This window comes from Falco biarmicus, chromosome 6, assembly GCF_023638135.1.
Source record: "Falco biarmicus isolate bFalBia1 chromosome 6, bFalBia1.pri, whole genome shotgun sequence".
Taxonomy (NCBI): domain Eukaryota; kingdom Metazoa; phylum Chordata; class Aves; order Falconiformes; family Falconidae; genus Falco; species Falco biarmicus.
The window spans coordinates 19,736,990-19,881,168 of NC_079293.1; positions in this window are offsets into that span (position 1 = coordinate 19,736,990).

Sequence of the window (144,179 nt, forward strand, 5' to 3'; positions counted from 1 at the left end):
ACGAGAATATCGTTGAGGGACAAAAGTTCATTATCATGCTTATGGTATATTTACAAGCATTTGTAGAGCTTGAAAAGTCCGCTTTCCCTCTCACTGCAGCATGTGTGAACAAGGAACAAAAATACCAAAATCTATGGTATGTCAAAGGCATAACACTTCCAATAAGAGAATAAGAATTTGTCTTCAAGAAGTATCAGAGTACCAATTGCAGTGAGAATCAGCTTTCTTTGAATTAGATTATTTCCACATAAAAGCTTGATATATTGCTCAGATTCAAAAAATGCCAAATAAAAGTAGGTATGAAGAATTTTATTATTTTCACATTATTTGTAAATGAGATAGAAAATGAAGATATTCTGTATCAGAGACTGAAGAATAACAAAATAAATAAAAGGATCCATTTACATGGCGTTGGAATTTGCAATTTTTATTTTAAAAAAGTAACTCATTACTTGATCTTTTTTGTCTGAAATCTTTCTCCAGAATGTCCCATTCTGTTCCAAACTGCTCATCCTCCAGGTAGGTCAACAAAGTGAATGTTGTTCATGACTCTCAAGCTAACTTTGAAAATAGAAGCATACTTATGTTAATGAACATGTTTGTTTAAATACTTAGAAAGATCACAGTCAGAGAATTGCATCTTTTGGAGGAAAACAGAATGGGAAGGGTGTGCTTGGATTGTAGCCATGCAGACGTACATATATCATATTGGTCTCACATAAGGATTCATCTTTAATAGCTCTGTTTCTTCTCTGTTAATCACAGTCAATCACACCACATCTCCTTCCTTATGCAAAGCATATTCTTTTGTTTTCATCCTCCACTGAAGGCTCTTACCCATACTTGTTTCCATATAATTTCTTTTTTCTTGAATGTGAGTGAAAAGCATATCAGATAATCTCGCAGATAAGGTTTTGCTTCTACTTTGTATATGAATACCTAATGCATCCTAAGACTACATTTCTGCATTTACTTTTTAACAGCCATGTCATGTTGGTCACTCATAATCATCCTAACTTACTGGTGTGCTCAGATCTATGCACTTCTAGATTTTTTCCACTGGATAAATGCCCAGTTTAGATGAGGAATTAGTGTGAGTGTTATCCTACATAAAGTTACTTAATATTAACGTTGTTCTCACTGGTGGCTGCCTTGGTAAACAACGCTAGCTAATGTAATTATTATAAACCTGTAAACTTAATGATGTAATATCTCTATTATTCCATGTGATTTTACAGGCAACCTGTCCCTAGATAAGTATTTATAGAACATATAATAAATAATTTACAAGATTCAATCTCCTCTGCACAGTTTGCTTAATATTACAGATATACAAAAGGCTATAGTTCACAGTAGACCTAAATGGCAGCAAAACTATATGAATCAGAATATTTTTTTAGTGCCACAGCTAATAGTGCCTCTGGTTTTATCTTCATTGTACAGTCAACAGAAAACTTAATCAGCATCCTTGGTGAGCAGAGAAACACAATTAAAAGCTGCTTCTTTGAAAAGACTTCTTACTCAGCTCTACAGTCAATTGTCATCTCAGAGTATTTCATGAGCTTGTTTTCTAAGTCTGCAGAGTTCAGTTGCTTGTGTTTTCATGGTATCCACATACATTTTCATTTTTATAGAAGTCCACAAAAAGATAAGGAAGGTTATGTCATTGTTTCTGTTCTTTCCTGTCCTCCCACAGGCTAAGCTTCCTGAAGTGCAGATAACTTGTCTGTTGTTTCAGACTGTTTGAATCTTATCCCTTCAGAGACAAACTGAGCATATTTAAGTTAGCAAAGATATCACCCAGATCTGTCTGAATGCACAGTCATTGCTGGTCACACCACGGTGCCTGCACTGTGTTGCCTTCCTGAAATAAAAAAAAACCCCACCCTAATTTCTGAATTTTTATATTCAGCTCAAAACCTTTCTGTGTGATAGTCATCCTACCTCAGCAAGGAGGAGCAGTGCTGGTACTCAGAACAGTCTGTCACAATGTCTTGTGCCTTTGGCTTGATAAATTCATCCGTTTTATTGACCTGATAAAGGAAGTAACTTGCATTCATTTCAGAGGAGCATTTTCATACATTTAACACCTCTTTTTGGGTAGGATAGTGTGTATTTCATGTGCATTTCATTCATTTCATTCCAAGCCTGCCTATGAGGGCATCATCACCACAACACTTGAATAATTTGAATAATTAAACACTTTGGAGGATACTTTTTCTTTATATAAGTCTCAAGGATTTTTTAAAATATATTCGATATCTGTTATTTGCTATTTAGCATTTAATATACAGCATTTAGTATTCAGTTATTAGTATCTATAGTTTCTGCAGAGATAGGCCAACACAGGAAAAAATCTTTCAGAAAAAGCATGAGGTTTGAATAAAAGAAGAAGTTACTTCTGCCTTTAGAGCAACAACAGAATAAACTTCATGTTGATCAAGGTTCTGATTTTTTTATTATTTGGCTTTTTTTCTAACATAATTTTGTTTGCTGATATAGACTCATAGAATTGTTAAGGTTGGAAAAGACCTTTAAAAGTCCAACCATTAACCCAGCACTGCCAAGTTCACCACTAAGTCCCATGTCCCCACACTGCTTTTAAATACCTCCAGGGATGGTAACTCAACCACTTCCCTGGGCAGCCTGTTCCAACGCTTGACAAAACTTTTGGGGAAGGGTTTTTTTCCTAATATCCAAGCTAAACCTCCCCTCATTGTCAGTCCTGATGACCCCCCTCCTTTCTTCTCTGAGAATCAAAAACTTTATCAGTTTGTGATCTCATGACTGGCAGACCTGGCCTGGAGCAGAGGATAGTGCTGAGCAGCCGTGGGGATCTTTCCATTAACCAGTAAAACGAAGAAGCGAGCGCAGAAAGAGGGTGCCCCAGCCCTGCCTCCCGGAGCAGCAAGCCTTGACACCCTGACGTGCAGCAGCTCTGACTCTGTGGGCAGGGCCAGGAGTGAAGGTGGCCAAACCTTGACATGTACAAAAGCAGCCCCTGGTGAGTGCAGCAAACAAAGTGGGCAAACAGGGCACAGCGTGGTGGCCAGGGCGTGGCACGGCAGTTGGTGCTGCAGTTTGTGTATGGGGGGTGCAGTCACCCTACAAGCTCAAATAGGCAAACTCAAGTAGTGGTCATCATCCTTCCTGAAGAAACCTAGCCATGGTTTCCACTTGGCCAAAAGCCAGAGCCAGAAGGCATGGGTGACCCAGATGGAGCTCCCACATAACCATGCAGCTGTCCACATCACAGGCTGCAGGGTGTGCCTGAGCCTGTCACTGCTACCAGAGGGCAGCAGAGATAACACCTGTGTGAAGTGCGACCAGGTGGATGATCTGCCCAGCCTGGTGGCAAAGCCAAAAGGGAAAGTAGAAAGGTTAAAGGAACATCAGGGAGTGTGACAGGGAGACAGACTGGTGGAGCCACCTACCACCACTGAGACAAACACACTGGACAGACACATCACAAGAAGTGGAGGATGCCCTGCCTACTCACCACCAGGCAGCAGGAGGAGACCTAAGTGATGGGGAGGAATGGGAACAGGTCTCTGCTTGGGGCAGCAGGTGAGTCACCTCCTGGCCTCCTTCACCTTCCCAGGTGCCCCTACACAAGAGGTACATGGCCCTGGAACCTGAAGGCCAGGAAAATTATGATCTGGACAAAAGTCTGTCCAGGTTGGAGGAGTTGCCTAGGGAGCGTCAGTCAACCCCACACATCAAGACCAGCTCTGCAGGAAAAAAGGAAAGGTGGTCACCATTGGTGACTCCATTCTGAGAGGAGCAGAGGGCTCAAATACTGACCGGCCCCATCCCACAGGGAAGCCACCGGGGCCCAGGTAAGGGACGTTACTAGAAAACTGCTTTGTCTGGTACAGCCCTCTGATTGTTACCCGTTACTGGTCTTCCAAGTGGGCAACGATGTAGTCCAAACAACAAGAAGTCTGAGGGCAATCAAAAGAGACCTCGGAGCCTTGGAGTGACTGGTTGAGGAATCAGGAGCTCAAGTAGTGTTTTCTTCTATCCTGCCAGTTGCAGGGAAATTGGGGACATGTAATCAGAAGGTCACACATGAATACCTGGCTCCAGGCCTGGTGTCACTGGCTGAATTTTGTTTTGTTTTGTTCATGGGTCAGTTTACACAGCACCAGACCTGCTGGGAACAGATGGGGTTCTGTTCTAGGGGAAGCGATTGTCCTCCTGTACTTGGCAATGTTGAGGCCACAACTCAAATCCTGTGTTCAGTTTTGAGCCCCTCACTACAAGAAAGACATTGAGGTGCTGGAGCATGTCCAGAGAAGGGCAACAAAGCTGTTGAAAGGCCTAGAACAAAAGTCTTATGAGGAGTACTGGGTGAGGAGCGCTGGATGAACTGTGGTTGTTTAGCCTGGAGAAAGGCAGGCTGAGAGGAGACCTTATTGGTCCTTACAACTACCTGAAAGGAGGTTATAGCGAGGTGAGTCCAGTCTTTTCTTCAACATAACAAGTGATGGGACAAGAGGAAATGGCCTCAAATTGCACCAAGGGAGTTTCAGATTGGATATTAGGAAAAATTTCTGAAAGGGTGGTCAAGCGCTGGAACAAGCTGCACAAGGAGGTGGTGGAATCAGTCCCTGGAAGCGTCCAGAAACACGGAGATGTGGTGCTTAGAGGCATGGTTTAATGGTGGACTTGGCAGTGCAAGGTTAGTGATTGGACTTGATGATTTTAAAGGTCCTTTCCAAGCTAAATGATTCTTTTTTTTTCCTGCCATCTCTATGCTAAACAGGGCCTCCACCCATTACACCATTCACAGGTCCTTCTCTGTTCGCAAAAAACAGGTCCAGCAGGATGCCTTCCCTATTGGGTCACTCACTAGCTGTATCAGGAAGTTACCTTCCATACACTCCAGGAATATTCTAGTCTGTTTCCTCTCTGCTGTATTGTATTTCTAGCAGACATCTGGTAATTGAAGTCCTCCACAAGAACAAGGGCTAGCAATTGTGAGACTTCTTTGGAGCTCCTCTTTAAAAGTTTCTCAGAGTTCAGGCTATGTTACTGGAAGGCTCAGAGCTTAAAAGGCGGAGCTGGGACGTTTTGTGATTTTCTTTCTTTACCTTTTGATCTAAAGAGGCCTCCTAGGTAACTTGCAGTGTCCTTGGACTGGGCAGGGAGATAGCAGCCTGGCACTTAGAGACGACCTTTAAATCTGTGTTCAGCTGTGTAGGAAACATTTCCCATGTGTGAAAGACCTTATACCAAACTGCTGACTTGGTGTCTTGTGCTCCAGGAGCATGACATTGTGGGAATTCACATATAAGTAAATACTTATATTTCATCCCAGTTTATAACCCAGGAGATCTGAGAAATTCCTTAAAGCATTTGCTCTATTCTTGTGCTTGGAAGACTGAAGTTATGTGTTTAAAGTGCTACTCTAATAATCACTTCAATCAGTATATTGAACTAATTATAGATACATTTCCTCAATTTTTGTATTTTTTTTTAGTAAATCAGAATATCCTTTCTTCTTTAAAGACACAAAAACAATGGTTCAAGCTAAGTCAGAGCACAGGAAACAAGACAGACTTGGGTACCATTGCCTGAGAAAATGCTGAGCTGAGAAACTGCTCTGAAGCAGGAGAGGAAAAGTTTCTGACATGCATGAGATCAAAAGAACTCTCCTGCAGGTCTAAAAATGAACACTTGCTCTGTGGAGAGTAATTATCTTGGAACAACCAGCTGAGACACAGGACCTTGTGAGACCAGAAGAAGTTACAACTAGCTTCATTATCATCAGAAGATCAAAAGATTTTAAGATAGATGAGCATGCCAGCTGCTCTTTCAGGAAATACTGTCCCTTTGTTACAATAGCTTAATACTTCCATTTTAAGAAGGCTGTTATGTATCTATGTATGATTTGTATCTGAGTCACAAAAAGAAAAACTGCAGGTACCTGAACATAGTCAGACTTACTGAGAAAGTGCAGTCTCCCCTGAGGTATTGTAACCCAGGTCTTAGTTGAGTACAAAAAAGACGTCAATAAACTGGAGCAAGTTTGGTCAGGGGTGAGAATGCTTGCCCTGTGTAAGGAAAGGCTGAGGGAATTGGGCTTGCTGAGCCTGAAGAGAGATCACTCCGGGGAGATCTCAATGCCATCCTCAACTATCTAATGGAAGGAAATAGAGGAAAGGGAGCCAGAGTCTTAGGGGAAGAATGAGAGGTAACAGACATGAGCTGGAAGATGGGACATTTGATGCAGTATTAGGGAAAAAAAATTACTGTAAGCATGTTCAAACAGTGGAACCAGTTTCCAGCAAGGTTGAGGGATCTCTGTCCTTTGAGATACTCAAAACTCGATTGGAGAAGTCCCTGAGCAGCCTGTTACAAGGGAACCTGCTTTGAGCAAGGGGGTTGGACTAGATGAAGGATCCATCCAACCTACATAATTTTGTGACTGTCACCTGTGGGTTACTATAAAAACAGGATCAATCACGTCTGGTGGGTTTACCTTGGCTGGCTGCCAGAACCCCAGCCTGTTGATTTCTCTCCCCTGCTCCTCAATAGGACAGGGACAGAAAATAAGTTGGAAAAGTTTATGGGCCAAGATAAAGGCAGTTTAATATTCACTACTTCCCATTGGCAGGCAGATGTCCAGCAATTCCCTGGGAAACAGGGCGTCAGTACACATAGTGGTTGCTTGGTAAAACAGACACCATAACCACGAACGTACCTGCATCCACCTCCTTGCCCTCAGCTTTTACTGCTGAGCACAACATCAAATGGTGTGGAATATCCCTTTGGTTAGATGTGCTCTGCTGTCCTGGCTGTGTCCCCTCTCAACCTCTTGCCCACACCCAACCTACTGGACTTCGGATGGGAGGGGGATTTGGAGAGAAAACCTGATTCTGTGTAAGCACTGCTCAGCAAAAGCCAAAACACTGGTGTGTTATCAAAGCTGTTTTAGCCATAAATGCAAAGCACAGAACCATATGGGCTACCATGAGGAAACTTAATTCCATCTCACCTGGAATGTAACTATGCACGATACAGGCTTGTTGCTTGAAAGGGATGTCCACATGAACACAGGCACATATCAAAAAAATACAGCTTACCCTGAACTGTGACAATTTGTTGTTCGGATAGTTCTGCTTATTTCTATTTCAATAAAATTGATCTGACATTAATGCACAGTGTAGGCTGACCTTTGGATCTACGTGAATAAGAAAACCATTAAACACTGTGTTCCCCAAATGCTAAGCAACAACTAAAATTTAACAGAAAGAACTCAGATATGCCAAGGATAAATTGCCTGAGAAAAAAACATAGAATTAACTTATTTTCTTTGCTTGTTGGTATTGATTGGACTGCTTGAGCAGTGAAAATTGCAGGACAGAAAATCCAATTAGCGAAATATGGTACTTCTTTAAGTAAGCAAACATGCTTTGGTGGTCAAAGCTTGGTTGCTTTATTTTTGTGCTTCACAGACTGATTCCCAGCCTAATCCTAAAATGTGCTGCTGAGTGCATTTTGTAACAATTCATAAGATTTGCCTACCAACAACTTCTGAATTCTCTATAAAATTATAGGTGCTGTTTATCTTAATCAGTCAGTTTTCTCAGCTTTAAGGTGCACCTCTCCAGCCCTCTGTTGTTCTTTTGACTCTCTGACAGTTTAGTATTCACAGAAGTACGCCTATGCAGCCTGCAACAGAGGATTTGTTCAAACGGAAAAAAAAAAGCTGGCACCTGATCAAGCAAAATAGTTTAAATGGGTTATCTGGAAAGCAGATCACACAGTAGGGGTCTCTGACTATATGTTGGACCTCTCCATGATTGTGTCCTGAGGAAAATAGGCAGAAGGTAGAAAAAAACAAACCCAAAGTTACATTTTTAAGGGGCATTTTCACTAGCTTACCTGAGGACAGTTGAGCCAATATCTGATTAAGAAGGAGCTCTACCTTCCTGAATACTGATTGATTCTTAATGAACAGGGTAAGAAGGGGAGGGATATTACCTATAAAGAATCTCTACGTTTTAGTAGGTTCTTTGCTAAACAGCATTACTAGGCAAAGAATAGTAACCCTTAAATGTTAAAGAAACATTTAAAGAAAAAGACATTGTGAGATATATAACTGAATTCTCTGTGTTACAGGGTAGATAGATTGCTGAAATTGGCTAAGTCCTTGTTCTACTATCCAGGTGGAAGACAATTTCCAGATTTCATTCTTAAGGTGGGAAATCCCAGCCAAAGTTTATTCATGACTCGTTCATACCGATTTCTTCAGTTGCCAATTTTTTTAAAGCTTAAATTAGCTCTTCTTTCTCCCTCTCATTTATCATCCTGATGATTTTACAGACTGCTTTCTGGTTTTTTTCTTCCTGAATTAAATCAGACAAGATTTTTAAGTGTCCTTTCCGAACATAAGCTCATTCAGTTGGCCATTTCTAGCAGCATTTTTCTGCACACAGTCCAATCTGAATTCATCTTTCTTGAAATGGATGAATGAAATTCTGTACGGTGTATATGAGGGCTCACTATTGCCTTAAACAATGGTAATGATTGCAAGAGTAAAGCAGACCAGCATCGTGAGGCTTTTCAAGGTTCTTAATGGGGGGGGGGGGGGGGGGGGGGCTGAGTAGAAAAATCACTATCTAATCATAGCAGGAGACATTCTTGGTGTTTCTTGAATCAAATGTCTTGGATGAACTTGCAGTGTAGATTTTTTTTAAAAAAATATTTTGACATTAGTAATTTCTGTACCAAAATATTTCCAAAATACAAACACACCAAATTAACCTAAGTATGCAAAACCAATCTTTATATCTAGGGTTTCAGTTGAAACACTGTTTGGACTAAGGAAGGAAGAAGAATTTGAGGGTTGCTAGATAAACATGTTTTGTTGTGTCAGAAAATGTTTCTGTATGAAACAGTATTTTCCCATGCTCTGCATTATGTGAACCCAAGAGAATTCAAATGGGATGTATAGATTAATTTCAATTCACAAATATAAATAACAATTAATGTAATGTATCTATATGATTATGAATCATTTAAGTAAAACCTTTTTTTTTTTCAAATAGGTATGTTTATGGGTCTTAAAGCTGAGGCATTCATTCTGGGATTCTTTTGAGCGTTTACAGAAACAGATCATCAAAAAAAAAGAAACTATAATTTGCTTACTAAAGATTTCTCCATGGTCTGCTACTGTTACTTTGGGATTTTATGAAAAGTTCCTGAAAGAAAGAGAAGTGACATGATCCTGAAAAAAATAAGATGCAGAGAAGTTAATTCAATATTGTGTAATTAAAGCACTGGAGCCTGCCAAAAAAAAACAAACCCAAAAGCCCAAACCCCACATCCCAACAAAAGACAACCCACACCAAGAAAGCAGCAGATAATTTTTTTGAGAAATACTCCAAAGCAGCAATCATATGATACCACCCCCACTCCACGCCCAGCCACCCCATTTTCTAAACAGAGTAGTTGCAATTACCTGTGCTTACGTTCAAATAACAATAAGAGAATGGCATTAAGAATGAACAGTCAATAATAGAAATGCTAGAAAATGCCCAAGACAACACTCAGTGCAAATCAAATTTATCCTAGTCCTCATACTTATAAAAATCACATTGATCTAGTAGAACCAACAAATAAAGTAAAAAACCCAGGAGAGAGGATTTAAACCTTGAAGCTTCAGAGCCTGAAGTTCTGAAACTGTAAATGACTGAAAACTTCCTTGTGAGGGACATTATTAAACAACATGAATAAAAAGAGCTGTTACTGTCTCACTCACTGTAATGTACAGTTTAAGGGCCTAGCTGATGGTGTGTCAGCATTTCAGCTTTGGTCAAGAGTTGTTTGAAGCTTCTGTTCATTTGCAGAAGTTCTGATTAGTCAAATATGATCAGTCAAATGTGGAAACTGGGTTATTTTTACCTTGACTTCCTCTAGCATTCCTCTTGATACTAATGGAAACTTTGATCAAAGCTCTAAACATAGTTGAAGCATACTTGTATGCGATTCTCATGATTTGCCACACCTATTGCTATACCATTACAAAATACTACTATCCCAAGTATCTTCCAGCAATTTTCCCTATGCATTTTCAGCGTTACTAATTTGTGACTTTCAGTATTGCTTGTTATAATACTATTGACAAGTGGCACATAACCACTCAATCAGGCATATCAAGTCCTTTAATTTGGTCTAATTCAGGCATCAATGAAATGTGTGAAGCTTTTATATTTGCTCTACTGAAACTAATGCCCATCACAAAGCAAATTGATTTTCAGTTTCAATACAGATCAAAATCTGATCACATGAAAAAATGTTGTCAAGCCTGCTAAAATGATAATGAATGAACAAAGTAAAGTGACTGTTGAATATCTGTCTCACATTTTCCTTTTCTCTGGTGTGTAATTTCTAGCCATTCAAAGTAATTTTCTAAAAGATGAAACACCTCAGTCATTCTTTGCATGTCTACTTTTTTAATGCTCCAGGTCTATTTTTTGTCACATTCTGTCTTAAGGTACTTCAGACAGGCAAAGTAAATTGATTCTTTGCTATAAATGTTTCTGATTTGGCAAACAGCCAAATAAAAGAGTCAAAGTGGAAAGTGTATGTGGAAACACAAACTCTGTGTCCCAAATGTGACTCCAGCTTCCATTTTCGCAGAGATGCATAGGCAGATTGCACAGAAATAACTGATAACTGTTGTGAAAGACAAGACAGCATTATTATTATGTCTACGTCTATAATTGCTTTCTTTGAGGAAACTGTAGTTCCCCTAATAATGCTGATTATGAGATATGCCTGCTTTTGTTGTCTTTATATATTATATTGTTAGTGATATAAGTAATCTTAAACAGTTCTACAATAGTGACACAAAAAGAAAGAAAAATATCTGGTATTGGTTTTTGTTAATGTTTTGCTTCATCTGAAATTCTAGAAGTAATATAAATAGAATAGGGTTAATCAGTTAATCCTTGATGTCATCTCTGTAACATCTTCAACACATTCATCTTTTGGACATATTCTCTATGTCTTGATCTATGCCTGGAGATCTACAATATTTCTAATAGGCTTAAGAGCAAGCTGTTAATACCAAGGAAATATTTGCTTTTTAATGCAATAAAAGAATTAATTGCAACAAAGAATCTGCAATGTCTCCGGAGCACTGCCCATTTATGCAGAAACAAAACTATTAAGCTAATTTTATTTAATTAAGGCTACCCTTTCCATGATTTTCTCAGACAATCTGTACACTGAATTTGTATCTTCATGGCCTTTATGGTTATTTGCCATATTGTGCTACCTATTTGTAAGTGCAACTCCCCATTGATTTCTAAGACAGGCAACTTGGGAGCAATGTGCATTGCCTAAGAAGTGGTAGGGTCTGTAACAGATTCACCACTCGCAGAATATCGATCTTTAAGTGGTATGAATAAGACATCAAAATCTATTAAAGTTACATCAAAATAAAGCACGTATAAGATCTGATTCTGGTCCCCGTATGAACTGTATTTATGGTGTTCATTCCCTTGACATCTACAAATCTAGTTGATTTTCAGATGACAAAATTTATGTCAATTAATAGAAGTTACATGACTTAACTGCCATCAAATGTAGATCTATATTCACATGCTGATTAATTTACAACTCAGCTAGTTCTTTCTTTGAGACTTAGGTAAATGCTTTTGACTTCTCTTGAAATGTTTTCTTCTCATTTAGAAGATTACTTTAAATATATTAGACTAAATCACACTAAAACTGGAACAGGGTTTAGCCATCCTCCAGCCCTCTCTTGCCTCCATTCTTAGTTGTTATATAACTGGGAAGCATGTGAAATTCCACATGCATTTTCTGAATGAAAGGCACATTCTGAAGGGTGCCTTTACCCATGCTATACAACAAGCTGTTGTATTCTTCTAAGCTTTGTGGTACAGCTGGCTTTCAATACATCCCAAGACAAGGACCTGAACCTCATATCTTTCAGTTCTTGCATAAATGATCTAAAATCTGAACTTTTAAACATAGGAAGGACAGAGCCATCCTTAGAACTTGACTGGAAACAAAGGTGAAAGAACACTTCACCTTGTCTTTTGAGGTGTAGCTGGAAGCTTTTCCTTTGAAGAAAGGATTCTGAATCTGGCTTGTAAGTGCATGAAGATACTGAGTTCATATGCTTAAACTTGGAAAGATGTATAATATCTGAGATGTACTTATGATTTCCAGTTAGCTGACTGGAAGTGGTCTACCACTCCACGTGCAAAAAACTTTTAGATTCCCCTTTAGGAACTGGACACATAGAAGGGTATGTCTGTGAAGTTTTTCACAAGAAGACAGGAATCAGGTCTCTTAGACATGCAGCCATCAGCCAAATCTAAGTCAGAAGCTCTGTAGCCCCCTAGGAAGTTACATGGCTTGAGTCTGTTCAACTCTGTCTGACTTAAATATGCCTGAGCCTTTGGTGGGATCTAGACTTTAGCCTGTATGAAGGTGAAAACTACTTGTCCTGATAGAATTTTTCTGTAATTCGGAGTACTAGATATTGTGTAATGTTTCCTTGTGGAGGTCATGTACACAAAGTGTTAGGTCAAGGTCGAAGCAAACCCAACATTACCTGGGCTGCTTTACAGGAGGCAACAAACTGGTTATGGCTCCAGTGCCAATAGAAAAGCCCTGGGAAGCACAAAATGCTGCTGGTGCTGCTCCCAGTGAGGCCAGTGACTCCAGGGAGATTTAAGAAAGGTACAGTCTCTCCCACAGCCATTTCTCCTTTTCTCATGTCAATGTAAACAGAAGTGCTAAGTTCCACCTCTAACCTGTTTACCTCTCCATTTTCCTGTGGCAGTAATTGCCTGGCTTTAGGTTAATTCCAACCTCATCTTATAGTGGTATCATATTCAATTTTTCTCAAATTTCTTTCTAAGGGTCTAATGCTGAATTGTAGGCAATCATCTGTGAATGGAAATAAAATCAATAAATGTAGTTTAGTTTTGACCTAAACCAGTCAGGATCTCCACATTTCAGAAGCTTATTGCGATGGACAGTTGTAACACCATTTTATTGGCTTGAAATGGAAAGGCCAAGAACAATGTCTGCTTGACAAATCTGGACAGGAGGAAGATGTTTGTGCTGGTTTTGGTACACTTCCTAACTCTAAAGATAACTGCCTAACTCGGGTTAGGTACACTTCCTAACTCAGGAAAAGACCTGCTGGTTTGCTATGAACCTTGACAATGAGCTTCTCTCCATCTATGTTCAAATTGTTCAAGCCCAATGTCTTTGTTATGTCCCCGGATAAGTGCTCTGTGCATGTTTTTGCATGTAGATTTAAGATATGTACTTTTAACTTCCTCAATCCCAAATATAACAATGTGTGAAATGGAATCATCTTGATTTTTCATTTTAAGTGGGTCCTGCAAAGTTTATTTAATTTATCAAGACCACTGAAGTCCTCAGGGAAAGAAAGGAAATAAAAAGGAATGCAAAAAATATATTGCAATTTTGTTAAAAACTGTGTAACTGCAGTAGAAAGCAATATTATTACTGAAATAGTGGAAGAGAAAAAATAAAAATGTTAGAAAGAAGGCTCTTTAAGTAGTTGAAAGCTTGTCAGACAAGATCATCATTTAGGGTTTTACAAGAATGGTTTCTTATGAGACTGCAAATACAGAAATCACAGTCTACATCAGCAGAAAAATAAATCCAGTAATAAAACCAACAGGATTAGGGGTGCTTGGGAATTTTGGAGTGAATGCTGCTTCAAACCACTCTTGCAAGATGGAATGGAAAGCGATGTAGAAAGAAAAAGCAGCAACATTCCAATGGTATGGTCTCTTGAGCAACAGGCTGACAGGATACTTTATATACTGCAAGCAAAAGCAAAGACCCCGGAAGCAAAATCCTTTCTTGAGTCCAGAAATTACAGTAGTGTAAATTTACCACAACATCTATGGCAGTTAACTAGATGACTAGTGTGACATTATTCATGGAGTCTGAAATATCTCATGCATTCCTACGGGTGAGAAATACTAGCTAGCAACAATGAACTTTTCATTGTTCCACTGTTTTTTAATTAACATTCCTTGAGCCAATTTCCCCGGTTCTGATAATATTCTGCAATACTCTGCACTAATCTCTATCTGCTTCAAACAAACAAACAAAATTGTTTTTTTCTCCCACCTCAGTTTAAAGCTATTTTGGTGACGTCTTTCAGAGTTGTATGATTCTAGAATAGGTCTCATTAACAGTGATTAGTCTGAAGTTTTAAAGATACTAAACAAAGTAGGCCAGAGTGTGCTTCCAATTTATTTACTGGATAGTTAGCGTAGCATAGAGAGATAATTTGAATACTGTTGAGTGCTGACATGAAAGGGAGGAGGCAATCTACTTATACACAGATAGTAACATTTAATCCTGAAAAGGCAATAGACTGTCCTGTGCCATCTTCTGACACGATATTTGTTTACATTCATTGACAAAGATCAGCATTGAGGCAGGCATTGATAGCATGATGGATTGAGAAGAGAATTGTGATTGAAAACTTTCATGGAGGGTTGGTGTCTGAAATAATGTCAAGCTGAAGTGCTGGACACTAATTCTCTCAGTAGGTTGTCTTCCCTGAAGATCCAGGCCTGTTAACCTAGCTGACATGGGCCATGGTGATAAACCTCTGGCTAAATCACATTAATGTCTTTGTAAGGAAAATATCGTTTGGGAGATGGGGAAAGGGGAAGTTAGTGACTCCCCTTGCCCTGTTTTATAAAGTCAGGGAAGGACTGGAGTTGTTTCTTGGTTCAGCAGCTTAGATCAGCCTGAGAGGTATGCCAGCAGTTGCAAAAGAGGATGAAGGAGGTGTTGAGGGGAAGTTGGCTAGCAATGAGATTAGCTCATTAGGAGGTTAAATGATCACCTCAATGACAGGTACTGAGGATCTTTAAATCTCTACCAAAAATCAACTGCCTTGTTTCTCTGCTGCAAGTAGAACATACTCTTCAGTGGTATGGTGATCCTCCTTTTTTTGGACAGAAATTCAAAAGCACTGAAAGTGATCCTATTGTGAGAACTCTGTGTCAGGGATCAGCACAGGCCCTTTCTCTAGCCCAGGCATTGGCACAGGGGAATTTGGGAACTATAGTTTCCACTATGAGTGCTGATTGCTCAGTCATACCCATTGCAGTTGACTTTTAAGAACATCAGTTAATTTGGGACTAAAAAGCAATATGTTTCCCTTAAAATTCTCTGTGCTTGATTATTATTATTACCCTAGATTGAATGTTTCTCTCCCTCTGCAGCTGGAATTTTAATGGACAGTTCTGTTCCTGTAACAGCTGCTAAGAACCTTTTCTCTTCCCCTAACTGATCTATTATTTCTACAAAGCATCAAATGAAGTTAAATTTTGTTATCCCTGCATACTTATTTTTTTATCTCATTTCATTTCGTTTAGCTTCTTAAGAAATGGATTGAGCCTTAATGTGGTTTAGAAGTGTTGGTGGCTTTCTCAGATCAACAAGCGTTGGCATACTGGCATGTTGAAGCTTTTTTTGTAGATGATGCCTAAATGCAGTGAAGACATGCCAACATTAATTCCTTGGCATGTTGAAGCTTGCTAGATTTGTGCAAAGAAAGTGAGTTGCCTTGTACATGTAATTGGTCATACTGTAGGGAAAGCTGGATCTAACAGATGAGGAAGATGACCTATAGATGTTTCACCATTGTAAACTGTAAACGTCTTTCAGAGGCACCACCTGCACATTTCCTCAGGTTGAGCATTACCTCCCCTTGCCCAAAACAGAATAGTTTCTCCTTTTGGAAGGCCCACAACGTGTCTTTTCCAGGCATCCCCTGCTCAAATTCAAATTCTGGGATCTAGTCCAGGGATTCATGGTGCAATTTGGTGGCTGGCCAGCACATACACTGTGCTGCATATTCTGTTATCTGTTGAGGCAGCTACCAAATGTTATAAGAACAAGCCCCTTTTTTCTCCATTCATTTGATTTTTCGAGTTGCACTGCTCCTATGTCTCTAAAGCTAACTGGAAGACCTGAGAAAGGACTGTCAAGGAGCCAATCAGCAATCTGTGTCCCAAATATTGACTTTGGCTGCTTATAAGAGTATTTAGATATAGGTGCAAGTGCTCTTATTGGCTGCCAAAGGACAGGATTAGTACATCTACTTATAAAATAGGGCTGACAATCTGCTTCACAGAGAAAATATATCTGGGCTGATCTTATGTGTGTTGGCCTTCTAGGAAAACAGAATCACAGAATGGTTGGGATTGGAAGGGACCTCTGGATATCACCTAGTTGAACCTCCCTGCCAAAGCAGGTTCACCCAGAGCAGGTTGCACAGGATTGCGTTCAGGTGGGTTTTGAATGTCTCCAGAGTAGGAAACTCCACAACCTTTCTGGGCAGCTTGTCCCAGTGGTCTGTCACGCTCAAGGTAAAGAAGTTCTTCCTTGTACTCACATGGAACTTCCTGTGTTGCAGTCTGTGTCCCTTACCCCTTGTCCTGTTGCTGGGCACCACTGAAAAGAGCCTGGCCCCATCCTCCTTACAATTGTCCTTAAGATATTTATATGCATTGATAAGATCCCGTCTCAGTCTTCTCCAGGGTAAACAGGCCCAGCTCGCTCAGCCTTCCCTCATAAGGGAGGTGCTCCAGTCCTATAATCATCATCATATGATAATCAAGGCCAACAAAATGAAAAGGGTGATCAATATAGATATTCATTTGCTGCTTACAAGTAACTGATACTCCAAATATGCTAGAAATAAGGGCCTTCATGTAGTCTGTGATCTCTGATTGGAAATGGTAGATTAGCATTTAGTTTGCTGGTAGTTAAGAATGTACAGCTTAATGGCTGCCCTGTAGAGCTAAGGGCAAGCTATGTTAAAATTAAAACATGATTTCTCCATCATCATATATGGGTTACTGATCTTCTTTTACAACCTCATTTTGCATATGGGTAAATAGATTACTTTAGAAACCTTTTGCACTATGTTCATTTTCTCTTCCTTTCTAGATTTTAATACCTAGTAATTTTCTATTTCCTTATTATTTGCTTTATGCAGCCTCTCCTTGTTGTAGAGAAGACTTTAGGGCTCAGTTGGTCAGAAGTGACAAGTGATTTTGCCTGCCTTGTGTTGTTTATTTAAACAGATGTAACTTAAAAACAGTTTTCAAGAATGAGTAAATACTTGCGCATGACATCAACGTTTTTTGGCCACCTAAAGTTTGAAAAGCCAAATCTAAACATTCTGAAAATCTTTAGTCATTTTTGAGAAAACCATATTCCTTTCTTGACTTTATTATGCTTTTCCTTTTTAATTTCCTATTGCATCTCTCTGTTCTCCTCCCTTTCTTCCTCATACTTCTTTTCATGTCTTAAAGTATTCCTTTCCAATCATATCTTCACACACACACACACACACACACACACACACACAGTATTTATTTACATGCTATTAGGAAGGCTACATTATTTTTCAGACATCTGATTTAATGATCCTAAAACTCTGCTAGCAAAAGTAATGCTGTTTGGAAAAGGTTAACGATGAAGTATCATCACCATCTGCACCAAGTCTGCTGGTGAAGCCTGAACCCATCCCAGGTTAACTGCAGGCTATCCCAGGTACCCCAGTCCCTGGGAGAAACTGAGTCTGGCTAGGAACTTAGAACAAGCAAACTTGTAGCAGTGCTTATTCTGTACCATTCAGGAAATGTGGTTTAGAGGAAAAGAGGTAGATGTGTAGAAAGAATAAGCAATACCCTGTGTTTGGAAGTAATCCTGCGTTTTGGTTAGCCCTGAAATGGTCAGGCAGGGCAGGCAGTTGGACTAGATGACCATTGTAGGTCCCTTCCAACAGAAATTTATCCTATTCTTTTATATTATATGCAGAGCTCTGAGGTCAGCTGGTTGCTCAGACCAAAGGACTCTTCAGTTCTTTTGTAGGAGTAACTCTTGTAGAAGATGCATCCGTAATCCCAGTACTTAAGAGGATTGGATCTTCCTATCTGCACAGCAAAGCCAGCCAATGGGTAAATGGAGCTACGGTCCTTCATTCTCAAGGTGCCTCACATCAACTGTAAGAAGCATATCTCAGAATGAAAACATGTTAACAATACAAAATCAAGCAAGCAGCAGTACACATTGAATATCCTAACAATTGGATGTGAATATAAGAATACCATACTGTGTCTTCTTCCTGCTTCCTACGCACCTGTTCTGTTTATGGTACTCACATCTTTAAAATTCAAGCATGCATATGAGCTCCCTGCAGTCAATCCACTTTGTGTGGGAGAAGACTGTACAATGATAAGAGTAGCCAGTGCCAACTGGTGATGCAGGTCCTTTTGTAGATCTTTGTCTGCACCACTGGGGCAAATGTAAGTGGGACATACTTGTGTAAAATTAAAGTGTAGGGCTTTTCTGAAATTTCTGTTATACACAATAAACTGGTAATCCTGGGATCTTGTAGTAAATATGACACTAGGCTGCAAGAAACAGCAAAAGTACTGTATGCTTGAAATACCGCCTAGGAAACTACTAATTTTAATGGAACTTTTAATCTTTTCCGTATCAGATGTAAATGTGGTATCAATAATATGTTTTGATATTTAACTATATGCTTACTCTGAAGAAAAGTAAATCAGAGAAAATATTTTGTCCCTGATAGAAAGATTTTACTTTTCTAAAACTGCTTCAGGTAACTGAGCACACATAAGGATTATCTGGCTGGATACTGAAGAACCAACTGTGTAATTCTGTGAAAACAGAAATTTGTTGGAATTAATAAGGTAAACGGAAGTTAAAACCTTATTATACATAAAAAGATAAAATCCTTATTTGAATACAAATAGATTTTTCCTATGCGAGTAATGTATGATGATATGATTTTCTATCCTTTGAATACATCAGAGGCCGATTACTTCCTGGATATGTCGTACATAAAGAATAAAAAAACATAAAAAGGAACTGGGCAATGTACTAGCAGAGTCTCAAGTTAATTGTGCCAATGAACAGATTCTGACTGAAACGAAAATTTGACATGTTAAAACTTTAGCAGTCATACCTCTTGTAATTGCACCAGTTCACCTGAACAGAGGATGAAGGTGAGGTCCAGGGAGAAGGGGCAGAAATGGCAGCTGAGAAGTGTTTTGGACAGTTACAATGCTGTGACACAGCAGCATTTATCTGCAGTTCCTTACAAGAACATTTTCCTGAATAGGGCCCATAGACATCAGTGAGCGTGGGTCTCTTCCAACTCTGCTTTGGAAAGAGATTTAACATGTATGTCGAAAAGGTGACATCTGTCACCTATACAGCTATGAATCTCAGAAGGATTTCTACTTCTTGTTATGGCGATTCACACTCCAGCTGTGGCCTCACCAGTGGTGAATAGAGGGGAAGATCCCCTCCCTTGGTCTGCTGGCAATGCTTTGCTAATGCAGCCCTGGACACTGTTCACATTCTTTGCCGCAAGGTCTCACTGTTGACTCACATTCAGCTTGGTGTCCATTGGGTCCTTTTCTGCCAAGCTCTGTATCAGCTGGGTGGCCCCCAGCATGTACTGCTGTCTGGTATTGTTCCTCCCCAGGTGCAGAGCTTTGTACTACCCCTTGCTGAACTTCATGAGGCTCCTGTTAGCCCATTTCTTCAGCCTGCCAAGGTCCCTGTGGATAGCAGCACAACACCGTGGCATACCAGCCACTTCTCACAGTTTTGCACCATCTGCAAACTTGCTGAGCGTACATTCTGCCCTATCATCCAGATCAGTAAAGAAGACGTTAAACAAGACTTGACCCAGTATTGACTCCTGGGGTATGCTGCTAGCCATGATGACTACTTATGATGATTTCTGCTTCTGGTTATGGATGTACTGTGTGTGTTATAAGTGAGGAACAAATAAAGTTCCTGTAGGAGCAGCACTTAGAATTTGGTTTTGAGGAAGTAACTTACAGAGAGGATGAGCAGAAGTTCTCGAGGCCCTGTCCTCAGTTTGCTCTGATGCCCCTGGGGTCTCATCTTCCAAAGGGAGAGCACACAAAGTCTGCAAACAGAAGGCAAAATTCTGTGCTGACCAACACTGAGGCAACTCCACTGATACTACCATAATTACCCCCAAAGTACATCACAACTTCTTTAATTAAGGAAAATGTAAAAGCTCTTCCATGTGCAAAATTAAATAGAAATTTTAAAAAAAGAGAAAACAAATGCCTTAATGAGGACACGCAGTTAAAGAATGTGTTTTTCTTTCCTTAAGTGTTTGAAGTTTCCATTAAGATTTTCCAAAACAGTGACATGACAACATGCAAGAAACAGATGACAAGCTGTAATTTCCCCTGTGATGCACAAAATAAATGATAGTCAGAAAGCAGGTTTGTTAAGGAAAAGCCTTTTCAAACTTTGGTGCAGCCAAAGCAACTGGATGGCTTAAGAACTAAAGCTTCAGCTTAAACCTCAAACTCACACCTGAGTAAGTTTAAGTATGCATTTAAACACTTTACTTATTCAAGCTGTATACACTGATGCTGCTTTTTTGAGCATGAAGCAGAAAAATGAAGAGACTTTCCTCCATCCATGGTACCACAATTAAGCTTAGAGGGATAATGTGATTCATTATGGTTCAATATAAACACTGAAGACCCCGTTCACACCCTGCCTCCACCTACCTCATGGAATTTGTATGATGAAAAGCAATTTCAGTAAAGAACAGTGTATTTGTCTTGTAGGGCATAACAAAAGTGAAAATAAACACTTTGGATAAGGCAACATTCTCAAAGGAAGAAAAAATGGGTGTGAAGTTAAAATGATGCAAACATATCTGTTACTATACTCATGTAAATATGCAATAACACTATAAATGTTGGAACAATAGCATAATTTACCCATGCTTAGAACATTGGGGACTTTTTGGTTTCATATTAGAAAAAAACAGTATTGATAGTTGCATAAAAAAAGTTGAAAAGAAAGTTAGTGAACGCTCTCTCTGACTTTCCAGTGCACAGGAGAGCCAGCAATTGAAGTTCTGTGGATCGCACCGTTTCATGAGTGGCTCCTATAAACTGCAGAAACCTCAAAGCCAGAACTTTGGACTGTCTGTGTAACCACTTTGATACCATGCAGCTAGCACATCAGAAAACATAAAGCTAAGGAAATTTAAAATATGCAAATCTGACTCTTTTTTTCTGAACTCATGGGAAATCTAGGCAGAAAATGCAGATGTTACCTACCAGCAGTTCCTATTTCTCCCAATAAACTCTATTACATATCTTCCTCAAAACAGTTGACACTTACTGTTCTGGAGAAACAGTAAATAAAACTCATGGTCTTTCATCTATCCAGTGATGCTAAAAGGTTCTTTTCAGATGAAAGCATGAAACACAGGTCTTCCACCATTTCCTTCAGCACAGTGTACCAGAAAACAAAATTTTTGCTTTGCTAGCAGTATTTTTTCTACTTTGGCATAGATAGAATACATGGATATTGCTACTTTCCTTTGCTAAATGACATGGAACTAATTTTGGTTGAAAAAAAAAGAAAAAGTCAACACTAAAATGCTGACATTTCAAAGCATTTTGTTTCAAAGGATTTGAAATGAACAATATTTACTGTGTTTTCTTCCGGAATTTTATTTAAAAATGGATGAAAATGGTTTAAAAATAGCGATCATACTGCTTACTGAAGACCCATTTTTTGATAAACACAAAATTACAAGGTTTTTATTGGAATATAACATTTAGGAAAAAATACGGAAGAGCACAAATTCTAGTAAGATATTTCAATATTTCATGGATAGCTATTGTAGCTTTAAGGTAACATTCTATCTAAATTCCATGCAATTCACAAAAGTACAGTTTCCCAAGACTACATATTTTTTAAAAAAGTAGAAACAGATTCACACGTGTCTGCAAAAGCTCTGAAAAGCTGAAGAAAATCATATACTTCCTTTTCCTTTGGATACAAGAATTTTAGGTGAACAGGGAAGTTCCTTTCAGGGAGGAGGACGGTAAGGACACTGGATGCATCTGATGTGGTGTATTCCCACTGTGAGTGACATTGCCTCTCAGCTGCAGGGGGGCTGGCTTTCCAGGCAATGCAGCATGGAAATGTGATCTCACTGCACATCATTTAAGGCATTTGGACTTGCTGCACACATGCAAATCACCAGCAAAACTGCAGGGTCAACAAATGATGTACATGGGAGGCATGTACTTCAACACAGTACTTTAAGATTCACTTAAACTGAAGCATTAGCATGTTTTCGCTCTTTTTCCTCATGTTAAACATACCTCCAACTGAAGGAGTATTCTCAACATTTTACATTTTAAATTTTAATTTTAATTGAACCTACATTTAAAATGAACATTTTAAAGAAATGTTAATTTAACAGACAAGAAAATAACATTGTTGCTGAAATGAAATGTGGGTACAGCAAGTTTATCCCACAGATTAACCTTTGTGCCTAATCTGGATTGTGAGACTGAGGTATGAGTCTGGCTTGTACAAGAGAAAGCAAATGCAAGCTGTAAGAAAGAAAATCTTAACTGTTTTTGTAACAGCCTAAAGAAGAACCTCTCAAGACTGTTCTAGGGACAACTTTGGCTCAGCTTGAAGAATGTGCCACTACTGGGTAACATTTGGCACAAAAGCATAATTCCAATACTTTGAAAGTTCTCTGGAGAGCAGAGAAGCAAAGCAATCCCCATGACTTTTAGATGGTGTTTTTACCCTCCTACAAGGAAAAGAGTCTCCAAACTGCAAGTGTTTCCTTTGAAGCCGCTGCTCTTTCACTTTCAGTTTTCTTGGGGAGAAGCGAATTATTTTTCCCAAGGGAAATTAAGGCAACATTAGCTTCACAGCTTTCATAAAAGCAGCAGATAGATAATGCAATGGTCCATCACTCAGTGATCACAGTTCCCAAAACAGGAACATGCTGCTGGAAAAGGGTCTCTTATATCACTGAATCACTTGTGTCTTCTTATTGATAGTCTAGATTTTCTTCGAATTTCTGGCCTGCATTTACCGATGCCTAGTTTATACCTACTCACTTTTGTGTCAGCTGTGGTCTTTAGCTTAGGCAGATCTTCCCTGTCTTTATTGTTTTCCTTTTCTGAGCCTCCTCTTCAGCTAAAAAGTCAAAATTCTTTTCACTGAGGTTTTCAAGACTTGGTTAAACAATGCTGCAGCAGACAAATGTAGTGTTGGTGCTTTGAGGAAGAAGCTGGACTAGGTGACCTCCAGAGGTTCAATTCCAGTTCACATTTCTGTGATTTTTGCCTACAAAAAAAGATTATATGTATGTCAGGCTTGGAAATGTGTTAACTTCTATCTCACCTGCTAAAAATAAATGAAAGGCTGCATCTACACTGGGGAAAAGGACAAATTTCTCTTAGGTTTGGATATTACATATAAATTGTATGAATCCTTTACTTGACCTCTTACTAATCAATACAGGGTACAGAAACTAAAATAGTGCTAAATTAAATAAAGTTTCTCCTTTGAGCATCTATGAAAAACAGAATGTTGTCTTGATTTCAAATATGTAATGAAAAACCAGTCCCAAGCCTATTACTCCCTGATGGTGATTTTTTTATTTTGATTTCAGTATATTTTAGTAGTTTAACTAGTTGAAACTGTACGTTAAAGATCAGCACCAAACTCTTATTGTAAAGGTAATTTCTTTGAAAAAATGTTTAGAAGCTGTGGAAACACTTATGCCAGTATCCTTCTCCATACTGAGTCAAGGAAAACTTGACACATCTGAGCCACCTGGGTGAGATCAAATTTAAAGGCTAGTGGATTCCTGCACTTAGAAATGCCACTTGTGACACAGTAAAACTTACCTTTATAGACATTTGTGAAAAATGAAGGAGTGTGGTCGAAGCAGATTCATTTAAACACCCAGGACTCTGTATTATTCAGAAAGTTCTAGTCATTACATAGGTGTTTCCAAAAATGGAAATGGGAATGAAAAATATGTATCCTCTTTCCTTTTCAGGATTTTTTTCAGGAAGTGTGTCTAAAGCTTATAAATAAGTTATCAGCAAATGTGAAATTAATGATTAAAGCTTAATTGTACCCTGGGTTTAAAGAACAATTGAAGAAATAGTTTGTAATTGTACTTGGAACAGATGTGCAACTGATTCTCTGTGCTAGTAAATTTTCAGTAGCATGCTACAGTTCAGAAGGGATTGGAAGATCGAGTCACTTTAATTTTCCTTCACGAAACTTACTTTTTTCACAACTACAGGTAGAGTCCTGTCTGCTGACTCCTACCAAGTCCATTAAGCAGGAGTTGCTGTGGTTGACACTGCTTGGCTCCTTCAGACACCATTTTGAAGTTAAAAAGGGCATCATTAAGAGTTATCATTAATTCTGTAGACCTGCTGCAGGGTAAGATTTCCCTTGAGCTTTTTGCCCACTGTTTCTTCTCATCGATATTGTTTCTGTAGTCCTCGTTCATATCATCATCTTTGATTTGGCTCTTTTTTTACTGAATGACGTTTTATATGTCTCAGAATAGTCTGGGTAAAGTGGCAAAGAAACAACAATTTCTGAAACATCAAAGCATATTCCATGCTTCTCCAATGTAAATTCAGCAAAATCTTTGTCATAATGCAATCCTCCTATTTTATAAATAGGTTCCTTTGAATCCTTTGTTATCATTTAACATGCTTGCAGAATTTCTTCTTATCCAAGTAACTGTTTTCATCCAGATAAAATTTACTTTCCATTTTGTCCTTGCTTTTATTAGAATACTGTAGATGAATTTTGCTCCTCAGGCAACATGCTTAAGTTTGCAGCACCACTTTTATGTGTGTTTTTTTTTAAAATAGGTCTCTGTATTTTACCTTATATTGTTATTTAGGGTGTTTGTGAAATGCCTATAAATCTTGTGTGAGATTCAGGAGTTTGTTCTTACGTTATGAAGGATAAACCTAGGATTTGGAGGGAAATGCAAACAAAACCTGAGTGGTATTCTTGGCACAATTATAAACCGTGGTCTTGGAAAGCTTGCGAAACTAATATGCCTGAAGTTAAATGTGCACTTAGCTCTTTGCTAAGTCAGGGATGAAATGAATAATTAACCACAACAGAAAAAAACAAAATTATAAGAACACTGCAACACATAATAATGGTACATAAAATAGTAATAAAATTGTTGAATATCAACCATAATAAGAATTCTTGTATCTGAAACAAACACCAAAGTCACCTAAGGTTTTCATATTAATCTGTGAATAAAGATGGTCTTACATAGCTGCACAGCAAAATTTTGTGTTTGCCTAGCCAAATACATTAATCAGTCATCGCTTTATCAAAGGGATGACTCCTGATTTGGAGAACTGAAAGTTCCCACCCATTTATACAAGTTAAGCGCATTATAAATTTTAAATTTCATTTTTCAGCGCCTTGCTGAGAATGTATTTATCTCCCAGAAGACACTGTTTGACTTCCCTCTGTAAAACATAGCGACAGGTATTCCAAACATCTCCCAAAATGGTCAATGCTATTTCAATAATGTATGAAATGAGCAACACCACTACTGTTTGCGAAGGAAATGGAAATCCAGCAGCATTCAGGTTTAAACAGGATCTTATTATCAAATGCAAATCAATTGTGAATATGGTAATGTTGTTTTAAATAGTAAACAACAGGAGGCAAGAGGACTTACATGGAGCCCTCTAAAAGGAAGGTTTCTAGGTGATTTTGTCTATTGTTTTTTATATCTAATAACTTCAGAAATAGTGTGCAGCCACACCATTATTTCAGGTTGTGTAGCTTTCTTCAGTGTCAGTAGGAAGTATTCAATCTGGGGGTGCAACATGCCTCAGTGGAGTAACTCCTAGCAGCCCTGAAGATAGCTGGAATGCTGCTGTTAGTCTCAAGGGGAATCAGGATTTAGACCACGGCACTCAAACAAAACCAGTAACAAAACCTAATAAACTACCAGCATACTTAGCATATTCTGTATTTTTTTGCAGGTCATAGATATCTGGCTATGAAAGGAATTGCAGAGCTGTGAACATACATTTCTCTAGAGACTTTGTCATTATAATTTTTTCTGTGTTAAATCACTACTAAGTTCAAATATACTAACCATTCTTAAAGAAAACACACGAAACTTTAGTCTTGCAACATCCTGAGCACTCTTTTCTACAGTTGATAGAAAAGGACTCCTCCAGAGGCTGTTGTTCTGTCCCAACAAGGTGCTTGCAATGAGTAGGGTGATCTGCACTTCAGGTGTGACTGGTGACAGAAGATAGTGGGTGGTAAGCTTAGTTTACTTGTAGGATGGTTACCTGGATAAAGCAAAATAATTGTAAATATCTACCTATTTCAGTGAATAGTGACAGAGTATATAGAGCATATTGATTTATTTTATTTCAATATAATTTATTTAGTTCAACATAAGTGCTAGTTATAAACAAGTTCCTTCTTTCTGGCATGCTCTGATATTAATTTAACTTCATTTCCTTACTGCAGGTTCAAGAAAATCCCATACTCATCCAATGCATTTTATCACTGGATCGTATGTGATGTGAAAAGTCCTATGCAAAGTCAACATGCCAGGACGAAATGGCTTAGCAATATAGGGCTTAAGTAGTGCCTAACCACTTATTAGTGGATTTGACCTCGTTACCCTTTCTAAGCAGAAGTGTTTTAATCCTTATTCATAAGTGACGAACTAAAAGACAGAAAAAGCAACTGTTTTGATCAAAGTTAAGCAATCATCTTTGACAGAAGATGAACCGCAACTTCTGAAGGCTTAGTTCTGTGCTAGTTTTACTTCTAAGTGTAGTGTTACTAAAATGTAATGAATTTCTTGGACCACTACTTTTTGTGAGATAGAACTATCCTTACTGGAAAGTCTGTGGTTTAACTTACTTGTTGGACATCACCATTCTTTTCTTCCCTGCATATAGGCTTAAAGTTGACATGTCTGCTGCTTTTTTCCCCTCCGTTCTCTCTGCTCTCTCCGTATGTACAGAGACTGTCTTAGCTTATTTTTCACCCTGCCCAGTGTCTGTTCCAATTTAACCCTAATTTTCATTATTAATTTTACTTTCCATCATCCTATATGTTCCTGCAGGTGATATGAATTAATACATAAAATAAAAGTTCCACAGCACTCAATTCTAAACCACTAACATTTTAGTGACTTTTGAATTATCACAGGCAAAATGAAGATGCCTGTCCTTAGTTCTAATTCATTATTTTTCCAGGCATTTGGTGCAAGATATTAAATGCAATCATTTCCACGAATGAACTTATTTCCCTTTTGTATATGATAAATCATTCCCAGAATAAGAAGGATGGACTAATACTAGTCACTAATCAACTATCAGCTCAATAATGCTTTCATTGAGGTGAATTAGTATAGTAAATCTGAAAAACAGCAAGCAGTAGGTTTGAGATAAAAATCAGTGTCATTGCAAAGTGTGAAACAGAAGCTGCGGAAAGCAGTACGTGACAGTATTTAATAGTACAGAAATGTGGTATAGCATTTTATGTATTACACATCATGTGTTTTATCACCTTATGCTGATGGCAAATTGTGCATCAGAATGCTTTCTTTTAATACAGGTGTTGTGGAGTCATGCACTTCCTTCGTAAGAGAGAGGCAACAGTATACTTTATTGATATAAAGTAGTGAGTTAAAGTTCAATGGTAAATGTGACGGTGGTTTAACAAGATTCAATAGCAAGGTATACTTCAGTATTTACCACATAGAGGACAAGATCACAAAAAACAGTCAGAGACCCTTCCATTGAGTCACAAGGTTCAGAAAGGACCCTCTTTGCTTTCTAAACTTCTCAGAGGAGCCTAGGTGCAGCTGGGTCTACTCCTAGTCCTAGACTTGGTCAGTGGTTTATGTCTAAAGGATTATATATGCACAATCAATCCTTTGTATCACGTAAGTTTAGCATACTGTTAACCACTTACCAAGAAACTGTTGCAGCAAAGGATACCTCAGCCTCTAGGAATAACCTTGAGAGGTGTCCCTCCTCAAGGGGAGGTCCTGGCTTGCAGTCTGCTGTGGTGCAGGAGAGCTCAATGGGCCTTGGGTTGTCCACTCTTTACCGAGTAAAGTTATTGACTTACAGTCATATTTGCATACCAGCAAGATGCTTGGGTCATGGTTCCAGACAGCCCTTGGCTACTGTGTTGCCATCTGTCACCCAAAGTCTAGAGTAAGCTGGGTGCAGCCATCACAACCCCATTGGTGGTTATGGCTTAAGCAGGGGTGGGAGGTGGGTGGGGGATTGGGGTGGGGGGCCGTGGGGTCAGGGGAGCACACTGCCACAACAGGCAGGGAGAGAGTAATTCATTTATGTATATGCTGGGGAGTCTGAACTTAACAGTAAACTTACTTCAGACCTGGCTTCCCTGTTGGGTAGTTAAGAGTAGCCTACAGGGCTCAGGGTCGGCTTCTGACTCATTCCAGGTCTATATTCTAGTATTCTCCAAAGGCCATACCATGGATCATAGACTCCAGAAATTGAAATTTCTACGTTTCTTATCAAAGTACTGGGGAAACACAGAGCTGCTTAGTTTTTCAGAGTAGTCGAGATCAAGCTGCTTAGATGATCTAAATCACCTTCTAGGAAAAAAAAAACCCACAAGTGCCATGTGAGACTATTAATGCTATTTGCAAATGAAGGCTAAAAAAGGACCAGATTTTGTGAATTTTCCTTCATAGAAATATACATGCATTAAAAAAGACAGCTGAAGTAGATTTCTGAAAGTGCAAACACCATGATCCATATGGAGGGGTGTACATCCATCCCATCTGTGAGGGCAGAATCACACCCTGAGTTCCTGAAAACAACAGGAGATGGGGACATGGCACATTTTGTTCTAATGGACCGTAGCCGTGTGATTGAGAAACTCCGCTGAGAACACTGAGCCTGCCAGGAAAGGGTTTGTGCTCATGGGCTAAGTTTTATACTTGCACAGTAGTGGCTGCTTCTCTGCAATTGGGAGAGGTCTGTCAGCATTTCTATGACAGAGATTCTGGTATTAGGCTTAAGCAGCTTTTGGCTTTTAAATGCTTCCTGACTGAGAAAGTTAAAAAAACCAACTCCGTAAATGAAAGAATTGCAACTCCAGTCATAAGTGCATTAACTCACATGGTACTGCTGTCATTTCCTCCCTGAAAAATATTGCGTAGATCACAATGTGTCTGTTTTCTAAGTTTTGTCCTATTTGTGAATGAAATTGAATTACTTTAAACAATGTTTTTCTAACCTGCTGATACTGCTGTCCTCGTCACATCCATCTTTTCTAATTACTTTCTCCAAAGTTGCCTTTCTCAGCAGCATGGAGAGCCTTGAGAACTGCTATTCAAGACACTGAGAAAAAGAAATGTCTGCTGTTTGCCTATGTTAAAAAGTCCTGCCGTCTTGAATTACATTGGTCTCCAAGAAAGCTGGTAACAAGCGTTTTGCAATAAAAAAATGAAGACATGGTATTTACAGAATTTCATGTAATTAAATTCTGAAAATACCTCACAGGTCTCTTTCTGTTTAATTTTATTGTCTGAAGAATACATTTCCTTATGCCTACATCAGAAAGGTCCGAAGCCAGGACCCCTAGTTTCAAAACTTAATTTTCAGTGTTGCTACATTTAGCTGACCAGGCTAAGAGATTGTAGGTTCAGGGCTGTGAAGGTTTGGGCAGGTGACGGGCAAGGACTGACGCTGCTGCACAGCATGGCATCACTGGCAGAGGAAGGGCTGCCCTGCAACAGAGAGTTTTAAGAGATTATCTGAAGCCTTTCTGATGACTTAGTAAAGCTAGTCTGAAGCAGCTTACCAAAACTTACAGAGCTGTTTATCTTCTCTGAAAGTCCTGAAGGTGCAGAAGAAAGCCATGAGTTTTGCTACTTGTGTGAAATAAAATCTGAATATTTTTTACTGTTACTTCATCTGTGTTCTATATCCTATAGTTTACAGTATCTTTTGTCTCCCCTGGAGCAGAAGTGTCCCTGGTTTTTCTCCATGCTGTTTTACATTTGAAACTTCCAGAAGTGACCTTTTTTAATGGTATGGAAACATGCAGTGAACACACATTGAATGTATTAACACTTAAACATTGCACAGGGTCTACCATGTAAATTCACAGAAGTTATTGGCCTAAGACAATTCTATTATGTCTCAATTTAATTCCTTCATCGTGTTATCCTTTACCTTTACATCCTTTATTGTTATCTTCTTGAGAATGCCTATTTATTATTTAAAGTTACATTAGATGAGCTGTCAACATTTTCTTCAACTAGGCAACTATTTTCATTCAAAGAAAATTACTGTGCTCCCAATACTTGCTTTTATCAGCATATTATAGATTATTTTTTTTTATTAAGGACAAATTATCACTCAAAACCTAATTTATGTGCACAGTAACTTCTTTTTATATCATTTATAATTGTGTGTGCATTCCCATATTAACATTATAACATATTACAAACTGATAAATGTGGTGCTGTTATGAGATACCACATAAAAATATATTTAACGACCTTTCCATACAGCAGACAGATACTTTAGCTCATTGCTTTTTAGAAGAAGCTGGGTATATTCACTGTGGCTATTATAGTTTGTAATACCTTACATTGCAAGTTCTAAAGTCTATGAGAATTCCCTGCACACAATAGAGCTCCTACCGTATGTCAGGTAAATAAAATATATTTTGAAAACTCCCTAAACACCTACTTTTCAACAGTAGTTATTAAGGTTATTTATGGACGTATCTATTCTCAGCATGTGGAATTCATAGCCACGGGAAGTCATAGAATAAATATCAGAGCTGGATTTGAAAAGTAGTTGGCTCATTTTATGACTAAAGTAATGTTTGTGGGTGGTACATCCCTTAGCATGGCAGCTCTGTGCAGGTACAAATGCGAGAGTAGATTCATTGCTCTGAGGAAGAGAGGAACTTAAAAATCTGTCTTGTCGTTCTTTGCTGAATGTCATCCCATTTTTCAACACACCTTTTGAAATGACTGCTAAAGCTGGACAGAGTAATCCATGGACTCATTTTTACTGCTTCTTAATGCTGTTCTCTGGATTTATCCCAGATCCATGCTCCTGTTCAGGTAACCCCAATTTAATCATGCTTTGACTGTGTACCATACCTTTCTATGTATAAGGTATGTACCTCATACCTCTGTGTACCATGATACCCTCCTATCCATGCTGAGGGGATATGCTCTATGTGCCCTCTCTTCACCTAAGTAATTTTACAGAAAAATGGCTGTGTATGACTCAGTTGCCTTGATGACTTTACTTCCTAATATGCAAATATACATTTATCATCTTAGATTCACATAAATGACTTATTGTTATGTTCTAGTGAACACCTTTTTTGTCATCACTGGATTTTATTAGCAATAGTTATATTACAGGTCATTGCCTAAGATACCAAATACCATTAAGCCAAAACTGGACCCTACAAGAAACGTGACTTCCCACTTCCAGTTACTTTGGCAAGTCTGTTAGTCATCCAGATTCTCTTCCATTTTTATGGGTTTTATTGATTCTATATAGTGTTATATATAGTGGTAAGTCAAATAAACAAATCTCATAGAAAATCAAATGGTTCAAATTATTCTACTACTTTACACAGTTGCCTTCTCCAACTGGACTTGCAGTCCCATAACGCTGATGACAAGTCTTAGATAAGTGCAGAGCATTAAACACAGTTGACCAAGTGTAACATGTTTACACAATAAATTTTCACTTACACACTTATCCACCCACCCCCAACACATACACATGTGTACACACATATTTTTTCAAAAGTTTAAGTCATGAATAGAGGTAAAATAAGTCTCGATAGACTATTCACCCTATCTACTAGAGTGATGCAATATTATTAAAAAAGAGAATGTTTATTCTACATTTTCCTTAGGTTCGCAATGAAATAAAGGGTCTAACATATGGACTGTAAGTGTCCTGCGAATTGTTTACAATTACAAACCCCAAATACAATATCAGCCTGTCATTCCTTCAAGCTGTAGCCCATACTGAAATGCTAAAGGCTCATACAGCAGCCTCTACCTCAAATCACCAACCTCTCTTCAAAGCTTGGCTGAAGCAGATGGACCTTCCTACATACAACCAGAAATATAAATTTTTAATCTTGTCTCTCCAGGGCTCACAGTATGAGACTATATCCTGATATTTAATAAAATAATTACTACTTAGTGCAATTCTATAGTTTAATAAAATCTCAAAGGCAACAAAAGACAAATAAAAATAAGTGAATGGGAGAGCAAAGATCACAAAAGCCAACAAATTAATTGTTACTTTAGGCATGTTTTCCTTGTTGTGGTGTCGTAGTTTAACCCCAGCCAGAAACCAAGCACCATGCAGCCACTTGCTCATCCCCCCCTCACCCAGAGGATTGGGGAAGAGGATTGGAAGGGAATATAAAACTCCAGGGTTGAGATAAGAACAATTTCACAGGTAAAGCAAAAATCCGTGCATGCATGTAAAGCAAACCAAAGAATTAATTTGCTGCTTTCCATCAACAGGCAGGTATTAAGCCATCCTCAGGAAAGCAGGGCTCCATTATGCATAACTATTGCTGAGGACGACAAACGCCTTAATGCTGGATGTCCTGTGTTGTGTCCCCCCCGTCCCTTCCTCCTTCTTCCCAAGTTTATTTATTCAGCATGATGTTCTATGGTATGGAATATCTCTTTGGCTAGTTCAGGTCAGCTGTCCTGGCTGTGTCCCGTGTGTCGTCCCCCCTCGTCCTCCCCCCCTGTTTCCCATGTCCATCCAGCCCTCTCGCTGGCAGGGCCCAAGAAACTGAAAAGTCCTTGACTTAGCATAAACATCACCCAGCAACACCCAAAACCATCCGTGTGCTGACAACAGTGTTCTCACACCAAATCCAAAACACAGCACTGCACCAGCTACTAAGAAGAAAAATAACTCTGTCCCAGCCAAAACCAGGACATGTGGTTAACACCTATATGAGAAAATTAGTGTGACAGAGTCTCCTTGGGAGCCTCCTGCAGAGTCAGCTGACCCCAGCAGAATGATGTAGAAGGCATCACCTAGATGTGTCCATGCTGCAGCAGTTTATTGCTCCAAACAGCACTGGCCAGATGTCTCCTCCATGCTTTTTGAGACAAAACTGGAAAATGTTTGTCAGGGAACATGAAGGACACAGAGAACCAAGAGTGTTACTTATCTCCAGCTTACAGCTGGCCTGTTCCCTGAAGTAGAAACTCCATTTTCTGCTGCTAGCTGAACAGATCTGTATCTACTGTAGATACCCATACTCTTTTGAGAGGGCATGTGTATCTGTGCAAAGCTCTTTCTTGCTAATGTATTAGTGGCTAGAGCATTTAGCCAGAAAATTGGACAGCAGTCCTGACAAATGTATGTCTTCCAGTTCCCAGAAAAGCTACCTAACCAATTTCTTGGAGAATACCTGTGGGACCACACACATTGATCCTGCTGGGACTGTGTCAGAAGGAGAACAAATAATAAAACCATGTCACTCTGTCATGGAGGCATGGGAAGAAGGGTTCCTACCGTTTTGTTCTAGCACCCATGGTTGTTTCTGGTGACCAGGATCCAAGTAATGTGAAACATAGGGTGGAACACAGATCTCTCCTACCCTGACAAATTACTGTCATGACCAGGACACTAGCCAGTAAGTCAGTGCTTCTGCTGAGCTTATTGCTTTTGTTATATCTTAGAAAGGTTCGAAAATGCCCAGTGAGCAGGATGATTTAGGGAAGCGGGTAGAGTTTAGGTATCACTATATTAACATACCTATACTGTTACAATCTTTGAGTACTTGTGCAAGGTGCACAGGGAATATCTGTGATTCAGAACACAGGTGATTAATACAGATGCTGCAAAAGTGGCTGGCTACAGCTGGAGGTTGCTGGCTTTCTGAATAGACTTCCTGAAAATGTATGACTTACTCTTTGAAGCACCTAAATGGGCTCTCTGGATCTCATTCATAGGCATAGTGTGCAAACCCAAATAATTAAATACAACTGCCCCTGCCTAAATAATTATTTAGACAGGTCAATTAGAACTGGAATAGTTCAATCCAGTGTCTCTGCAGCTTTTCTTTGGAGTGGAAGAGCAGCTTTTCCTCCTCAAAAGGCTGGAAAACTAGTTAGAGAAAGTGTAAGACAGTGCTCTAGCATAGCATCCACTCTGAACATGAAGCCCCGATGTTAATGTTTTATTTTAGGCTATAGGATTCAGTCTTAAAACGCTCTAAGACATGCAAACGTGTGAGTGATCTTCCAAGTTGTGCTTAGGTCTCTTGCAGTCATACATGTTTACAGCACTGAAGTCAAGTTCTGATTTGTGAGGGACAGTAATTTTGTAATGGGAGTCCTTGATTAGTTTATTAGTTAGTGGTGACTACCATTTGTTATTTACCTGCATCTGTATTTCTCCCTTAATATGTTTAGAAAGAAGCAAAATGAAGCATCAACCCCTGATCTGTTTAAAAAGATGGGAAAAGATTGTGCTGTTTAAATTTATGTTTCAAATTAAAGTGGCTGAAGGAATTGGACATTATTTATTTACTCTATTTGTTTAAAATTGTTGGCATAAGAAAAATAGTATATTTTAAAATGAATTGTCCAATTCATAAGCATCCTAAACTATGAAGAAGCCATAAATTTTCCATATAGAATAGTAGCATTTTATTAAAAACACTATCCATAGTCTGTACTTGCAGTCAAAGGAGAAGGTATGGAAGATAAAACGTGATGTCAATTTATCTTATTGCTATAAAAAATACAGCTGAAAAGGAAGAAAGTTGCATTACCAACAGAAAAATCATATTACCCTGTGTATATTTAAAAGAAAATGTCAGTTTATTTTTCATCTGTTTCTCATGAATGCAAACAATACCTGTTTCTTGTTGAGCAGACCTGCTGAGTATAATACTAAATAAAAGCAAAACAGGATCTGTTCACTAGGCTGAATTCCCTTACCTTCCAGTCTCTGAAGGATTCAAGCAAAATCAAAGGTCTGTGTTTCTTATGCCAGAAAGGGGCAAATTATCAAGAAACCACTGTGAGCTATTGAGCCGCCATGGAATAATTTTTCCCAGTGGTTGTTTTCATGGCAGTGAAAGAACATGGTGCATTAATTAGTTCAATAGGAACAAGTAAAGGACACAAAATATATCTTCAGTTCCTTTGTTTTCACCTTGTTACAGTTCTCAGGAATACAAGTATCAGTGACCACAGATGTGGCTCCTTACACAGATTAGTCCAAGTTCAGTGGTTAATAATATTAACAACATTCATAATTTTGTTAAGGGTGGGACCCCTGACTTGCAGGAATAATGGAGACTGTACAGGATTTGGGCTGGATTAAGCAAAGACAGAAGGGAGACTTGAAACTACCGTTATACAGTGAGAGCTGTAGACTCATTCTCAGAGCTAGTATTCTTTGTAAGCTTCTGCCAAGATCTTGGCTCATAGAAATTTCTAGATTCCTCTTCTGAAAAGCTAGGTGGTATTGGTAACTTGTGCTGGGTCATTTTAACTGCCAGTACACTATTCTGCTTAATGTGAAGGGTGTGTTATGGCTATTTTGACAAGTAGTTGAAGCTTTTTGCTCTTAGTGTGGCACATACTGCATGTGGTATTCAGACAGTGAGTGATAGTTTGGGACTACGATGTCTCTTTCACATAATGGATCCAGCTTTCTTTGATTTTAAGATTCTGCACAGCCAAGGTGTGCATAGACAGACTGACAGATAGATGAATGTTATGTACAATGTATCCATAAAATGCTTTTCACTGAAACCATTCAGACTTTAGCCAGCTTCCACAGCTGCAGGTGTGTATTTACACTCTGAAGGTCATATGTGAACCAGGAGACTTGCAACACCTCCCCCCCACCCCAACTACAGCAACAACAATTCTTCCTTCTCTGTCTTGCTTAAATGTCTAGTATACCCTTATGCCGTACGCAAGAGTACAGTAACTAGGTGCTTTTTGTTTTGTCAGACATCATGAAAACAAGTCCATCTCCTATGCACCATAAGTAAGGCTCTTTGCTATTATCAGTGTGTCTAAACTCTTGCACAATAAATTATTACTTTTTGAGAGCTTTTCTAGCTATATGGATTATTTCACCACTGTGGGTTATTTAAATGTTGCTGTTTGGTTTGATGGATCACATCCAGATGGGTTAGGCCAACATTACTGGCTTATTCAAATGGCCATTTTTCATAATAAATGTCTTGCTCTCTCCATCCGATACAACACTATACCAGCAATAGAGCTAGCTCTAAGTGAACTAGCTTATCTGCACTGCAGAGTAGCAAAGAACTTGGCTCATGGAAACAATATACTTGTGCCGGTGCTGTGTTGACTACCCAATGAATATCGTTGTGAGTAGCCCCTGGAGAAGAGGATGATTAGTCCAGGCACTGTAGCTACGTCGCTTCCAGTTCTGAACCTAAACCAGCCAGACCCAACCTGGGGATCTCCCTGCAGGCATATCCAAGGTGTACCACTACAGCATGTGCATTTGTCTGAAACACAGCTAATAATAGCTGTGACCGACAAGGAGAGCACAACCTTTTTACTTCAAGGTATCCTTTGCCACAGTGATCTACATCTCTGTGAGTCTGAGATAAAATTACTGTAATATACTCTGTGTGGGACTACAGGCTGAAATGGAAATGGGAGTGACAACAAAATACAGTTGCCCCATGTAGGTAGTATTTTGTGTTTGTTTAGCTTTGATCTCCAGTGACTGCCGATTTCTTTCTGGATGGAGGTCAACTGTAAAGCTCTGTGAGATCCAGGTGCTCTTTTCTGTCATTGTGGAGATCCAAGTGCTCTTTTCTGTCATCGTGACATGCTGAACAGTTATGATCAGCTAATGCTCTCATTACTGAGAGAATAGTGCTGCCAGAAGCTCCTGTCCTCTTGTCCTTCATGACAGATACTGGGATTTAAAATTAGTATTTTCTGCCAGGACTCTGCTCTATTGGCTTTTGAGACTGCAAAGCTAATCTTTTCACCTCTGCATTTAGCTCACAGAAACATTGATGTTTGTACAAATCCTGTTGTTTGATAGGTGAAATATTGTATCTTTTAGATATATTTTGTATTGGAGAGAACAGCATTTGAATTGAATAACGACAGCAATTACATCCAGGTGGCTCAAGCTTGTCATGGATACTTATTTACATTTTTAAATCAAAAAAGCTAAAATAATAATCAAATGCAAATCACATTGAAGGTGACTTCACTAGTCTAAGTACGTCCATTATTCTAGGTTAAATGAACCCACTGATCAAATGATCATTATGTTCTATGGTCATGATTAGTATATAAGATCATGCCTATAACAACCTTATGCTACGTTTTTTGGGGTGATTATCTGCCTGACCACCGGCACATATCCACTCAGTTTTGTGGATTTTGACCTCAGATGGTATACTTATGCGGTGTTTCTCAAGCTTCTTTTAATCAGTCATTCTAGTTCCTTTGTAAAGTTTTTCTTTTCCTTTGCAAAATTCTGGAGTCATGATGATTTTGGTAGTAAGAAGCTGCTATCACCAGATATATGGGAACACTTAATTATTCAATAATGGTGTGCATTTTAAAATTATATAGGTCAGATTACCATATCTGACATTCTGTTGAGTGGACCCAGTTTTATTAGCTTTTGAAGAAGCATGTATGCAAATACAAGCAACAAAAAAATTAATTCGAAAGCAAAAAGTGACAAACTTGTTTTCATATGTTGCTCACCATGCCATAGCTGAGGCTTTGCAATGTCACATAATACACTAATCTATGTGTGACAGTTTGTTAGTAATTTAAAATAAGCACTAGGAATATAAGCCACATCTCATTAGGTCCACCATTACTAATGCATGGTTGGCCTTAGAGAAAGAAGAATATGTTATGAAATAGTGATTCGGTGGTGTTCTAACAGTTTTTATTATTCTCTTATTTGACCATGCATCATATTGGGGTGGCGGGGGGTAGAGAAACAGATCAGAAATGCTACCATTTATCATGTTTGTCTCTCTATTTTACAGGCAGGTATAATAGTAGAATATTTTATTATCTTTGTTTTCTATCCAAAGACTGAAAGCACAATCTACCTTGCCTAATAACTTCTTCCTTTTATACTCTTTTCATATTACTTTACTAAAAAATACATGGGAACACTGTGGTATTATGTGGTAGGGCAGTTCATGCCATATTATAATTATTCCCAATTGCAAATACAAACCACATTTTCGATAGCTAGATAAATAAGTTGTGCCTATCAGGAGTTTAATGTCAAACATCTGACTTGGAAAAACATCTAAGTTTGAAATGGTAATAGAAGAAAAATAATTACTCTATCTGTGTCTTTACGCAGATCTGTACTTTTCCTGTTGGAACTAGAGAAAATCAAACTTAAAATGGAAAAGTGGGCTCATCTGAACATCCTTGAACACTTTTGAGCATTCCTGCTTATCTAGCGCTGTCCATAGCGACTTGCAATAGGCTTACCGCCAGGGCAACCCAGACACACTGAAGTTAATACTAATTGTGAGTCTGACAAGCACGTCTACCACCATTTTTAACATCTTTCCCAGATAAGTCTGATCTAAATTTTGGGTTTCCAGGTGACAGTGCAGCTAACTCACAGTACATTTTAGATAAATTATAGAAGTAATTCAGCACAGGGAGGGTTCCTATGTTGGCAGATCTTTGCTGACAGATGACAGTTCTGTTTCCTTATGGATAACAGAGCTGAGTTTCAAACTTCTTGATGCTGAAATGTTTTGTTGTAGCAGGATCTGAGTAAGAAATTACTTTCATATATATCAGAAGCTATTTGATAGGTATATAATTCAATTGTCTTTCAATGTATAATTTGATATGTTAGGATCTTTGAATATTTCCTGATTTCAATTAATAGTGTATGTCTTTATTAATAGCAAAAGGAAATAAATATTTCAGTTTATTTGCATGTTGTCACTGAATGAGTACTGAGTAAACTCTTAGTGGAGCTATCTAATTGCACATGACAAGTATGTAAAATTAACGTGACTGATAAAGGTTCCTGGAGAACTTCAAACGCTTAGTCCAAATATGTGAAGTATTAAGTTTTGCTAATTGGAAATTCTATTTACTTAATTAAAATACAGTGCCTGTATGCTAATACAAATGAGAACAGTCAATATATAGCTTGTAGGCATAAACAAAAGGGGATTACTTACCTGAAAAACACATTTACCTTAATTACAGAACTCAAATTTTGTAAGTCTGTTCCTGATGAAAATGAAAGGGCGTTATAAAAAGAACTGAGGTTAGCATATTATTCATGACATTAGTTTAAAAATTATACCTCTAATACAGTGGCTATATATTTTCTTTGCCATATTCTTAATATAAGAAACATCGTTTAAGAAGTGTTATTAGTATTTTATCATATTTAATTTTTAACTTCGATCTAATTTGCTCATATAATTCCCTCAGTGACTCTCAGGGGACAAGAAAGATTGTCCTATAATTTGTACTAACAATGCTGATAACAGAAAGATCAGTGTTCTAAAAAAGACACGCTAATCCAAATATAGCCATCTGCAGCTTGGCAATCAGCAGGAAACACCATGATGTGCACACCAAAAGAAAGTGAAAGTGAGATCTGTTAAGCTAAATGTCACTTTCAGGAGCACCACCTTAGGAAGTAAAGTGTCTTGGCAGCAGCACATAGATGGCTTTGACAATGAAATGTTTTTTCCAAAGTTGTTTTTTATAAAAATCTTTCTTCTGAAAGTGACCATGAACTCTGTCACAGACGTGATACCTCTCCTGCTGTGAACAAATATTGGAGCTGGGAACAAGCTGCCCTGCAGTATTTGTGATTTAGCCTGTCTTCTTATCTAGTTGAAAGAGCGTGTCAAATCTTAGGACTACATGCGTTGTCATTCTCTACTCCTTCAAACTAAACGCATTTAACAGCAGTCCTAGTACCAATGAATTACCATGATATGAAATAATCAATACACCTGCCACTTGAATTTTGAATGAGAATATAATTCCAAAACCAAGCGAAGCAAGGACATGAAGCTGATAGCTGCAGAAGTAGATTAAAAAGGGGCTGCAGCGCAGCTTCACCTTTCACCGAGGCCACTTGATTTTCAGAAATGCTGCAGAAAGCCCAGGTGTGTCCCAAGCAAATGGCAGTGGCTGCAGCTTACCTCCAGGCATGCAACACTGTGGCTCTGCCATAGGAATGTATGAATTCAATACTGAGTGCCTTTGATTGAAAGTTGCAGACTGATTTAATTTCTAAATCAAATATCCCCGATCTTTTAAAAGCCAACCTTAGGGGTGCCTTTCTGGTGCTTTTCCAAACATTTGCTAATGTAAACTTGAAAACATGGTCTTTACAAATGTATGCATCCAGTCTCAGACAATGCCTTTCAGCTTCATGCTGTCAGTACAAAGTAATTGAGATTGCCTTATGGCTGAAGAGCAGTAAATAACTTCCCTCTGATCACCCCCTGCTCTTTCACAGGCAGAGTTTTTCCATCCTCTTTCTACTTTGAGCTACTTGCTTCCCCTCTGTCAGCAATTCATAGCTCCTAATCATTGTGCTGACACCATGGTTTGCTAACCCCTTTGCAAATCTGCTCACTGGAGTCTCTCAGGTAAAAAAATAAACAACAAACTCCATGGGTGTTTGTGACCACAACACCATTATAACCCTGGACAATTTCAGCTGCTTATAACCACACAGTATTAAGAGTTATATCACTACAATTAGGTACAATTTGGGCTATGGCACTGGTGGATGTGACTTCTTAAATCAGAATTACAGTGTAACATTATGGATAAAAGATAGGCTCCAAGTGAATCCTTGCTGACAATATATCAAAGACAAGTGTGGCTGGGTTTTTTTTTTTTCTTCTTTTGTTTTCTTTTCACAGAATAACTGAATGGTCTGAATTGGAAGGGACCTGGAGAAATCATCTAGTCCAACCCCCTGCTAAAACAGGTTCACCCAGAGCAGGTTGCACAGAATTGCATCCAGGTGGGTTTTGAATGTCTCCAGAGAAGAAGACTCCACAACCTCTCTGGGAAGCCTGTTCCAGTGCTCTGCCACCCTCAAAATGAAGTTTTTCTTCTTATTCAGATGGAACTTCATGTGTTGCACCCATTGCCCCATGTTGTGTTATTGGGCACCACTGAAAAGAGCCTGGCCCCATCCTCTTGACACTCACCCTTAAGATATTTGCATACATTCCCTTCCCTTCCCTTCCCTTCCCTTCCCTTCCCTTCCCTTCCCTTCCCATTTTCCCCGTGTTTTCCCATGTTTTTCTATATTTTATTTTATTTTATTTTTTAATTTTATTTTCTTATCCAGATGCTGCATAAAGGGTAAAGCATAGCCTTTTACATCTTAATTTCTTAAAGATGTAGGTTTTCTCATTTGGGGTGCCCTATGTCCTCTGTGTCAGTGCGCATGAAATGTCCATTGTAGGTCATTGCCAACTGAACACCACTGGCATCAGTATGTAATATCTGTGACTGCATCAGGGAGATGAGGAGGACAAAGGCTTAATGCTACCAGCTGCTGTCAGCCACAGTACACATGTATACTTTCAAATTCTTTCCAGCGGCAAGGACTTCTTCCATAAAAGAGGCCCTTATTCAAATGGAAGCTACAGGACTGCAGAGCTGTATTTATTGCAAAGCTTTTAGCTGCATGGAGCTCAGAAGATTTGCAATGGAATCAGCCTTTGTTTAAAACAAATCACTGATGGCCTTGTGTCACAAGATCTTCAAATGTATATTAGTCCATAATTGGTTCACCCATCAGTGTGAACTTTTCACTCACTTGATAATTACGTCTGGCTTATATTAGTTTATTGCTGCTTGCTCAGAGAACAGCCTGATTATTGCATGCAGGCATTCATTAAGCAAGCAGCTGCACATGAGGTTTAGTTTATTTGCATTTTGGTACCTGATCCCCAAAAGCCACCTCTCATGACCATAAAAAAGTTTTACTGCTCCTCATGTTTCCTGTGTACTAGTTGCCTGTTGCTGGCTTCCAGCTGGTGACTCCAACCACCCAAGCCCTGCCAGCAGGAGGGATCATGCAAATTCTCCTTAATGTGCTTTTGGCAAAGTTAGTCAATTTAGATTAAACCACTGCCATTAACAGGTTAACTTAACCTGACTGACTTTGCCTGAAGATGATGAGGGAGAGATTGCATGATCCTTCCCTTGGAAGATCCCCTGTAGGAAAAATGGGCTGTGGCAGAATGACTGAGAGATGCAAAGTCTTCATAGGCTACAACAGTTTGCAAAATGAATGAAAATGTGACCCAATTATAGGCAGATGTACAAAAATAATGGTTAATGATTATACCTAAAAGCACAGTATGAGGAACATCTTGCATGATTAGTATCTATGCCTATTAGTAGTAACTTAAAAAGTGTAAGACATGGTTTGAGCACTGATGTGATCATCCATGCTGTTTGCTTGTTAACATGCTCCCTAGCACTTTTGGCCTGGGGTCAACCAACCAGAAAAACACAGCTTGGAGACAGAATAGGTCAATAAGCAGTGTGGAAAAGACCAGCTTTTTCAGATGGAGGGAAGGGTTTAGCTTTGTAAGCCTGTGCTGTGCCACTTGCCCTGAGGACAATGGGGAGGATTCATATGGAACAGAAGAGGAACTGAACCCAGTACATAAGTGGCCAGGTTCCCTAGGATGCTTTGCATCCTCCCTGGAAATCTGAGCAATCCTGGGCACATGGGTTACATACCATGTCTTTCACTGGACTAAAAGGGAAATCTAAAGAAATCACCTAGTTTAAGGCATTTGTGTGTGTGAAACTAGGCTTTGTGAGAGTTCTTTCCTGTCCACATCCCACCCACATTTTGTATGGACAAGCAATATGTTACTTGATGGAGATATTCAAAAGCCATCTGGACATAGTCCTGGGCAACCGGTTCTAGGTGACCCTTCTTGAGAAGAGGTGTTGGACCAAGTTACCTCCAGAGGTCCCCTCCAACATCAACCATTCTGCCATTCTGTGATACTTAGCCTAATAATGTAAGGTTGTGTGGAAGAAGAGAGTGTGTGCTTCCTTATGGTCATGTGATCAAGGACGTTGTCAAATTAGATGATAAGGAAAAGGGGAAAACCCAAAACCAAGCTGCTGGGAGGGACTGGCATGAATGAGGTGTGTGAAGAGCTCAGCACCGATGGCTGGAGCGCGACTACGGGTCACAGCTGATGTGTCTGGTGCCAGCTGCTGGAGGTGGTGAGTGTCTGTATCTGCCCCAGTCCTTGTGTGTGTGTCATTTACCAGTACACTCCAAGCTGGGCTTGCTGGCAAGGAGGAGGCTCTGGGTCCGGATAGGCGTATCAGGTGGGTGGAGGGTCTGTGTGGGTATTTGGGGAGACTTGTGGGTGTGGAATGCCCATGGAACAGCTGTGTGAGTGTGTCTCTGTTTGCACCATACAAAGCTGGACCAAGCAGTGAGTCAGGGACTTATGGGGCAGGAGAGTGTTGTGTGTGGGCCCACATGAGTGACCTGTCTTTGCCAGCCCAAGAGGAGGAGGGGATGGGACTCACTGTGCTTATCTCTTGTCAGTCCTATATGTACGTGCAGCTGAAGTCAGCACCCTCTCTGTGTAACTGGCCATGTCTGTGTCCTGTGTGTGTCCTGTGTGTGTGTGCACGTCTGGGATATGTGCTCAACTTCCCTACTGGGTGAACCTGCATTGGGGAAGGCAGCAGGTGTGTACCTCAGCCCAGGCAGAGACCCCAGGTCCCGAGGGTACCCGTCTGGGCTCCAGCAGTTGCACAGGAGGAAGTCCTGGGCAAGGGCTGCTGGAGGTGATGGCCACTCCTAACATCCCTTAACAAAGAATTTATAATACAACTTGTTGCTTAAACCTGGAATTTGGACCCTCTGTATGTAATTTGCATTGGAAGAAAGATGAATCATATAAAATTTAATATGTTCTGATACTTTTTCTGTTCTTCAGAAATATGTAAGAATTATGCTAATCCCTGTTTCTAGGGAAAACAATAAAAGCATCATACTCAATCATGTTTTTCAGTCCACGCTAAACATGGAGCTGATGAAAAGCTGGAGGTTTTCTGTGTGATACTAAATGAGAATGATTAGGTACAAAAATTTTCCTGCAGAGTTTGAAAATTGACATTCCCTGTTGTCTTTGAGAGATATACTGAAAATCATTACAAGTTCTCTGCAATTGCTCAATAATTTTCTCAAGTTGCTAACATATACTTCACCCTTGAGCTCTTCCTTCTCTTTGCCTTCCACTTCCATTGCTATCAAAACCCATACACCTTCACAAACATTCGTGACAGTGCCCTGCCTTTCTGGCGTTTGTGCATATCATGGTAAATTATATTCTTATAATCCTCTGCCCTCAGTCTTACATTAAATCACTTTAGCCAGGGTGTTTTATTTCCAAATATTTTGTCCCCTGAAAACTAAGGCTCAGTTTATCAGATGATCTTGGTAATTAGAAATGAAGCTCATAATAGAAGGACCATTACTGTCTCATTTGCATTTGCTATGTCAGATGATGAGTTAAAATTACAATAAAATGGCTAATTTGCACTACATAAACATACCCAGAACCTAAATCTGATGCATTTTAAGTTCCTTTTGTTTACATAAATAAAGATCCTGTTAGAAGGATTGAGCTGGCTTTTGGCATAAACTCTCAATTTTCTTGATAGTTGTGAATCCCCTTAATCCCTTGCATTCTTTGTAAATCATTTTGCATTACACATTCACTTTCCTTCCATTAGATGAGCTGTTTACACAACGGATATGGGTATACACAACAGTGGATATACACTGTTGATATGAATATACTTTTTAATTTATTTTTAATTTATTTTTGTTTTGATCATTTAGAGCCAGGCCAAAACTTCATAACTTCAACAAATCAAATTGGGATTTATTTAATATAGATTAGAGTTCTTCCTTGTAAGTCTTTAGGAATACTCAGTACTTCTTAATATTTGGAAAGTACTTTAAGCACATAATTCACTTCTTTCTTTCATACAGGTGGAGAAGAATATAAAAATTTTCAGTGCAGAAATCTTGTCCCCTTCAAAGTCCAAATAAGTTGTAATTGTACAGTACTGCAACCATGCCTACAGTTCATATAACTAGGTGTATTTTGCAACCAAATTACAAAAAATATAAATGTCTCCACATCTTGAAATAGATTTAAGAGACAGATTGTACAGAAATGAACAAAAGCTCTAACCCCATTCACCTTCCCTATTCCAATGCCTACCTGTTGTTGAGCTGCATTTTTGGACCTATCCAGGATGCAGATAGTCCCTTGGTGACAGTATCTGAAGCAAGGCTTGGAAAGGATTACTGCAGAGTTGGTGAACCATATAAGCTGGGGAGCATATAGACAACCTCTGATTTGTGGAGATGAGACATTATCTGCTTGCTTCCCCCTGTAGACAGGTTCTGCACACAGGGAATAGTATCAGGGGCACCAGGCAGAGGATGGAGCACTCCACTATCTCACACTAGGTGGAAAACCCCTCCTCAGTAGAGCAGACAGTCAAACTCCATGTAGTTATGAACCAAAAGGAAAGTCCTCGGGAACTAGAGTTTTGCTAGTAACTCATTGTGCAATTTGGGAATAGAAAAATGAGCAGCTTCTCAAGAAGCAGGGATTGTGCTCCAGTTTTGATCTTAAAGGCCCAACTCAACTTTTGGCAGACACCCAAAGCACAAAGGGGACCTTGGTTCACCTGCTACAAAGACTGTACTGCAAAGACACAGCAAGGAAGTGCCATTACAAAACGTCCTTGACCCAGGCAGCAAAACCCTCTTCATTCTTATCTTCATTTGTACTGTCTATACGTACCTTTTACAAACTGACTGCTGCATTTACAGAATGAGCTTGAGGCCCTGCTGTGGCTTAAAGTCCTGAAACATAGTAACGTCATCCTACAAGAGGTGTTCTCCATGCTATCCTGCTAGAGCACAGCTTGTTGAAGAACGGCTTTAGCCTATGATCCAAATTTTTGCCTGGGTTACTGGCGCATTAGGAAACTGCATATGGAGAACAATGCAGTGCACTGTGTATTTGCAAAGGCTTGTGTAGTCTATTTTCCTTTAAAGGAATTTCTGACAGGGAAAGCCTGGTGTTTAGCTGCTGGTCTCAGGGAACCAACCTAGAGGACCTTTGGAGCTGGCAGGAGGTATCTCAAGTGAAACCTAGAAATTCTGGGTCTGACTGAAATCCTTGGTTTCAGGACAAGGTTACTAAACTGCCATTGCGGGAAACAAGCAATGTATGTCAAAAGGCTTACTGGCACTATGATGGTCCCCCATGGGGAACTGCACATGGTTGATGAAGCACAAATTAATGAAAACAAAGCTACCCCAGCCACTGTCAACCAGAATGCTATATATTGTAGTATAAAATGGTGTGGAGGTGGCACTAAAGGTTCTTGGGTAACTGTTATGCAATGTTATACTTCTGCCACAATGCATGAACAATATAAATGTAAACCAGTCTATCACTTGGTGCATGGTCCTAGATGGACCTAGATGTAGATGAGAAAGACAAGAGTGCTAGTGGAATAGGCAATATACAAGTTAAAGCATTTTTTTTAACATACACTTTTTTACACAAACAAATGGACACATTTGCATTGAATAAAAGGAAAAAGAGGGTAAAATAGGTGTGAAGGTGTGGTATATTGTACCTTTACAGCATTCTGGCAATAAGTAGTTGGGACTACTGATTTAAGGCATTGGATGAAGTAGATTCAACAGGATTCAACTTTGTGTGACTACTGATCACATTCCTGCTGAGTTGCACTTACCATCTGAAATCATGCATAAAATTGAAGCTACTTTGATAATGTAAAACTTGATTTATGATTTAAAGAGACGATGGTTTGACCTGGTGGAGGGATGAGAAAGCTAGATCAAAGATTTTGAGAAGTTTATGAAATTGAAAAATTATAAAATCAAGGTAAATAAGCAAAAATGAAAATTCTGTGAAGGGAAACTTTACATGATGGAGAGAGGTTGTCATAGCAAAGATGCGGTCACTAGTTAAATGCATACTTCGACAGGCAGAAAAGAGTACAGTAATAGTGAACTACAGAAAGAAATTTGTGGCTTGCTGTTCACCTAATCCATCAATTTTATTATATTGATACTGAAAGACATCCATAGAATACTTATGTTGGTAAACAACTGGGATCTGAATAAGTTAAGTTACTTATAGTTGTCAAATACTCTTTTTGGACAGTACCTTTCTGGGTATTTATTGCCTGTAATTGGTATGTAGAGGGGAACCTTGAATCTTAAACAGACTGGGAGAAGTGAAGTGAAACTGGAAAGTTGTGCAGAAGTGTGTCAGTGAAGTGTTGGTCATTTCAACAGAGGCCCCAAGTGAAGCAGATCTCCAGCTCTTGACTCTCAGGGATTAGTACACAGCAAATTAGTTGTTTCTTCTGAATGTTCTAGATTGCTCTTAATATGATGAAGCATTAGAAGACAAAAAAAGAGAAGAAAGTAGTAACTTCAGGATGGCTATTGTTTCGTGTGACATGGGGTTTCCATACAAAACAACAGCATAGGTTGGGAGAACTCAGAGAATGTAACTCTGAGACAGAGGTCTTTATGGCAACGTGTTAATCATACAAGAGGTTGCTGTCAAATGTGTTAATAGCTTGGAGGTTGTCTTCAGATGACAAGATGTCAGCTTCTTTGGAAGATCTTTCTTGTGTTTTCTTCTTACACAGTTTGTTTTAAGAGATTGTTTCTGTGGAAAATAACATAAATATTCTATGACCCTCATCGGATGAATGTCAATGATTGTTTTCCTTTTTAACCAGGTCACACCCTTGTTGTTTCCTCAAGATCATTTTAAATCTTAGTTTTTCAAAAATGCTATTTATTATGTTTATTTTCACATGCTTGTTTTCTCCTGTCCAATCCAATTTTGTTTTTAGGATATCATTCAATATGCCTAATAGGACTAAATAGGAGAAGACAAACAGCAACATTATTATCCTCACTAAGCACATTTAAAAACGTTCATTTTGCTTACTGATTCTTTGAAGCAAGACATTTCATGATTTGTAAGGCTGGCAGAATCCACAGTTTTAGGCATTTATCAGTCACAGCACTCCTTCTTACGCCAATAGGCTGTTTCTTTGATCATTTGCTAGAAGTTTCAAAATACCAGGGAAAACAGCCCAGAGGTATTTTGGTTGGATCACAATGCAAACTTAAAAATATCTTAGCTCCTTGCTCATTGGTGGCACTTTACTTCAAGCAAGACATTAAAAAAATGCTTATGCTGGCACAGACAGCCAGCTAAGTTATGCCTTTGTTTTACTTACAGTGAAATTAAGAGAACATTTCTATCACTACACATAATTTAATGTTATCAGGGAGACTTTAGCACAGAGGCTGCAGAAGTGCAGCAGTGACACGAAAGGATCTACATTTTTAAAAATAACTTAGGCATTTCTCAGTGAGCAACGTCGTGTCTTAATTAACTGCTTTCTGCTCATAGTACAAATGCTGCCTTTTCTACTTTTCTATTGCTATAAATGTACAATGTACTTTCTACAGCATTACTAGTGGTATGATGTCAACCCTTAGTAGGAGAGCTATAGTGCACGCAAGCTGTAAAGGAACACATCCAAGTGCTGAAAAGACTACTGAGAAGAGAAAAGGTTTTTCAGTGGAAGTCTGAGCAGCTAGTCTGAGCAGTGTGCCTTGGCAGCCAAGAGGGTAAACTGCATCCCAGGGTGCATCAAACACAGTATAACCATCCGGCTGAAAAAGGTGATTATCCCACTGTATTCAGCACTGGTGCAGCCTCACCTTGAATAGTGTGTGCAGTTCTGGGCCCCACAATTTAAGAAGGATGTGAAGGTCCCTGAATGCATCCACAGGAGGGCAAGAAAGCCGTGACAGAGCTGGAAAGAATGTCCTGTGAGGAGTGGCTAAGGACTTTGGGCTTGTCTAGTTTGGAGAAAAGGAGGCTGAGGTACGACCTCATGGGTCTCTGCAGCTTCCTGAGGGGAAGTGGAGAGCGAGGTGCTGAGCTCTTCTCCCTGGTATCCAGTGATAGGACACGTAATTGTTCAAAGCTGCACCAGGGGAGGTTTAGACTGGACATTTGGAAGCATTTCTGTTTTGAGGGTGGTCAGACACTGGAACAAGCTTCCTAGAGAGGTGGTCAATGCCCCAAGCCTCTCAGCATTTAAGAGGCATTTGGACAATGCCCTTAATATAACACTTTAATTTTTGGTCAGCCTTGAGGTGGTCAGGCAGTGGTGTTAGATGAACACTGTAGGTCCCTTCCCTTCTGTTCTGTTCTATCTTAATAGAACTCTATTGTGTTCTAGTGTTTGGCATATTATCTGAAAAATCAGCATCCATCAAATCTGTCAGAAACTTATTTTTCCTAAATTATTCCTTACTGTTAAAATGTAATGTATAATTGTCGTTATCACTAATGTAAATAATTTCTGTATGCGGTGATTTTATCCACATTCAAACATAGCCACAAGAACATCCAATGTTAAGCTCTTGATGGGAAAAAATCATTGTACAGATTGGATTATATTACAAATTACAGGCACAAAATACAGTATATAATGTGACTGTGATGTAATAATTTTTGACTGCCTAAACTGATGTAAACAGTTCTTGAAAAGGATTTGTCTCTGGACTCCTTCCTTACAGTGTGAGTGCTTTCTGCCAGTCTTTTGACAGGAAGGCAACTCGTGTCCTGTATAGTGAAGATCAGGAAACACATTCTTGCCACACCAGTTTTAGAGGCTGCATAAAGCAAGATTTTCATAATCAATTCCTGTGTGAATGTTTTCCCCTTCTCCATGGGTAACGTTTGAAAAAGCAATTGGGGATTTTACAATGTTAATTACTTGATATAGTTTATCTTCTGTCATGTATATTTAAAATCCCACCAACAAATACTTATATTCTGTAAAGTGCTGGTTATACTTATCTTCCTGTTGTTTGTGCTTTCTAAAAGGAATAATTGCTGATCAAAAATGGAAGCATCAGTAAATTTGAGATATTACACTGTCATAATAACAATGACTATTCTTCCACTCCACAAAAAAAAAAAAACCGAAAAAGCCTTTACCTCCAAAGTTGGGCTTTTAACATATATTCAGGCACATTTCATAGACTACCCAGGAGCGAAGTCGGTAACAGACTTCTAAACAAATATTGCTTCATATAAACACTTCAATGTTGCAGATTATCTGCTTTAATTTTCCTGAAGTGTTTTATACATTTTCATGGAAAAGCTTAAGTTTCCAGGAAACCCAATATCACAGGATTCTGTGGAGAATATTTTCCCTGTTTCATTTAATTACACGATATTTTTCCACATCGTAACAATGCTCATGGTGCTTCATTTTAGTGTTATTTTCCAATGTGTAAAACATTTCATGCTGTGAGACAGTACCTCTTTCTTTTTGGTACTTTGTCTTTAATAGCAGCTGAAGGAAGTATCCAATTGGAGGAAAGGATATTTTATCAGGGACTGAGCTGCCTGTTTCATTGTCATTTTTGCTCCCAAAGGGCTGGACTTAAATGCTGTGAGTATTCCCAAATATGATTACAAAATTATGGCTTCCACTCTAAACATTTGTTTTATGAATTCAGTTTAATTCCACAGTGGTGCAAAAATTTTAAATCGGCTGCAGATGAAAGCTGGTTGTTTGGATTGAGATGGAATGAGTATTTTTTTTCCTCTCAGTAGAGAATAATCTAATTTTGCTCTTCCTAAAGGTCGATAAGATCCCCGGCTGGTGAAGATAAAGATAGTTCCTGTCATGCTCTAAGGGTCATTTTCCCTTTTATACTTCCTTTTCCCCAGAGCAAAACAGAAAAGTCCTGGTGTCCTTGCAATGAGCGTGAGAATGACAACAGAAAGTGATTTTATATATAGAAAGGTTTTAGTGTAATCCTGAGAAAGAAAATCAGGCATACTGCAGTAAAATGCTGTATTTTAAGAGGTGAGACAGTTTCCAACTTGTGCAACTCTAGGCAGTTCACAGAGATTGTCTACAAGGCCCAGTGTGCCCATTGCCTGCAGTTTTCCCTTAGCCCTGCAATTTAAAAACCTATTGATCAAGCTTCCTACATGTTTGTTATTTATATTTTACTTTGTGCATTATGAAGTCAGTTGTGCTGGTAAGACAACTCCAAGGAATTAGCAATGCAGAGACAGACTTACAGGAGGCAGGGGAAGGAGAGACTTGGCAGAGATTATGCTTCTAGAAGTGTGATACCCCCAGCTGCACATGGAAGTATGCTCATGGTGTCCTATGGTTTATGATAACTCTATACATCTCACCTGCCACATCTGTGTGAATAAAATTCAGGTAAGATATGGTCAAAGCTCAGTATCAACAAATAAAGGCCTTTGTAAACAAAACACAAAAATTAGAGAACCAGAATAAGGCAGCACGTCTGGATAAATGCCAGGAGTCTAAAAGTAAGGTATGGGCATAAAGAGAATCAGAAATTTGATGGGAGAAACACAGTCAAGAGAACACCCTGATGGCAGGGAAAAACTGATCTACAGATGGCAGAGGAGGAAAGACTGAAGCAAGAGTGAAAGTAAGTTGTGTTAAACAAATGCTGTTAAGCAAACAGAGTTTGTGAGATCCTTTCTAAGAGCCACTGTGATGGTGACAACCATGACTTTAAATGTAACTTTTCTAGGAGGAAAAATCCTCCCAGAACTGCAAGTATTCAAGCTTCACAGAGAGGAATTATAATTACGAGGGAGCCTGTTAAAAGGAAATTAAAAGGAGAAGCTGGGGTGGGGAGTTACGAGTGAAATGCAATGCTGTAGTATGCTTGGACCTGTGTTGTTCAGTGTACTCATCTGTCTGGAAAAGTAGATACACAATGAGGTGACAGGTTTCCTGATACCTTCACATTTTTTCTGGGTATTAAAATTCAGAGCCAGCTGAAGAGAGTTAGGGAAGAGTCTCATGATACTAAGTGGCTGGGTGATAAAGTGGTGGATGAAATCCAATGTTGATAATGCCAAGTAATGCACCTGGAGAAAAACAAGTCTAAGTACGTATACACAGTGATAGCTTTTAAATTAGCTATTACCACTCGGAGAAGAAATTGTTGTTGTGGATAATTTTATGAAAACATCTCACAACCAACAACATAGTGTTCTGTACTAGACAAATGAGCAAGCTAGGAATTATTAATAAAGGATAGAGAACAAATAAGGAAAATCATTATGTTGCTGTGTACAGTTACAGCATAACAAAACCCTGAATACTGTGTGCAGATCTGGTTCCCCTCATCCCCACCTTTTCAAAAAAAGGTAGAGCTAAGCAAAGGTTCAAAGAAGTGCCAGAGGTATGTTCAAAGTTGTTGAATGGATCTTCAGCTCTGAGGTGACGGAGGAGTAGAAAATGAAAAAAAAAAATCCACTAAGAAAATCATAAATTGCATTGAGAATAGGAATAAGTAACAATTAATTACAGTTTCTCATAATACAAATGGGGCCTTGAATAAGATGGTGGCCAATGGGTTGCAAACAAGCTACTGTAATGGCCTTTAATGTTATTGCCACAGGATAGTCTTGACAGTTTTAATGCAGAAGGTAGAAATTAATTAGACTAATTCAGCAAAGAAAGACTATTAAGCATAAAAGCAAATACAATTGCTGGCTCAGGACACCCTTAAGATTTCTGGAAACAGGGAGTGTTTAGTATCAAGCTTTATTTTATCATTATTTCCATGTATCCCTACTGAATGGAATCACAGATTCACTCAGGGTAGAAGGCACTTCAGGAGGTCTTTCACCCAATCTCCTAATCAAAGCAGGGCCAGCTACAGGATCAAAGCAGGCCGCTTGGTGCTTTGAAAAATCTACAAGGACAGAGCCAGCATCACAGCACTCTCCAAACTATGAAGCTACAACAAGGTCTTTCACCATCTCATACAAACGCACTCTTCATACCAGTCCCTCTGCTGCCTTCTCCTCATATAGCCTCATCCAGCACCCACTCACTCACTCTTCTCTTGTTTCTTCCTCTCTCTGCTTCTGCCTCGGCTGCTCTCTCTTCATTGGCTGCCCAACCCCTTACCAGAACCAGCCACAGCTGCACCTTATCTACATCGGCCAACCCACCGCCCCTGAAGCCAACCCACAGTTGTATATTATCAATGCTAACTAACCCAGCTTCATTCCTCTACAATTCCCCCTTCTTCTTTTTTTTTTAAACATTTCATACCTTAAGTTTTTAACAATTATTACAACATTTTTACAACTAAATTTTTCATACAGTCCTGTATATTTCCTCTACAAGCCAACACAACCTGTCTGAGCAACCTGCTCCACTGCTGGGCTGCCCTTATGGTGAAAAAGCTTTTCATCATATTTGATCTGAAGGTCTCTTGATTTGATTTATGACCTTGGCCTCTCATCCTCTTACCATGCACCAGTGTGAAGAACTTGGCTCCATTTCAACGCTCTCCTTGCACACACAAGAGGCTGCAATTAGGTCCCTCCGAAGCCATCTCTTCTCCAGACTGAACAAGCCTAGCTCCCTCAGTGTCTCCTCACAGGATTAGTGCTGTGGCCCCAACCATCTTTGTAATCTCCTTGACTGAACTCTTTCCAGTGTAACAATGTTTTTTCTTGAACTCCTTAAACCCTTTTGCTAAGCACAGAGGCCTGGGAGACATTGATGATGCCTAAGGCAAACGCGCCATTGAGGACCTTTGTCAGTGTCCAATATTCTCTGACCAGGGTCATTGAGATATTCTGCATGACGAGGAGTCAATATTTAATACCAAATTTACTTATTTGCATATGTTGCATGGGATTTGATTTAGCAGGGTAATACAGCAATGAACTGAAATTGCAATATGCTACGCTTAGCAGAATATAGCACTTGCAATATATACTTGAATCATGATGCAAATGTGATTCCCATTGCCAGTCTTTATCTGGACACCATCACAACACTGGTTGTCCCCCATTACCAGGAAAGTATGCAGGTTGAAACCAGCACAGGTCTGTTGCTTTCTTTGAAATTCATTTGGTTGTTTTTAAGTTTTTATACTCTTACCTTGGACTGAGCCACACCTGCAGTTCCCCCTTGCTGATCTGGCTAACTAGGGAAGACATTCACACTCTTTTAATTAACTCTGGGAAACCATTAACATTGGGAAAACCATTTTAACAACCAGTTGATCCATTCCACTGATATATCCATTTATTCAAAGTTAAATCTGGTCCCTTTTGTGTTGAGATAAATGAAAATATCTTTGCAGAGCTGTAGTCACTCCCTACCTTCTCCCTTGAGCTTCATGAGCACATTGCCTGTACCTGTCTCCTCTGATACTTCTGCCAGTGTAGGGATTTGTTGATTGGTCACAAGTTTACCTGCTGTCACTAAATCACCTGCCCCTTTCAGGAAGGGGCTCAATTTTTCTTTGTTCCAAAGTTTTATTTCTGAAGATTTTACTCCCAAAGTTTCAATAGAAGCTTTTGTTGCCCTTGATGTCCCTCAAGCACATCAATTTTAGGTGAGCTTTGGCTTTCCTAACATCACCTAAAAGTACCTCTAAATTCCTCTTTTGTAGTCTGTCTCTGCTTCCACCTCTTGTGCTGCCTTTTTGCACTGGAGCTCAGTTACAAATTCCCTGCTTAATCAAGCTGGTGTCCCAACAAGTCTGCTGGTCTTCCTGAATGTCAGCACAGACAGACTTGCACCTGGAGAAGGTTGTCCTCACAGATGTGGCAGCTTTCCTGAGCTCCTTTGTGCTTCCAGGCTGCCTCCTATGGGATCCCACTTAACAGCTCTTGGATAAGCCAAAGTCAACTCTCCTAAACCCCAGGGTCTGTGCTCCAGTACTTGCCTTCCTCGCTCACCACAGGATCTTCAGCTTCATTATTTCATGGTCACTGCAGACAAGGCCGGTATTGAGATTCACATCCTGAACCACTTTTTCCTCATTTCTGAATAACAAATTCAGCTGTGTGCAACACTGGTTGGCCTATGCAGTGCCTGTATCAAGAAGCTATACTTGACACTGTCCAGAAATTCCCTGGATTGCTTATATCCTTCTATTTTTTCCTTCAGCAGGTGTCAAGGAGGTTAAAGATCTTTGTTAAGGATTAGTCTATGATCCAGAGACTTCCTTGAGTTGTTTAAAGATTTATTTATTTATTTAAGCGCTGTCCCCTTTCTTAACTGAATTGTGCTCTGTACCACAGTCCCACCATGGTGCCACCTTCACTGACATCTCTGATTCTAACCCACAAACTCTTGCCCAGCTTGTTGCCCACCCCATACAAGAGCTCCCTGCATCTGAGCTGCTGCTTCACATAGAGGGATACTCCCCTTCTCCCCTAAGAGCTATCCTGACACATCTGAGTTATTTCTGCAATGTCATAGTTTTGTGACCATATGTGGTGCTTCAGTTCCTCCTTCCTGTTTCACCAGGCTGTATATATTCTTATACATACGCTCGAGGTAGGTGCCTCTTCACTTTATCATTCTCTTGATCCCATCGCTCTGCACCTTTTGCTTTCCAAGCAAATAACAATTCCAGTGATATATCCACTATCTAAGAATATGGAGGGACCTTTCTTATGTTCCAGGAAGTCAGTTCCTATACTCTTACATTATTCACCATGACTAAGTCCTTCTGTCTTTATTCTGTATAAGATCATATCTCCCGCTCCAGGTCCCTTCTCCCTGATTTTTGGCCTCAGACATGTGCTCACATTGGAACCTATATTAATGGTGAAAATTATCCTTATTTATTTCATAAATTCAGATATGGGCCAAATGCAGTCTAACCCTGCTTTTAATACATAAAAAACATATAGTACATTATGCAAATGGTTAATATTTAATCACAGATCTCCTTACATTTTATGACTGCAATGAGTAACACATCTATCTACAGAATTGTACAGACAGTATTATAAAGCAGATTAAATATGTAATTACTATCTTAAATAAAACAGCAATTCCCCTGAAATAATCATCTATCTCTGGGTGAGGTTTGGGAGGAGATTGGGTTGTCTATAATGCACTCAAGCATAGATTAGCTGGCAGCTAGAATTACAACTATCTCATACAGTAGTTGTACAGAAAAAACTATATTGTATTCTAGTGAAGGGAAATAGAAACATATGATTTTTTATGGTATTCACAGATAATTATTGAAAAAGTGCTTCTTTACTACACAGCAAAGGCACTATGTTCAAAATGGCATGTAAAAGAGAAGTCTCAGCAAAATATTTTTTATCTCTGTTTTCCTCTTCTGTGGATACTACTAAGAATGCACACTGTATTTTGTGGTAGGTCTGTTGGTTCAAATAATTTGCCATAGTCAGACTTTTCATAAGAAGATGAAATCAGATTATGGTGACTAATGAAAGAAACTCAATATTGGTGCATAAGGTTCTGTTCTGCAGCTCAGAGAGCTCATTTTATATGATATTTTAAAGTGAGCTTAATGGTGGTGAAATTTGCTTTCTTAGAAAAGGAATGGAGCACAGGTGTTGCATGGCCAACTGCTGGGCCCATGTCACAGCTTTAGCTGTATCCAGGGATGACAGCTCCATTAGTGAGCAAGGAAGTTAGTCATGTACTCATGCACTCTGTTTCCCATTGGACAAAGTTGTTTTTAATCTTATGTGATGCACTAATAAGGGAGGACTTCATACCTCTGTGCAGTGCGAAGTCATATCCTCTCTGTACTCCATGGCCTGATGTCACAGCAAGGTGACCTGGACCTTCTCACCCTTAGCCAGTTGTGTGAGGAGCAGGGAGCAGGGCAAAGGCTGGGGGACAATGCTTTCATCAGGTGCTGTGCAACCTTGTACGGCCTGGAATAAGGTTCCTTCTTATTACACTAGTCAAGACGCTCTGGGGTCATCTCTTGCTACCATATCCATCATGAACTAAAGCATAAAAACTTGAGAGGTGCTGCTAATAGACCCGGTAAGGTTAGTAATAGGGTTAACATTAGCTGTGATGACAAAAGGGAATTCTTATGCCACAGAGGAAAACAAAGATCTCTTGTAGCTCTGCATATGGTCTTGACAAAGTTCTTGCCCACAGTTGTTTCTGCTAGTACAGATACAGGATGCAGTCTTTAAAAAAAAACATCTAGGTGAGATTTGAATAGACAAAGTGACTAACAGCACGTGCAGATATTTATTCACCACTGTACTGAGTCTGGCTGGGATGGTATTAACTTTCCCCATAGAAGCCCTCAAAGGGCTGTGCTATGTATTTGTAGCTAGAAAGATGTTGATAATACACCGGTGTTTTGGCTACTGCGGTGCTCACACAGCACCAAGGTTGTCTCTCCAGATCTTTCCAAGGCTAGTAGGCTGAGGTTGGGCAAGAGGTTGGGAGGGGACACAGCCAGAACAGCTGACCCAAACTAGCTAAAGGGATATTCTATACCATGTGACCCTGTGTTCAGCAATAACAGCTAAGAGAAAGGATCAGGAAGGGAACATTAATGTTATTAAGGCATTTGTCTTCCAGAGTATCTGCTGTGCGTACTGAGGCCCTGCTTCCCAGGAAGTGTCTGGACATTGCCTGCCGATGGGAAATAGACACTAAAACTTTTCGTTTCCACGTGCTGTCTTTGCTTTCCCTTTATTAAACTGCCTTTAGCTTGACCCATGAGTTCATCTTCATCTTATTTTCTTCCTCCCTGTCCTGTTGAGAAGGGGGAGTGACAGAGCAGATTGGTGGGCATGTGGTGGCCAGCCAAAGCAAATCCACCAAAAAGGCCATTGCACAGAGGCCAGGACATTCCATATAAAGCTGACCTCCCCCACCTCTCCACTGTGTGCTCGGGGCCAGGACACACATAAGGCCACACTTGCACACCCCGGGCCCATGGCAGATGCTCTCGCTGCTCCTGCACAGTGAAGGGAGGCAGGTGCTGCAAAGGGGTCAGGGGCTGCTGCCCGTGCAGGCCCAGGGAGTGTGCCTGTTGGTAACTGCTGGCAGTAGCCTCCAGTGGCCAACAGCCTGCTCCTCATCCCTTTGGCCATGATGCAGGATGGTGCAGGCTAGGGCCCTGTGGCATGCAGCAGCTGCTCACAGCAGTTGCAGGTGTTGAACCAGTAACAGCGGGCAGCAGGGACCCACCAGATGCTGTGCTGGAAGGAGGCTGAGCTCCATGAGGTGCAGGAGCTGTGGCAGCTGGCCAATGAGGTGGTTAGGCCCAGCAGAAGCTGTAGGGCAGCCTGCACAAGCTCCAGGACGTCCTCAAGAAGCTGCACCGGGAGACGGATGGCTACCAGCCTGCCTGCATCTGTCATCTCCAGAATGAGCTGCAGCTCGAGTGGGACTCTTCATAAGATACACCCTGGAGCAGCCTGCGGGCAAGCTGCCTGTCTTCCCCCTGCAGGGCCCAGTTCAAAGGCCCTCTGGGACACCAGGGCCCTCAGGAGATGCAAAGCTCCTGCTTCTTGATGTATAACGGGCCCTGGGCCCCAGCAGTGACCAGATGACAGATTGAGCCTTGGTCTTTCCAGTTGGCACTACAAAACTGCCCCCAAAAGCCACAGCACTGGGCAGCAGACAAAATGCAAGGCTGTGGCAGATGCTCAGCTCCAGGTGCCAGAGTCTGCAGGGGAGAACTTGGTACTTCCTAGTGGCACATGCAGCTGGCTTCTGGAGCAGAACAGTCACCTGCAGTGTGCCCTGGAAGACCTGGAGAAGCAATGCCCTTGAGATGGAGAACTGCCTCCTGAGAAAGAGAAGCTCTCCAGAAGCATGCGAGGAGGCAGAGAGGATTCAGCAGAATAAAACTAGCTGCCCTCACCATGTGGCTGAAAAAAAAAAGTGAGTAAAGGACTAAAATAAGGAAAGACATGTTTTGAAATTAAAAGAAAAAAGTCAGCCTAAGAATTTTGGAACCATAGAAAGCAGGTTGGAGGGAAATAAATTTTAGAATCAAAGCTCAGTGAATCTAGGTGAGGATTCATGGTACTTTTTTGATAAATAAATTAGCCTATAGAGGTATGCAAATTTAGTCTTGGATCATGAAAATAATTTTGTAATTTCTAAGGTGTTTCCAAATGTAGAAATGACATACCATAATATCATTAAAACTTCTCTTAATTTCTCATTCCTTTTCATGAATAGGTTTTGTATTAGGCAGAATCTAGAAATCTTGATACAGAAAGCATTACATGTGACAGGTATCATGGTAAAAGCACAAAGGGAAAATGCTACAACATTCTTTAGCAGGGGTCCTCAAACTATGGCTTGCAGGCTGGATACGGCCCCCCAGGGTCCTCAATCCGGCCCCCAGTATTTACACAATGCCCCCCACCCCCCACCCCCTGCCAGGGCTGGGGGGGGGAACCAAGCAGCCACAGATGACTGCCTGCCACTTCATCTGCGCGCTGGCCCCCTGCTGAAAACGTTTGAGGACCCCTGTTCTTTAGCCTTCACTCTAGACCTTCCTGATGGTGTTCTATGATGTGGCCATCATACTCTGCAATGTTTCCGTATGCTGTGAATACGCTGCCTGTATGCATCGTTCAAGTTCCATGACTGCTTATTTGGAAAAGAATGTTCAGAATGATTATAATCCCATAGAGAAATTAAAATTTGGAGATGTTCAGAAAGCAGAATATTCAATTTGGTGGGATACTCTGGCATTTCAGAATCCAGGACTTGTTCCCAAACAGGATGAAAAGTCCACTTTTTTTGGGAATGGATATTCTAACCACTTTTTTTGGAATTTTTGGGGAATTTTGGAATCAGATTTGATATTGCTGAAACATGTTCCTTCAACGTTGAAAATCTATTTCATGGTATTAAAAAAAATTAATAAACATGATGTATGATGAATGCAACACAGGATGAATATTATCATATGAAAGACAAAACTGTTGGGGTCTGCAGATGAGTTAGTTGACTTTAAAGACTTAGTTGTGTATCTTTAAGACAGCCACAAAAATATCATGTAAACAGGATGTGAGAAACCGGAACTTAGAACTGCAGCATAGGGGCACATACAACAACAAATAGCAAGCAAGAAGACGACAGAAAGCCTATCAGGGTCTGACACATATGCTATGTAAGATATATAAGCAATATGTAGAAATAAACACCACTTTTGGCCATTTTGCCTGAACCCAGTGATTAGCCGAAGAGAGTTAGGGATATAGTGTTTTTGAGTCTGTCTCTACTTACATTGCCCCACAAAACATGAAACTTTAAAGTGGGTAGTTGTTTCTAACTTTGCTTTAATTATTTCTATTAAATTTGAGTGAAGCTGATTAAATCCCATGAGGTTTCCAGTTGCTTACATGGTACTCTCCTGTGGAAATGGCTCTGTTTAAAGTTTTTTGCCAGCTCTAATCACCAAAATTTACCTCTCCTCCTGCATTGCAATCCAGGGAAATAACCTTATTTTTCTTTTTCTCTTGACAGTCCTGAAACAGCTGACAACAGAAATGACAAAGGTACTGACAGATAAGTTATTTTTTTTTCCCTCTTCATTTTGATGTTATGGATTGATGTCCATTCCACTAGCAGCCTCCAAACCATAGATCACATAGCGCGTGACTTCCAAGTCAACAAGAGACATTTACAGATTAGCAAATGTGCTAATTTCCCTTTGGCAATTCAACAGGGATTCTGGCCATCTGATTCAGAGAAGCACATATGGTAAATACTTAATGGAATATAAATCTTGAGAGCACACCTTGAAATTAAATGAGATTCAGTGGGACTCACATTCCTGTTTTACAAAAGTCCTTTTGAGAATTCTATCTATTCTAAGCCTCTGACAGTTATTTATGATCTTGGGCATACATATACTCAACGTTTAACCTATCCCATCTGTGTTAAATCTAGTTTTCTATCAGGATACCAATGTTTACTGCACACTGACCTACAGAAATAATTAAATTGCCTTTATTCTTCCTAGATTTTATTGCCTGGCCTTACAATAGACATCAGAATGTACATGAAGATGTATTTTTATTATTTCTGCAACATTATTGTATGTTTTTAAATGATTTTAAAAGATACTCTGCTATATTTACATTGTTACTACTACCACTGGGCCACAAGGGATTAACTCTGGAAATAATTTTTATGGATTTACTTCAAGCATGTAACATGTCAGGTTTCATATTTCCTTAACAAATTCTAAAAATACATTCACCTCCAGGGTGTCTGAAAGTTTTAGAGATTGGAAACTGTCAAAAGGCTTTTTCATCTTTTAAGTTTGGATTACTTCAGTCAGTGGAACTGCTCAGACTGAAATGGTTAAAAAATAGATTCCAGACCAGTGGAGGCTAATAGCAGAGTGAAGATGGTTTTCCTTTCTTATATTGGAGTTGTGTGAAATAGAAGCAAAACTCCATTCAGTTGTAATCTCTTTTAGCTAGTGTACCTTCTGAGACTTGTCAGAACTCGGGAGGGCACAAAGTCCAGCCTTTCAGGCAGCTGCTCGCTCCTCAGATGTCAGTGCTGGATGAAGTAATTGCTGCTCCCCATGCTGTTTGCTACTGTCATTTTCCTGGAAGTTGCTTCCCCCACAATTTTGCAGCAGAGTGGTTAATGTGAAGGCTTCCTAATATGACTGGCAAAGCCAGCTGGGTTAGCTAAACCAGCTGTTTTATTTTTTGTTTTAAATTATACTGGAGACATGCTTCCTTAATAGATGTCTATAATGGAAAATGCCAGGTTCTCAATTACACTTTGTTTCAAGCATCGAGAAAGATAAAGAGTCAAGGAATCTTTAGACTATACAAAATACTTTATTGCATTTAGTGGGTGTGCCTTAGAAGCCATCTTCTCATAGATCATCAAATGAATGTAACACTGTATGTGGGATGTGGATGATTGGGGATAACCTAGCATGTTTTAATAGGAAAACATTGTTGTCTAGCAACTTTTGCAGGTTATTTTGATAAAAGACTGAGACAAAAATAAGAAAAAAAGATATGTTACTAGTTAGGATACTGACATTTCTACAGGTATGTGCAAAGGCTAGCAGGGTAAAGATCTGAATCCAGGTCTCTTCTCTGACCAGAATCAAAGATTTTTCTTACTAACCACTCTGCATTTAGATGAGCAGGATATTAGTACATATCTTGCCAGCATCACCAGTTCAGCATCTGAAAGTACCGAGTACTCCAAACTCTACTATCAAATGATTAGATGTCCATTTTTTTTTTTTTACCAGCTGCATTAAAGGAATCACACCTGACAGAACATGTGAGAATAACATGATGCCAGAATATTTTCCCAGTCTTTCCAGGACAAACCAAGGGAAGTCATTAAGAAGAATTAAGATCGGCCCACAACTTTCGACTTACTTGTTTATTCCTGCTTTGCACTCTCAGCATGCTACTAGCTACTGGAAAGCAAGCTAAAAATATAAATCTTTCTGGTATCTTCCTCATTGTTTAGATAAACAATTAACTCTGAAATAAATATGAGCTTCCATTGTTAGTTACAGAATACAAAAAAGCTTATCCAAAATTTTTCTCAGTTGCTTTTTTTATTGATGCTTAAACTAAATATAAATGAATACATGTACTCTGGCCTGGAGAAAGCAGTTTCTTAGCATGGCTGTTGGGCATTCCCATGGGATGCTGAAATACAGGTTAAAATCAGAAAACAAAACAATAAGGACATGTACCTAAAACCTAAGTGTTATTACTAGTCAGCTGCTATTTTGAGGTCTGTGTCTTTAACACTTTTCAGTTACATTATAAGACATATTTCCTAATTAAATATTTCTTGATACTTTCCTCCAGGAAGAATCAAATTTGATAAATTAGCATTTGTATTAAAAACAATTGCCCTGAACAGTTCCCAGCAAAATATATCCCTAATTAAGTCAGTTACAAATCAACACAAAATAAGTATTCCATGTTTGAAAAATGTCTTCACCACCTGAATGAGAAATTTAATGATAAATTTTTTTCCCCTATCTTAACTGAAAGTGTTTTAAATTCCACTGTTTTATTTCTTTCTGTATCTTTTTAAATTGTGCAAATGCATGCTTTTTCAACTTATAGTGGCTTTAACTCCTCCTTTACTCCCATGGGAGGGTCACTCTTTAATGCAGTAGGATCATATCAGAATTACAGAAGTAAAACATGTTGATATCAAACCCATATGAGGCTGCTTCAGTTTAATTTATGATGCTGCATTTGTTTTACTGAAAGTAGTAATATAATCCTTCATCTTATCCTGATCATAGCTGCTGTTTGAAGCTACACTGAGGCTGACTAAGTCAGGCACTGAAAGAAACACAGTCAGAAAAATTACTTTTAATTAAACCTGTTTATTTAATAAGTTGCCTTGATTAGTTTCCAATACCTTTCCTTATCTTTCCACCCAGGAATTCTCCTTGTCATTTTCTTGATGAATAATTTTAAAATTAAATTTTTTAAAGCATTTTAGACCTTTTGTCAGCTGCCTTGCAGTTTGTGCCTGGTTTAATGGTGGACTGATTCTTAATAAAATGAAACTTATTTTTCAAATACTGTTGTAAGAATGACAACTGCAGTACTTTGGATTCATGTGTTCTATTTTCATGTGAGAGCATATTCTTAGCTTTAGTGTCACATTTTCACACTAATTTTAGAAGGAAAAAATATTAAAAATGACACATCTAATAAGACAATTTTGCCACACTACCCTTACTGTTTTAACTTTAACTATTTATACCATATATTTTTTTTTCAGATTCATAGTTTCTGAAGAGCTGCTTTTTTGGTCAATTTTGTATGCTTTCAGAACACTGTATGTGAATATGTAATGACATTCTCATCTTTGGATGACTAATGTATTTCTTAACAGTACAAATTATAATCTTGTTGGGGCTTTTTCTTATTTACAAGTTTGGTCCTTTAACCATACTGGTTTATTTTTTGTCAAGTAAATATTCATCAGGAATTTCTTCACTTCACATATGCCATACAGTTTCCCCTGTGTGGGTTTCAAATGTTAAGGAAAAAAACTGTGGCAGGGTTTATTTTTCCCATGGTGATTTTTTGAGCACTTAGACCTACATTTTTCAGCTTCCTAATGTGATTTTTCTTTCCAATTTATAATACTTTACTTTTACAAAATATACAGATAAAACTTACAGGAAAATTTGAAAGAGGATAGGAAATTAATAAATATGACTCATATGAATTAAATTCTATTAACAATAGGAAAATAGATATAGGGAATAGGTAGTTGATCTATGCAATTTAAAAAATGAAAACCAACATATCTGTATAAGTGGAAGTGATAACATCACCTCAAAGTTTTAGAGAGAGAAAAGATAACATTTATTATTCCAAGACTGCAGCCATATCACATACACAGAGACAAGCAACTCTCTTCCATACAATCCTCTACTGCAACACAACCTCTAAAATAGGGATCTATTGGAAAGTCAGACAAGGAAAGACTGTGACTAAATACTCAGTTAAACAAAAGTAAACAACTTTGCTTTGCTCATGTTTATGCCCCTCTATATTTGCATGTTGAAGTAAGAAATGGCGAGATTTTGTTTAGCTCTTGTGCATGTGGTTTTGTTTTTTTAATGAAATTTAGTTTTAAAGTAGTATCTGTGCCAGAAATGCTATTAGAGGGATAAGTCATGAGATTTCTGACTAGTCATAAGTCATTAACACAGCTGAAAGTGAAAAATCAAGTAATCTATATGTGAAGAAAACTGCATCCCATTGATTCAGAATCAAGAAAGTCTGCAAAAAATGTTTTTGAAGAAATGATGATCTATTCATGGATGTTCAGGGACAAAGAAAAGATATAAACTTCCTCAGATAAATTATTCATGATCAATTATTTGCTCAGCTTCAGTCCGAGTACATCTTGTGACAAAATTAGATTTTAATCACATATTTCTTTAAGTCCCAAATGAGGCATTCAGCATTCAGAGACAGTAAGATCTGTCAGCTTCTCAGTGGTTAGGGGCTGATTCTGCTGCACTGAAGTCACTAGGGCTATTTTTAACTGATTTCAATTAGAGTAGGGTCAAACTACTGGGACTTTATGGTTCTCTGTGTTCCACTACATTTGCACCAGTAGAACTTTTCTTTTTCCTGCCATTGAGCTCCTCACAATTTGAAGGAGAGGGTGCACAAGCAACTAAAGCACTGAAATTAAAGAGGATTTTTTGTTGTTGTTGTTAATGAACATGGGAAAGGGCTTTATTGCCTCCACTGCTTATTAGTCAATCTGTTCACAACATGAACACTATGGGCTGGTTCTTCAGCTTTCATAAGTTAATGTCACATCCTTGACTACTGTGGGGTGATGCTAGTTTTCATGAGTTTGATCTGACCTCAACTGTCATTTTCTTTATTTCCTACTTTTTTGTCATTTAAATATAACTGACTAGAGAGGGAGTGAAAGTAGTCAGTAGAATCTCATTATATCATCTTTCTCCCTAACTCTGATAATAGTACCCAACTGCAATGAGTATGACGAGCTTTAATTCAAGTGTCATCTCTTTCAAGGTCTACATGATGATTAGTAAAGCTGGGAGGGCTAATCCAAGTATCAGTTCATACCTGGTCAGTGCATATACTGTGCATGTATAAGTTGCCCTTTTTCAATGCAGGCAGTTATTTTGCCTACCAGACTTCCACACAGTTGTGGAGAACAGAATACATTTTTTCTCATGGCAGAAACACAAGTTGATTTTAACTAGCTATTTCGCAACAAGTTGTTTTGAAGTTACAAATAGCTCTTTAAACAGGAAAATGCCCAGCTCCTCTACAGTTGTTTTCCGAGCAGACTGCTCTTTGAAGATAATACTGCCTTTTAGGTGAATTCTACACATTAAAGCTTCTTGTATGACCGATTCCTTTTTTCCATCACTTGTTACTGAATGAATCATACTATGTTATTTATTGGGTAACGACAAGAGAGAGAATATAAATATCTATACAGATATAAAGTATATGAACAATTAACAGAAATCAAATTCTAAATCTACTACAGGTCTAAAATTAGTCTGAACTGTAGTTTCTTTTATGAAACACACATACCAACTACTAACACAACAATCAGTTCTATGCTTATTCTTTCATCATGGATGGCTGGAAATTTTTCTGTAGTTTGAACGACAGTATGTTAAACTGTATTTTTATTTAGATATTCTAGCTGCCAGGAAGTTATAGCTAGTGCCAGACATGATTTATCACTCACCTTTACCATGTTCCCTTCCAGCTGTATACTAAATCATTTCCACTGACTTAAGCTAGCCTTCCAAACCTCAGCACAGCTTCAAATGCAAATGTATATGTATACACATATATATAAAATTGTGTATATATACACATACAAATACACTGGCTTTTTTCTTATCTGTTTGCTAAAGTATAATATAATACACACCAAAGTAATATTTAATCTTTTTTAAGATTAAAAATGAAGCAACAAAAAGTAAGAAACCCCAAATTTAAGTAGATCTGCAACTGAAGTTTTGCCTTAAAGTTGGATTGCTCAGATTTTTGCACAAAGGAGAACTATTTCATCTGGTATGCTTGATGCTCTCCATGAATGGCTGCTTCATAATTTGTATTTCTCTCAAGGTGTGTTTACTCCGTAATACTAAAATCTTGCTCTAACAATAGTTGCTAGTTTGTTTAGCAGCCATTCTGTGACACACATTATTAGACTGTTCAGACATCAGTTGCTTTATTTTCACAAATTATCTCCATAGTGAGAGGCTGGCATTATCCCATTTTAGAAGTACTGAACTGAAGCATGGTGATATCGATCCTAATGATTATCCACTAATTTTAGCAGACTCACTTTTCAGAGTTCTGAGTATGATGTGGCATATCTCCTGCTCAGAGCATGCTATACCTCCTGCTGATTGAACGCACAGCTATTAGCGCTCAAAACTTCAGCAAATGAGGGTCCAAAACTCAAGCTGAAAAAACAAACTTGGGTTGAAATTAATTGCAATTTAGCTATTTAATATTAAGGCATTTAAGCTGAACTAGCTGTTTAAATTTTTCCTTTCTCCAGTTAACGGAGTGACAGGCAGCTCAAGAGAGCCATTGCCACCATCAGTTAGAAAAGAACTCCGGGACAGAACGAACTGTTTTCTGGAGGTGCTTTTCTGCACTGACAGAGAAAACCTGCCTTATTTGTAGACCAAAGATAGGCAAGATGAATCTCACTCTTTGGGAGGGCAAAGGCAGAAAGGGTCTAAAAGTTAGGCGTTTGGTCTAAATTAGTCTGCTGTAGTCAAGAGTGGTAAGAACTCCCAGCAGGTGCTTCATGCCATTCAAAGGCCTCTTAAAAGGGATTTGAAAAATCACCTTCTAGATATACCTGTCTCCCCCCATTGACTACAGACACTTTAGACTCCTAAACTTAAGGATGATGAATAAAACATTTACAGATTTCCTTTGGTAATTTTGGCTGTAGCCATTTGCTTGCCATGCAGAAATTCTTGCAGGGAAAGAAAATGTATTTCTTCCTAGAACTATACAGCTTGGAGAACAACTTCCCTCCTTATTCAGGCAACCTTCATGGCTGTGGTTTCTAAACTCATAGCACTTATGCCTCCAACTACAATTTAAGGGATTTTTGTGTGTGCAGAATTTCCTTGGTTTTTTAAAGAAACAGGTTTGTTTGGGAGAGGTGTGGGTGTGTTTTTTTAATTCAGTTATTGGGCACTATAATGCTTTGTGAATGAGCATGGCTGGAAGACTAACACCTCACAGACAGGTGTCAGGGAAGGTAACTGACTGAAAAAAGCCCAGGAGCCTTTTATGTTTAATCCTAACACAAATTAAGTAAATTTATTCTTTAATTTCCACATTGGTATTTTATAAGTATTTGTAACTATCACCTGCTTTGTATGTTGTGACAACTTCTACTTGTATTAACCTGGTTTAGATTAAAGATAATTTCAAAGTATTTAGACAAAAGCAAGAGACAGGCTCTCACAGAGAGTGGTAATCTAGGAATATGACTTCAAGGTAATACCCTGCAGAATATGCCTAGATTAAATGTACAACAGAGTGCTGCAGTCAAAGTTTCAGAGACCATACAGAAAGCACGAGCTGGTATCTGAAGAGTCAAAAGAAAATATGGCTAATAGTTCTCTTCAATATATGTAGGAAGATATTCAGGAGAATTTTAAAATAAAAATGGTTCCCCCAGAAATCCATTCCGTTGGCATGATGGTGAGTACAGCTATGACTCCATAGTGTGTCACATTTGCCTTAACGACCTAGAGGGGAATTTAAGCATTTATATCACAAAAGTGAAGTGCTACCCCTTCCTCTATAGTATCTATATAGGACAACCTTTTCCTGTTCTGGTTCAATGACTCCTTCATTAGTTTCAGTTACAAATATATTAAACATCACACTTACTAAATTGTATACGGAAGAGTCCCATGTTAACAGCTTCCTAGAAAACAGTGTGAAATGCAGTAGTTTACTGAAACACATCAGAGGGTCTGATGCCTAAGACTGTCCTACCATTAGGTGTCAGGACTGAGAGAGTCATTATATACATATATATATAAACTTAGCTCTTGCTGTTGACTCCCTTCTCTGTCCCTAGGCCCTTGATCCTGGCCTGCCCAGTCCCTCACTGCTGGAGCACCTCACATCAGTCCAGCTTCATTGCTTGCCACTCCTTGTATCTTCACCATGCCCCAATATCTTAACCTGTCACCCAGCTTCCTTTCCCAACACCACCAGCTTCTCATTTTATCTTCTTGTCTTCCTTGCTACTGCTTCTTTCCTTCCAGACTGGTTCAAAATAATAAAAAGCTTTGCCAGAGTTAAAAACAAAACAAGTCACTGAGAGACTCCTGCCTGTGAAATTTTACTCCAAAATCTTCACTCAAGTAGAAGCAAGGGAAACACCTGTGAAATTCACACATAGGTAGTGTCCTGCCATAATGCCTTGTCTTTCCTACATAATCATATAGATTACATATAATAATAGCCACAACTTACTAAAGAGTTCATGAAAGACTGTCATCTGAAATAGTTTCTTATCAGCTGCTGTGCCCATAAGAAATTAATGATTGCTAATATTTAGATACTTGATCAGCTGTAACTGTAAAAGATTTTTCCATAATCTTGATTAATGTATAAGCTATTATAAAAAAATTAATGCTTTCCCAAAAATCATTCCATTGTGCACATCATTGCACTCTTTGTTTCTACTCATTGTCATTGTCCTCTATTCCTTCCAATTTTGTTGCTTTCTCTCAAATTACACGGGCTCCTCTCACTACCCATAAAATGTTTATGCCTAATAACAATAAATCACTTGCTTTTTTCTTCTCTACCTGATAGAAACTTTCTTTCAAAATAACAATTTTTTGTATGCCACAACACAAGCAAACAACAAAAAGGCTTTACCACTGGTCAGATTCCACTGTCCATACCATTTCTCTATCCTCCAGAGGCCAAACCACAGCACTCCACACCTCTGTTTCATCCAGACTCCTCCTCTCTCCCACAATCCTCAGAGCTATATAACCATTTTGCTGTAGGATCACAGATGCACATTGTCAAAGCAATCTACCCAATGCCTTCGAAACAAGGCTGCAGCTGCATATTATCAATGTCAATCAATGTACTGCCTACATTCCCCTACATTTGTAGACACAGGATCTAGCAGGATTCCATACTGACTTAGTAACTGATTTCCAGTACATAAAGCTCGTCACAATAATGTATGTTTTCTTGGAACCCTGCAGTAGGAACTCGATAACACCACAAAAGGGACTTTCCTCGTTGCCCAGAAAAATTAGCTTGCCACTCAGAAAGGCTCACAACATCAACCTTTAAAAATATATTTTAATAATAATATATATACAATTTAAATATAGAAGAGAATTTAGGTAATTTTAGAGGTTTATTTGGCTCCCTCTACCCTGTGTCCTGTGCAAATTTAGATATTTGGTGAGCAAGACTTAAAAAGCAGAGGGATAGAAAAACTAGCACCGATGGCATCTTATATGATTCTAATTTAATTTTCTTTTACCTTTGTGGAGTGTGGCATTTTCTGAGTGCAGAACAATGAGCAATTTTATCAGGTCTCAGCCAGCATGGCCTTCTTCACCTACAGGGTGGAAAGAAGCCACCTGAACACATGTCTGCAGAACTTTTAGACTATGTTTGCCACTTAACATGTACTTATTTAATTTCATTACAAGAGAATTAAAAATAAAGATGAGGCAATCTGTAACAGTTGGTCTCATACCAACAAAATATAGCCCCCATATTTTGAAATTGCTTTCTCCTAGCTACTCAAAATAATTCAGATGATTTCTATGCTCTTTATTTTTTAAGCTGAACTGTTCAGCACACTTTGAATGCTCATATCTCTGAAAAACACGTGGCAGCTAAAGAAACATTCACAAAGATTTTCAAAAATAATGCCTAGAAAACAGTTTTACAAATCTTCTTAAACTTTAACAGACTTTATAGCATTATAACATGAAATGAATAAATACTTTAATGCAGGAAATGCAAATTTTAGTTTCCTGCATCTCCTTGTGTCACAGTGGGAAAGCAGTAGTAGCTATGAAAGGCCCACTCCCTTGTGAGCACTGGGTAATGTGCACCTTTGCTTGGACATGGATGGACAGAAGAAGGAGACATCTTATGTCAAGAAACTGATTAATGGATATACACGTACAAGAATTTGCTTCCAATTCAAATGGTCCAGCCCACCTCCTCCTAGGAACAGAGATAAAAGAAGATGACATTCAAAACCATGCGTATTTGAAAGTGATAAGGAAAGGTGGTTTTTTTCATTTAATTTTTGAAGCACCAGCCATCTCCTGGTATAATCCCCTTCTGGTCCCTGTAATTAGAGATTGCTTTTCCTAAGAACAGTCATATGTGGTCAAAAAACAAATGTGCCCTTGCAAGATAGTGAAGGAGAATCATGTTGACTCTTGAGAGACTCCTTTTGGAGCTGGCTAGCACAGTAAGAGATGAGGAGTAACCCTGTCTTTGGACTGGTTTTCTCCGAGCAATAAAAATGCCCAGTTTGTCAGCAGTCTCTCTCTCCAAGGCAGAAATACATTTATTTTATGCTACTGATAGGCACTGACCAAGAAAGAAGGCACAGAGTAAGGAAACAATAACATGCTTTAATCTTTTGCTATTTCCAGCATGAAATGTTCAATGATACACTGATTTGGCTTTGCAATGGTACCTGTATGGCCTCCATTCAGCAATATTTTTCAGAGGTTTATAAGAGCCTGCCACAAACTACTTGAATTGTACAACCAAGGACATATTGCATCAAACTCTGATATGGGCTGTGAAAGAAGAGAAGGCCCGTCTTAAACCAAAGCTTCTGCCAAAGGAATGTTTGTCTTTTCAGATACCCTTACCTTTAGAAAAGCTTGGGTTTAGAATCTGAATGCACATTTTCCTCACAACAACGTAAACAAAGATTTGCATCATTTTATGAACCCAATTATATAAACATTTTATGACATGAAGGTTCATAACTATTCCTTATAACTTAGAAATGAAAAACACCGTTGTGATTAGTTCTTGATAAAGAATAGAAAAGATAGCATATAAACATACTGAGGTTGATAACATTGTGGTACACAGTCTGCTGAAATGTGGGGATGCTAAGAACAAGCAACCACTAAACCAATTAATTAAATGAGAAGTCAAAAAATGTTTGGCCAGAATCAGAAAGATTTTAGAGTAGAGAAAAAAAACAACAAAACCAGAGAGACCAGGGAAGACTCTTCTCCACATCACCAAAGTTTTTTTCCATTGAATCTCGAGTTTTTCTGACTTATTTCCCACATACAACTTCAATGCTTATTTCTTGTCCAAACTGAGTTCCCAAGTCAAGGCTGATTTTTTGAGAAAATCCTTGCATCAACCTTCAGATGAACAAATCAGAAATCTGTTATTCTAAATGAGGCAGTAAAACTTCTGATTGTAAATGCAGAGCCTAAAAGCAAAAGCTTGTAGATATCCTAGGTATCTGGGACACAAGCATGAAGATTATTTTCTCACTTTATTCATTCTGTGCTGGAAAACCTCATGATTTTATTCTGTGTTTCATAACTGTTGTGAATTTTCAACAGCCCCAACCTCAGGAGCCTTGCTGTCTGCAATCCCCCAGATTTTACTTAAAGTGCATTTTTATAAACAAGTTATAGTCATCAGAACTGCAGGGGGAAAAACCCAACAGCAAACCCTAAAAAATGCTACAGAAAACTTTCAGCATTCAAAAAACTTCATGGTAAATGGCATGTTCACAAAGTACTTGTGTTTTTATCTCATGAATTTATGTTCCTACTAAGACTTTCAAAAGACAGTGTTGGAGATATAAAAGGTTTGCTTTACTGAGAGTAAAGATGGAGAGATTTCACGTGTTTGTTTGACTTAGAAAAAATCTTGGCATAAAGCCGTCATGTACACATTGACTATGGGACTAATGTTTTTTCCTTTCCAAACTTTTTTCTCTGTAGAGAAATATGAGGAGAATTAATTGGTTTGTAATACCATTCTTTTGCTAGAATTGGGAGCTCAAAGTAGGGGAGCGTCACTTTCACATCAGTCTGAGATAGACTTAAAGACTTTCTTTGTCAGTGTTCAAGCCTCCTTTTGTTTTATTCTGTCTTTGCTTCTCTGTTGTCTGTCTTTCATGAGTTTGGCTGTATAGCTGTTTGCTCCATATTCTCCTCTCCCCAGGGACTGTGCTTTAATTCGGTGATAGAAATCACTGTTGTGTAGACATCAAGATTTTTTTGTCACTTTCTAAAACTTCATCACAACATTATTTTCTATTAGAAAAGCAAAGACTCTGCTTCCCAGGCAATTGGAGTCAAACTCAGGACATTGCTTGAGGCAGAAAGTGGATATTGAACAGTTCCTGCTCTTTTGTCCTTGCAATGCTTAAGGGACAAAGTGACACAAAAAAAATGAATGCCCCACCTGTTCATCTGTATGACAGGAGCTTGGCTTAGATAACAGATAAATGCTCTGGTCTCAGTCTCAAGTGAACATTGTCAAATTAACACGAGCCACTGTATCAGTTGTCAGCTTAGTTTTTGTTCCAGCAAATGACAGATATGAGCAGCTACTCATATTTTTTTCACACCTCAAGAGCATGTGGTGACACAGTGTTCATACACAATGAGATGCAATGTACCACTGGGAATAGTTTCCTCTGTGCAAAATCTGTCACAGCCATGAGAAGTCATTACTGATGTGGCTATACAGTTGTATGAACAGAAAAGGGGTGCCTTGGGAGCTAAGCACAGCTTGAGAGACCCATGTGAGAAAAAGACTGCTCTGTTTTCTCATTGTGACACTTAATAAACCTCACTTGCACGAATATGCTTTGGGTGTGCAGAGAGTGGAAGTCCTGACCACTTCAGTCATTAAAGAAGCTGTGATACTTTATAAGTGACTTTACAAAGAATAAGGATTTCTGGCTTTGTGTTCTGAGAAAATTCATTTGGAAAAATTATATCCTCCTTAGCAAAATTACTCCAGTAGTTTTAATTGCCCATAACATCCTACTTTATTTTTACCCTTAATTATTCTCTATTGCTCTTGAGCAGTCCTAACTTCCATACTTTTTTCAGAAGTATATGTGTTTCAGTGGTGAGTGCAGTGATTGCCATATACCTATTAAGGGGATTTATTACGTCTTCCTGAGGTAGATTAAAGAATCCATTTAACCCCAGTATTTTTTTCCCTGGAAAGATCCTTACAAACTACACTTAAGTCACTTTTTGAACCATGTATATAGTTTTCTCAAGTTAGTCCCAGGAATGCATCATACAATGACAAAATCACTCCTCAAATCCCAGTCTAAATTTGAGCTTTTTCTGCCACTGTGTTGCATGGAGGTTCCTGCCCAGGAACTAATTTATAGTGGCTCGAAGCGTTTTAGAAGTCTTATCTTCAGGTGACAATGTCTTACTATGTAGGCATGGCCGATGTTCCGAGTTCTTCAGTAAATGGTTTTCATTCACCTTTAGCATGAGAGGGCCTGGCTTGTTGAGCAGCTCTGATTCTTCTGTACAATTATTTTTTTCTTATTAGTTTGCCACTCTGCAGTGTCAGCCAAATATGTTGTGCATTACAGTTTTATAATTGCATTCATGTGAAAATGCTAGTTTTACATACCAATTCATGTGTGCCTCCACTAGGACTCTCTTTATTTGATGACTGCTCATCCACAAATACCATTTGAAATATGACGGCAAAGTACTTCTTAATTAATTTCATGTACCTGCATGATACTGTATAGTGCTTATTTTTAATCAAAATGTCATGAAGTTCTAAAACATATATCTTAAACAGTTTAAATCTATTATATCTAAACAGTTATTTTATTATCCAGACTTGTAATTTAACCAAAGAATGAAGTCATATTTGTCTGATAATAAAGCCACATTAACAAAGACTAATTGTAATAGAACAGTTAATAAAACAAAAATATTTTTTAAAGTATATCACCCAAAGTACCGTAGTCAATATAAACAGCATAACTCTCAGTACCAGTTGTATGTCCTCAAACACCAAATAACTATGACCAGCAAATATAAACTGAGCACAAAGGAAAATCTATCCTTGAGGAAACTTCAGTTCTGACAGGATGAAATGAGATTAAAGATAGACAGAAGGAGCTAGATTGACAAGACTGAATTAAGCTCTTTAGTTCAAACACCTGAAGGTTTCTAAAATTCAGGTGCCAGTAGCATTTATAAGACCTTACTCAGCCATTGCCTAAGCCTGTAAAATTCTGCAGCTGCTAGAAAGCTGATCCCCAAAGGGATTTATCCCGCCAGATTTTAATTAACTGAGAGTAATAGAAATGGTGAATGCTTCAGATTCAGGACTTCAAAACCTCTGTGAGTCTTGGTCCAAACAGCTATATCTGTACATCACTAAACAAACTGGGACACTACAGAGTATCTCAGGGTCTGCTTCACTCTTGTCTGTAAGACAAACTTGTGTAATGCACAAGTGGGGCATTTTTTAGTGTACCTCGTTGGAAATCCCAGTCAAAGACCCTAGTCCTCCCAAAACAGTGACAAGAAACTGGTGATGCAGTGCAGCAATGGAGACAAGACAGACTTAAATCATCCTGACTTCAGTGTTCTGTTTTCTACAGAATTTTAAGTGTAGGTTAAAATGCTGATTTGAACTTGAGTCTCCCAAAGGAATGCCAAAATACAGGTTATAAGTCTGTTCTCAGCATTGATCTGTTTTCACCAAAATTTAATTATTTTGCATATTGGAATTGTTCAAAAAGAATGAACGAAGAACTCCTCTCTTGAGGAAAAGAGGCCTTCCTATAGAGGCCAGGGCTTTATGCATTTGGTTAGGCACAGATTTAAATTGTTACTGTAGATTAGACAATTAAACCTGGTCTGCTCACACTGCATTATTCCAACAACTGAATATGTACTGAAGGGAAAAGCAGCATCAATATTATTTTAAGGGGGGTGGAATGGGTGGGGTGGGGGAGGGGCAGTAGGTTGGATGCTCCGCTCTAGGAGAGAGGTTTTAGCTGCAGATCCCAAGCAGAGGGAAGCATATTGTTCTCTTCTGAAATCAAGCATATAATTCATCCTCTCTTTCTCTTTGACATTTCCTGCAGATGAGCTTAGGCAGCTTTCTTCTGCAAAGTGGATTCATTTTTTGGTTCATCCCTTTTAAGGGGCAGTCCAATTTCCTAATCTGTGGGTGTGTTTTCAATCACTTGCAAGGCATCTAATGCTTAGGCCATATTTTTACTCTCCTTTATGAAGCTAATCTTAGGCACAACAGCAAATCATCAATACTGGACAAAATATCTCAGGTAAGGGTCCAAACATATATTCTGGAAGTAAGTGTTGACTGTTTTCAACAGTAATAGAGCACTGCATATCCCAGTCTCTCACTTTTTCCTAGAAAGAGTGCATTCAAGTAAAGCACAGCTCTGAGCCTCCAAGGCCCTATTCATTTCCAGAAGTCTAAGAAAAACTGAGAAAAACAGACAGGTAGTAGCGGTAGTAATTACAATAAATGACCATTAACACTGTTCATTGCTATTGAAAAAAAAAAAAAAAAAAAGGGGTGGGGATGGGGATGGGGGAATAACAGACATACACAGCAACAAACATGAGAAAGCCCAAAGCAATGATGGGACAGTTCTGATTAGTGTAATAAACAGAACTCACTGCACAGAGCCTGTTCTACTTTTGTCAACAATTCCACTAGTACTGTAGTACCAGTAGGTTCTAAGTAGCTATTAAATGGAGGATGGTATTGTGATCTTATAGGAGAATATTTCTCTCTTCTTCCTCCAGAGACAATTAGCTCAAACACAAGGAGTTATAATTATGACATGGATCAACCCTTGGTCACAGTAACACATTCAGTTTGAAGAGCTCCTAGACTGTCATGATTGTCTGAATAGCAAGGGCTGATAATGGTCAGTTATGTTAACTTGACATGTCATATCCAGTCAGTGTCCTGCTAGTATGTGCATATATATGGAGATTCATGGAAATTCTGCATCAAGAAATTCTATCTGTACCAAGAAAAATCTATGGACAAGTTTCTCTAAGGTGAAGGTTAAGTTGATGAATTTAAGGGCTTTTTCTGAGAAAAAAGTTTATTGTCTGGGTGCCAGGTTGCAGAGTGATTATGCCACACCTGTCTGCAATGAGGGGCATGCTTCCCACATCTTAAGTACTGGGGAAGAAGAGATCTTCTCAGATGAGTATGCTCTGTGGAGTGTGAACTGGCTGTAAAGTTGCTTTGCTGCACCTAGGCATATTCCAGGGCAGAACTTGGGTGGGTAAATGATTGTATATAATCAGCACTTATGTATGCAATAAAGGATTTTACTTGGGGTCTGTGCTTTCATATGCTACAAATGGTGTCTGAACAGGGGCTCGAGGGAAACAAAAATCAACAACAAAAAACCCCACCTACTGGCATAGCCCACCTGAACCAGGAAAGGTGGATACATGAAGATGGATAAGGGAGCACTCTCATCATCACCACAGAATGGCAGGTGAGTGACTGGGAACCCTGGGACAACCATTAATACAGGAATCAAAAAATCAGGAACAGGAAATTGATAGTCATGTTTTGGACTGAAACAGCCAAAATTGCACCTACCCACAGATTCTCCATTTTGGGCCTAACAGACTGAGTCATCACGTTCAGGTGAGTTGTCTGAAATTATAGTCCTTTGAAACAAACATTCCCTTGGTAATCATGTTTATCCTCTTGCAACAGTAGGGTATTAATTTTACTCATATATTTACAGCAAGGAGCAAAAGAAAAAACAGAGTCTCTTCTGTGCTGTTTTGCAACTGTGACTAGATATGTGGGTTTAAATTGTACTATGCATTTTATTGACAAAGACATGAAGATAGACTTGAACTGAAGCAGTTCTGGAAGCAAAAGAAAGAGAGTATACTTTGGTGCCTTAGATCAGTGCAGAAAGGAGGTTGTGCGAAAGGGAGGCATGGAATTATTCAGTGCATTCCCTGTCTGATACCAGGTAGAGCAACCAGCTGCGTGAGAGCAACTCCTGTACGAAGCTGTAAAAGAACTCAGATGCTCAGTTAAAGATTTTTGGACTCAGATGGGCATTTACCATAAACTTGTACACTGCCATTGCAGAAAGATGTGTAAATGACCCTATATGATTGTGAAGTGCTGTGTCATATGATGCTTACCTCTATACAATATGAAGTTTGATAATGGAGTGCTGGGACTGAGCTACTGTGCAGACAGTGGATAATTTAATGATGAAAAATATAGATCAAAGGCCTCCGTGAACCCCTACTTGGCTCATTTGACCAACACAAACCTCTTACCGACAACAGGCCAGAGAACAAACCAGAATAATGTGGATCATCTTGATGCTTCTTTCCTTGCATCTGGCATTGCTGCCACACAATCTTTAACCACATTGAATAAGTTAGGATGTGATATGAAAAATATTGATGTGTGGGTTTGTTATATTGCTAGGGTTTTTGGCTATTGTTAGGTCTACTGTGTTTGATGAACCTGACGTGAGCCACGATAAAAAGGGCTGTCCATCAAGCTATGACGGTTCAGATTCACATAGCCTTAACCTTACCTAATTTAACAAACAAAAAATGGGGAATTATAAGGGCTCTTTCTGAGAAAAGGCTTTGTTCATTGTCTGGGTGCCAGGTTGCAGAGTGATTATGCCACACCTGTCTGCAATGAGGGGCATGCCCAAAGCCTCTCATATGTTAAATATTGGGTAAGAAGAGATCTCCTTAGATGAGCATGGAGGAAGCAAACAGCTCTGTGGAGTGTGAACTGGCTGCAAAGGTTCTTTGCTGCACCTGGGCATATTCCAGGGCAGAACTTGGGTGGATAAGTGATTGTATACAACCAGCACTTATGTATGTAATAAAGGATCTCATCTGGGGTCCGTGCTTTCATATGCCACAGGTGAAAGTCAAGACTGACTCAGCTAAAGTTCAAGTAAAATCACATGACAGTTTACAAGAAACTTTCTATTATAGATAGGGTGTAGGCATACTTCTTTATAAACAGCTTAGGGCACAAAATTTCTCCTGTATCATAAAATACCTGATGCTGTTTCTTCTTTTGAATGGTACTAAACTCTATTCCTTGTCCCTTTTCTTCCTGCCACATTTAGATGATCCTGCCCAGTTCCCTGTCTTGAGAGAAGAGCTTTGCCTGCATCTCAAGTGAGGAGGTGTGGGCCTGTGGGTTCCAATCTACTCAGGAAATGAACATTCTACTTAGGAAAAACAATTAAAAGCCAAAAATTCTCCAGGTTTTTTTTCCCCCTAAGTTGAAATTTATAAAATATTTTTTGTGAATTCTGAGAAGAGGGAAAGAAAAAAGCAAAAGGGCAAGGGAAAAGCACTCAATAGAGCTTATTGCCAGGGCTTGACCTGGGAATGGGAGGCCCTTCTGGGCTTTAGGTTGAGGAATATTATGTGACTTGAAAATTCTGATTGACTTTCTGAAAATGAAATTAGAAAATACCCTATGAAAGACTAGAGTTTGTGAATTAGAAATTTTATGATCTGGAACAAAGCAAGAAAGATGTTAAGGAAAATGTAAACACTCCATAAGTGCAGGATAGATGGTGCGTATAGAAGGTTTAGGTTAACAATGAGACTAACATTACAGCAGCAGAGAAAGAGAGATTCTGTGAAAACATAAGATTCTAAGCATTGTGTAAGGATGATAAATGCTTCAGTGGACCCCACAAATTGTAAACAATAATAAATCCAGATAATGCTAGAGAAACATGGAAAACAGACCATATATTGTCTGTTTCTCTCTCACATTATTAAAGGTGGGGTTTTTTTTGGTTTGTTTTTTTTTTTTTTAGTATATTGTATTTGGTATAGTTTTAAGTACTTTTAGAGATGTGTGGAATAAGCTTCAGCTATTATAAGGCCCATAATAATTAAATAGAAATTCCAAACATCCATAGGATCTGATTCCCTGGAGGTTATGACAGAAATTCATTGGTGTGTTAAAGCTCTTTGGTGCTTCTAGAGACCAATATCTACCAAAATCTTTGTCATGTATGAATCAGCTCATGAAATTCTGACAAAGGGAATCTAGTAGACTGAATTAGGAGGAAGGGGAAAAAAAAAACAACACTATTGTCTGCTTAGGACAAATAAAAACATCAGTCTTGAATTTTAAGCCCAACACTGCTGTCATCTAGTTCCCTGTCAGGAAGACTTCTGCTAGAGCTGGAAACACTGAGATCTTTCCTCCTGATGTCCCCTCTCCCACACCTCTAGATCAAAGAAGAAACTCCATCCTATTTGAAAAACGTGTTTCCTTTGTCATGGGTACATACAAGAAAGATATTGACATATTCGAGTGAGTCCAGTGGAGGACCCCAAAGCCTAGGAGGATGGAGCACACATCATACAAGAACAGGCTGAGACCTCTGTTTGTTTGGAGATGGGAAAGAGAAGGAACACCTTAGTGCTGCCTGGAGGACACAGAGGAGACAGAGCCTTATTCTTGGAGGTACACAGCAGCATGATGACAGGCAATGGGCACAGGTTGAAATGTGAAGTTCTGATTCAATATTCAGATGTTTTCTTGTTTAACTGTAAGGGTGCTCAAATACTGGAGGATGTTGCCTAGATGTGTTGTGGAGCCTCTATCCCTGGAGGTGTTCAGAACTGGACAGAACACAGTCCTGAGAAATGTGGTCTACTTTGAGGCTGGAGTTGGACTAGATGACCTCTGGACAACTCTTCTAGCCTTAATTATTTGATGAGTCTATGATTCTTTAATTCTATAGTTCTCTGTAGCGTTTGTCTTGCATACCTACCTGAAGTCCAAGCACGGTTGCTCCTAACTTGAGAAAGGTAAAGAGCCATGGTTAGAGTACAATACTCTGTGGAGACAACTTTGTGAGAGTGTGGTAGAAAAAAGTGATAAATAAGTTAAAAAGCCCCACAGTAGACCAGTTATAATGCACTCAAAACATTAAAGATGGGAAGAAAGCTTCTATAGTAGATGCTGAATTTCTAATTCTTGGAAAAAGGGTATGAACTGCAGATTTCTGAATAGTTTGCTGTGTGCTTAAGATAGGCTGTATGAGAAAGACGTAATTCAATCAGCAGCAAAAGTATGAACCATTTTCAATATCATGCTCAATAGTATGAAAATTTAGCAAATTGTGTTCTAAAGAAAGAATAAAACAGTACAAGAAACTTTACAAAGAAAAAATGTGTCTCCCAACCTTGCCCATTTCTATAGGTTTTATCCCACCTGTTTTTACTTGTTCTTTCAGAGGAATACTTTACTTATTATCATTGTGTTTTTTGTTTTTTGGGGTTTTTTTAGTTGGTTTTGGTTTCTTTTTTTTTTGAGGGATGTATGATCTAGGATACCTTTTTTATATTTCTTAATTGCTGATGTGCATTTAGGGTAGACCAAACCCTTGACTCAGAGCTCAGTCATGAGTGGTGCGTCATCTCAAGAGAAGTAACAAGCACCCCCAAAGACATTCCTCTGACACACAGTTTCTCTGAGATTCTCCTTTTCTCCCTCCACTGAACAGGAGTAACCTTCAACAGCATCTCAGAAGATTCAGCTTTGATGACTACTGGGTGAGGGAGGTTATGCCCATGTGTGGCAGAAGTGTGCAGCCAACCTACCCAAATCCTACTTTGCTTATGTTGAGCTCATAGAAGGACAGAGATTTATTCCATTTGACATGTAGGCACAAGTCTGCTTTAATGTGCAGGCCAGCACAACTTTTGGGAAAAGGAAGATTGCAATTTTGAACAGGTTTCTTTCCTAGATTCATTCAAAACTATTTTCAGAATTCATGTTAGGTCTCTAAAGAAGTTCTTTTTGCAGGAGAATAAAGCATCCAGACTTTTGCCTCAGGAAAAAGACTAGCATCTGATGAAGTTGGGTAAGAAATGTGTATATTTCTCTCTGATAGATGACATGCCAAAAAAGCCAACATAAACAGCTAACGGCTGATTGGATTGGTACATTACCCTTTGAGGAAGTGCTTTTCCTGGCTAATGCAGGAGGTGAGCTACCCATGTAGATAAATCAATGACGTAATTGATTTGGCAAATCTCATTTTCCAGTCAGTCAACACTTTGCGTGTTGTGTCCTAACTTCTGAGAAAATATCTGACTTCAAAATACTGAAATGTTTTCACCAAAAAGCCACCGAGATGCTTGTTTTTATAAAATACTGTGACTGTTTCATAATTAGCTTGACTGTCTTTAGGGGACATACTGTAAAATTATATCTAGAAGAAGATAAGCTAAAAATGGATTTGATCTTCCCTTAGCCAGATAGACCTTCCACATCGAAAGCATAGCATACATTCATAAGCACAGACAATGGCCATATTAAAATGCAGTCTTGTATTTTTCCTGTGTTTGTGGCCTGTTCATGTAATTTGGAAATGTCTCAACCCCAGGTGTAAGCCTGAAGGCAAGATCCAATTGTTGACATCTGTTGAGGAACAGAGAGAGGGGTAATCTATAGGTTCTGAGACCTTCAGATAGACAGACAGCCCTCTGAGGGAAGGGGTGTGCTGCCAGCATGCATTGGCGCACACACACGCAGATCCCTGCAACATCATTCATCTGCATGCACATGAACTAACACTTTGGGCCATGATGGCTTGGAAAAGAAGACTGCGCTGTAAAGTTGAAGTGTACACAACATTTGTATTCCTGGTTCACAATGGATGGACAAGAAAACCATGAACAGTATTAGGATGAGAGGTCTGCCAAGTCTCTGAGGTGGGAATCCTAAACAAAAGCTGACTTGTGAAAGGTAGCCAGAAGAGTTGAGAGAGGACAAGGAACACGCCTCCATATGGCTCAGAACAACAACTGAGAGCAAGGGGCGAAACCAGCAGCTGTTGAGGCTGAAGTGCCCAAACCAGCAGCCTTGGACAGGAACTCTGGTGCTTCTTACTCAACAATGCTTCAGATCATATTGCTAATAGAGTCCCAGGAAAATATATATCACTTAGGAACAACAGCAAATGACCATGCCAAAGAGTTGGATTTCTCTGAGGCTGGGCAAAAAACTGTGAGCAGTTACTAGCCCAGGAAGCAGAAAGGCACTCTGCCAACATAGTGACAGCTGTAGGAAGAGGGAAGCCTGATAATGAACACAGCCCAGAAGGGACAATGTTTCTTTCTTTCAATTATTTAGTTTTTCTAAATTGCCTTAATATGTTTCTGTCGTCTTCTCCCACTCCACAAAACTCTAACTCTTCAGCTCCTTTATCTAAAGTTATGGCCTCATGTGAGGAAGTCCTGCCATTTTGGAGTGTTCAGGTGACAATGTGTATTTTCTCAGGCTCCTGAGGGAGGTTCCAGTTGATGGAATGACACATGTCATTTGAAATTCTCATGGAAAATATGTTGTGCAACAAAAAACTTGGTTAGTGTTTACCAAAATTCTGTATGACACAATCTAGCCCAGTGCCTGTGTTCTGATGAGCTTCAATATGCAGAACAGGACTTACTTTTCATCCAAGCACTCAGGTTCCAGGGAATGCAAAATTTGATTTTGTAAGATCAGTAGTGAGCTTGCTAAAATTAAAAATGTGGATTTATTAGTGAGATTAAACGAAAGTCATATAATAGCAGAGACAGGTTCACAATAGTAAAAAGAACATTAGCAACAATCAATCAGTTGAGCTCCAAGCCATGTGCTGAGATCAAGTGGTAGTGTTCAGTAAAGTTCTGCTCTATGCCAGGAGAAAAGTGGCAGCCCAATGTGTTGCATTTAAGAAATATATTTTTGTGTAGCACAGAATGACATCAAATTGCACCTGTCAGGAGACTGAGATTCTGATATAATTTAAATCATGATTTCCAAATGGCCATGTTCTGAGCTGCGAGGAACACCTGCCAACATAACTAATAGTGAGGACAAAAAGCCTTTGGTAGCAAGTCCCTTGAGAAGGAGATAATAATATATGTGCCCTGTTCAATAAGCTCTTAGCCTGAGGTATTTCCAGTATGCAAAGAAAAGAAAGCTTACTTTTAATTTTTTATGCTGTCCCGCTTTATCTTGATATGTTTCTTCCATTTTCATCAAAGAGGTTCTCAATTAGTTTAACAGGAGTTTTCTTTTCTAAAACCAAATCCATTTCTATGTGGAAGCCTTTGATGGGAGTTTCCATATGAAGAAAGATTAAAGAAGTGAGAGCTAATTATTATGGAAAGAATAAGCACAAGAGAAGATATAACAAAATAGGCACACATAATAGTTCCTACTGTGGACAAGGTCAGTCATGCTCTCTTGATTGTCCATTACCAAAGCAAACACTCCATAAATTAAAAAAACCAACAGACTGAATTATATATACACACCATTTTTTACAAAAGAAATCTCACTTTACACAATACATGGCTACAAGAATTTACTTGCACAGTAAGGGAAGTTTGTTGTAGAAGAAAATATACAGTCTCAGGACAGTATGTCCTAGATGTTTCTGAAATGGCAATCTTGTAAACAGGAGGGCTGACAGGCAAGGGTAATTGTGGGTTAAAACTCAGAAGTCTGCAGAGAGCAGCCAGATCCACAGACCTTCTCCTTTTCTTTTGTGCCCTCTACTCCCAATATAATCCATTATCAATGTTTTTTTAGTGACAGAAAAAAGAATTAACTGCAATGACAGGGTCACAGCAAGCTCCAGCTGGACTAGCAGCCTTCCACAGGCTGTTGCTGCTGCTTCAAATCAGAGGAGCCACCTCTAAGCCTTAGCTAAACCTGGCCTCTTCTTTGGATGTAGTTAAAAGATTTGTGCCACTGCCACACAGTGAATAGGCACATGAACATTTATCATGCGAATAAAATGCCGGCAGTCTTCTTCATGGGATGCCACAGCTTCTCATCATGTGATGGAAAGTGCATGAGCACTGAATCGGCACCTGTTTGCATACAGCAATGTAGGGGATGAAGTGCCAGAGACCATCAGAACACAGGGGTCCTTCCATACCTGCTAAGCCCACGTTCAACCAGAAGGTGAAGATGTACAAGTGTCATTCGCAATCTCTTAAACAGTCTCGAAGCATCGTGTAAAGGAATGTTTTTTTCTCGTATTGAGAAGGGTATACTGGGTCAAAGTGAAGGAAGGTAGCAGAGAAGCAGGTTATGAACTGGATGTCTTTTTCTGTCTAAGAGAAGGTTATGGAATAGACATTATAAGGCTTTCTAAGAACAGACAAAAAAAAAAAAAGGTTTCGTGGAGAATTATAGCTGATCTTTTTGTGCAGCAGGAGAACAGATAAGATGCTTTGCAGAGATCCTTTTTATAAATTTAGCCCAGAAGGCCAGCTTTGCATTAAAGTGTCTATCAATTTGCTGTAATTTATAATAGATACGTTGTGGATCTTCAGGTCTTGGCTGTTCTCTGTGCTCATGATAGGGAGATCAATATCACTTTCACATGTGTAGGGCATGCTATGTTTAATAAAAACTGCAATGTACATAAACCCCTCACCTGGCTGAGGCCCAGGAGAGAAAGTTTGCTTGGTACAGCAAGCATAGACTTAACAGCTCACTTCTAGGTGTGCCCTTCTGGGTCTGGCAAGACAGCGCAAGTTCAAGTGTGTATGCATCTGTCGGTGTTGACCTATCATGTAGTACAAATACTAGGGAGACAAATTTAAACATCGCATCCCCAGTTGCTCACTGCGTTCTGCTAAAAGCAGTACTGCTTGTTGACCACTGACTATCAGAAATTCTCTGGTTTACTGCCACAGAGTATGACCTTTCTTTTTCTGAACTCTGATGGCTTTTTCAGCTTCCCTACATAGACAAATTGATTGGCACAGCATTTTTTATTTTGGAGGGGTGAAGGAGTAGAGGAAGACACAGAGACTGGAAGACATCCCATTCCAAAACAGGGTCAAGCAAGGATCATAGGAACTTACTAGTATATCAATAGTGGCAAAAATATACTGTTACAGACCTGCTATTATAGCTTTCTTTGAAGACCCTATACCAGAAAAAAGGTTATACAATATTACTGTATAATACATATACACATACATATACAATATATGTTACAATAGTATTACGCTACTGTAACTGTAGCTATGGATATACCTTCTAACATCCCTCTGGTTCCTGGAGGTGATTTTGCTGAGGAACAAAATTACCTCAGTAAAGGTAACGTGCTGACTGATGGCACAGAAGTTACACAATGAACTTGTGTGATGGATTTAAACCGGTAGTTTAATTACAAGTTGCTATTGGTTCACACTATGTAGTTCCATATGTGTAGCTACTCCTCACTTAATGTTGTGTTGGGATGGGGCATCTGCAGCACCATTCTCTGTTGTTTTCTCCCAGGCAAAATAAATTCATCTGTAAATTTTTTGCTACACAGTTATCAAGGTAGTATTATGACATCAAAAAAAATCAATATATGTACAATCCTTATGCTTCATAGCTCATGCTAAAGAAATATTTACCAGCCCATTAGGTGACGTTGTTGTTATACATGGTCCCCTCACTGTGTAAGGGGTACAGAAAATGCTGAATAGGCAGGCACAAATAGCAGCCATCTCTTAGGACCAAGGTATTTTACCTGTGAATATACATACAGGAGAAACTAGTAGATGCACATAGACATCAACAATTTGTGTCTACTGTATGCATATAGGTGATGATGCAATGGGACTATGTGGGTAAGAGGATGAGCCTGTGTACTTCTGTGTTCTAACCATATCTTTATAAAACAAGAAAAACTGGAGAACTAATAATAATACCATTAAATTTGGAGTTTATGTAAGAAGAATGTTGTGAGCATTGCTGAAATAAATCCTTGTTCTGTGATTTTTGGCTACATGTCTTGACTGGCTACATGATATCTGCAATGGAAACACAAAGATCCTTGGATCATAATGCCCAATCATACATTACAATTTATATCATGTAGTCATGTCTTCCTGATCATAATAAGTTCTGTTTAAGACCAAAGAAAAATAGATTATTTCCCAATATTTCTTGTAGAATATTGTTACAAAATCTTATTCTTCCACTGTTTCAAAATCTCTTAAGTTATAAGTTAAACTGAGTCACAGCTATGATTTATTCATTTGTTCTTTTACCAGTATTGCCCTTTACCATAAAACGATATTTTGCTCATTTTAGGCAATAGCTTTTTTTTTTTTTTTGCTTTAACTTCCCTCTCTGCTGTTATTCCCCCCTGACATATTTATAGAAATCAATTATATCCTCACTCAGCCTTGGTTTTGCTGCTTTTTTGCTGCTAAGCTGAAGAAGTTAATTCTGGTGGGTTTTTTTACTCACACAAAGTAAGTTCTACACCATACTCGTCATTTTAATGGACCTTTTCTCATCCCTTTTGAAACAACTTTATTGACCTTTGGTGGCTACATGCAGGATTTCAGAGTAAGTCTCACCAATATAAAAAATACAGCATTAATACTTCCATACCTGACCACAGTTTGTGTGAGCAGGCAAGGGCCTGAGGAATGTGATTTGAACATTATTATTATGAGAATGCCCCAGAGTGGTAAAGTTGGGCTTTGATCCTAAACAACAAAAAGATACTACAGTCATTCAAACAACTTTTGCTCCTGTAGCTTTAGCAAATTTATGTACATAACGGTGAACTTTAGCTCTTTAGTTGACCTCTTTTCCTTTTTAGGTACATATGTACAAATGAGTTTTGTGAGTAAGCAGTGCATGGTTACTAGCCTACATTTATCAATCAGAAAAGGCTGTTCCACTCATTCACTGCCTCTGCAGAAGACTTTTCTCTCTGTTTTCCCCCTTATCTTACCTTCTCTCAGTGATGAGGTTAATTCCATCTTCTCCCTGCTGTCTACCAAGTACACTTGTACTGTATTTGCTTTTTCTTTGTCTTACTTTCCTACCAGCTGAGTAATAGTGAGGCCAAAAGAAGAGGAGATGAGAGGACAGGCAGGCAGGCAATCTGCCCAGTAGCAGGGATAGGAAAGAAGAGAATTTGGGTCAGAAAAGTTGATGAAAGCAAGAGGGTTTTTTTCCTCCTTTCTCCCTATGAAAGAAGATGTTGCACTCTCAGACTTTTGCAGTGGCTGTCTCTTCTGAGGGCCTAAAGTGTTTGTTCTAACACTTGAAGAGAGTTGGCATAGGTATTCTGAAATGACAGAATGTCCATACAAAATAGCAACAGCAGTCACCATAATTATTATTAGGGTTACTTAATTAGGGTTTATTAATTAGTAGATTAGGGTTAGAGTGCATTGAATATTATTTTTTCATTGCTTGCAACATGGCATAGGTCTGGTCTGTGGCTGTTGTATACCATTATATATTTTCTCTCATTTTCTCCTTGTATACACTACCTTCTCTCATGCATTAAATTCTTCTGCACCACTGCACTTAAAACAGCATCTTTTTGCCAGGTGATCCATCCCAGATGATTCAGCTAACTTTTTAATTAGTGCAGATTTTCCCTGTTCTTACCCACTGACTGTGTAGTGCAAGCTGTTCATGGAATGTAAGCGCTTTTCAGCAGGCATTGTAAACTTGTCTGAGCTCTGTAAAAGGCATTTTTCCTAAAATCTTGCCAACTTAGTTGCAGTTATATTACACTTGCTATATTACACCGTGGATAAAGATGATATTCCTATCCCTTTTCTACCATGTTAGGAGTGACTATAAATATGTTTAACACAACAACTCTGCACACTGTTTTTTGGTGCTAGCTGAATCCCTCAGATTCATGGTAGCCAAATCAGATGCAGGTATTTGTTTTTTCTCTATGATCATCAGTACTCCACAACTGCTAAACCACAAAATTTCTCTTGGGAATACCATTCTAATAGTTTACTTCCTTTTTTCCTGCTCTTTCCCTCCAGGTATATCTTTGTAGTCATAGTCAAGCACTAGGAATGATTTTCCCTACAGGAAGAATGAAGGGAAACACATTTTCAGACATGACACTGCACTGTAGTCTTTTCAGTAGGAAAGGAGACTTGAAAAGAATTGCCAGTAATTAAACATTGGGCCTGGAGAAAAACAGTTGTGAATAATACTAGTATCTCTAATTGGTCCTGAAGAGGCTTGTTGTCAAAATTGCTAGTAGTTATATGTTTCTTTTCTTGTTATTACACAACATCACGTAATAGATTTTGTTTTAAACAGTATTTTTACTAATTCATCCTTTCAGTAGATTTATAGAGTTTCTCTAATTCAGAAGTCTTTTATTACTTTATTATTCCAGTCATACTCTCAAAATCATTGTTTCATGGAGAATGCAGGGCCATGTCTCTTGAGTCCTAACCCAGTGATTTTACCAGAAGAAACATACTTCCTTCTAGTAATGCTGCCGCAGCCTGTTATTGGCAGGAAAATGAAGAACTGAGAAATGTTGACTGTGAACATCAAGGCGTTAACTTTTCTTTTAATTAGACAAAATAATTTAGCTATGACTCTTCAGGTAAAAGTTCATTAGTGAAATGCATGAAGTAACATTGCAGCCTAACCAAGGTTCAGAAGAATCCATTTTTATTTCAGTGAAATAACATTACAAGTTAATGAAAATATAATTATTAGATATGGGAGGTTAGTCACATTTTCCAAAATAAATTCAATTGTAGCTAACACTGAGACTGACAAATTTTAAAACAGGAGGATTTATTTTAAAGAAAAGGAGAAGGGAATATAGTTTAAGAGTGTAATACCTTCAGTAAATTGAACTATGCAATTGCTACTGGTGACTTCAACAATTGCATGCTGTATCGTTCTTGAATCTGCAGTAACAAGGCTGCTCACTTAACACACTGATTTTCTTGTAGTTATGGTTCTCAAATTATATAAACTATAACAAAACGTTTGCTTTTCAAGGGTAACATCTGAATGAAAATGTCACTAGATAGTTTCAAGAAGTACAGGCTGACCATTTAATTTTCTTTATTTATAGTTTTCTCCTTTCAAACTAGATCTGATGTTTTTCTTTGTCTGGCTATGTGATTAGATTTAAGAGTGGATTAATGGAGATAATTCTGCTAAGAAAAGCTATTCTGCTGAAATCCACAAAGCATTTCTGCTTCCGCTCTTACTCCCCAATTTCCATTAAACAGAAAATGGAGACCTTTAAGACAGAGAACCCTGTGTACCCCAACTTCACTGTAGCTGAAAGTAGTACAACAAAGTCTAAGACTCTTAGCTAGAAGGAACATGTATGCTTTCTTTTCAATGTCCCTACTTCCTAAATTGTACGTAAGGCAAGGCTCCACCAAACCTTTGCCTTCTCTGTTACTTTCATTACAGTTATTGTAAAATGCATAAAAAATAGCAGAAGCCAACATATGTATTCCATTAGGGCTTCAGCCAGAGTTCAGTGGGTGGAGGAAAAGCAGACAAGAAAGAACATGGATTTTACCTTCATGTTATGAGTTGATTCTTGAACTTAAATGGACAGAACACATCAGGCAGTAGAGACCTTTTAATTAGAAAAATAGTTGTAAGCCTCTGGCTGGAAGCTGAAGGTAGACTAATTCAAACTGTGGAAAGGGCCCATTTGTCAAGGAATGAAGGTAATTAGCCACTAGAATGACTTACTTTAAAACAGGTAAGTTACAATAGGTTCTTCATTGCTACAAGAACTTGTATTGACCCTGGCTCTCTTTCAAAAGATGTCCTGTCCAACACTATCAGAGGTTGCTGCCTTGGTTCAGAAACTAGAAAGTGGAATGATACAGTCTTGTCACACATGCAGCAAGACAGAATGATCTGCCCCTAAAACTATAAATCTATTAAATTTTAGGACTGGCTCAATGTGGAAGAATTTCTTTATGGCACCTGTTGTAAACTACGGTGTGGAGGGGAGATATTTGTTAAGCAGGTAAAGTTCTGGTATAGGACAAGGCATTTGTGTGGTAGAAGCAATCTACTTGCACCGGAAGAGAGCATCACTCAAAGCTATTCAGTTTCTGTAAATAAGGTCCAGATCTCCTGTGGCTGCATAGGTATGCCCACTGTTCATCTAGCACCCCAGAGTTGTTCTGAACTCAGGCAGAACGTCTTCTGGCAGGCATACTTTGCGGTATGCAAATCTACCTTATACTTAAAGATTCTTCATTATACAAGTACTTGACTGTAGAATTAAGCCCTCTTCATATTAAAAAATAACCCCCTACCTTGTTACTGAGTATCATATAAAAATGTTTTTAATGTCAAAACATTAAAAAGATGTGAGGCCAAGGAATATCTGGTTTTATACAGTTCTTTGAATATTGGCTTGTTTATGGGGATAAATAAGGCAGCTTGCCTGGAGCTGAGATATTAGTACACCTCAGTGAAAACTAAGTGTACATGCATCCGGTATTTAACTGTGACAACTTGCTCTGCTTCTGGAAACACTGCATTATGAATTAGTAGTAAAAGCTGGACTACACCCCTTCAAATATTTAGTGACTAGTCAGAGCTTTGTCACGTGGGTAATCCCTGTGCTAATGTAATATAATTATACAGTTAAACATGGGGTCCCTGACAAATTAGTCAAACAGTAAATCTCTTCTTAGCACCGCCTGCAAATTTGCGTAGGGAATTTTATTTCCAATTACAAATTGGATCAGTAGAGGTGACATCATGGTCATAGTGAGAAATATTCAGATTACATTTTCTTCATAAACACAATTAGAATTTACTACTCTGTTGAGTTGCAATGATATTTCCAAGTGAAGGCTCCAGAAAAAATAGCTGGCTGAGAACATGTAACCGAGATCTTCCCCAGTGTCCCTTGTAGATTTGACATTTCACTTTTAGACACTTTTGGAGCACTGTGGCTACTACAGTCTTTCCAATGCTCACTTGATAGAACTTCCTGAAAATATCAGTGTGTAACCAGCAAAGTGTCACACCAAAATGTTTGATTCTGCTGACCCTACCATTTTAACTTCTTTTTTAAAGCACACGTATTTTTCTTAAAATGCAACTCTCATAGTCTGCAGTTAATAACTACTAATAATAGAGTATTTATTGATGATTTGATGTAAATAATCCTAAAATACTTGAGTTATAATCATTATAGAAAGCATAACTTAGAAGTAAAAATGGCAGTTTCATTTTTTCTTCTTGGAGAATTAAATAAGTGTTGGTTACAATTCCAACACCAGCATCACATGGAAGAGTGGGACAAAAATTATGCTTTTCTGCCATCATTCAATTTAAGCCTGTTCTTTAGGAACCCCCTTTAGAGGTTAAAAAGGGCTGATTCATGGCTAGTAACTGCCAATATTATTCATAGTCTCCTGATCTGGACACGTTATTTAAGAACCAGAGTGATGCTCATTTTCTTTCAGAAATTTAGGCATTTCGGTGCATGTAGCCTTTAAATGCCTATGTTTGGGTGATGTTAGCATTGGTCCTGAGGGCTTAGGAAATGTGAGCTGTGAGATCCTATTTGTGCTAAGGGACAGTAAGTCAGAAAATATTTCCAAAGTATGACAGAGGAATGGTACTGCCATCTATTCAGTCAAGGTTTAATAATAAGCAAAAGAAATACAAGAGCACATGAATGTAATGTAATGGCAGCCACAGTAAACAGACTGGTAAATTGCTAATGGTGACCTTTACTAGGAGTGGATGATTAATTACCTAAGGTAGTTAAGGCAAAGAAAAAGGTTATATTGTTACAAATAAAATTACTTAAAGGAATTTTTGAACTTCTACATGACCCAAGTGTTTCTGCCTTGGTTAGTCTGTGAATAAGTCTAGATCTGAAGGACCTGCATGTTTTAATTTAGTTAGGGAAAATGACAGGTTAAGCAGGTATTCTGAAAGATGAACACACAAGTGAGTTTTAACAATGTCCCAATTAACAAAAAAAAATCTTGATTTGGCCCTCTGTCCCCAAATGCCCCTTGCATTATGCATCAGTTGCCTATAATAGTACATTTAGTTACCAGTTATGGTTATTGATGATCCTTTTGTGTTCAGTAATTTGCCAGTACATATGTGCCGAAGGTTTCATCAGCTAGAAATTAAAAAAGGCTATATGGAATTGGGTAAAACTTACTTTGTATTCAGAAAATATATGCAAGCTTTCATTTCCCTATACACAGTAGAAACAAAACAGCAAGATATGGCTTCTCTCCCATATCTCCAGGGCACTTTCTCAGCTAGAAGTTTATCTGCAAAGCTTTTTCTCCATTTAAGTATCACACAGCAGGTACTTCTCTGGCTCCAGTTTGAATTCACTGTCTTTTCTAAAGGTTCCTGGGCTGTTCTGAGCACACACAAACTCTGAAAGCTCCACCAAGAAAATAGAAAAACCTCTTCGATTAACATGGTTTCTGATCATCCATATATGCAGCTGGTATTTTGAGGAATAGTTCCAGTTTTTAGAGCTCTGAACATTACGTTCTGAATGAATGGCAGCTACCAGTCCCAAGAATAATTTTGCTTGACCCATCTTTTCAGCAGAGTCCAGTACGGTGACTGTCATTATAGGCCATCTAGAACAGAAAGCAGAAGAAAGTAATTTACAGATTACATATGGTGCAAATCAAACTTTCATAACACCTTTTCCTGACAGGACATTTTCACATTTACAACAAAAGTTGATTAGATAAACACCCTAACTTCCTTGGACTTTTTTGCCTTTGTAGTTGATTTTTCGTCTCTGTGTTTATCCTGGGTGTTTTTTGTTTTGTTTTGTTTTCTAAAATCTGAGTTAGTCAGAGACTGTTGTTTTTGTTCAGCTGGAGAATTTTTTTATTGCTGCAGCCATTCCATTCTCAGCTGTCGCAGTTAAATCCCTAATCTCTTCTCCCCCTGCTATTTCCTTTAGTAGTCTTCAGGAATTTGGCTTAATTTTATACCTAGCTGTGTTCTACGTATCATACATTTTGTTTGCATCAGTGCCACATAAAGCCCCTCTGAAGCTCTTTCCAGGTCAGGATTTTGATTTATTTCTAGGATTGTGAAACATTTAAACATTTCCCACATAACCTTATATCATTTTAATGGTAGTTGCTCTCAACTTTCCTCTGACAAAGGAACATGAGTTTTCAATTTTGGATTGCAATGTTTCTGCAAAGTCCTTTGTTCCTCTTCAACAACTCCATAGAAGAGGTTTCCTGGGGTCCATGTCTCACACTGACATATGAGGAGTGCCAGGATGACATTTTGTACTCTCTCATTGGTTGCTTTTCCAGAAGCCGTCAAAAGGAATGCGATGTGCTGATCCCAATGCCTTTGATACTGTTCTAAAACGATGGCCAGCTGAGCCCTTCAAATCTAATTGAATTTTGCATCCATTTCATTGTACCATTGGTGCTCAGGGCAGGAGCAAATTATGTGGATTCCCAGAATCTTCCAGGCCAGCTGAAATATTTTGGGTTAGAATTTCCCCCTTTTACTCCTATAAAGTCACTAGAGATGTCAAGAATTCATTAATTCATTAACAGAGCTGGATGGAAAATAGCAGATGCTTTTGGTGAAAAAAGACATTTTTAAAGTTTGTTTGTTTCTGAAATGAGTGTGAAAATTAAAGAAAAAAAAACGTGGGGGGAAGATTGATGGGATTTCAGGACCTGAAGCTTTTAAGGAGTGAGCCAGAAGGGAATGTTTTGGCTTTCTATGCGCCCTTCTGGAAGGTTTTTGTTAACTGACAGAAACTGACATTGACCGAAGCTTGCCAGCACAGCTGTGGAAAGACAGCCCCTGCCCAAACAGCTCTCCATACTCTAGATCTGGGAACCATTCAGCCTTTCTAAGCTCAGGAGAATAAAGACACAACTGCACTGTGGAGTGAGGTAGAGAGTAGTCCAACCTTGGTTGCCAGCCAGCCTTGTCACAGGATTGCCACACGAGCTCAGTGCAGGGCCATGCCTTCAGCACCATGTTCAGCCACGCTATGGTACCCCAGTGCACGTGGACTAACCATGTGCCATCATCATCTTGGCATACGGATTCATTCTTCAGTGTAAGTGTGATCAAATAATCAAGGTACTGAGGGCTCAGAAAATTTCTGTCAAGTTCACTGGCAGAAATTGGAGGTAAAAACATTACTGCTGAGGCAAAAAGACAATGCTTGGTGTGGGTGTATGTGTATGGTAATATGCTTTTGAATGGATAACTGATATTTAGGATCTTGACTTCCAAAAGGATAATGATTTTCTGAAATCACTGGCCTATTAGTAGGCAAGCAAAAGCAGAATGATAAGTCTGTTTACATGGTTACATCAAAACCAGCATCACAACTTCTATTCATTGGAAGTGTCCCATATGAATTTGAATTTATTTGCAAAGCTGTGCAATTAAGTCTAATAAAGAGATGGAAAAACTAGTGGTGTATCCAATGAAAACTTGAATTTTAACATCAGCTTTTGGAAACTGGGAAAAAAATAGGAAATACTGTATTTTGCAATAGAGAAATAGAGAACCTTTTTTCTTATGTTTAAAAAACAATCTCAGGAGCCAGAATATGGCTAGTTATAGCACTGACATTAAATTTTTCTGACTCTTAAGCCAATTAGGGCAACATTTTAAAGTCTGGAGGCATAAATATAACTAATGTATTAAGCAGGGAATTTAATGAGGAGTAAATTCCCTCAGCTTCTTTGGGAATCAAGTCCACTGGTTTAGGAGAATAAATATGAGTGCTTAGCTTGATAAAATTAAGCAGAGTGATTTGACAGTGCTAGCCTAATCAGCATTGTATCTCATTTTATCTACCTGTGGAAAAGGACTACTAATATGAATGAGGATTATTCAGTAGTATCTGTAAGTCACTTTCAGACCAGCTGTATATAGTATTCTACAAATGCAAAGTATTATTAACATCTATAATCTGAAATTTAGTTGTTGGACAGACTCCCTGTATATAATTTTGCTGCAAGAATACAGTCTCATCATATGAAAGGCCTTTTTCTTACAGTAAAATGGTTATCTTTTGGAAATACATTATTTAAATATACTAGTGCTAGCCAATATTCATTTGATGCAGAGGAAAATGTTGAGTATATTATTCAATAGCTATTCACTCTTTACCAGAGACAATAATTAGTGGTATTAACAGGTGGAAAATTGCTGCAGTGAAGAATTCACTATATATTATGATGAACTCCCTCAGAAAGTTACTGTACTTTTTCAGAATCACAATGGCTTTGTTACTAGCTGCCAAATAGTATTTTTGGAAGTGTATTGTCAATGAATGCTCTCAAAAGGACCCTTCAGTGGACAGTAAAAAACTGAAATAGCAATTGTCTCTTTGAGTAATGATTTCTCCAGATAGACCCTGTAGTATACTATAATACATACACTGAAATACATGATTTATGCATAGACCTTTGGTTACAGTGCCTTACTAGCTATTCCAATGGTTTGGGGGCTACTTGGCATTGTTTCTTTAATTGAATGTTACCACAAAAAAAGAGTAAAGGCCATCTTCTAACACAAATCTTATCAGATTTTTACAATCTGAAGATTTATAAAGGACTTACTTTTAGAACTCTTAGTAATACTCCTTCTCTCAAGGTAAGTATCCTGGGAAGGAGTATGGAGCAAAAGCTTGTTATCCAGGTCCCATTGAGAGATGCACAAGGTTGGAAAGGACAGTTTCAGTATTCTTAGTTCTTGGTTGCTCAGGAAAAGGATGTTACCCAATGGCATGAAATAGAAGCCACAGGGGTTATCTGTAGCATAAAGAAAAACAAGATTTCTGGCAAATTACAGATATAGTATGTAATAACATTCATCAGACTCATCAGGGAACTGATAGGAACCAGGCTTTCTCAGCCAGCAGCAAACAAATAGCAAATTAAATTCCAGCTGCTCTATCTCCTATGGTGTGTTGGTACATTTAAAAAATAAGAACTTAGATGTCCCTTTATTCCATTTTATTCTTTACATTACTTAGTATAGAGCCAGACTTGTTGCACTGGTTTTGTACTGTGCGTCATATGGTGTGTGTCAATATGGTCTGTGATGTACCAATCTAGCTCTGACAAACTTTACAGGAAAAAAGAGCATTGCTAAACATAGGAAAGAAAACTATGAATGACAGGGGATTTACAGAAAGTCAGATAACCCTGAAATCAGCAGCAGTTCTTTAGTTTTCAGTGACTTGAAGGTTCCATTTTCAGCCTAGCCATATAGATTCAGATTTACTAAAAGCTGAAACAAATTCATTTTTTGAAGCACCCTACGGCTGTTTGAAATTCTAGTCAGTGTGACTTCAGGTGAAGACTCATCCCTTCTAACTTCTGGCACTCAACAGAGATGCATAAATTAGGATCTCAGTCTCCTCATGCTTCTATTTACAAACAACATAAACCCAAGTGATACTTCTAGAAGTATTACAGATCCTAAATGGCCAGTTGACTCTATTGACTAGGAAGGGCCAGGAAGATGAGGCTCCACCAAACCTGAGGACACCAGCACATCTGAACTGCGCAGTATCAGGCACCTAACAGAGCATCACACGGCAAATAGAATAATTTTTTCCCCTTCCAGAAATGGGCCTGAGGTTAGGCTGAGTTAATCATATGTAGAAGCTGTAACAGACTGTGTTTTCAGGGCCAAAACAGTGTTGAGTTTGTGAGTAATTTCCTAAAGGACTGAGCACCCTACCACTGCAGAAAGTGTTGCAGGATTTGATCAGATGAATGATTAACAGTGGAAGAAATGGTAAGCTATTGACTGATGATTTTATTTAGAAGGTAAGCACACTAGCAGTTTGAATTATGAATTGTTCTTCAATAGGAATCACTTATGGGCAGAATACTTCTGAGAAGGTTGGCTCAATCAAAAGCATTTTTTTACTTTCCTGAAACCTAAGTCTGGATGGTTGGTTTTTAAATTAACTTTTTTTTAAAAAGTCTTGATTTTAAATGTCTCAAAATTTTGTAACTAATTAATACTGAAAATGTGAACTGTTCATTTATCTACCCTTCCTCAAATGAATTTGGATTAACTATAAAAATCCCTTTTGTTACACATTTTGAAAACATATTTGAGAATGATCTTGATAAAATTTGGAAATATCACAAAAAGAGTAATTTCAAGTCTTGAAGGGAGAATGATTTTTCCACTTCATTTTTCCAAAGTAGTTTTTCATTTTTCAACCATCTTAACATGTCAAAACATTGCAAAGTTTGGAAGTACTCAGAATTACAGAGGACCAGGCACCTGACAAGACCCCCACAGCAACATTCTGCAAATACAAAATAAGAGAATTTTTCCTCCAGAAACATGCAGGGACCTGTTACCACACCTCCCTCCACAGTCTATGAGAGAGTGCTGTTTTCATCAGAAGCACGTCTATGTGCACAAAGCAATTTGAATGTTTTTTATTTCTTCTCCTGCAAGCTTCTCTTTACAATGCTGAAGCTTTAAAACTTGCCCAATGTAAGGTGAAATCTGTAGAAGTTTATTCCCACTTCTGTAAATCTTCTGTGGGACTTGTAGTTCATTTTGCATTTTTCTTCTGCTCCTATTCCTGACTATTTTCTGTTTCTGGCAGAAAAACACCTTTTTTTTTTTGAGTAATTATGCTATCTTTATATTTGTATGAAGATCAGCTTTTATACATTTACCACCACTTTTTTCTCCCTCCCTCATCAATCCATAACAACCCTTTCTGTGCTGCCTGATAAATTTAAGACTTTTAATGTAAAAACTCCATCATAGATGTAAGGGAAAAGACATGTTTGCTGTAGGAGTAAAGCAGACAGCATTAGTATAGCAGTGGCACTGGAAAAAAATGTGCAAGCTGTAAATTTTAATGAGTAGCATGTTTTACGGAAAGAAAAGTCTTTATTTGTAGATGTTAGCTTGCATGGAGCCTTCATTCTGCAATGTAAAACTGACTAAAAGGACCCCTTCTGCAATGAGAAATCAAAATCTGTTCTCTTTTAAGGAGTTTTCTTTTATGTATGGACCACCAAGAAAGAAACTTCCAAACAAGGCTTCTCTGCTCCTGCAGAGGTTTGAATTGAAATCTCTCCTCACATTTCCTGAACGGTAGGTGAGATATCAGCCTCTCACTCTGTTGGCCTTAGAGATCAGCATGGAGCTGGCTTAAGGTGACTTGATATGGATTTGCTATTTGCAAATTAAAAGCCTTCATCTCTGAAGAGAATCCAAAATAGAATGCAGTTCTTTATTAACTGTGGTCCTAAAATTTTTTTAATGGTTTTTAGCTCAGAGGGTCTTTCAAGAGTTGTCTTTTCAGACCTATTATACAGCTCTAATTTTTTTAGGTAGTGAGCATATATGTGAAACCATTGGGGTAGCTCATGCAAACTCAGGTTTTTTAGGCTAAGAAGTTTCATGACCAGAAATATCAGAGATGTGAGATGTATCATAAAGTTTTTTCCCATAGAAAAAGCTTAGAAGAAATAACTTGAAAAAATGAGCAGCTAGTAAATGTATTTTACCATTATTAGATGACGACAGAGAAGACGGATCATGTCCGATTATCTTAAGACATTTTATATTACATTACTGGCACCCCAACTGCATTTATCTGCCCCTCACCTATGCACATATTTCAGTCTGCAGAAGTCAAAAGCTTTCCTGAAACTTAAAATAATGATTAAACTTAAAAAAATAGATGAGACACCTGTTCCAGAAGGTAATTTTGCTACTAGCATTTCTTCAGATTTTTTACTCCTGATTTGCCAAACCTAATCGTTTTATTCCTTTTATTATTTCTATTCAGCATTTATATATGTCTTCTATGTACTACTGTAGCACATGACTTTTCCATGGCCTATCTACACTGCACAACAAGCTGTTAAATAAAATTCTTGTTGTCTTTTACCATGAAAATCTAATCTCTTTGGGGTGGTTTTCTTGAACTGCTTTCCCAGCTAACATCTCGAGGTCAGTATCATTCATCTGTAGGCTTTGCACTTTAAAAAATGACAGACCATGATTAGACAGGGGCTGCTCTCTCACTGTTTCCAGTGTGTGATTCTTTCTGACAGTGCATTCCCCTGACAGTGAAATCCTGCTAGAATATTTCAGATCAAAATGTCTTCTAATATCTTAAAATTCCCTAGAACTGAAAAGTAGATGTGATCATTTGGAATGAGGTTCTGTTGTTGTTTGTCATAGTGAAGAGCAATTTAGAGGACAAAACCGTTGATACTACAGCATGATACTACTGAGACAAGATACTAGCCCCTCATGAGGTAGTTGAACTGGAATTCAAACAAGCTAAAGCAGGGATATGAAAGAATATCAGGTTTAGTGCTTCCTGCTGTAATTCTTGGTGTAATAATCAGGAAAGAATTTGGGTCCCGTTTATAAGTACTTCAAATATTCCAGGTCCTTTCCAAAGCTGGGGTAAGCCTATTAGGCTAGATGGATGGTACTTTGACCTGGGACAGGGCTTGAAAGTTCTTGGATATTTAAAAATATGTATCGGTGAGCATGTCATTTAAAATTTAAACTGGTGAAGCTTGAGTTCCCAAGTTTTTACCCTAAGGAGATGGAGTTGCTTTATAGCTTGTGCTAAACAGAGCAGATGTTCAGAGGACCTTTCAGGGCTTTCAGTTATAACTGAAACGGCCTACTTTGCAGTCTTCTGTGAGACTGAAGGTGCAGGTTTCGTTTGGTCTCTGTGACGCACCATGTATTACAAAGGATGTGCACTGGGACATTGCTTTTCTACTGACATGTAAGTTAGAGAATTTTATTAGGCAGAGCAACCAAGGAAGAGCCTTATGTTGGCCACAGATTGGAGAAGAGAAGATGATGAGAGGAATCAGAGGAGGCTTGGAGGCATCTGCTGCTGTTCGTTACATATGGGGGGTGGTGAGGTATTTCCATGAAAAAAGGAGGCATGACATTTCAAGTATTTAGAGTATTTACTCTAAAAAAGAAAACAGAAGAGGATCCTTAAGGAGCTGACAGTATGAGTTTAGGTCTGTGTACTATGCATGCTGTAGATAGGAGGAGTGAGAGACAGTGGAGGTTGATAGCAAAATAGCGTGTGTGGGGAGAAGCAACCACAGGCAGGCAAGGGGTCAGCAGGACACCAACACTGTAGGAGCAGCCACAGACTAACCTCAGGATGCTCAGGAAGAAGGGTGGCAGACCACTATCCTGCACTGGGAGAAGCCCCTTGCCATCTCATCTAACCTTCCAGCAAGGAAGATCTGGGACTCTCCTTTTTTGGTAGGTGAGGTGTATTTTCTGTCATCAGGATCACTCCTGGAAGAACTCAGACAGTCTGTGCTCCTATAAAAAGGCAATATGTTTGCCATGGTCTAAAGGCTGTTCTTGGACATCTCTGTGAAGCACAGAATAACTGCACCTGTTAACCTGTCACAGCTAAAATGCATTAGTACCAGGCTTCTCATACTCTATGGAACTGCTATTAAATTTTGTGAATGTTTTCCCACTTAAGAATCTTTTGAAAATTATTATGGAATTGCAGATTGTATTATGTTAACATGCAAAGAACTCTATCCACATTCCTAGATACTGTCTCATTCTTTTCGCATCGCTGTTACTGAAATGGCATGGGAGAAAATCCAATACTGCACGCTCCTTGGTTGCGTGCCAAAGTGGTAAAGCAGCAAAATCAGGCCCCACTGTTAGTGATGGCAGTCTGTAAAACAGGAATAATTTTCTATTGAATACCTGATTGAATTACTCGTGAATTGCTGCTCTGCTGAGAAAATGATATTGGAGGTTGGCAGGCGGTCACCATTTTTATTTGCTAGAGGGTATTATCTGAATTTGCCTGTCAGGTGATTGCCTGGTTAGTTCCTTCCAAGTATAAATAACTGTGTATTTCAAAATGTGATAAATAATAGTAATAAAGTTTATAGGGGAAAAAAAATTACTTGCTGTTACAAGGAATAGCACTTAACCCAGCCATTTATCTACTGCTTACAAAAAGCTGGGCTGATCAGGTGATAATGTATTCCAAAGGTTTGCAAAAATAAAAGGGAAGGAGAATCGCTGTTTGATCCTTCTCCCACTTCTTCTTGTAGCTACAGTTTATAATACCTTTGCATTTAATTGGTATTTTATTTCTTTATGCTTATGAGGTGTGATAATTTGAACAGCCCTTGCAGTGGTATAATTTTGTTCAGTGAGCCAGACATTGCAAACTTGTGCATTTTTATGTAATTGAGATGATTTTGCCTGGTAGCTTGTGGAAAATTTCATAAAAATTTGTATGCATTGATCAACTCATTTAATGTGATATTTCACTTTTTGTGCTGATCGGCATTTTTTCCTGGTACTCCATTGCTGTGCTGTAAATAAACTTTTTTTGTACTCTGTCTCTAATGGTGAAATAATGAACAACATAACACTTCCCAAGGCAGAAATACAATGTTCATTTTTCCCTTTGGCAAATGAGAATCTAGCCATTAGGAACAGTGCTTTCCCAGCTGCTCCTTGGAGGGAAAAGCCAGTATACTGGTATCAGATATATGGATTTTATTCGGACCACAGAAAGCTTATGTAACACTTGACTGTGTGCCTCTCTGTGCTTGACCATGAAGAAGTGGGGCAGATTCCTCCCATTTCACTGCTGCTGCTTGAAGTGGTGGACTACATCAGCAGGAGTCAAAGACTTAAGCAGGCTGCTTGTGGTGATACCATACTTGTGACAGATTCTTCTCAGAACAGGTAGCATGGCTTTCACAAAGATCCTCTTTGTCTTTTGGTTATAATGGAGCTTTTGACAACAAATACTAGATCTCTTTTCACAGATAGGCACCAAGAAGCAAAGGGTGAAGTTCAGCCGTTGGAAGGAAGGGACTAACACCACCATGTCTTATAAGTGATCTATTGTCAGGAACAGTAAATAAAAGGCAGTTCCTTGCAGAGGTTCAGTGACTTAGATCATTGGTTCAAATCCAGCTCAGATCTGAACCACTAATTGAGAGGCTCGCATGGCTGCTGCCAGCAGTGTACCTGTTCTGCCTGTAAAGAGGGTTTCAGCCGCCAGAGTGTCTATCCAGCAGGCTGGTTCAGACAGGTAGTGGAACCTGCAGCTTCAGGGGTGCCCCTTGGGTTTTCGAGTTCGATGTGCTGTAACTCTTCCATATGTATGAGACTCCTCTGTGGGGAGGCTGAGAGGAGGAAAGAGGTGTGCACTTGCACTGAAAGCAGCAGAAAGACTCCTGGTGTGATAAACACCTGGTTGCTAAGCTGCTGCTCAACACTGCTGGGATATTTTGGGTAAGGGACTTACTTTTCAGGAAGCTAGGGTCACACTGGCAGTGTGAAGCACACGCCATGAGAGGCACTGCCAGCAATCTTGGACTGGAAGTTATGGACTATTTTCTTCTTGGTAGCAACAAAAGGTACGGTGGATCCCTAACCCCTGATCTTGGGGTGATAAAAGAAAAACTAGGAAGCTCTCAGTTTAGACATCAGGTGGCCAAAAGAGGAAAGTCCCTTTGAAAACTCTTTCTGAGACCAACGGTCACCACCTTTTAGACAGTGTCAGAGTAGGTGGGAATAATGACGGAAAGAATGATAAATGACCCAAGACAATTTCTCTCAAAGTGTTTTTTTCTAGAACAGTTCATAAAATTATGGCCAAATTAACTTCAGCAATAGTGTCTCAACTTCTTGTAGCAGAGCTGACCGTATTTGACTGTAGGGATGGGACTGAAATTGAAATCACTGCCCAAAGCTGCTCTCCTTGCAGACCCTCAGCAAGAAACCAATGTGAAAGAGAATCCTCTCACTGAGAATCTCTTGTGGTATTCCCTCGCCTGGTTTGCATAAGGCTAACTGAAAATGAAGTGGTTACCTAACTGAGAGCTTTGTTGCCAAGGTGGTGTCTATAGTACACACAAGACAGAAGGACAGATGAATTAAAATAGGTCTGGTTTTCAACACAGATATTTTGCAGGAACTGTCTTTGCCTGGTACATGTGCTTTTTGACTTGCTTTCAATGGAAAATTAGCCATTTTGTGAAGATATTCCTTAAAACAACATTAGGAATATGTGAAACTGGGTAAAATCATGCTGCAAATACATGGAATTCCACGGGGCATTAAATCTGAATTTCACAGAACTCTGATTTGAAACTAGTTCTGATGGTCTCATTACTCTAATTCAGAGTAAAATATCATAAATAATTTATTGGTGAATGTAGTAATAGCGGTTTGAATTGTGCTAAATATACACTGTAGAGCCTTCCTATTGTGGGCTCCCTTGACCAACACTGCAATTTTGTAAAAAGAAATGTATTAAAACAATTTGTAATGACTCTTGTACATGGGATACTTTCTTGACATCCCCTGCCCCGACAATATTCTGCATTAACAGTGATTTGTAGAACAGGGGAAGCAAGCAAATATCTTACGTGTTCCCCAATTGTGTTCCATGAGACTAATCTGAAGAAAACAATATTTCATCCACAGAACTTTATTTTTTGATTTAAATGTTGGTGATAAATGTATATGGTATTTCTGAAGAGAACTGAAACACTGATCTGTGTATCCAAAAAGTCTTGAATTCTTGAGATTAAAATAACTTTTTACTGAAAATGCTGTCATGAGGTTTAAATAAGAAGGAAGATGCTTAACACCCATTCTAGTGTTTAATACTGTGGGGCAATAAGGTTGGGTTGTTGTATACACAAGATAGAAAGACAGCTGAGTTAAAAGAGGTCTGGGTTTCAACTCATATGGTGCTGAGCCCAGTTGCTAGCACTTACTGCATTCATTAAGATGGATTTTATCAAAACAGAGAAGGTATTTATACCCTCACTAGATCTAGCTTTTGGTAAGCACTCTTCACAGTTTTTGAACTCCTTGGTAAATCAAGCTCTGAGCTTGTAGCTTTTACATAATGATTCTTAATATCTGTTAAGTAATATATATTAATCTAAATATTAGGAAAAAAAACCCTCAACCTTGCTGATGTACAGGTAGATCAATCTGTTTTAAATATGGTATAAAGAAAGTCATTAATACTGAAAAATATTCCTGCTAAGAACATTTTACAGGCTAACAGGCATTGCTGTTCTTCTGAGAGTGTGTTGAAAATGGTGACAAAATGGCAAGGATGTGAAGTGCATAACAGTAACATAAAAAATAGTAAAATATTTGATCTTCTCACTACAAAAAGAAAGCCACGTAGTCTGGGTTGATGTAAATATCCTGGAGTGGGTTCTAATCTGTCTAATTTAAACATACAGCTTTCACATATGTGCCTCTAAAGGCATCAGGTAGGCAGATCACGTCTGTCTACCTTAGGTACCTGAACTGACATAGGCAGGTTTTTCCACTGGAAGCTTTCAAAAGCAGCTTTCTCTCTCCATCATCTAAAAAGGACCTCTGGAAGACATTAGAAATCCCTTAAAATATACCTGGCACATGCAAAGCTACATCATACTGCAACTCTAGCACTGTCCTGTCCTCCCCCCACACCCACCCAGCAAATGTAGCTCCTGGACAAGTACCAGTGCAAAGGCAAGTGATGAGTGGATTCTAAGAGTAGGTATGTTCATGAATGTAATCTGGGTGAATAATTACTCTAATATATCAACCTCATCCAGTGTTTAATGGATCAGCTTCCTTAGCTACGTCTATTTTACAGATGTGGATTTGGAGCCAGAGAAAAGACTAGGACCGCAGCTCCTCTCTAGTATTTGGTAGGCAACAGATCAGCTCCCCCTTCCTCCTTATGTTCTGTTGCACATGGTTGCAATCTCCCACCAGAAACTGGCATCCCTCAGTTGCATCTGTTCAGGTGACCAGTCTTTAAACCAGGTTTATGCAACTGTCCACATTTTGAAAATGAAACCTCTAGCATGGGAAAAGCAAAACATATTTTCACAAAACCTTTGCAAAGCACAGTTGTATAAACAGCTGAATTGGCATGACAGAGGGAAGTAAGCTCTGGTACAGAAGAGATGGAAGGGAAGAGGGTCAGGACAGAGGAGTTTAAACTAGGTCTGCTACTGACAGAACTAGTAATCTGGAATGACAGTCTGAGAGATTTGTCTAGAGCTAAGCAGAAGATCTGTGTCACATCAGCAAACCAACTATGCTTTTCAAACTCTAATAGGCTCCCCAAGCAGTGACCAACCTTCCTCTTAACTCAGATTAGCAGCATGGTGTAGATTTCTGGCAGATGTATGTGTTTAGGAATGCAAATATACTAATGGCTTTTCTTCATGTTAGTGAAGTGACTGTAGAATGACAAAGCTGAAGATGCTTTGGTCATGGAGCTGTGCTACTGGTGGCGAGAACTAATATCCTACACTCTATGCATGGCATTTCTGTTTATGGGAAATCAACAGTTTGGGAATAATGACTCCTGACACACAATTGATTATTAGATGAACACAAGTTGCTGCTTTGGGGGACTGCAAAACATGTAAGTAAAGGAAAATTTTACACACAGACTTCCTGGTGGTAAAGGCAAATAAATCTCTCTATCAGCATTTGTGCTGTCAATGTTTATTTATCCAAAAGAGCAGCTTATTATGATATGACACTTTTGAAAGACCCAGAGGGAAGGATTTAGACAGGCATTCAAGATTCAGCAGGATAAATAAGAAAAGAAGCAGTTGTCATCTCCAAAAAAACCCGTACCAGTAGAACTTGCAGATAACATAGCTACCTGCTTTAAATTACAATTCTGTCCTTTCTGAAAGGATAACAGAGTTTGTATGTTGATTTCACATTTTCTTAATGGGTTTAACTGGAACCTACAGAATTAGATCTCTACAGAGCTCCAGGAAAGAGTTGTGTTGTATGTTGATCCTTGACTCTCTATCATTTTGGATAGAGGATTTCTACTTTCACCAATTAATTGTTAACACAAACGTTAGATCATTTGTAGCCCCTGTGATTGTTTGCTGGCAAAGTCATCTGAAGAATGCTAAAATGCTATTTTCCTGCAGAATGACTTACACTACAAAGTATGGTCACGCTCATAAAATCTGAGAAATCATATTAGAGATCCGTGCCTCTGTAGGGCTTTGTGTTCAAAGGAAAAGAAAAGAAAAGAAAAGAAAAGAAAAGAAAAGAAAAGAAAAGAAAAGAAAAGAAAAGAAAAGAAAAGAAAAGAAAAGAAAAGAAAAGAAAAGAAAAGAAAAGAAAAGAAAAGAAAAGAAAAGAAAAGAAAAGAAAAGAAAAGAAAAGAAAAAAGAAAAGAAAAGTTTCTGGCTTTTGCTTTACTAAAGGTTATTCCGAGGTGCAGGGAGAAGTGGACTACCACAGAGTCATGCATGAATCTGCTTTGCTTTCTATCCGTCCAACTAAGTAATCAATGAGATTCAGCTCCACACCACTCTTCCTTGTTTCTATGTCCATTTGCACCTTGTAACCCTACCTCTTGCCTACACCTGCTGTGTGTAGTCCAATTCGAATGTATGGGATGCGCAGGCACTGCTATATCCATTTTAGGAGATGCACAGGCACTTTTTCTATACCAGACACTGCTTAAAGGAGTAGAGCTTCAGCTCCATTAAGCTCTTTGGCTAATGCCATACTTGCATTCTGCAGCTCTCCCTCGAGGATGTTACAAAGACAGTGCTACATTCTGTCTGGATAGTTCACAAAACCTAGCTTCCTGGACACAAATGTTTGTGACTGTACCTATACAGTGGAATTGATGGGTATGGAAGTTTAAGTGCTTTGCTAAAACAAGACCATAAGGAGTCCAGGTAATGGGAAATTTATCACTTTTGTTAATAAGCTATCCTAGTGGATTACGATTCTCATTTCTAATAGTCATATTCTCAGTTTAAACTTTGCAGATTTCACTTCTGAAATATCTGGTGACTTGTTCACATCTGAGTTTTGCCATACATAATTAAATCTCACATAAGCTTGCCAAGTAAGGCTTGCCTGGGATCTAAAAAGAATTTTGGTCTTAGGCAAGCCTTCTGCCTAGGGGTATATTTCATCCTATAAACTCATTCATTTAGCTTTGCTGCTAGTCTATTACCTGTAAAGGTAAATCAGTACTTCACTACCTTCTGAAGTATATTCTTATATAAAGCATAGGGATGACTCCTTTTCCAAGTTTTATCAGACATTATAAAGAAATTAGGTGTTCTCTCACCAGCTCAGTGGAAGAGGCAGCTGACACACCATCAACAAATAACACTGCTGTTATTTATTTATGGCACAAAAATGCATTAAATAAACATACCTGAGGATGTTGAAGAATTTAGAAACAAACAAACAAAAAAACCCCAACAAAATGAGAATTGTTTCTAGCCTGTCAATGATTTAGTTAAAAGATCATCTAATTATTTGGTTAACTTTAAAAACAGGTGAAAATCATGTTTCTATGATTTAGGATTAAGAGGGGAGAAAAAGAATGATTTATAGTTAAGGCATGTCAAATGTAAGTATCTCCTTAACAGAGAAGCTTTTAAACATGCAACCAGACAAATTAAAAGCTTCAGAGCAAGGTATATTTCTCATGCTTTTAGTAAAAATTTTGCATCTAGATCTACCTATTTGTATTTATGCAAGGTGCTCAATCAGTTATTTCTTTGGAGAGGCTTTATTTATTGTCTCTTGGTTTCATTTTACTTAGCTTTTTTTTCAGATTAGTGATTTACAGAACTGATTAAAAAGGGAAAGATGAAAAATAAAATAAGTAATAGCATTGTTTTCAAGGTGAAAGAATTATTTCATTGTTACAGTATTATTTTATTGTAATTCTAAATCATTATTGCTGAGATAAATTTAGTACACATTAATTCCTGTCCTTGAGCCTTTAGACCATATTGACTATCTGAGTCCTTAAGTTTTAAAATTCTGCTTATATTTTCTAATTTAATACAGTGAAATATATCATGATTTAGCCTCTGGGATGGGTAAAATGTTAAGCCTCCAGCATGCTGTGTTACATAACTTAAAGGCATCTTTTCCAATGTACTTTTCTGCCTAGTAACCATAGATCTGTACCTGAGTAAGTTGATGAGTTTGGAAAGTCAGGTTAATGGTACACAGCTTCCACTGGGAATTTTCCAACAGTGGTCTAGATTGTAGATATTTCCACTGAACCAGAAATTACCCACTTCCTTTATTGTTGGTTGTGAATAAAAAAGGTACTTTGGGGAATGCAATTTACTCCATTATTTTCAGCATCTACATTAGAATGAGATCAATTATATCCTAGAATTGCCTATTTTTTCTGAGCAGTTAGAGGCTGGTTAAGTAAAAAGGAGATGTCTATACCTGGTCAGGTGGATCCTACACATTTGGGTAGAAAAGCTTGAATTAGAGTTAAATAACTCCAAGGAAAAAGAGATTAATTGGGAGTGGCAGGTAAAATTTCGAATGTCCCAGGAAATAAATTAGGTCAGTGAAGCAAATGTAGAGTTGTTAGTCCTACTTCAAGTTTCTTTCAGGAAAAACTCTGTACATTAAAAGTAGAGCCCAATGGAAGCCCAATGAAAATAGGAGCTTTTAGAAGTAGTAAGAGATATTGCCCTGCGAAGTTGGACTCAGATCTTCAAAACACAGCAGATAACATTCATAGCAAATCTCCTCATAGATCAGGAGTTTGTACATTAGGAGAAAAAAAAAGTAATCTGCATACTCATGTTTTTGAAAGGTTTTTCTTTTGATTTTTGTATTTAAAGACAACACCTAAACCCATCAGTGTTATGTCATAGTTAGTGGTTTATTACATGCATATTTATAGATAACATTTATTATTTTCCTCATTAGTTGGTGTTACATAGCTTTCTAAGAAAAGATTAGTAGAGGTTTAATTGAAAACCAGGATTAATTTCTGAGAGATTCTGTGTAAATAATATATATCCACAGTCCTACTGTTTAATACTGCAAATTATCCTTTATCATCTAACTCAATTTGGTAGCTAGATTCAGAAGATGCAAAGTTGAAAGATTGTCTCAATAAAACAGTAAGGGAGAATCTGGAGTCCTAGATCAATAATAAAATTTAAAGGAAACAGAAAATTACCTGTTGTGATACTGAATATGGGTTAAACTAAGCATGTCTATACAGGACCATAATAAGACATTTTGGCATCTGGGATGCTGCCTCAGATGGCTCTGCTTCCTGCCAACTGCTGCATCTACCTCCTCTGGATCTGCTGACTCCAGACTGAGTGAGGACCTGCAGCAGCAGCATCTCAGACATTTGCTGCTTTTGAGTGCTCGTTGCTATGGCTCTGTGGCTATGCTGTTTGTTGTGAAAATATCTTGATGGTCAGGTAAGAAAGTCACATTACAGCGGTTCCTTTTGCGCTGGTTGACTTGTTCTGATGGAAAAAAAAAAAAAAGATTATTAATTTGAATAAGTACCTGCTGCATAATGGTATTTGTGTGAGATGTTTTAGTTTTACATAATGGGCAAAGGAAGCTGTGGATATATCCAGTGTGTCTTGGCAGAGCTCCTCTATGATTCATAAGAGAAATGAGAAGGTTGAGAGCTGCCAGGCTTAAAAGATCTAATATCACTAAGGCCTGGAGACTCAAGAGCACTGAGAGAGGCCCCCGAATAATTCCAGGGTCAGGCAGATCACTTGGAAGACTTGACCTTCGGGATTTCTAACCTTAGCTTTTGAATTACTAATGAAGGTTATATGCAGAGAACATGAACTTCTCCCACATTAATTCTTTTATGTCGCAATTTTATATATGAAAATAGTTTCATATATTTGCTTCTCTGACTTTAAAACTTGGGTTTCTCTTTTAACTCACAGATGACCAATGGCTATGAAAGATTAATGCTAACACTAATATAAATAATTAATTAAACAATGAAAGCTTCAGCTTAAAAAGTCTAACTCTTACATGAGTACAGACTTAAAAGTGCACACGAAGACAAGTATGCATCATTATTTCTTCCAAGTAAAGAATTGCCTGTTTATAAATCAGACATAATCTTGTTACTTTATGTTTCTACTTGGGGCACAAATGGTAACCACTTAACAAGGTGAACTCCCTGTCTAGTCTCTCCCAATATTTGTTATTCTAATTTATCTTAGCAGAGAGAACATGAATTCCCTGAGCCGCTGAGCTAAGCCCTGGTTTTGCTGCAGGCTCCTGATCTTGCATTCTTTGTGTCACTCTTAATGCCTTCAGAGGGTGTGCAAAGGAAGCGGTTCAGACCCCATAACTCTGTATCTGAAGAAAGGCAATTTAATATTTTTCAGTTTCACTTACCAGTTCCTGCTCTGCTGACAGTCTTGCTGCACATCTTGCAGTTTTAACAATCTTTCCTTTCTTTTTGTTGTTGCTTAGGAATAAAATGATGATGTAGTTTTCCATAACATGCTGTTTCCTTGCAATATTCTCACTCTGTAGGGTAGCTCTCTATTGATTATTTATTTTTGGAAGAACCTTAGCACAGCCCTATACTGTGAGCCCTCGTCTCTTGAGAGATTACTTTATATAGTCTGTGAGCCTTCATGAAAGAATGTAACAACTGAAAGTAGAATTACACTTTGAATTGTGGTGTGCCTGTACAGTACATGTTCAACTCTACAATATGGAGTGGTAAAAAACTTTTCAGCAGTGCTATTTTTTCAGGTTGCACTTCCTAAAAATGATTGTCCATCTTCTAAGCCTTGCTATTAAGGAACCATAAAACAGCTGGAAAATGGATGTATTTATTTCTCTGGAAGCCTCCTGTGTTAAACAGCTGTGATGGCAAGTTTAGGCAAATTCCTTACAGATCTACAGTGGCTACAGTGGATGCGCCTGGACTTGAGAAAAACAAGATCTGAAAAGAGAGTTTATTTACTCAGTTGACTGGTTAACTTAATTGAGTTGAAGAGGCAAAATGCAAACCCTGACCATCATCCCTACGTTGCTTAGTTGTCCTAGCAAAAACCCTGTGCTTGATAGTCATTATGTAAGTCTGGATTTAAATTTTTGGGATCATTAAGGACCAGCTCAAGCTCTCACCAAGTGTGCAAAGATAAACCTGAGCTGCCTGGTGTTCAGCGAATTAATTTTCTTTCCTTACTCACAAAGATACTGGCTTGAAGAACTATCCTTTACTGAAAGGAGAAGAGAGTGACTAAGTACACCACTGCCCCTTCTCCGTAGTTTAGGTAACTATTCACAATTCTCCTCGCTAGCTCCTTGGTAAGACAACTGTTAGGGCATCTGACTGTTTCCCAGCTTCTGCAGTAGCACCTTCTTTCTAATTTGAGACTGTCAAGTCCCGTGGATTTTATGTTTACCCTGCAGGGCAGAGAGGTTTCATCCCAGGCAGAGCTGCTCTGCAGCATCAGCTGCCTTGCCAGCCCACCCCGCTCAGCTCTCACAGGTCCTCCCAGTGCCCACCGCACCACTGCTAAGAAGTTTGGTTCCACAGTGATTTCTGCACTGTGAGCAGGACTGCAATGAGTATGCAGGGGTTTTCACCTATAAGAAAACCCCTATGCAGACTCTCTCACCTAGCTGTTTTTCTAAACCTTTGGCATTTGCAGTCCAATGTGGCAAGATTAATTTAATGGAGGGCAAAGAGTCAATATGCAGTCATAGTTAGCTGCCCAACACTTCTATGCCTTTATGAAATTATTAAATCTTCTTCAACATTGTAAGACTTTTTTCTTCTTAACAGGGACAACACACTTATAAAATAACATATGTAAATTCAATATCTTAAGCCTGTCCATTGACTAATTTTCTTTTTCTTTCTCTCCACAAGAAGCCAACAGATCAATGCTTCCCTTTTTGCTTCCATCCCACCTGGAACCCTCGGGAGGAAGATGGGGGTGCATCCTCCCTTTGGCATCAGCCATTCTGCTTGTACTAGTACACTTGGAATTACTCCTCTGCGCAGGCTGCTGTGTTGTGGGAGACTGAATACAAAGAGACATTCATATTAGCAATCCTGCTGGCATTTGCGATACAATGTGGATGCTGTGTGCCAGCTACAGTGCTTCTTAGTGGTCATTAAGGAGAACTTCTGAGTCACTGTACCTTAGATTCAAATAAGACCACGTGTTTTTACAAAATATTATGTAGTAATATAATACTATATATAATTAATATATAAGTGAGTAAGAAATGCAAGAGAAAGGAATCTAGGGTTCTTTTTAAGGGCTATTATCAAACTTACTGGATCAGCAAACCAAAAGTGTGCTACGCCTCTTAAGAGTACATTCTTCCGTTAAGGAAGATCTGATAGTCAGGTGAGAAGCTGAATTTAGAAATAGCTAACATAATAATCAATGCATAGTCCTATAACTGATATACCCAGAAGCAATGAAGTGAGAAAACTAGCACCATGGAGCCATCCAGACTGATCCATATGACTTACTGGTATTTCTGCATTCAGCAACACTGCAAATTCTGGAAGAGCATTTGGTAGTTAGAGTGACATATTTTGTGTGATGCTATAAATCTTTGGGGAAAATTAGAAAAGTTGTAATAGCTGCAACAGCTGCTGGATATAAAACCGTATCTCTTCTTGAAGATATATTAACATATTTGTCTTCGATCCTATGCTTGCGGCAGAGCAGGTGGGTGTCCAGATCTGGGTGGGAGCTTTTATCAGCAAACTGTTACACCATATTCACCCTACTACTGTCTGAGTACCAGTGGATGCCAAGTTATTATGAGAATGCAGAGAATGAAGGGATTGCTGTTCTCTAGGAAAAGTAATACACATGATTTGGACAACTTGACAATCCATCTATTCTCTTTCAATATTTACATTCAGGGGAGCTGATATAACACAACCAACACCAAGGTACCATCTCTGGAGAAAATGAAGAGAAAAATTGTGTAACAGATGGCTTTTTATATTAGCAGAGAGTGCACTGTGAGTTTCTAGAACTTCATCTTAAGGTAGAGATCACCTATATTCTAATGAGTTACAGGAAGAAGAGAGTGCTCTGGATCTTTATTCTTTTTCATATTATTAAAATAAAAGAATTATTGTTCATTCAAATGTGAGCATTTAGCAACCCTGATTTACTTTTTTTTTTCCTGAAACAAGAATTAAAAGATTTTGGATATATCTAAAATTATTTTATGTTTGTCATCATGATTTGAACTCACATGTTTTATTGAAATAATGGTATTTAGTGGAATGCTGTTTCCCTTTAAATCAGCTGCTAAATTCCTACTGATTTATTAGGGCCAGGGCTTCACTCATAGATTTTAAAATGCACACTTTGATTTTGCGCATTGTCTCTACAAAATTACACTGATTATCCAGTAATGATTTTATCTGAATAATGAGATCTCTTCTCTGAAGTTGTAGGATAATTTATTTGCATTTTGAATTAAATTATGACTGAGATATTTAAGGTAATTGTGCTTGCTGAAACACCCCAGGAATATAAAGAGATCCTTACAAATCTTGAATGAAATACAATTCTAATTATCAGAAAGTTTATAATTTGAAGATTTTCAGCAGCTTTCATGATAATATCTTTCAATTTAATCCAAATATTAGGTCCTCAACAGCTTGGACATTTTCTTTGGTCATTCATCAACCCTGACCGTTGTAGGTAGGTTCTGCAACACCTGATACATAATCCATAATATACGCATTCCTCTTTCAGCCTCCATTTCTCATAGACCACAGACTGGAGGAAGCAAAAGTGAAATATATGCATCCCAGCTTTGTTTAAGAAATCTTTTGTAGGCTGTGTAGAAACTTCCATTTTCTGTATCCTTATTCAGTTATAAACTCTGGCAAAATAGAGGACAACTACAAAGTGATATGTGCCATAGAGGCCAAGGCCTTTTCCTTTTAAGGCGTAGGACATCCCTCTGTTGAGGTCCTTGGCTGAAGGAGTGCATCTGTCCTGTTCTATGCAACATAAACTACTGCCAGAGTCTGGGTGGAAAGTGAGGTTATTCCAGGGAGCTGCCAGGAATGGACAGAAACAATGGATACTGGGCAGAAAAGCATGGCACCAAACAGAGAACCCAATGGTTTGATGGCATCTCTAACTCACCATCTTTGGCTTTTTATTTCCTTGTCTCATTCCTGTCCATCACAGTCTCCAGCTAACTTTTTTTTTCTGTAACAAGCTAGATGGAACTGATAATCTATAGCAACATGTGAGACTTCTACATATTTTTCATTACATGCAAATGTTAAGTAATTTTGCTTGATATATTTGACAGTGATAGTTTCAATACAACAACTTGAAGTTATGTCTTTTCTAAGTTGTTCTTGTAATTTGTTAGCTTTTTATACACAAGTGGCTGCTATTCCCAATGGAAGAACTTACCCTACCTCCTCCAGGCACACATTCAGCTCTGCTTTGTTTAAACAGCAGCTGAGATATACAGGGCACAAAGCTCGCTTTGCAGATGTGATCCTGAGTCTCTCACTGAATCTTGACTAGTGCTGTGGAGCTGTGTGGATCTGTTTTTGTGGAACAAGCGTAAGGATTGGGATCTGAAACAGTTGTTGGTACGAGATAATTTGCCTGCCCTGAAACTCATAAAATGTCAGGCACCTTGCAAGAAATAAGGCAGCTTGATGCTTTTGCAGGTGTACTGTTATATCCAGGGCAAAGATTAGTGGGATTTGTTGAAGTATTGATTTAGTATAATATTTTGGAACTATAAAATTGTATACAATTTACAAGCTATATATCGAACTGTCAAGCTGTGCACACTGTTAGCCTACATAATGGTAGGATTGCTTGTAATCTTGTCCCTTCTGTCTTTTTGCCTCCCAGTGTCTGTAATGCACTTGCTGTGTCTTGTTCTTAATTATCCTCCAGTTCTATATGAGCTGTGAAGCCCTGTGCCCCTGTTGAAGGATACTGATTTCAGTTGAGCTCTCCAGAGTGCAAAGGTCTGCCTGCAGAGAGGACGATGAACAATAACCCTTTAAAGGGAAAGACCTTAATTTATACCTGCATCCTCTGAATATAAAACTCCTCCAAGATACTCTCTACCAGCCAGTTTATGACAGGGTTTTAAAGTAAGCAGTCTCTCAGCTACAGGATGACTGCTAAATTTCTGCGATGGTTGCTCTTCATCAAACTGTGTTTGGGACCTGACGTGGGTGTCCATGCTCAGTCTCTAGTTCAGCGAGGCAGGTGAGTGTGTTTGATAATGTCAAGGAGGAGATACTGGACATCAGAGTTGATGTGCCTAAACTGAGCAGACCAGATCTTCTCCATTGACCAGCTAGGAAATATGATATTCTTTTTTGCAGAACTAATCTGCCAAAGGGCTGTATGTGCCTGTATCCAACAGACTGGCTTTGCCTTTGCTGTGCCTGCATGAGTAGATTTGGGTTTTTTTCACCCTGTGATCAGAGGAGATAAAGTCAATGCAAGTGCTACACTTGCAGTGTCTCCACAGTCAGAGGAGCCTTGGAAATGTGCGTGGCTTTACTGGAGTAGAGAAAGACATAAGGCCATTTAAGCTTGACTCAGCACATAGAAGAAACTCCAGACCACTGCAGACTACCATAAGGCTACTCTTTTCTTCCCTTTTCTTCCCCTTTCCTCCCACCTGAAATCTTTTACAGCTCAGAGTAGCAGCTGCCATTCAGGATTTCATGTTTTAAAACTGCTGACTTCAAAAAACTCTTTATGCTTGATTCTCATGTCTCTGAGCTGTCAGTGAAGCCTGAAGTCTTTACCTACCTATTAACCCCAAGACCTATTCATCAGCAGTATATTGGTAAACACTAGGTCCTACTAAGGCAGCAGCCTGGCTTGCTACCAACGATACCCTTCAGTGTACGGTTGTGTTGCATATAAATAAAATGTGGCAGCTGAAACTAGCCTGGACCACAGTCAATAGCCCCATTGCCTTATACAATATTGATGGGTTGGCATTACAGATCCTGTAAAAAATCTTACACTGAACATTTTTTTCAGGTTCCAGGTATAAAGCGCTCCAACTGCCACCAGCAGCTTAATCTTAGGAGCTCTGCTTCTGTACACAGGGACAAGAAACAATCAGATTACTTACAGAGCACAGTACATTACTGAAAAGTAGGGGATGCTTAATTTCAGCAAATCTTTTAATACATAGGAGGCACCACCATTTTAATTACTGAGAATTTAATTTTGAGTCTCTCTTACTGGGAGAAAGGGGTTTTGAAATTGCTGCATTTGTTTCAGAGAACATATTAAACTAAAATGGTGAGTGGAACAGAAGGATTTGGATAGGTGAGAGGAATATGTGGGGCAGGCAATAGTTTACTTTTTTCACACAAGATGTTTCTCTTTCCAGTACAGGCTAAGCTTTAAAACTTCAAGATATAATTTCTACCTGAAAGTAAGTTGGTGAAAGATAAACATTTCTGAGACACGCCCCCCTTCTCCCATCCCCATGGTATCTCCTGGCTTAAGCTGCCACTTCTGCTTTGCGTGCTGTGCTGCGAGGTACAGTACAGAGCTGTGGCAATTTTGGGTGCTCGTCTTTCAGTCAAGCCAGCGTAAATGAAACTGTCAGCAATGAGAACAGAGATGTTTGCTAGAAATTAAATAAGAAAGCCTATGCTAAAATGCATTAATCCCACTATTTCATGGTTTGTAATGTTATTCATACATTTTACTTTCGACACCTCAGACTCAAACTCTTATTAAAAAATGTCAAAACCATGTAGGCCTGTTGGTACTGTACAGAAATCGTGAAAGGCTCTTCCAAAGTTACTGTTGTCTGAGCTCTCAATATTTAAGGTGCCCTGAACTTAAACTAGGTTCTCATTTTCTGTGTTCTTAATAGCTTTATTGTGCCTTGGCTGTAATGTTTCTGAGAGGAACCTTTGTCTCTACTGATCCCTATGTGAGTTCACGCATCTGTCTGGTGTGAATTCTGCTCACTCTCGCCCCACCCTCATTTTGTGCCTTAAGTGTTATCACTTTGAAAAGGTGCAATTCACATATCAGCCTGGTACTTCAGGCAATGACAGATTCTGCAACCAAGGAACATTACAAATTCCTAGGCCTGCATACCTCATCCATGCTTTTGTCTTTCTTTTCTCTTGTTTTTCTTAATTTTTTTCTTCTATATTTTTCTGAGGTGTTTTCTCTCTCTCTCTTTAAAATTATTATTCCTTTTCCCCCAAATCTTCATTTTTTTTCTGATTAATGCAAACTCTGGGTATCAGATACTGAACCTATTGCTGAAAAATATATTTTATGGAACAGCTATATATTTTATATAACAGCTTAAAGGGGAAAGAACCCACAAGGAAAATTACAATTTTTGTACAAAGGCATTAAATACTTCAAGGTCCTACTTCACAAACTATGAAGAACTCTCTGTGTGGCTTTACACAGGAAGCTGGGGTTGCTTCTGTATTTACTCAAAATCTTTCTTTTGCTTTAATAATTTATTTGCAGGGAGGTATAAATATACCATTTGAGATTAGAACCACACTGCCCCATGTACATTCCTCTATTATCAGGGAGTCTTTCCCCTAAAGGCATTATATTCTGAATCAGAAGAGTCACATAATGTATATAACAGATGAGAAGGAGGTCTACTTAGCAAAATTTTAGGGACATTAGAGAAGGCAGCTGTGGCTCCTGGTGTTGTTGGTGGCAGCGTCTGACCTTGCTGGGAGGATATATGTTATCCACGCATTTCATCCGGGAGAAAGAGTAAACAATTACAAAATCTCTTTTTGTAATGATGGAGATTAAAGCCCAGAGCACAGAGAAGCTTGTCAAAGACAGACATACTGACTGAAAACACAGGAATCAGAGGCATTGATTTGGGTGCAGGTTTCTAAGAATGTCTATAAGAAACCAGATCTCTGCATGCCAAGAGAGAAGTACAGGGTGTAGCTCTGGAAAGAGCACTTATTTTGAAGTAAATGGAAAAGCTGGTTACTTTCAAAATGGCTTCATTCTTTTTCTCCTTGCTGGTTTCAGAGGAATGGGAATTTGTGCACATTTATTGCAAAAGAAACAGGGATGAAGCAAAGGAATATTTGACTACATTAAAAAAAGAACTCAATAAAGCTGGTTGCGTCACTTGGCCTTTTTAAGGAAACAAGTACAGCCTGGTTCTGATGGGCCAGATCCTCTGTCATTGCTAAGTTTGAAATCTAAACTTGCATCCTTTAAAACAAAGTCAGAGAGAAAGAGTTGAGAGGGAAGGCAAAAAAGCAAAGCTAAACCCTACCAATTTGGTTCTTTATGTTGACTCTCCCTAGCAATGTGGCAAGGGACATGTTTTCTCCAAAATGTGGAAACAGGCAGGCAAAGTAAAGTATTAGTTATCAGCTGCTGAGAGATATTCCTGGCCACATGTTACCCTTTTGTTTTTGTATAAACCATCTAGGTTATATCATTATGTTGCTTCTAACATTTTCTGAATTTCAGAATATTTTCAGAATAAAGCAGGTCTGAGTTATGCTTCCTGAGACAATTGCAAATATCAAAATCTGTGCAGCAGTGTTACAAAAGAAAGAACTTTTATCCCTAAAAGGCAAAGGGATAAATACTTAGAAATCAAAAATAATAAAAAAAAAACTTACAGGAAAGAAACTCAGAAGCTATGTATATACTACAAAGCTGTTTCTAGACAAGCTTTGTTATTAAGAATGTGTACTTTGTCCTACAATAGCTATGACATAAAAGGCCTACCTCAATCCAAAATTATTCAGCACAAATATGTAGGTGAAGTTTACAAAATCAAAAGGACCTTCCTCTGGGTAAAACATCTGTCACTCCAATGGATGGCTTAACTATACCAGGGAAAAAACTTATTTCTTTTGCTGGTGGCAGCCATGTTTCCATCCAAAGGACTTCCCAATGTACTTCCTTCTGAAGAGTTCTGCTTACTGGAACAACTCTTGTACTGGAAACCAACCCAGTGGAAAGTTTCCCAAAAAAAAAGGGGGCGGGGGAAGGAATTAATAAAAAGAACAAAAATTATGAAAAAGAGTGAGAGGTAGAAAAGAAAGGGTAAAAACCAATGATGACAAATTAGATAAGGGAGACAGCTAAAGTCAGAAAAATTTCAGAGCCTTCACTCATGCCTATCCATTCAAAAATTGTCACTCAAAGAGCTGCACATAACATGACAGCTCTTCTCTCCCCTAGACCATCTATTTGGTTTCCATACTGATGACTCTAGTCCCAGGACATAATGACCAGATTTTTTCCCTACCCCCTGTGAAAGCCTGATAATTTGCAGTCAGTTATACTTCCTTCTCAAAGGTACCCCTAAACTTTAATGACTTGCCATAAGGCTTAGGGAGCATTATTCCAATATAAAAAGCAACAGCTATAAATAAATTTCACATTTTTGAGAAAATCCAAATAGCCAATCTGTATTTCTCCAACATCAACTGTCAGCATATACTCAAGCTTGGTGTCTATTTATCATTTTATAGGCTATGTTAATGCATTCATTTTAATTTTTTTTACATTACTGCATGCTGCAGAATTGTAACATGCTGGTAGGAAGTAATATGTATATGTCTCAAAAGTCGATTCTACAGTAGCTCTTGATCTGTAAACAGAACATGTTCTTTAAGATACTTATTTAAAAGTCAATGAAAATACCCATGTGAGTATAAGATGTAGGGAATGATCCATCCATTGATAATAAAAATGCATGTCTCTGCTATATGCAGTGGGGGAAGAAAAAGAAAAAGTAGTATATTTAACAATAGATTTTTCTCAAGGTTAGGATTCCCAGAAATAACTAAGAGACTTAGGATAAATCCCAGTAACTGTCAGTGGAACGCAGGTTCCTAGATCCTACCACAAATCAATCAATTTTACTTATACTGTGAGGCAGTTCTTTTAGGGAACAGAAAAGCAGAGGGAATCTGAGTTTTTCTTTTTTCACAATCCTATGTTTTCTGCAGTTTCCATAAGTACATTTTCAGCACTTTAATTACTGTTTTCCTGTTCCTAATAAAATGTTGGTGAAATCTATTGTACCGCAGTTACTGGAGTCTGATTGCTTCATTGGTTTCCATTTGCCACAAGGTGAGAGTTAATTTTAAAGCAGCAGTACATGGACTTTCTTGAAAGAAAATTTTCACACTGGAAACTGAGGGAGTTCATTTTTCTTAACCAGAAAACATTTGAAGAATGGATGAACTTAAAATAAGAGCAGGAAAGAAGTATGTATTAGTTTTATTTTTTCTTAAAACCACAGGAGAAATATTCTTAATTTTCCAGAAGACAGAATTTTCTTAGTGCTCATGATCTGATTTAATTTTATTGTCTGTTTGATAAAAGTATGCAACATTAACTTTACTATACCAAAATTGAATAGCCACTAAATACCTGTGCCCTGTATTTTAAACTTGAGTACACCATGGGAAGGAGAAAGTATTATGGTGGTTTCTAACCAATATGCACAGATTTATCAAAATAGATGATGAGAAATTTTAAGCATTATGAAACACTGTTTAATAGATGGTGATTATGTATGTACTGAGGGATCTGCATCAGCTCACAAAATTGGATTTGAAAATAAGAATCTAAGGGTATTTCAGGCAGACATCACTGCCCAGCATTATACATGACTGGGACCCTGAGGCACAGTCTTGTCTAATAGGAAAAATATTTCCGAGAACTATAGCTTTCTGTATGGGTTCTGCCACATGCCTTCTGTATTTCCACATGCAAATAATTCTAACTGTATATTCCTGTTATCCTTCCCATCCACTTAGATTATATGGTCTTTGATACAAAGGCTACCACTCCCACCCTGGCACAGAAGCTAGTACAACGCAGTGGCTCTGGTCTTGTTAAGGACTTCAAGCAAAGTCAGTAATGGGTTTTTGCATACTACTCATTTCAAAAGACACCACTACCCCATAAAGGTAGTGTATTTCATACTCCTGTCACTTCTTGTTGCAACACTGTATGATCACCTATATATCCAGCAGTCTCCCAGCTCTTCTAGCTAGAATACAACTTGATCTTTTAGAATGAAAGGATGAGAAAGACTAAGGTCTGTTTGGAATTAGATCTGGCAAGAGATATCAACAAGAAGGGCTTCGAGTACATCAGTAGCAAAAGAAAGACTAGGGAAAATGTGGGCCTGCTGCTGAATGAGATGGTTGCCCTGGTGATGAAGGACACAGAAAAGGCAGAGTTACTGAATGTCTTCTTAGTTTCAGTCTTTACTGGCGAGGCTGGCCCTCAGGTATTCCAGACCCTGGAGGCAAGAGAGGAAGTCTGTAGAAAAGATGACTTTCCCCTGACAAGGAGGATCAGGTTAGAGCTCACTCAAGCAAACTTGACACCCACAGATCCATGGGCCCCAGTGGGACGCACACCCAAGTGCTGAGGTTGCTGCCAGATGTTATTGCCAAGCCACTCTCCATCATTTTTGAAAGATCATGGAGGACAGGAGAGGTGCCTGATGACTTGGGGAAAGCCAATGTCACTCCAGTTTTCAAAAAGGGGGAGAACAACCAGGAAACTACAGGCCAGTCAGCCTCACCTCCATCCCTGGAAAGGTAATGGAACAGCTCATCCTGGAGGTCATCTCGAAGCATGTGGAGGAAAAGAAGGTTATCAGTAGTCAACATGGGTTCACCAATGGGAAATCAGGCCTGATCAACCTGACAGCCTTCTATGATGAAAGGACTGACTGGGGGAGATGAGGGAAGAGCAGTGGATGTTGCCTACATTGACTTCAGCAAGGCTTTTGACACTGTCTCACATAACACACTCACAGGTAAGCTCAGGAAGCATGGGTGAGATGGGTGGACAGTGAGGTGGATTGAGATTTAGCTGAATGGCAGAGCTCAGAGAGTTATGATCAATGGCACAGAGTCTTGCTGGAGACCTGTAGCTCGCAGTGTTCCCCAGGGGTCAGTGCTGGGTCCAGTCCTGTTCAACTTATTCATCAGTGCCCTGGATGAAGAGACAGAGTGTCCCCTCAGCACGTTTGCTGGTGATACAGAACTGGGAGCAGTGGCTGAGACCCCAGAAGGCTGCGCTGCCATTCAGCGAGACCTGGGCAGGCTGGGGAGCTGGGCGGAGAGGGACCTCATGAAGTTCAACAAAGGCAACTCTAGGGTCCTGCACCTGGGCAGGAATAACCCCACGCACCAGTACAGGCTGGGGCTGGCCTGCTGGGAGGCAGCTCTGCGGGGCAGAATCTGGGAGTTCTGGTGGACAGCAAGGTGACCATGAGCCGGCAGTGTGCCCTGGTGGCCAAGAAGGCCAGTGGGACCCTGGGGTGCATTAGGAGAAGCGTGGCCAGCAGGCGGAGGGAGGTGATCCTGCCCCTCTGCTCTGCCCTGGTGAGGCAGCATGTGGAGTGCTGTGTCCAGTGCTGGGCTGCCCAGTTCAAGAGAGACTGAGAGCTACTGGAGAGGGTCCAGCAGAGGGCTACAAAGATGATGAGGGGACTGGAGCATCTCCCTTACAAAGAAAGGGTGAGAGAGCTGGGCCTGTTTAGCCTGGAGAAGCCTGAGAGGGGATCTTATTGTATACAAGTATCCTAAGGGTGAGTGTCAAGAGGATGGGGCCAGGCTCTTTTTTTAAACTACCAAGTGACAGGACAAGGGGCAACAGACACAAACTGCATCACAAGAAGTTCCATCTGAAGATGAGGAAAGACTTTCCTTTGAGCATGACAGAGCACTGGGACAGGCTGCCCAGAGAGGCTGTGGAGTCTCCTCTGGAGACATTCAAAACTCGCTTGGACGTGACTGTGCAACCTGCTTTGAGTGAACCTGCTTTACTAGGGGGTTGGACTAGAGGACCTCCAGAGGTCCCTTCCAACTTGACCATTCTGTTATTCTGTGACATTTTGGGAAACCATTCCAATTCGCTAGCATCTAGAAGATGTTCATAGAAGCATAGAATGCTTTGGGTTGAAAGGAATATTTAAAGATCATCTATCCCTGCCTGTGGGCAGGGACATCTTCCATCAAATCAGGTTGCTCAAAGCCCCATCCAATCGACCTTTAACACTTCCATTGATGAGCCAGCCATCCATAACTTCCCTGTGCAACCTGTTTCAGTGTCTCACCACCCTCACCATAAAATATTTCCCCCTTGTACCCAGTCTAAACTACCATCTTTCAGTTTAAAACATTGTTCTTTGTTCTATTACTACAGGCCTTGGTAAATAGCCTCCCTCTGTCTTTCTTGTAAACTCCCTTTATGTATCGAAAGCTCATAATAAGGTCTCCCCAGAGCCTTCTCTTCTCCAGGCTGAACAACCCCCTATCTTCACAGGAGAGGTGCTCCAGCCCTCTGATGATCTTTGTAGCCCTCCTCTGGGCTCACTTCAACAGGTCCATGTCTTTCTTATGTTGGGGTCCCCAGAGCTGAACACAGTACTGAAAGTGGTGTCATGAGAGTGGTTAGAGGGGAAGAACACCTCCCTCGACCTGCTGGCCAAGCTTCTTTTAAAGCAGTCCAGGATCCAATAGGCTTTCTGGGCTACAAGTGCACATTGCCAGTTCATGTCCTATTTTTCATTCACCAGTATCCCCAAGACCTTCTTTGCAGGGCTGCTTTCAATCAGTTCATTCCTCTGTCTCTACTGATACTGGGGATTGCCCTGGTACAGGTGCAGGACCTTGCACTTGGTATTGTTGAACTTCATAAGGTTCACATAGGCCCACTTCTCAAGTCTGTCAAAGTCCCTCTGATGATGGCATCAGACTTGCTGATGGTGCACTCAATCCTACTGTCTATGTCATTGATGTAGATATTAAATAGTATTGGTCTCAGCACAGACCCTTGAGGGAGGCCTCTCAGTGATATCCACTTGGAATGTGAGCCGTTGACTACAACTCTTTGGAAGAGGCTATTCAGCCAATTCCTCATCCATCTAACAGTCTATTCATCAAAACCGCATCTCTCCAATTTAGAGGTAAGAATGTTGTAGGGGACTGTATCAAAGGCCTTAAGTAATCTAGGTAGATCACATCTGTAGCTCTTCCCTTGTCCACCGATGCGGTGACTCCATTGCCACAGGATTCATCAGGCACAATTGTCTCATGGTGAAGTCATATTGAAGGATTTGGTTATTTAAAGTGGATCTAGGACCAGAGCTATTTGTATGTGTTCTTGATACATACCTGTAGCCTGAAGATCACGAAATGCCAGAAGCCAGGGGTAGAAAATGCTAGGGTTTGTGTTTATTAGTCATATTCAATGCAGCTGTTTCAAAAACTGAGTCACTTTCTACAGATAGTCTCTCTTTCACTCTCTTCTCCCTGTGCTTCATCAATGAAAATGTGACATACAGAATCTCTCAAAAGTAATTATAACGGATTAAGGCAAATCCCATTCCTGGCCATGTCAAACAATATAAATGACTGCTATGTATGAAATCAGCTGACTAATGATAAAGTTAGACTATTAGAGGAAAAGATCCTTTAAAAAAGGTCAGTAGCTTAGTCTTAAATCATATGTTGCTTATAAAAATGAACTTAGTAGAGCACAGTGAAATAAGATCAAAGAATTCTGTACTTCATGAGTATGACTAATATGTGCAGTCACATCTGCTAAATGTAAACAGTAATTCATAGGGGCAAAGCATTTCCTGTGAACTCTGTCCTGTGTCTTTGAATGTATTCTTCATCTAAGTTCATGGTACATTTGATTTAATTATTCAGACAGGGACCCTGGCAAGATAGTTTTCCTCTCCTTCAGATATTTGAAAATGGTATGAAGTATATAATTTTCTAGTGAGAATTCCAGATGTAACAGAAGGGAATTGAAGCTTGTGGGTTTCCTTCTTTACTGGCACAGATGTCATCAGATAAGTGCCTACTGCGCATTAGATCTCTCTCTGCTTTTTTAAAAATACTCCTAGACTTTGTCAATGCACAGCAAGTAAGCAGGTGGATCCTGCTCATGTTTTATTTAATTAAAAAACCAACCTCTCCCATCTTTTTATTTCAAATAAACAAACATTTTTTACTTTAAATGTATGTGGTAAACAGTTACCTCTAAAAACAAATTTATTTTTGGTAAACACCCTCTACTGAGGTTGTTCAAAACACATTCAACATTTCTGAAAGCATAACCATATGTTATAAAATTAATTCAATTTTGAAATGCCTTATCATCTGGCATTTTTCTCTTTGAGAGGATTTCCTACTTATTTTCTCATGCTACAGATGTGTTTTCTGAGTTGCAACGTCTGGCACTTAGTAGTTGGGTCTTTGCTTTAGGGACTAGCCATCTTTAGTCTAAAATTATAGTAAGACTAAATTTAGATTTCTCATACTCTTCCTATTTTATATCTTTCTCCACACTGTTATGACAGTTATTTGGATAGATTAATGGATGACACTATGGCTATCAGTTGCTTGTTCTACCTGCCAATTACCATTTCCTTCTGCATACATGTAAGATTCACAAGAGGCAGTAGATCCTGTACGGTCCTTGTCTCTTGGTCAAAATAAGCAAAACTCTGATCTCCCTCGCTCCCTCTTGTAATTTCTTTCTTTTTGATTTTTTCCCTTTTCCTTTTTTTCCTTTCTTTTCCCCTTTCTCTCTCTTTTCCTTCCTCCCTTCCTTCTCTTTTTTCTCTTCTTGCTTTTTCTCTCTTTCTCTTTCTTTATTTTTTCCTTCCTTCCTTCCTTTCCCTCTCCTCTCCTTGAACAGATTGCTGCAGTTATTGTTAAAATAATTTCTTAGTAATAATACACCACAATTTTGAAAGACTAAAATTGAAATATTCACCTCCATCCCAAAGGAAGCAAGCAGAGCAGATGCCATACGGAACTCTCCAGTAGCTGACTAAGTATTACTGTTGCTCAAAAAAAATATGCAGAGCACTTCTGGAAAGGGCAGCTCAGCCTGATCATATAAGAAGTTAAAAAGTACGTTAGTTGATCTGGTGTAGGATGAAATATTACTTTTTAACTGGGGGAACAGAATACTTACAAGTTTAATTCATGAGACTGGTTTAGGGAAAGGACTGAATAATTTGAAGTACTGAGTGTAGGAGGTCTCTGCAGATGCTGAGCATTTAAAATTCAAGTGCTTTCACAAAGACATCAGTAAATAAATCGTTATATTGTCCCTTACTGATTCCACTTTAGTTAGTGGTGTCTAGACATTATATTACTGGAGTAATACAGAAGCCCAGCTAAATGGCACTCCAAGCTGAAAACTGTCCTTTTCTGCTAACTGCTACTTGCAGGGGTTTGCTGTTAAAGAACCAAAACAACTCTTCAGTTGAATTCCAACCCCAGAAAAACATATATATTCTAGTTCCTTGTATTTTTGTTCTCTATAGACAAAAAATGCCACTTTATTACTATGAGCCCCTGAATTTTTCCAGAAAATTTGCAGTTCCAAATGGTGCCTTTTCTATGTGCTCACTAGGAGGTTTGACAAACCACTCTTCCCACAGCCTACCCTCTCTTTAAAAAGATCATTGAAACCTTGCACTATTGCTGACAGTACTGCAGAAAAGAAACCTTCTCATCTCAAGACAGAACTTCTGTGGTCTGCTTACCATGCTCAGCACATGAGTTCAGACTGTAAGATCATTTTTGTACTGTACAAATTCAACTGGTCTTCTGAGACCTGATAAGTGCCATGCTTTTTCTATGTTGCACTGTGAGACTGGTGAAAGTGAAGGAAGATGGAACAGTTAGTGGTGAGGCTAGGGAGGTGTCCAAAGCAAGTTGGTTGGGAATGCTTCTGCATGGTGGGATAACCCCCATTAAAAGTGAGCTGGAAAGCACCTTCCCTCCTGTGTGCTTGAAGAGTAATGGTTCCGTACTTATCATAGTGATTCTTAGTTACAGCTTGTCAAAACCTAAGAAATAATGTAATGAAACATGGGCATCTCAGTATTGTTTTTATCCCACAGAGCTTGACATGAAACATTGTTTTCATTTAAACCACCAAATTTAATAAAATTCCACGTTCACGCTTTATCATTTTATACATCCAACACCCCCATACACCTTGTCTTACTACTGAAGGCAGTAAAAGTGCATCATAATATTTTTTCTTACTTAATTGTCCTCCAAAATAATACAAGAGAAATATTCACTGTGGGATTTCTGCACATTTGCTGCTTGTCTCCTTTCCCAAAACATATTTAAAAAAAACAGGGAAAGCTAGGCATCTCATCTGAGATGTATGTAGGACACTAAGGTGATATTTGTAGTGTAAACTAAACAGTGCCAACGTGTACCCTCTGGTAAACTTGATCCATATCCCAGCTATCAAACTCTTCCATCCTCCAGAGTGGTGTGATCCAGCCAGCTCTTTGGGAATGGCTGCTGTGGGAATGTTAGTTGGTATATGCTGTGAACACCTTAGGGAGTATTCGAACAGGATAATGGCATAAGGGATTCACCTTTAGGACCCATGTCTGTGCCCTGACACTATTCAATTTACATTGTTTACATTTAAGTACATTTACAATATAAAGCCTCCTTGTTTAAAGAGGAATAAGCCTTTAAAGGCGTCATAACTATGTATGACTCATGCAAATGAGATTAATATGTAATTTGCTTCTTTTTTCTTTATGATTGAAATGTCTAGAATTGACACTGTAATCACAAATAACTGGGCCATGGTGGAAGCTCCTATGCTTCTTTAAGGTGTTCCAAAGTGAAAATGTGTACAGATTTCCCTTTAAGTTTTACTTAGTTTCCTACAGTGTTTAAAATATTCTAGTCCTTCTTATGGATTCCTAGCTCTCACCTCATGATTTCAGTTACTGTTTGTGGATATGGGTAAAAGAATACATATATTGATGAGCACCTGCTCTGACAAAAAAGTTATTTCAGAATAACTGGGCCTCTGCAAAATGTGTTGCCTTCTTTCATCACAGACTTCTTTTAGACAGAATTTTGAGATATAAAATTTATTTGAATCCATAGAAATTCATCTATACATACCCTGCTCATAATGGAATTGGATACGTTTTTAAAGATCTGTTGTTCTGAAACAAGAATATGATCAATGCATCTCCTTCTGGTATTGAGGAAAAGGCTAAGGAAATTTACAGTAACCTAGTAAATTGTGACCTTATCCTTTCAGAACTTCAAAGTCACGCTTGCTGAGGAAGGCCATTGTCAGAGCACTTGGCTTGGGCTGTGGGCAGTTAACAGCTGAGATAATAACAGTCTGTCCTCTAAGACTATTTTTACTGGATACCTGCGTAGCTACGTAAAATTAAGCTAAGATGTACAGTTTCATTTAAAAGTCCTAATCAATCTGTTATTTGGACGTCCCAGTTGTCTTAGGAACTTGGAGATGGTTCTTCTTTTTGTTCCAAGTGTTTACAGATTACCTGTTCTTATCCCCCACAACATGTTACCAGCTTTCTGTTTGATCCTGACAATACATCCACTGCTCCAGTGGTTACTTTTTCTTCTATCTTCCTTAGGTATCTTCCCTCCTTAGCTCTTTCAGTCTGATTTAGGTATCTTTTTTACAGAATCTACCAAAGACTATCGATAAATATAGAAGGAGGATAAATGTGCCTGACACTTGCAGGCTGCTGCTGTCGTCAGGAAAAGTAGCTGCAGAAAGGATTTAGCAGGAAAGAGTAAATAATGGCTAGAAAGATCCAAAAGAGGGGAAGAAAGGAGGGCTCTGATACAAGAGTATTTGCATTGTACAAAAGCATTCAAGCAGTTCTGTGTCCACCTGCTTTGTATTGAGGTGAATAATACATTCATTTTATGAATATATTTTTTACTAGGGACAGAAAATTTATTTTATATTTCTGGGGTTTCTATATAAATGACTGGAGAAGCTATGGCAAACAGCTTATTCCAAGCAAGGAACTGAAAAGCCTAATTTCTCCAGCAGTGCACATCCCAGTGATCATAAGATAATAGTTTGGGAACAAAAAAGATCAAGATTAGTATGCCGTGAGAGGAGTGAATAGACCAAAAGGGTCAACTTAAATTCAAGCTGAAAGCAGTAATGATGTTTAACAGAAGCCTCAATACAATGTGTCAGATGGGAAGCCAGGTGGCTTAATTAGAACACTTTACCTGTTCCTAATCTGAGCTGCTTTTGCTTTGTTTTCTCTCTCCTCTACCTCTGCAAGCCTATTTTGCAATACTGACATTGGTTTTTACCTGGAAGTTGAACATCTGAAGTGATCTTTATTTCACATTCATGACTGAAGCTTGATTTCCAAATTCTGTCTTAAAAAATACGGATGTACTTGTCTTTGTGATGGAAATTTTACTCTCTAAATGACTAGCTTTATAGCTAGAACTAGTTCAGCCTCTTAAGAGAAAGGAAAACCAACCTCTTCTATCAGGTTTTGAAAATGAGAGCTGATCTGTCATTAGTTGTGGATTTGGCATACACTTCAAGGCATTTTGTCACCTTCACTCACAGGATCCCTGACTTCTTGTTAACCAGCATCCAATGTAGCCCTTCACTGTTTCAGTGGCTTTCAGGCAAGTTTCATTATTCTCAGAAGTGTATTCAGTCAGACCATCCATATCTCTTTTTATTCATCCCCTGAAGCTTCTGCAAGATGTAAAGGTTAAAAAAATGTATTTTATTATTAAATACATACAAATAGGGGCAGTCCCTCCTGCAGAATTTGTATTCTAGTGAATTTTATACCATATGCATCACTGCGGCTTGAAAAATCTCCTTCAGTCAGGTTTCATCAGTGCAGTTAGTTTATTCAGCTGGATCACTCATATATGCCACTTAATTTTAGCGGCTTTAAAAGCTGCACAGATTAAAAGAATATTGTATTATTATACAGAACTACATTGAGAGAGTTTGCTTTCAGCAGCTGTTTAGTATACTAAATTTAATCATGATTAAATACATTTTCTTTTCATTCTGTTTTATATCTGTTAGAAGCTGCAAGTATTTTACAGCCCTACAAAGTAATGAGATATTGCTTACATTATGCAGAAATTATGTCCAAAGATGTCTCATTCAGAGATTCAGTGTAAATAGGATTAACTAATATATTTAAATGTTTAAATTTAAAATTAAATAGACTAATTCTTCCCAATAACCTTTCCTAGCAAAATTTGGTATGTTGCCTGTCATCAGTTCTCCAGATCAGAAACATTTCATTAAGAGACTACCAACAAATAATGAAAAAACAGTACTACAGACAAAAAAAAGAATTTACTAAATTTTGCCATTTTGCAGACAAACATATTCCTGACAACTCTCAATGTCCATTGATGCAAGGATGTAGGAAGCAAAGACAATGGGTTATCTTCCTATGACAACCTTCAGAAGCAACAGAAGGGCAAAGAACTGTACCTAAAGAAACCTGGGTTTTTTCATTCAATTTTCATACTACAGCTTTAAATACATTGTAATTTGGGAAAAAAAATATTTCAATACGAGGTACCATATTCAAAAGTATTCTTTCATAATGCTCAAATACCAGTATGAGGATCTTCTTGTTAGGTGAAGAAAAACATGGATGCATGTATGTACAATATAATATAGAGTTCTGTATACATAGTTATAGACAGATCACTTTTTAGGATTTTATAATCCAGTAAAATGCATTAGCTACAATAGAAAGGAATATTACTAGGGGCTTCTGCCTTTTTAATGAATGCATTTGTATAGACAGATTTCTGCAAGATTACTGAAAAAGAGAAACTAATGGGAGTTGAGTTATTAACATTTAAACTTCCCAGAGAAAGATTACATTAAAAATGATACTAATAGTCATAGAGCCCATACATGATAGCTATTTCCTAGATGTAATAAGAAAAATATTTTTATATTAAATCATTAGAGTTAATACTATTTTAGATGTAATTTTTCAAGTTTAATTCACAGAAGATATGGAATTATAGGCAACACCCTTAGATCAAAAGTTGATGGACTTTAGAAGGACATTTAAATAAAATTCATCCATAAGTAAGTGGGGGTTTTTGTAACAGACTTTGGACTGTTAAAGCAACCTAACTAGGGACATCAACAAAATGTACATGGTTAAATAGACTAAAAACTGTAATGGAAGCTTTTCTGTGTTCTCAAGGCAAGGGGTAAAAACACTGTATGGAAGGATTCCAGAATGAGTTAGATGAATAATTAATTTTGGAGGAAAAAGATACTAGGAATAAAGAACTAGCAAAAAAATGGCAAGAAAAACATATCAGCAAAGAACACTACATTCAACAGGTCAAGAGACATAAGCATAGGCAAGTCCTGTCAAAGATCAAACTTGTAAGAAAACTGAGTTAACTCTTTAGAGATAGCAAGAAAAGCAACAAACAGGGGAATACGCCATAGAAATGGCTGAACTACTCACCATATGTTTTGTCTCATTGTTCATATTAAGTTTGTTCTCAGACGTCTGTATGTAGTAACATGGTTTTGGAAGGAGACGAACAGCAGACTAGGACTATAGCCAAAACCTGGATATATTCAGGTCTTTGGGGCCAGGTGGGTTTCACCCAAGAATGGTCACTGTCATTCTCTATGCAAAGTCATGGTGATCAGTGTAGAGGAACGAAGCTGGGTTAATTAACATTGATAATATACAACTGTGGGTTGGCTTCAGGGGCAGTGGGTTGGCTGATGGAGATAAGGTGCAGCTGTGGCTGGTTCTGGTAAGGGGTTTAGAGCCAATGAAGAGAGAGAGAAAGAAACAAGAGAAGAAAGAGCGGGCCCTGGATGAGGAGAAAGCAGCGGAGGGATTGGCATGAAGAGTGTGTTTGTATGAGATGGTAAAAGACCTTGTTGCAGCTTGATAGTTTGGAGAATGCAGTGACAATCAGGGGTTTCCTGATGATCAGTAAAAGAAAGGTTAGTCTTATACTCTCTTGTAAAAAAGACAGTCAGATGTAATTGTGAAATAATAAGCTGGTCAGCTTCTTCTTAGGCCCTGAAACAACAGCATATCCTATTAGAAACCATTTCCAAACACATGAAGAACAAGAAGGCAATCAGGAACAGGAAGCATGGATTTATGAGGGCCATATTGTATTTGATCAGCAGGATTCCTTTTTGTGATTAAATGACTGGCTATGTGAATGAGGAAGAGGGGGTGGATGTAATGTAACCTGACTTTAGTAGGCTTTTAATACTGTCTCCTACAGATCTTTCATTTGAAAGTGGAAGAACTGAAGGCTAATCCTGTTAGATGTATTAAAAATTGACTGGACTGCCTGGCTGAAATGGTTGTAACCAATGGTTTGAAATTCAGTAGGTGGCTAGTAACACATGGATTACTCTGGTAGTTGAAACTGAAGCCAGATTTGTGCAATATCTTTGTCAATAACCTGGATGATGAAACAGAACACATCCTTAGCAAATCTACAGGAAAATACGAAATTGGGTGAGACTGACATGGGATTTAGTGGAAACTAGCTTGGTTCAAGATGAAAACAAGACTTACAAAAGTCAAGATGAAATTCCTTAGAACTCAAACACATACAGAACTTGCGTATCAGAGGTCCTGTCTCATTACTTTAAATAAACTTACAAGTATGCAGGATGAGAAAATAATAAACATGCTGAAAAGGGGAAAAAGTACTCTGAGCAAGTACAGGAGCATTATTCAGACCAGAGTAGAATGAAAGATTTAAAAAAAAAAAAAAGGCGGGTGGTGGGGGAGGGAAGTTAAAAAAAACCAAAACACCAATATAAATAGCAGTTCATAGAAATTTCACCAATAATAGATTTTATCCAAGTATATCTTTCTTTCTCAAGATAACTTATTTTCAAGGTGAAGAAATGTAGTAGGTTTGCCCTGTCTGGAATTCAGAAAGTACTTTGTGTGGCTACAAGGGAAATTACTAAACTGAAGATGTTGAAGAAGGTGAAGTTTGAGAAGAATTGAAATTAGGCTAGGAGATGGCCAAAGGACAGATAGTAGTGGGTTGTGCAAAAACTGGAGTTTGCAGGCAAGAGTTAAGTATTCCTAAATGAGTAGTCTTGGAAATTATCTGCTTAATATTTTCATTAATGCTGTGAGCACAAAAAAGATGTGCTACTGAACAACAGATCTGATTAAAAGCTCAAAAATATTGCAAATACACAGGAGGACTGATAATACCATACTGTTAAGTGAATGGTTTTGGGGAATGGAATAATAGCAATGCGGTAAATTTTCAAAGCATAAAGCACAAAATAATGTAGATATGGGATAGAAGCTAAGATTTCTGGTTGCTTGCCAGTTGGGCAGAAAGAGGAGAAAGACATGGTTACATTAGTTGACTAATACAAGATTATGAAAAGACTACAAATGACTCATGACATACATATCTTAAGAGAACAAATATTTGTGAAATGTATTGTTATATTTCTAGTGAACATATAAAGTAAAATTATAGATGTTAAGGTGCAAGATCATAGTGAGAACTGATTTTTAATTAAATTAGGTTTGATCACATGCTTAAGAAAGATACATTCAATTAGGGATTTATAGAGCTGTACTGAAATCAGGCTGGTGGAAGAAAAACTCATAAAATTACTCTGGCAAAATGAAGTCTCTGTTTCTGTCTTAGGAATAGATCAAGGGGTGCAGTGGTACAAAAAATGGAGCAAAAAAAAAAGGGGGGTGGTGGTATCTGATCAAAGTAAAGGCCAAGATGAGAATGAAAGACTATAATCTATCAATGTCTACATTTATTCCAGATATCCAGATTAAAGTTTACAGTCACAGGAAGAATGAGAATCAACAGAGGAAGTTTTAGATAAAATCTGTGAATTTCAATGAGAATTATTTTTATATTTTTAATTTGCTTTTCACTAAAGCTCAAAGTGAAATTTAAGGTGTTTGCCTGCCCACAGAGACCCAAACTGAAGAGATTAACTGCTAAAGCAAATTTCTGCCATCTGCTCTGACAGTATACAAGCACAAGCAAGTAGGAATAGGAAAAGGGATAGGACATCCTTTCTGCTTGGAGTTGAAGCAAATAGCCTGTTTTTTGTGTGAGATTATATTTACAGCAAACTTGGGCAATCTGGAGGTTGAGATGGGATATAAAATTTGTGCATAGAGGTGTCTTGGGATTCAGTTTATCTGTAAGAGTAGGGAGGAATTCAAGAACATTCTGTAGCAGTCAAAAGAAATCAGTACTATTAGTGAATTTTTCAACTGCATATATTCTGCTGATGGAAGATGATGGTTTTTTTTCCAAATTGTTGTTTATAGGAATTGAATATTCTTAACTCAGTAAGAAAAAATGCCAGGTGGGCAGGAAAGGGATGAAATCTTGCTTATTAGGGAAATACCAGTAGAGACATAACTGGATTACTTGGGGACCAATGAAAAGTATGTATATTCCTTGTTCTATCTGATTCATCCCGTAAGTTAAACTTAGCACTGCTTAGATGAGTTCTTTGACCTATTGAATAGGCTATTGACTGCTGTAAGATTATGGACCTCTGATGTCTTCCAGACATATGTTTCACTTTGTGTAAACTATTGCCAAATAGGCAGAGATTTGGACTGGAATTTCCCAGATCCCAAACACGGGCTAAATTCAGCCTTTGAGCTCTGCTCTTGCACTTTTTTTGCATTTGTAAAGTGTCAAGTTTATCCTGAAAGCACACAGTAAAGCATTTTGATTCTCAAAACTTTTAAGCAATTAAGAATGTGTTTTCTACTAATTCCTTATGGAAGCTTCAATAAAGAGCTCAACTGATGAATCATAAAACACAAATAAAAATCTCACTTCTTAATTCCTCACAGGCCTTTTATGTTTCAAACATTTGCTGTCAGCTTTGTAAGACACCTGGTGTGCTGGTGTGTCATTGAACATTTGATATTTCATTTATATTGAGATTATGAACAGTTTTACCTTTGAGTTAGAAGTCATTGGGCTGAAAAGACTGAACTGTGGGTAGGTATTCACATACCTCAAGGTTAGATACACAACCTAGCTGACCAGTTTTCCTAGGTTCCCTATATAATCAATGCACAAGAATATAGTTTTATATAGGAAGCCCAATTCAGAGCAGGACCTTGGTGTTTCAGGGGAGAACTCTGCCATAATGATACTGATTATCCTGCAGCAGACAAGTGTCAGGATGCTGAAATCGGTGTGTACTTTCCCACTGCAGTATTTTAGTTTTGATAAATCAATGTTTTCCATCAAAATTAGTTTGCTGAAAAATTCCCAGTCAGTGCCAGTTGGCACATGTTTACAGCTAGAGTGAGTCAGCCACATACATTGTCCACTGGCTGTTATTCAGGCTGAGACTATGATATGATGAGTATTTGGCAGGCTTGTTTAGTGCAGTGGCAAAGAGATACCTCTGTCATATTCTGCTCCTCCAGCCCCCATGGTGGCCTTGTAGAAGTCACAAGTTCTCTGTGTATAGCAGCAACTCTGTGGATGCAAATGACTATTGGAAGGACCTAGATGAAAATTTTTTTGGGTTTACATTTTTTTTGGCTGAACAGATTGAGCAATGGTGACGTGTAAGTATTTAAAACTTTGAAAAATTATTTAATCTATGATGAACACTTTCTTTACTTGAAGTTTTTTTTCTTAAATTAATTCTGATAGTCTGTACAAACTTTTGTCACAAGAAAAGAATTGATTTTTTTGTCAACAAGAAAAATTTATTTTTGTAAGTTTTCCATTTTTCTTCAGCTTGAGCTATTTGCCTTATTTGACCTAAATTCATGAATAATTACTGACAACATACCACTCCCCTCCCCCATCAAATGGCCAGCTGTAATTAAACTGAGGACAAGAAGCCTCTGTCAGAAAAGATATTAAAAAATACTAAATTCTTCTGTACTCCAGCTCCGCAGAATCATGTGTGTGGACAAACTGACTTCTGCCACACATAGTTGCAACGCATGGTTAGCTGTTGAGTTGATTCAGGGCCCTCCGCTTTGCGGGATGTAACTGTGGCACTTCTCTCTCTGTCATGCCAAAATATTTCACACAACAATACAAATCTCCCCATGTCTTCCACTTACCTGAGGACAATGGTTCCGCTTAAATAACAACTACTTTCTTTTTTTCTCACAGCCGTACCTTTCACCTTAGTGTTAGCTCAACATGAGGTGGCCTGACTTGTCTTGTCAAAACATTCTGAAATGAACCCTGTTGCTACAGTGTGTGCTGCTCTTCCTCAATTTGTTGAATGTGTCTTTCATAATTCTCCAAATTCTCCCCTTATTTTTACTGTGACATTTTCATAATGGTATCTTGTATAGTTCCACTTCTAAGCCATCAAGTTTAGGATTTCCATTGTCTTCCTAGCTTTCCTTCCCAGATTGTAAGGCATTTCTCCTACAGCACTATCAACAAGAGCTTTTGCTCTCACTTTTTTCTTTCCTGTCCAGTTGTGCTTTCTTAAAACAGTAATACCACACGTTTGACTAGCTGCGTTGCTTCTTCATGGAGAAAGATGCCTAAATTTTCAAGCACATCCATTTCCAAAAGGATTAATTGGCTGACACCTTCTCTGGCATGCAATTCATGTATCTATATATGTAGTTGTTAATCACAAAATCATAGAATCGTAGAATAAATTAGGGTGGAAGGGATATCTGGAGGACATCTGGTTCACATTCTAAATACTGCTATTGTTTGTTGAAAACAGTAGGGTCTATGATATTCCTGTTCACTCTATGTTCTTGACTTTGATAATGAATAACAGGGCAATTAATTAAAACTATTTTCCAAATGCCATGCAATACATTCTGTATTCTTTGATGATCAATGCAATCAACCTGAAGGAATTAAGCGTTTTGGATGTTCTAAGCTGTTTGATCTTGTTAAAAGGAGTGATTAGAGGAAGATTTATCACAGTTAGGAATGAAGTACCCTCACAGAGTATTAAAGACAGCATATTATAACAGAGTTCTTCATAAGAGAGCAAGTGTGGGCTGCATCATTTCAGAGCTACCGTTAGTTTAGTTCATTTTTTTATAATCTGGAATGGACTTTTTTTGAGAGGATCAACTGCCATTTCAGTTTGTAAATTGCTTGTGAGGAATGTATGATGTCTGATCTGGTTAATTGAAGGTCATGCCAATCATAAGGCTAATCTGAAAACATATATATAAAAGAAAAGCTTAGCAGTCCCAGTTAAAATGTGAAATATCGGCAGTATGCCTATTTGTTACTGTTTGAAAATTGATCCTCATTCTTTTTTGAAGAAACGTTTTTGTTCTAAATGAAGCGTAATAATACTAGTTAATATTCTTTTCTCATTGAATAAATCTGAAGTATGCAGAGACTTGTTTGATCTTTGTCATATTGCTGTGAGATGGAGCTGTATTTGAGATATAAAAGCAGACCAAAGAACAGACCAAAGAAAACTGCAGGCTTAATCGCATCCTTATTAAGACTGAGAGAATTTTACATTTGACTTCACTTAGAAGAGATATATTACAGTTCAAACTGAATTACAGTCTGAATATAGTCTTCAGTATTGTGTGGTAAATTGCTGGTGCATCTCAGCTGGGTAACACTTCTAAAACACAGCAATGTGAATTAAAAAACAAAATGACATGTTTTTGTAGCCTAAATAGGAACTATTAGAATAAAAAATTACTTTTCTATTTCAGTGGAAGCCTTGCACTGGCTTGTACCCCAAAGGGTAGGACAACTTCTCAGACTGTGTAATACAGGTCACTGAGCTGCTGTGAAGAACTTGCTTAGTCTTCTGTAACTCTTTTCATGTTCCTTGGAGGTAGAGGCTGTTTCTTATTTTGTGCATGCATAGCTTTGTCCGTGGTTATCTCATGGGGCCTCTGTATGAACTCTATACACTATAAAATTATTATTAGTATTTCAGTAACAAAGTTCTTATGACATCTTTGGAATCTATTAGATCAGGGTGTGCTGGTTTTGGCAGGGATAGAGTTAATTTCCTAGCAGCTGGTAGTGCTGTGTTTGGATTTAAGATAAGAATAGTGTTGCTAACACAGGGATGTTTTAGTTGTTGCTAAGCAGTGCTTGCACAACATCAAGGCCTTTTTTGCTTCTCACCCCACCAGCAAGTAAGGTGCACAAAGAGCTGGGAGGGGATATAGCTGGGACAGCTGACCGCAACTGACCAAAGGAATATTCCATACCATATGATGTCATGTTCAACGTATAAAGCTGGGGGGAAAGTGGGAGATATTCAGAGTGATGGCATTTGTCTTCCTGAGTAACCGTTATGCACGATGCCCTGCTTTCCTGGAGATGGCTGAACACCTGCCTGCCAGTGGGAAGTGCTGAATGAATTCCTTGTTTTGCTTTACTTGTGCATGTGGCTTTTTCTTTACCTATTAAACTGTCTTTATCTCAACCCATGAGCTTCCTCACGTTTACCCTTCTAATTCTCTCCCCCATCCCACTGTGGGGGGAGTGAGTGAGCAGCTGTATGGTGCTTAGTTGCCACCTGGGGTTAAACGATGACACATGGTTAATGAAGAATTGTTTCCCCACTGCATTTTCATTTGCTTTGACCAAGCTACATTTAAATAATTCAGACCAAATGTGCTTCTGTAGGTCACACTGGGAGGCTTTCATTATTCCACATTAATATATGTGATGTGTATTACAACAAAATCCTGCTATTTCACTATTGCCATGACTTTATTTTTATTGCTCAGTTATTCTTTTTTATATAGTATTCAAATTCATAGGAAGATAAGAAACTCAAGGACGGTCTTTTTTTTTTGTCTTAAGAACTAAGAGCAAGATATCTAACTCTCATCTTTTCAGAATGAAAACTTGCCCTAATGCTCCCAGGCTACTGGGACCAGGTTCAGAGTTTCATGGCAAAGCAACAGATGTTTCTAAACTCATTTAAAAAGTCTGTGAATACTAAGTAATCCTTGATTTCGATCTTAAAGAGGCAGAGTGTTTAATGACATTTCCTTATATTGATCCAACAACACAACATTAAAAAAAGATACTATTCAAAATGAATGCAAGTCACTTGTCAAGAGCATGTGATCTGTAGATCTTTAACCAGAGAACAGGGGAAAGTGTATAGTGCGTACTCACCTACTAGGTTTTTGGGGCTGGCTAGAATTGTACATGTTGCATTAGACAGACAATGGTAAAGCAGAACATTGACCTATATTGCTGTATTCCCCTATACCTGCTATTGTAAAGCAGCAGAAGGTGTGGAACCTACGCATATTGTGAAGTGTGCTGCAGAGCTGTGCTTACAGGAGGAGAGTCACAGAGGGAACAGGCTCAGCTCTTCCTATAGCTTGTGGTGTTTGTGACTAGAAACCCAAGGACCAAACCCTTGCTTGTTCAGTGGAGCCGGCAGGGGAAAGGAAGGGAGAGGGGAAAAAGAAAAGAAGTCTAGAGGAATATGCAGAAAGATCTCAGTGATGAGTCTTGCAGTGATTTTCCATGTCACGGAGTAATACTACTCAAAGGATGAAGAGTTCTAGCCTATAGTCCTTGACCAGACTCTAAATTAAAATCAAGTGAAACTCTAGGTAGATGTTGAAGTGTATTCCTTGATGCTAATAAATTTCTAATAAGCTGGATATCAAACTATATTAATCATACATGTGGTCTTGCTCTGTAATAGCACAAAACAGAGATTGAATATAACTTTTAGCACAGTCTTAAGGAAGAGATTGTTCTTTGTAAGCTCAGTTAGGCAGTTTGTTATGCATGAATTAGTTATTCCAGCAGATTGGTTCTCATGACTAAGCATTTCCAATGGATTCAAGTGTCAGTAAAATAGTCTCATACCTGATGCTTACAGAGATTTCCAAAGCAACTGACTCTGGTTATTTTAAAATCATTTCACAGTAACCAAGGACTCGGAGACAACACAGGCTTAAAAAATGATGGAAAGGGGAAGTACATTTCCATCCTGCTCAAAGGCACCACTGTAAACTGGGAAAGGGAGCCTGCACTACATCTCCTGAGTGACTACATTTTGTGTCCAAATATGTACCACTGAGCCCAGGAATCCCATAGCAGGGTATGCTGTCTGTGCCTTGGTTTGCTGTTTCAGAAAGGGATGAAGTCATCCTGCTGTTTGCTGTTAGTCTTCAGGGAGGTCTCATTTCTGCACTCCTGTACATGACTGTATTGAGCAATGTATAACGCAGAAAGTGAGACAGTTATAAAGAGATGCCCTTTGCAAGGGCCAGAAGAGAAAGAAAGAATGTCTACAGCATTAGCAGGGATAATGTTCAATCCCACTAGACTAAGGAATATTGTAGGTAAGGGATTAACCCAGAGAAGGGTATTATTACTTTAAAAATTGAGAAAGCAAAAGCTAATTAAAGTAAATTGGAAAGGACTGTCGTAGCTCTGGAAAGTATTAGCAGTCAGAAAGTTCATTGCTGAAAGGTAAGTTCCTTAACTAAAAATAAGCTGTTAAATTAACCAGAAATGCTTTAAAATTACAGAATTTACTTTATGAAAATGTTTAGACTTTCTGATTCTTCCTCTTTCCTGATGTTGAAGTTAATCCTTTCATTCCTCTTTTCATCATCAAAGCAGACCTCTGCTGCATATCATCATTAAAACGGCAGCTCCCACTGAGAGAAACAACTCTATTTGGTGAATGGAAATCCTGACAGAATGACAGCATGTCTAAAAACTTCACTGAATATTTTTGTCCTCTATGTGCATGATTAGTTGAGTACAGGCACACATGTTTAGAAGTATGAAAGCGTTGATGTTTGTCTAGAAAATATTGTCTGTGTTTAGCTCTGTAAACCCATTTAAAAAAATCACAGATCCTTTGCTTTCTGCACTGTTCCCCTCTTCGTTAGACTGTCTATGGCATGGTCACATCCAACAACCAAAACTAATTTCAGCAGACTCAGATGTGCTGCTTAGATACAGACCAGCATTAGAGGCTATTCAGCAGCAGCATCTACCCTCCTTTCATTGTAAAACTAGTGGTCCTCTGACTTCTTCCAGAGAAATAGGTGGGCAGCAGCACATCATGTGCAAAGTCTGTCAGAAAACAGGAATTGCAAAGGCCAGAAGGAGGCATTTCTTCTTTTCAACAGCAAGATTAGCATCTTGCATTCCCCAGAAGGTTTTTCAAGACATGCATGGGCTTTCCTAGTTAGATGATACACCAGAATATGCTTATCTTATTCCTGGTGCTCACATCCCAGGCTCTGTGCTAGGAAGCTACACATTCTCTGCCCCAGCTATGAGCTATGAGGGAGATTTCCTCTAGCAGAACAACAAACAGAAAACTGAGAAAGATCATGTTGTGGTCTGCTTCAGTTACAGCCAATCAGTTTATCATTGCTCATATTACCCTGTGCTCCCCCTAGAACATGCATCCAGCTCAGTCTTTTCCAGAGTTATTTCTGGAATTCTGCATCAGACACAAGTACTCAGTGGTTTATATATTAGTGAACTTTATTATATTGGGTACTTCTTGTGCCTTCTTAAATGCCCCTTTTTATGCACATGAAAAACTAAGCATCTTCTGTAGAGCATGACCAAGAAGGATAGTTTTTAGGAGATCATGCCAGACCTGTTAAGACATGCTATTTGGACTGTTCAGCACAGAAGGGGCCTTAAACTTGCGTAAAAAGGACAATTATGGCATGAACTACTATAATAGGGAAGAACATGAAGTAGTTTAATAGTTAATTATATCAGACCTGAGGATGGTATTACTAGATATTATCCTTCTTTTAAGCAGAAATGCCCAAGCAGGGGGTCAGAAAAAAGTATATAATTCCATTCATGTTCCTTTTTATTGATATACTTTTAAGAGCTACTTGAACCTGTCACATAGGGCTTCATCTGGTGCTCTTTGAAGTTAATGGAAATCATTGAATAGACATAAGGCTATAGTTCAGGCCTATAATTGATCTAAATGAGGTGCTAATAAGCTATGTATATTAATATCTCTACCTCCTCCAGTTGCTGGCACTACCATTTCACTGTATCTTGTATTAATGTAAATTCATAAATGTCTGGGACAAATGACTACTTTCTTTGACAACAGAACTACCTAGAAAATGCTCAAGTGAAACATAAAATTTGGAAAAAAGGCATAAAGACAATCTCAAATAACGAAATTTGGTGGGATGTTTTATAAGTTTGTCAACAAAAAGAAGAAACAGTAAAAATATCAGTTATGCAAACCATGAACCTATAAGCAAGGAATTCCGGAGACTATGATTTTTCTTTTTTGACCTTTCAAGCAGCAGAAACAAATAACATGAAGCTGAATACTCTCACACTACCAAATTAATTTTTATCTTCTTTTATCTTTTATCTTCATTTATGAAGATGATCTTCAAATGTTTCTGAATGTTGCTGAGATTCTCAAGTTTAAAAATGTGACATTTCATTGTTAATTTAATATACCTGCATGTGTTTATTTTTTTCAAGACTTCATAACAATGCCAAAGAAACCAAGATTTGAATATAACTAACGGGCTGACATGTCACCGTTACAAAATGAAATTTTCTTGCTTCAACTAACATTTTTGGAAAGGAGATTAAAAAAATGTAAAGTTTTAGATCTCTGCACAGATTGTCTCCACTAAATTCTGAACCAGAGTGTCATATGTATTCTCACTAATTAACAAAAAAATCTGCAGTTGTAAAACAGCAAGAGTCTTGTGGGAAGCATATGACTAGGACAGACAGTTTCAGCAAAAGCAGGGCTTGTTTTAGCAAAAGAGGGGTTTGGCACACCTGTAGCCTGCTGATCTGACTGCATCTATTGCACAGGTACAGGAATGTGGCAGTTTCCAGAAAAGCAGTCCCTCTGTGCATGCACAGCACCTGGAGCACTTACACAGAACCACTGCACCCATGTCACCTGTGCAGTTGCCCAGCCACCAACCTGCTGCCTGGATGGAAGAAGGGCAGACCAGAAAAATGGCAGCTGGTGAAGGATGTCAGGCTGAGTGGTCTTTAAAGTGCAAAGTCTTTTAAAATCTAGGTTTGGGTAGGAGAAAAAAGGACATAGCAAAGCAGCTGCAACAGAAGAAAGACTCGCTCATAAATGCTTTAATTGCTTTCTGCCTTTGTCATGGTATAGGTTTTGGTTGCAAGATAATGCTGATATAATGCAGCTATACTTTTTCTGTGACTTATCTCTTTATTTAAATAACCTAAAAAAGAAAGCAAATAACTTCATCAAGTTTACTGTCACAGTCTCGTCAAAGTTTTTTAGATTACAGAATGTCTAAAAGGAAATTATAATAGACACTAATGTAATATGTACTTTCACAAATAAAGTGGAAACCAATACAGTTTATCAGTTAATGAATGATTCAAGTCTTTCATGGTTGTATTGGGAGCATCTGTTGTATTTAACATTAAACAATGTATTATATAGTCAGCTTTTTAGTTACCATCTGTCTGTCTGTTAATAAGACTTGAAAAATCTTGAAGACCTTCACCTGTCCCAGCCCACATTTCACCACTGACTGGACATGCAACTTGTATCACAGAAACAGAGAACTGAGAAAATAAGTATACAGACGGTTCAGATTGGGCAGACTTTTCTACATGGCTGGATATCCACAATATTATAGAACCCTATAGAGTTTAATGAGCTCCTGTGCACCAGCAGAATTATGTAAACTTTACCATCCAGTATACATCATTAGAAAGATGGATTTCCACTCACATTTATGTGAGAAAATGGCAAGAGACACTACAAGGACATTTTTCTGGCCCTCAAACACTAACAATAGAAATTAATTAATTAATTTATAGAAACATTTAGGTTGGAGAATACCTTTAAGATCATTGAGTCCAACCATTAACCTAGCCCTGCCAAGTCCACCACTAAACCATGTCTCTAAGTGCCACATTTACACATATTTTAAAT